The sequence below is a fragment of the Heteronotia binoei genome, chromosome 8, assembly GCF_032191835.1.
Source record: "Heteronotia binoei isolate CCM8104 ecotype False Entrance Well chromosome 8, APGP_CSIRO_Hbin_v1, whole genome shotgun sequence".
Taxonomy (NCBI): domain Eukaryota; kingdom Metazoa; phylum Chordata; class Lepidosauria; order Squamata; family Gekkonidae; genus Heteronotia; species Heteronotia binoei.
In genome coordinates this window covers 130,055,911-130,195,708 of record NC_083230.1, presented here as the reverse complement: position 1 = coordinate 130,195,708, position 139,798 = coordinate 130,055,911, and the positions used below count along the sequence as shown (strand labels likewise).

Genomic DNA, 139,798 nt, shown 5'->3' with positions numbered 1-139,798 from the left:
ACATGGCTTCTCTTCTGTTCTTATGTGACACAGAGTGTTGGACTGGAGGGACCATTGGCCTGATCCAACATGGCTTCTCTTATGTTCTTATGTGACACAGAGTGTTGGACTGGAGGGGCCATTGCCCTGATCCAACATGGCTTCTCTTATGTTCTTATGTGACACAGAGTGTTGGACTGGATGGGCCATTGGCCTGATCCAACATGGCTTCTCTTATGTTCTTATGTGACACAGAGTGTTGGACTGGATGGGCCATTGGCCTGATCCAACATGGCTTCTCTTATGTTCTTATGTGACACAGAGTGTTGGACTGGATGGGCCACTGGCCTGATCCAACATGGCTTCTCTTATGCTCTTATGTCTGGGGCAGTGATGCTCTGTCTTTTTGGTGCTGGGGGGTGGGCAACAGTGGGATGGCTTCTAGTGTTTTGGCCCCACTGATGGACATCCTGATGCCACTTGGGGTTTTTTGGGCACTGTGTGACACAGAGTGTTGGACTAGAGGGGCCATTGGCCTGATCCAACATGGCTTCTTCTTATGTTCTTATGCGACACAGAGTGTTGGACTGGATGGGCCATTGGCCTGATCCAACATGGCTTCTCTTATGTTCTTATGTGACACAGAGTGTTGGACTGGGTGGGCCATTGGCCTGATCCAACATGGCTTCTATTATGTTCTTCTGTGACACAGAGTGTTGGACTGGATGGGCCATTGCCCTGATCCAGCATGGCTTCTCTTATGTTCTTATGTGACACAGAATGTTGGACAGGATGGGCCATTGGCCTGATCCAACATGGCTTCTTCTTATGCTGTGGTGCCCACCAAGTGTTTTTAGAAAGTGGAGGGAGTCCAGAAAGGCTTCCATTGAGCTCCTGGAGATTTGATTGGCTGTACAAATTTTTTAAAATGTTGTTTTGGCAGCAACTGCCACCACAGCTCAGGAACCTTTGCAATGTGATTGAAGTAAATGGTGGTAGCCATTTTGTGGCTGACATCACCTCCTGTGGCAGCCATTTTGTGATGGTGCCCACCAAATGGGGTTGCCTATCCACAGCTGGGGGCTGGGTACCCTGTTGTTTGGAGGCCCTCCCCTCACTTCAGGATTATCAGAAGGGGGTTGGTTTTGATGGAGACTGGTCAGAGATGGATGGATGGTCAGAGACTGGTCTCGCTAGGCTATAATAGAGAATCAATCTGTGGGTGTCTGGGGCTACAAATTTTCTGGGGGTGTCTGGGGCTACAAATTAGAGGCACCAAATTTTCAGCACAGGATTTGGTGTCTCTTCTCAAAACACTCACCAAGTTTCAAAAAGATTGGACCAGGGGGTCCAATTCTGTGATCCCCAGAGGAAGGTGTTCCTATCCTCCATTATTTCAAATGGAAGGAAGGCATTTAAAAGGAAAGTGATGGACCGAACTCCCTTTGGAGTTCAATTGTGCTTGTCACACTGCTGGTTCCACCCCCAAAGTCTCCTGGCTCCACTCCCCAAATCCCCAGATATTTTGTGAGACAGATCTGGCATTCCTAACAAAGAATCCTGAAGGCACCCCCCCGCCCCAGCTCAAAAAGGTGGAATAGCTCCTCTTTCTCACACAGAGGTGTGGGGGGGGAGTAGAAAGTGAGGCCAGAGAGCCCCACAGTCCCAGGTGGAGGTGGGTGATATCACCTTGCAGAGCACAGATGAAAAAGGGATACAGTCTAAAGAGCGGGGAGGGAGATCTGATTCAGTCCCTTTCCACTGGACTTTTAGAAGTCCCAGTGTGGTCTAGTGGTCAGAGTACCGGGAAAATGATCTGGGAGGAAAAGGAAAGGTCCCCTGTGCAAGCACCAGTCGTTTCCGATTCTAAGGTGAAGTTGCTTTCACAACGTTTTCACAGCAGACTTTTTACGGGGTGGTTTGCCATTGCCTTCCCCAGTCTTTTACACTTTCTCCCCAGCAAGCTTTTTTTCAGACGGTCATTTGACCGACCTCGGAAGGATGGAAGGCTGAGTCAACCTTGGTCCGGCGACCTGAATCCAGCTTCCGCCGGACTCGAACTCAGGTTGTGAGCAGAGAGTTCAGACCACAGTACTGCTGCTTTACCACTGTGCGCCACGGGGCCTGGGATCTGGGAGACCCTCGTTCAAATCCCCACCACTCTGCCATGGGAGCTTGCTTGCCCACCTTTAGGCCAGTCACGCTCTCTCTCAGCCTGGCCTACCTTGCAGGGTTGTTGTGGGGATAAAACAGAGGGGAGGAGAACGATGCGAACTGCTTTGGGGCCCTGTTGGGGAGGAAGGCAGAGTACAAAAGAAATACATTCTGCCCTTCCGTATCAACCTGGAAGTAGACTCCTTAGATAGTTATCATTTTGAAACACTTTAGGAGGAGGAGGAGGAGAAAGGAGACTGGATTTATATCCCGCTCATCACTTGAAGTCTCAGAGCAGTTTACAGTCGCTTCCCCTTCCTCTCCCCTCCCCGCAACAGATGCCCTGCAAGGCAGGTGCGGCTGAGAGAGCTCTGAGAAAACTGGGACTAGCCCAAGGTCACCCAGCTGGCTGCATGTGGAGGAGTGGGGAATCGAACCCGGTTCTCCAGATGAGAATCCACCGCTCTTAACTGCCACACCAAACAGACTTAGGGCTATGTTTCTGAAGGAGTGCTGCCCAGCAGAGCGGAATAGGGTTGCCAAGTCCAATTCAAGAAATATCTGGAGACTTTGGGGGTAGAGCCAGGAGACATTTGGGCGGAGCCAAGATCAAGGCTGTGACAAGCATAATTGAACTCCAAAGGAAGTTCTGGCCACCACATTTAAAGGGATGGCACACCTTTTCAATGCATTCCTTCCATAGGAAATAATGAAGGATAGGGGCACCATCTTTTGGGGCCATAGAATTGGACCTCCTGGTCCAATCTTTTTGAAACTTGGGGGGTCTTTTGGGGAGAGGCACTAGATGCTATATTGAAAATTTGGTGCCTCCAGCCCAAAAACCACCCCCCCCAGAGCCCCAGATACCTGTAGATCAATTCTCCATGATTTTCTATGGGAATAAATCTCCATAGGGAATAAGAAGAGTTCCCAGCAGACATTTCCCTCCCCTCCCCCTGCTTTCTGACGACCCTGAAGTGGGGGGAGGGCCTCCAAACCGGGGGATCCCCTGCCCCCACCTGGGGATTGGCAACCCTAGAGCGGAATCCCGACACCCCCCCTCTCATCTCCAGTGTCCTCACAGTCCCCTCTTTCTAGAATGAGGAGTACGGGGGTTGTCGCCTCCGTCAGATGACCATCATGGAGACCCTAGACCTGCTGGATGCCGTGGTGGACGAATCAGACCCAGATGTTGACTTCCCCAACTCCTACCACGCCTACCAGACGGCCGAGGGCATTCGGAAAGCCCACCCTGACAAAGGTGAGGAGGGGGGGTGGGTGGGTTCCCCCCCCCCTTTCCCATTGCATTGAGCATGAAAGCCAGGAGTTCCTTCCACACACGGATGCGGCGCAGGGATGGGATTCTAGCAGGATCTCCTTTGCATATTAGGCCATGCCCCCTGATGTAGTCAATCCTCCAAGAGCTTACCAAAAAGAGCCTTGTCAGCTCTTGGAGGATTGGCTACATCAGGGGGGGCGTGGCCTAATATGCAAAGTAGCTCCTGCTAGAATCCCACCCTGGATGCTGGAAGTTACGTCTGAGAAACTGCTGCTAGAGAAAGAGGAGGGGCAGATCCTGTTCTCCTGCCATCGCGAGCAACGTCTGATAGGCCAGAGGGGCAGATGTAGAAGGAGCGACCTGCTACAGGATCGGACTACTACTGACCTATATAGGGTTGCCAAGTCCAATTCAAGAAATATCTGGGGGCTTTGGGGGTGGAGCCAGGAGACTTTGGGGGTGGAGCCAGGAGACATTAGGGGTAGAGCCAAGATCAAGGCTGTGACAAGCATAATTGAACTCCAAAAGGAGTTCTGGCCCTCACATTTAAAGGGACGGCACACATTTTCAATGCCTTCCTTCCATAGGAAACAATGAAGGATAGGGGCACCTTCTTTTGGGGCTCATAGAATTCGACCCCGTGGTCCAATCTTTTTGAAACCTAGGGGGTATTTTGGGGAGAGGCACTAGATGCTATACTGAAAATTTGCTGCCTCTACCCCATAAAACAGCTCCCCCAGAGCCCCAGATACCCGCGGATCAACTCTCCATGATTTTCTATGGGAATAAATCTCCACAGGGAATAATAGAGTTCCCAGCAGACATTTCCCTCCCCTTCCCCCGCTTTCTGATGACCCTGAAGTGGGGGGAGGGTCTCCAAACCGGGGGATCCCCTGCCCCCACCTGGGGATTGGCAACCCTAGACCTATAGCAGGGCTTTTTTTGAAGCAGGAACTCCTTTGCATATTAGGCCAATCCCCTCTTATGTATCCAATCCTCCTGGAGCTTACAGTAGGCCCTGTACTAAGAGCCCTGTCAGCTCGTGAAGGATTGGCTACATCGGGATGTGTGGCCTAATATGCAAAGGAGTTCCTACTGCAAGAAAAAGCCCTGACCTTTAGAATCAGATCACTGGCTGTGGCTCAGCGGTAGAGCATCTGTTTGGCATGCAGAAGGTCCCAGGTTTGATCCCCGACATCTCCAGTTCAAGGGATGAGGTAGTAGGTGATGGGAAAGGAAAGGAAAGGTCCCCTTTGCAAGCACCAGTCATTTTCGACTCTGGGGGTGACGTTGCTTTCACAGCGCTTTCGCGGCAGACTTTTTACGGGGCGGTTTGCCATTGCCTTCCCCAGTCATCTCCACTTTCCCCCCAGCAAGATAGAGACTCATTTGCCCGACTTCGGAGTGATGGAAGGCTGAGTCAACCTTGGGCCGGCTACCTGAATCCTGCTTTCGCTGGGATAGAACTCAGGTCGTGAGCACAGAGTTCAGATCACAGTACTGCAGTACTGCTGCTTTACCACTCTGCACCACGGGGAAAGACCTCTACGTAAAACCCGGGAGAGCTGCTGCCAGTCTGAATAGACAGTCTGATGCAGTGCAAGGCCGCTTCATGTGCTCAGCTCTTCATCTCCCTGCGCTTGTCTTGTCGGTTCTGACAGCCGGGGATTCTCCAAGATCACAGGTGGAGAAAGATCCGAGAGCTTTTTAACAGTCGATGCTGGGAACTGAACCGGGAACCTTGTGTGTGAAGAGCTCTGGGGCTCTTCTCCCAGACAGAGACCCACCTGACTTGCGCAAACGCATTTGCTGCATCAAGCTAGTAGCGGGGATGCAATTTGCCTCAGGACAATCCCTGACCCTGGGGGCACTAAGAAACGCAGTCTGTGATGCAGCGACAAAAAAGGCTGATGCGATCTTGAAGTGGATCGACAGAGGCATAACATCCAAATCACCAGAGGTCCTAGTCCTGCTGTACGCTGCATTGGTCAGGCCACCCCTGGAGTCTTGTGTGCAGTTCCGGAGGCCTCGCTTCAAGAAGGAGGCGGACAGAACCGAGCGGGTGCAGAGGAGAGTCCGGAGAATAATCAGGGGCCTGGAGACCAAGAAGCCCTTGGAGGGAAGGGCTGTGGGAAGAGAAGTCTGGAGAAGAGGAGACTGAGGGGGGGCAGGATTGCTCTCTTGAAGGACTGGACGGGCTGTCCCTTAGAGCAGGGGTGGCCAACGGTAGCTCTCCAGATGTTTTTTGCCTACAACTCCCATCAGCCCCGGCCAGAATGGAGGAGGGCAGGGAGCTATTTTTGTTGCCAACAGAGGAAAGAACTCGCCATACTGGGTTTAAATTAAGGGTGGGAAGGTACTGGCTGGATATTAGGAAGAACTTATTTTCAGTCAGAGTTAGAATCCTAGAGTTGGAAGGGACCTCCCAGGGTCATCTAGTCCAACCCCCTGCACAGTGCAGGAAACTCGCAAACCCCTCCCCCTAAATTCACAGGATCCTCATTGCTGTCAGATGGCCATCCAGCCTCTGTTGGAAAACCTCCAAGGAAGGAGAGCCCACCACCTCCCGAGGAGGAAGCCTGTTCCACTGAGGAACCACTCTAAATGCACAAATACCTCCCCCTAAATTCACAGGATCTTCATTGCTGTCAGATGGCCATCTAGCCTCTGTTGGAAAACCTCTAAGGAAGGAGAATCCTAGAGTTGGAAGGGACCTCCAGGGTCATCTAGTCCAGCCCCCTGCACAATGCAGGAAACTCACAAACCCCTCCCCCTACATTCACAGGACCCTCATTGCTGTCAGATGGCCATCTAGTCTCTGTGGAAAAACCTCCAAGGAAGGAGAGCCCACCACCTCCCAAGGAGGAAGCCTGTTCCACTGAGGAACCCCTCTAAACTCACAAACCCCTCCCCCTACATTCACAGGATCCTCATTGCTGTCAGATGGCCATCTAGTCTCTGTGGAAAAACCTCCAAGGAAGGAGAGCCCACCACCTCCCAAGGAGGAAGCCTGTTCCACTGAGGAACCACTCTAAACTCACAAACCCCTCCCCCTAAATTCACAGGGACTCCATTGCTATCAGATGGCCATCTAGCCTCTGTTGAAAAACCTCCAAGGAAGGAGAGCCCACCACCTCCCCAGGAGGAAGCCTGTTCCACTGAGGAACCCCTCTAAACTCACAAACCCCTCCCCCTAAATTCACAGGATCCTCATTGCTGTCATATGGCCATCTAGCCTCTGTTGAAAAACCTCCAAGGAAGGAGAGCCCACCACCTCCCAAGGAGGAAGCCTGTTCCACTGAGGAACCCCTCTAAACTCACAAACCCCTCCCCCTAAATTCACAGGATCTTCATTGCTGTCAGATGGCAATCTAGCCTCCGTTGAGAAACCTCCAAGGAAGGATGGCCCACCACCTCCCGAGGAGGTAGCCTGTTCCACTGAGGAACCCCTCTAAACTCACAAACCCCTCCCCCTAAATTCGCAGGATCTCCATTGCTGTCAGATGGCTATCCAGCCTCTGTTGAAAAACCTCCAAGGAAGGAGAGCCCACCACCTCCCCAGGAGGAAGCCTGTTCCACTGAGGAACCGCTCTAAACTCACCAACCCCTCCCCCTAAATTCACAGGATCTTCATTGCTGTTAGATGGCCATCTAGCCTCTGTAGAAAAACCTCCAAGGAAGGAGAGCCCACCACCTCCCTAGAGGGAAGCCTGTTCCACTGAGGAACCGCTCTAAACTCACAAACCCCTCCCCCTAAATTCACAGGATCCTCATTGCTGTCAGATGGCCATCTAGCCTCTGTTGAAAAACCTCCAAGGAGGAGAGCCCACCACCTCCCCAGGAGGAAGCCTGTTCCACTGAGGAACCACTCTAAACTCACAAACCCCTCCCCCTAAATTCACAGGATCTCCATTGCTGTCAGATGGCCATCTAGCCTCTGTTGAAAAACCTCCAAGGAAGGAGTTGTTCAGCAGTGGAATCGACTACTGAGGGTGGTGGTGAACTCCCCCTCACTGGGGAGTCTTGAAGCAGCAGGGGGTCAAGCGCTTGTCAGGAATGCTGATCCTGTGTTGAGAAGGGGGTTGGACTAGATGGCCTCTACGGACCCCTCCCGACTCTGAGACTGAATGATTTTGTCTGTCTCTGTGTCTCTCAACCCTTGCTGTAGACTGGTTCCACTTGGTTGGACTGCTTCATGACATGGGGAAGATCTTGGCGCTGCTTGGCGAGCCGCAGGTGAGGAGCAGGTGGACTTGCCCCGTTTTAAACAGTGCAGGTATCAGCACAGAGAGGAGGCAAGGTTGCCAACTTCCAGGCATGGCAGGGTGATCTCCTGGGAGTACAACTGCCCCCCAGATTGCCCAAGATCAGTTCCCCTGGAGAAAATAGCTGCTTCGGAGAGAGGGGTGCCAGCCTCCAGGTGGGACCCGGAGATCCCCCTGAAAGTACAGCTCATCTCCACACTACAGTGAACAGTTCCCCTGAAGAAGATGGATGCTTTGGAGAGAGGGGTGCCAGCCTCCAGGTGAGACCTGGAAATCCCCCTGGAATTATAGCTCATCTCCACACTACAGCAATCAGTTCCCCTGGAGAAGTTGGGTGCTTTGGAGGGTGGACTCTGGGATATTGTACCCCACTGAGGTCCCTGTGCTCCCCAGACTCCACCCCCATATCTCCAAGAGTTTCCCAACCTGACCCCTTCTTATGCACTCAGGGAAATGCTGATTGCCACTTTGGGGTCAATTGGCAATTTTTCTCCAGACCACTTTGAGCAGGGATCCTGGAGGGGTGTTTTGTTTTTTTTGCCATCTTCGGGGCATGGCGCAGGGGTCAGGAGGGATGTATGTGTGGGGGGGGGGGGGCGGGGGGGAGGCATTTGTGAAGTTCCTGCACTGTGCAGGGGGTTGGACTAGTTTGACCCTGGAGGCCCCTCCCAACTCGGATTCTATGATCTGGCAATCCTAACTCTCCGTTCCCCACCGGTGGCCACGGGGACCTATTTGGGATGTGGACTGTACGGTATGACAGCTTGGTTGAACTCTGCCCTCTCCAGGAATTTCCCAACAGATTTGGCAACCTCAGAAGGGAGGGTCTCCAGGTTTACGACAAGTCAAGTAACCTCTGTGTTCTGGCTTGTCCCCCTCCAGTGGGCTGTGGTGGGAGATACGTTCCCGGTGGGTTGCAAAGTGCAGGACTCTGTGGTTTTACGGGAGTCCACCTTCCACGACAACCCTGATATGAAGAACCCGATATACACGTAAGCGTTGGTTGTGCGGGAAGGCTGAGGTGCCATCATTGGCGGCGGGAAGGAGGGGGCGGGAGTTTCTGTTTTTTACTTAAGAAGCAGAAGCTGATGAGTCTAGCTCCCAGCCCGAGCCCCAGGGCCTCTCCTCTAGCTTTGAAGCCAGAAAGGCAGCTTAAACACTTTTTTAAAGACAGATAATATAAAACAGGGGTGGCCAAGGGTAGCTCTCCAGATGCTTTTTGCCTACGACGTCCATCAGCCCCAGCCAGCATTGCCGATGTCTGGGGCTGATGGGAGTTGTAGGCAAAAAAAAAATCTGGAGAGCTACCCTTGGCCACCCCTGGTATAAAAGAAAATGCAAAAAGCAAATTGTAATTATGTGACACACAAACAGAAAATAGAAAATGTTTTCTCCTTGGCACATCCTTTATGACAGGGATGTCGAACTCATTTGTTATGAAGGCTGAATCGGACGTAAATGAGACCCTGTTGGGTCAAACCATGTCAGGCCGGGCCATGTGTGTACCTATTTAAGACTAGGTAGCAGAGAGATAAACTTTATAAAGGACGCAGACAACACAATTAAAACATGCTTAAAATGCTAGCACTCGTTGGTCTTAAAGGTGCTTTCTTTGTATCTCTCCCATGGGATCCAGGGAACTGGGCAAAGGAAGCTCCGGCTCTTTCCTTCCTTCCCCAGGGAACCGGGGAGGGGAGGAGCCTCAGCCAATAGAAGGAAGAGAGGCTTGGCTCAGTAGCTCTGCTGCATGATTTGAGTCTGGAAAAACACGCTCTGCCTCCTCCCCCCTCCCCTCCACCCTAAGGGAGGAGCCTCAGCCAATGGAGAAAACAGAGGTTTTGCTCTGTAGCTCCTGTGCGATTGAGCAAGCCTGGCAAAGCAAACCGTGATGCAGAAGGAAGCAAGAGAGAGAGAAAAGGAAGCAGATGACAGCCAGTCACTCGGGGGCCTGATAGGAGCCTTCCAGAGGCCTGATTCAGCCCCCGGACTGCATGTATGACATAAATAAAACAACTTTTAAAACACTGTCTGTAAAGCAATAACTTTTGTTGGGATACATTTATATTCAACCTTTAACACTGAGAACTATTTCTCATTCTCGATTTGTTTTCTGAGTCTCATTCTTGGATAGCAAAAAAAAACCATAGCCCAGGGGTGGCCAAGGGTAGCTCTCCCGATGTTTTTTGCCTACAACTCCCATCAGCCCCAGCCGTAGGCCATGCCGGCTGGGGCTGATGGGAGTTGTAGGCAAAAAACATCGGGAGATCCACTGTTCCCCACCCCTGTCATAGGGCTTAGAGGCTTCTCCTTCGCCTGTGTCTCATTGGGACAGGGAGGGACGGTGGCTCAGTGGTAGAGCCTCTGCTGGGCATGCAGAAGGTCCCAGGTTCAATCCCCAGCATCTCCAGTTGAAAGGATCAGACAGGAGGGGATGGGAAAGACCTCAGCCTGAGACCCTGGAGAGCCATGAAGTGGGGTTGTGGCTCAGCGGTAGAGCATCTGCTTGGGAAGCAGAAGGTCCCAGGTTCAATCCCTGGCATCTCCAAAAAAGGGTCCAGGCAAATAGATGTGAAGAATCTCAGCTTGAGACCCTGGAGAGCCGCTGCCAGTCTGAGTAGACAATACTGACTTTGATGGACCAAAGGTCTGATTCAGTAGAAGGCAGCTTCATATGTTCACAGCCCCCAGACTGCATGATAGAAAAAGGGTTAAGGGAAGTTCTGATATGGGACATGCCCTGAGATGTCCATTCTCTCTCTCTTTTGCCTGCACAGCTCCAAGTATGGAATTTACCAGCCTAACTGTGGCTTGGAGAATGTCCTCATGTCCTGGGGTCATGACGGTAAGAGCCCCTGGGGTTAGAGTTGCTGGCCTCCCCCCCACCATCCCAAAACAGTCTGGAAAATCAAAACTTGCATAAGAAGAGAAGAGAAGCCAGGTTGGATCAGGCCAGTGGCCCATCCAGTCCAACACTCTGTATGCACAGTGGCCAAAAACCCCAGGTTTCACCAGGATGTCCATCAGTGGGGCCAGGACACCAGAAGCCCTCCCACTGTCCCCCCCCCCCCCAAGCACCAAGAATACAGTGCATCACTGCCCCAGACATAAGAACATAAGAGAAGCCATGTTGGATCAGGCCAATGGCCCATCCAGTCCAACACTCTGTATGCACAGTGGCCAAAAACCCCAGGTTTCACCAGGATGTCCATCAGTGGGGCCAGGACACCAGAAGCCCTCCCACTGTGCCCCCCAAGCACCCAGAATATAGAGCATCATTGCCCCAGAGAGTTCCAACGATATGTGGCTAATAGCCACTGATGGACCTCTGCTCCAGTTGCTTATTCAATCCCCTCTTGAAGCTGGCTATGCTTGTAGCTATCACCACCTCCTGTGGCAGTGAATTCCACGTGTTAATCACCCTTTGGGTGAAGGAGGACTTCCTTTTCCCGATCTAACCCAACTGCTCAGCAATTTCATTGAATGGCCACGAGTTCTCGTATTGTGAGAAAGGGAGAAAAGTACTTCTTTCTCTACCTCCTCTATCCTGTGCATCATCTTGTAAACCTCTATCAGTTGACGTTTCTCCTGTTTGGTATGCTTATGCAACAAGGATCCAAAAAGCTGGTCTCTTAAGCGAGTCTTACCGGGGGCGGGGGGGGTGGGGAGCGGCAGCAGTACAAATAATTTAGGAGGTGACCTAACTGCTCCCCCCTGGTCTCTCTCTCCTTCCAGAATATATGTACAAGGTGATGATGCGGAATAACTTTGCCCTGCCCCAGGAGGTAAGAAGCCATGGCTGATGTGTATATACATGTTCCAGAATTCAGAGTGTTGGGGGTGGGGGGAGGGAGTGTTATCCAAATAGGTGGTCTTCTAATTAATTGGGAGGGGGATTAGCTTTCAAGGACACAAAGCAAGAGACAGCAACTGGGATTTGCCACCAATGTTTGCAGAGATTTTTTCCCTTAAGAGAATTCTTAAAATAAACCAGGCATATGTTTGAACAGACACATTTTTATTAAAAGAGAAAAGGATAATACACACTGAAAACACATACAAGGCTAGCTAAGAGGAAATCAAGGGAGGAAAGGGGAATAGCAATTTTAGGGAGGACTATGGTTACCGGTTTCAAAGAAAGAGGTCCATGGAGGCAGCAGCAAAATGTCCAGCATTTCACAGTGAGAAGGCCCAAAAGGATTGAGGGTGTGAGTATGGATCCAAGAACACACACACTGTATTGCTGGCCTACCCCAAAGTATAAATCAGCATTTCCTGGGCATATAGGAAAGGGTTGTAAGAACTAAGCACTGATGCAAGCCAAACCTCCCTCCCAGCTGAGGAGTCTTGTGAGCAAAAATTCTACTTTGTGATCTAGTGGCATTCAAGTTGTGAGTTTGCTCTGGGGCCATTTTTTTCTGAGCTAAAACAAAAAATGTGTGAGCCGGAGGCTAAAAACCAAGCTCACACTAGCTCAGCTTAGGGGGAACGCTGGATGCAACCCTTCCTGCCCTCCTTCTCATGAGCTACCTGTTAGATTTGAGATTATATATTAAGAAGGGTGTTTATGGTTTTTTAGCTATAAACTGCCCCTCAGCAATAGGAAGGGTCTGGGTGCTAACACGTACAAAAAGAAAGCTGTGCTTGGAGTGAGATGGAGGAAGGTAGCAAAGCTGGCTTTCTTAAGGGGAAAGGAAGTGTTTCGAGACCTCTGGCTGGCCAGTAATGTTGTGGCTGGCCGGCCATCACACACCCCTGTCTGTGCCCTGGCAGGCTTTCTACATGATCCGCTTCCACTCCTTCTACCCCTGGCACACGGGAGGGGACTACATGTACCTCTGCAATGAAGAAGACCTGCAGATGCTGCCCTGGGTGAAAGAGTTCAAGTGAGTATCCCAAGAAGCAACAGGGATGATGCTGGTGGGAAGAGAGAGGAGAGGGCAGGGGAAGCAGCCTCGGCCAAATCAAGGAGGAAGTTGGAGGTCATGCATGACTTGGCCATCACCTTGCCAGTGGTTCTTAGAAAAGGGCCCCTCCTGATGAAACAAGATGTGCCATCCTTTCGGGCCTAACCTAGTTCAAACTCACTCTTGTTGGCTCAGACTCACCTTATGGTGGCACTGAATGAGAGCCTTGCTGGGTCAGACCGGTGAATGTCCCTCTAGTCCAGCATTCCACCTCACACAGGGGCCACCCAGTTCCTCAACAGGGCAGAGAGGCTTTCATAAGGACATACAAAGAGTCTTGCTAGATCAGGCCAATGTGGGTCTTTGTCCAGCAAGAGACCTTCAGAAGAAAATAAGGAGAGCCCTGCTAGATCACACCAAAAGTTTCTCTCGTTGAGCATCCCATCTCACACAGCAGCCAACCAGTTCCTCTGGAGGGCCAGCAACAGGGCAGAGAGGCCGAGGCCTTCATAAGAACATCAGAAGAGCCCTGCTGGATCAGACCAGGGAGGGGCCCATCTAGTCCAGCCTCCTGTCTCACACAGTGGCCAGCCAGTTCCTCTGGAGGGCCAACAACAGGGCAGAGAGGCCGAGGCCTTCATAAGAACATCAGAAGAGCCCTGCTGGGTCAGACCAGGGAGGGTCCATCTAGTCCAGCCTCCTGTCTCACACAGGGGCCAGCCAGTTCCTCTGGAGGGCCAGCAACAGGGCAGAGAGGCCGAGGCCTTCATAAGAACATCAGAAGAGCCCTGCTGGGTCAGACCAGGGAGGGTCCATCTAGTCCAGCCTCCTGTCTCACACAGGGGCCAGCCAGTTCCTCTGGAGGGCCAACAACAGGGCAGAGAGGCCGAGGCCTTCATAAGAACATCAGAAGAGCCCTGCTGGATCAGACCAGGGAGGGCCCATCTAGTCCCAGCCTCCTGTCTCACACAGTTCCTCTGGAGGGCCAACAGCAGGGCAGAGAGGCTGAGGCCTTCATAAGAACATCAGAAGAGCCCTGTTGGGTCAGACCAGGGAGGGCCCATCTAGTCCAGCCTCCTGTCTCACACAGGGGCCAGCCAGTTCCTCTGGAGGGCCAACAACAGGGCACAGAGGCTGAGGCCTTCATAAGAACATCAGAAGAGCCCTGTTGGGTCAGACCAGGGAGGGCCCATCTAGTCCAGCCTCCTGTCTCACACAGGGGCCAGCCAGTTCCTCTGGAGGGCCAACAACAGGGGCACAGAGGCTGAGGCCTTTCTCTGATGTTGCCTCCTGGCACTGTGATTCAGAGGTTGACTGCCTCTGGATGTGGAGGTTTCCCTCAGTCACACTGGCTAGTAGCCTCTAACAGACCTGTCTTCCATGAAACCACATTTAAGGATAAATGCAGGGGCCTCTGTCAGCCCTAACAAAATTACCCAGTCGTAGAAGAGCTGGAAGGAATCTCTTCTTGGGTCCTGAAGTCCAGCCTCTCTGGGGCCAGCGGAGTCCCTCGCTGAGCACTGGGGTGAGGGATCAGGCCAGGGAGTGGTAGAACTTGAACCCGTCCAACCACAGACCCTGAACAAGTCTGGCCTGGAAGCGGCCAACCGTCAGTTCCCATTAACATATGGACATATGAAGCTGCCTTCTACTGAACCAGACCTTTGGTCCATCAAAGTCAGTATTGTCTTCTCAGACTGGCAGCGGCTCTCCAGGGTCTCAAGCGGAGGTTTTTCACACCTATTTGCCTGGACCCTTTTTTGGAGATGCCGGGGATTGAACCTGGGACCTTCTGCTTCCCAAGCAGATGCTCTACCACTGAGCCACCGTCCCTTCCCAGCGTATGAAGCTGTCTTCTACTGAATCAGACCCTGGGTCCATCAAAGTCAGTATCGTCTACTCAGACTGGCAGCGGCTCTCCAGGGTCACAAGCTGAGATTTTTCACACCAATTTGCCTGGACTTTTTTGGAGATGCCGGGGATTGAACCTGGGACCTTCTGCTTCCCAAGCAGAGGCTCTACCACTGAGCTACTGTCCCTCCTCTATCAACATCAAGAGAGTAACCCTGCCGCCTCTCTCCCTTCCCTCCGGACAGCAAGTTTGACCTCTACACCAAGTCCGAAGACCTGCCTGACCCTCAGGAACTGAAGCCTTACTACCAAAGCCTCATAGACAAGTACTGCCCCGGAAAGCTACGCTGGTGATACTGAGAACTTCAAACTCCTCCTTGGTCTCTCTGCTGTGGCTGGAAGTTCTACCAAAGGAGGTGGGGACGATGCGGCCTCTGCTCTCTTCTTGTTCGTGCGAAAGACTCGTGTGCCAAACCAGTCCCTGGGAAACTCATCCATGCCCTGGGCCCTGAAGACAAAAATTAAATAAAGTCCCAATGCCCCAAGCTTTGCCTATGTGTGCTATATTCTCCCTGGCTTCGCTTCGGTTGCAATCAGGGGCATCGAACGCATTTGAGACCCTGTGGGGCCTGGCTGAGCCATGTGTGTACCTATTTAAGATTAAGTATAGATATAAATTCTATAAAGAACGCAAATATGTGAACATAGGAAGCTGCCTTCTACTGAATCAGACCCTCCTCAGTCCATCCAAGTCAGTCTTGTCTCCTCAGGCTGGCAGCAGCTCTCCAGGGTCTCCAGCTGAGGTTTTTTACGCCTATTTGCCTGGACCCTTTTGAGTTGGAGATGCTGGGGATGGAACCTGGGATCTTCTGCTTACCAAGCAGAGACTCTACCACTGAGCCACCGTACCTCCCAACATATGAAGCTGCCTTCTACTGAACCAGACCCTCCCTGGGTCCATCCAAGTTAGCATTGTCTACTCGGACTGGCAGAGGCTCTGAGGTTTTTTCATGCCTACTTGCCTGGACCCTTTTGAGTTGGGAGATGCCGGGGATGGAACCTGGGACCTTCTGCTTACCAAGCAGATGCTCAACCACTGAGCCATCGTCCCTCCCCTGACCGGCAGTGGCTCTCCAGGGTCTCAAGCTGAGGTTTTTAACACCTATTGCCTGGACCCTTTTGAGTTGGAGATGCCGGGGATGGAACCTGGGACCTTCTGCTTACCAAGCAGAGACTCTACCACTGAGCCACCGTACCTCCCAACATATGAAGCTGCCTTTTACTGAACCAGACCCTCCCTGGGTCCATCCAAGTTAGCATTGTCTACTCAGACTGGCAGAGACTCTGAGGTTTTTCATGCCTACTTGCCTGGACCCTTTTGAGTTGGAAATGCCGGGGATTGAACCTGGAACCTTCTGCTCACCAAGCAGATGCTCAACCACTGAGCCACCGTCCCTCCCAACATATGAAGCTGCGTTCTACTGAATTAGAGGGACAGTAGCTCAGTGGTAGAGCACCTGCTTGGTAAGCAGAAGGTCCCAGGTTCAATCCCTGGCATCCCCAACTAAAAAGGGTCCAGGCAAATAGGCATGAAAAACCTCAGCTTGAGGCCCTGGAGAGCCGCTGCCAGTCTGAGTAGACAAGACTGACTTTGATGGACTGAGGGTCTGATTCAGTATAAGGCAGCTTCATATGTTCATAAGACCCTCGATCCATCAGTCAGCATTGCCTACTCAGACTGGCAGCCGCTCTCCAGGGTCTCCAGCTGAGGTTTTTCACGCCTCTTTGCCTGGACCCTTTTTAGTTGGAGATGCCGGGGATTGAACCTGGGATCTTCTGCTTACCAAGTAGAGGCTCTACCACTGAGCCACCGTCCCTCCCCAACATGAACATATGAAGCTGCCTTCTACTGAATCAGACCCCCTTGGGGCCATCCAAATCAGTCTTGTCTCCTCAGACTGGCAGCGGCTCTCCAGCTGAGGTTTTTCACGCCTCTTTGCCTGGACCCTTTTTAGTGGGAGATGCTGGGGACTGAACCTGGGACCTTCTGCTTCCCAAACAGGTGCTCTACCACTGAGCCACCGTCCCTCCCCATATATATATTTTTTTAAAAACTTAAACATGCTTAAAATGTTAGCACTCGTTGGTCTTAAAGGTGCCTTCTTTGTATTTCTCTCATGGGATCCAGGGAACTGGGCAAAGGAAGCTCCGGCTCTTTCCTTCCTTCTCCAGGGGACTGGGGACAGAGCCTCAGCCAATAGAAGGAAGAGAGGCTTGGCTCAGTAGCCCTGTTGTGAAATTGAGAGAGCCTGGCAAAGCAAGCTATTCCTCCCCCCCTTCCTCCCCAAGGGAGGAGCCTCAGCCAATGGAGAAAATAGAGGTATTGCTCTGTAGCTCCTGCGTGATTGAGCAAGCAAAGCAAGTTTCTCCTTCACACGCACACACACACAAATAAATCCACACTGCCATTCTCCACACACTACCACAGATACTGACTGTTACCTTGCTGGGATGAATCCAAGTGGGCAGCCGTACTGGTCTGAAGCAGCAGAACAAGGCAGGAGTGCAGTATCACCTTTATGACCAACGACGTTTGCTTCAGAAGGTAAGCTTTCTCTGATGTTCTTATGTGTACAGCGAGCAGAGTTCCATATAGCTGGTGGGCAGTGGTGAAGCCTGCAAAATGGTGTGCTTGCATACGAAAGCTTATATTCTGAATAAAACCGGAAAAGACGAGCAGGATCGGAAAAGCTGAAGGCAGCGCAAAAAGCGGAAGATGGACTCCCAGTCAATGGAAGCGTGTTTGCAAGGCCTGAACAAACAAAGCTTTCAATGAGAGGATGTTCGGGGGGGGGGGGGGGGAAGCATTAATTTGTAGGTTCAACAGAAGTCCAAAGCAACTTGACAGCACTAAACACATATAAACACAAAACCTTGCTTAAGTACATAAGAGAAGCCATGTTGGATCAGGCTAATGGCCCATCCAGTCCAACACTGTGTCACACAGTGGCCAAAAAACCCAGGTGCCATCAGGAGATTCATCTGTGGGGCCAGGACACCAGAAGCCCTCCCACTGTGCCCCCCAAGCCCTAAGAATACAGAGCATCACTGCCCCAGACATAAGAACATAAGAGAAGCCATGTTGGATCAGGCCAATGGCCCATCCATTCCAACACTCTGTGTCGCACAGTGGCCAAAAATCCCAAGTGCCATCAGGAGGTCCATCAATGGGGCCAGGACACTAGAACCCCTCCCACTGTTGCGCCCCCCCCCCTCCCAAGCACCAAGAATACAGAGCATCACTGCCCCAGACATCAGAACATAAGAGAAGCCATTTTGGATCAGGCCAACGGCCCATCCAGTCCAACACTCTGTGTCACAGTGGCCAAAAAACCCATGTGCCATCAGGAGGTCCATCAGTGGGGCCAGGACACTAGAAGACTTCCCACTGTTGCCCCTCCCAAGCACCAAGAATACAGAACAGCACTGCCCTAAACAGAGTTCCAACAATACGCTGTGGCTCAGAGCCACTGATGGACCTCTGATCCAGATGTTTATATAATCCCCTCTTGAAGCTGGCTATGCTTGCAGCCACCACCTCCTGTGGCCGTGAATTCCACGTGTTAATCAGCCTTTAGGTGAAGAAGTACTTCCTTCAGTTCTAACCTGAGTGCTCAGCCCCACAGCAAAGGGGGTGCAGGATCAGGATCTCAGCAGACCTTCGGCAAGGTCCCCCCAAGTCCCCCCCCCTCCCTCCCTCCCAGTCAAATCAAATGTGGACAACTGGAATGTAAAGGCTTTATTTAGAAAACTATAATTTCTGGTCCTGGGTGCGAGGCACGCAGCTGTGAGGCAAGCTGGTCCACGAAAGGTCAGTGCCCCCCCCCCACCAGTTGCAGCACAATATGGCAATGGACCCCCTCCTCCCCCTTTCTCCCAGCCACAGAGATCAAGGCAATGGTGTGTGTGTGTGTGTGTGGTGGGGGGGGGGTGACGATGAAGAGGAGACTGATCGCCTAGGGGCTTGGGGGCGGGGCTCAGAAGGAAAGAGAAGCTGCCAAATCCTTTGTGTCCATGGAGGGGCTGCCTCCCCCCCAACGCTCTTCCTTCAGCCCTGCAATACGTAGCCAAGAAAGGTGCACAGGGAAAGACAAGAAGCGTCGGCTTTTCCTCCGGGGCCTCCGGCTGCCGGCAAAGTTTCCAAGACGGGTTCGCGGGCCGCTCAGGAGTCGGGGTCCTTCCCTGTCTGCCCAGCAGGGGGAGCTGGCAAAAGGAAAGGACGGTCTTGGGGCAGAATGCCCACCCCCCAATGCCCCAAGTTCTTTCCTGTGCCACGCTGGCAACGCGTCACTCAAGGAGGCCCAGGAAAAAAACCCGGTCTGGGAGTAGGTGAAACCAAAACCGCGTCCGTCAGGGAGTCCACGAAGAGACGGCCGAGCAGGAGCTATTTTCTCTTCTTGACGTTCCTCGGCGCGTCCGCGGGGGCCTCCGTCGAGGCCTTGCCCTTCTCGGCCGCTTCCTTCCTCAGCTGCCCGTTCTTCTCGCCCCCGGCTTGGTCCCCTCCACCGCCGACATGCGCCGCCGCTTCGGGCCGCTTGCTGGCCTTCTGCTTCCCGCTGGGGGGGCCGCCCCCCGACAGCCAGCCGCGGGCTCCCCGTAGGAGGCCAAGAAGGGCAGCCGTGAGGTAGAGGGACCAGATCAGGGCAGGGCCGCTGTACGGACGGGTGTGCTCTCGCACCAGCCGGAGGGCTGCAGGCAGAAGGGAGTCCGAGGGCCGCTTCGCGGGGGACTTGTCCTGTGCGGGAGGGGAGATTATGAGGAGGGGCAAAATGCTAGCCACCCTGCCCCCCCCCCCTGGCGGGTTAAAGAGCTGACTTTGCCTGCTCAAGAAATGGGGAAACGTGGCTGAAACTAGTGGGCTTCAGAGTAAGGGAGGTCAAAATCAATACTCCCTCTAAGCTGTGGAGACTCGTAAGGAAAAATTCTAGTGGCTGAGAGAGCTCTCCCAGAAGCTGCCCTTTAAAGGACAGAGTCTCAGAGCGGCCTACAATCTCCTTTCCCTTCCTCCCCCAAAACAGACACGCTATGAGGTGGGTGGGGCTGAGTGAGCTCTCCCAGAAGCTGCCCTTTCAAGGACAGTCTCAGAGCAGCTCACAATCTCTTTTACCTCCCCCCCCCCCAAACACAACAGACACCCTATCAGGTGGGTGGGGCTGAGAGAGCTCTCCCAACAGCTGCCCTTTCAAGGACAGAGTCTCAGAGAGGCCTACAATCCCCTTCCCCTTCCTCCCCCACAACTGACACCCTGTGAGATGGGTGGGGCTGAGAGAGCTCTCCCAGCAGCTGCCCTTTCAAGGACAGAGTCTCAGAGCGGCTCACAATCTCTTTTACCTCCCCCCACCGCCCAAACACAACAGACACCCTGTGAGGTGGCTGGGGCTGAGAGAGCTCTCTCAGAAGCTGCCCTTTCAAGGACAACTGCTGCGAGAGCTACAGCTGACCCAAGGCCATTCCAAGATGACTCAAGGCGAGTGCAGCGACACCTTTAAAAAGTTTAATTCTGGGTATCTGCTTTCTTGTACATGCGCACGTCTTCCGACCTGCTGAAGTGTGGGTGCACATGGAAGCATACAGAATCCTTAAATCATAAAGAGCTGGAAGGGACCTCCGGGGTCATTTAGTCCAACCCCCTGCACAATGCATAGAATTCACAAGTACCCCCCGCCCCTGCCACACACACACACATCCCCAGTGCCCCTGCTCAGTGCCCAGAAGATGGCAAAATAACCCTCCACCATCCCAGGGCAAACTGGCCTGGAGAAAAATTCCTGCTAGATCCCAAAGCGGTAAACAACATTTCCCTGGGCGCGTAAGAAAGGGCTATGAGAACTAAGCACCGATGCAACCCTTAAACGCTGCTGCTTTCCTTGCAACCTACTTGTCATCACCCTCCCTTTCTGCTCCGGGATGGTCTCTATGCTGGCCCTTTCCTTCAGGGGGGGGGGCGGGTCTTAAACCTGGGTCTCCGCTTCCTTTCCCCCCCTTCACTCACCTTAAGCCCGTATTGGGTCAGGAAGGCATCCAACTGCGTGTCCCCCAGGAAGACGGTCGGGTAGAACTCCTCCACCCGCTGCCGCTGCCACCACTTCTGAGGAAGAGAACTGGAGGGAGGGGGAAGGAGCTGGTGAGCATATCAGAAGAGCCCTGCTGGATCACAGCAGTGAGGGTCTATCTCACACAGAGGCCAGCCAGTTCCTCTGGAGGGCCCACAACAGGGCAGAGAGGCCGAGGCCTTCATAAGAACATCAGAAGAGCCCTGCTGGATCAGACCAGGGAGGCTCCGTCTAGTCCAGCCTCCTCTCTCTCACAGTGGCCAGCCAGTTCCTCTGGAGGGCCAACAACAGGGCAGAGAGGCCGAGGCCTTCCCCTGAGAAGAACATCAGAAGAGCCCTGCTGGGTCAGACCAGGGAGGGTCCATCCAGTCCAGCCTCCTGTCTCACGGAGTGGCCAGTCAGTTCCTCTGGAGGGCCAAAACAGGGCAGAGAGGCTGAGGCCTTCCCCTGAGAAGAACATCAGAGGAGCCCTGCTGGGTCAGACCAGGGAGGGTCCATCTAGTCCAGCCTCCTGTCTCACACAGAGGCCAGCCAGTTCCTCTGGAGGGCCAACAACAGGGCAGAGAGGCCGAGGCCTTCCCCTGAGAGGAATACCAGAAGAGCCCTGCTGGGTCAGACCAGGGAGGGTCCAGCCTCCTCTCACAGCCAGTCAGTTCCTCTGGAGGGCCAACAACAGGGCAGAGAGGCCGAGGCCTTCCCCTGAGAGGAATATCAGAAGAGCCCTGCTGGGTCAGACCAGGGAGGGTCCAGCCTCCTCTCACAGCCAGTCAGTTCCTCTGGAGGGCCAACAACAGGGCAGAGAGACCGAGGCCTTCCCCTGAGAAGAACATCAGAAGAGCCCTGCTGGATCAGACCAGGGAGGGTCCATTCAGTCCAGCCTCACAGAGTGGCCAGTCAGTTCCTCTGGAGGGCCAACAACAGGGCAGAGAGTCCGAGGCCTTCCCCTGAGAGGAACATCAGAAGAGCCCTGCTGGGTCAGACCAGGGAGGGTCCATCTAGTCCAGCCTCCTGTCTCACACAGTGGCCAGCCAGTTCCTCTGGAGGGCCAGCAACAGGGCAGAGAGGCTGAGGCCTTCCCCTGAGAAGAACCTCAGAAGAGCCCTGCTGGGTCAGACCAGGGAGGGTCCATCCAGTCCAGCCTCCTGTCTCACACAGTGGCCAGCCAGTTCCTCTGGAGGGCCAGCAACAGGGCAGAGAGGACGAGGCCTTCCCCTGAGAAGAACATCAGAAGAGCCCTGCTGGGTGAGACCAGTGAGGGTCCATTCAGTTCAGCCTCACGGAGTGGCCAGTCAGTTCCTCTGGAGGGCCAACAACAGGGCAGAGAGGCCGAGGCCTTCCCCTGAGAGGAACATCAGAAGAGCCCTGCTGGATCAGACCAGTGAGGGTCCATCTAGTCCAGTCTCCTGTCCCACACAGTGGCCAACCTGTTCCTCTGAAGGTCCAACAACAGGGCAGAGAGGCTGAGTCCTTCCCCTGATGAGAATATCAGAAGAGCCCTGCTGGGTCAGACCAGTGAGGGTCCATCCAGTCCAGCCTCCTGTCTCACACAGGGCCAGCCACTTCCTCTGGAGGGCCAACAACAGGGCAGAGAGGCCAAGGCCTTCCCCTGAGAAGAACATGAGAAGAGCCCTGCTGGATCAGACCAGTGAGGGTCCTTCTAGTCCAGCCTCCTGTCTCACACAGTGGCCAACCAGTTCCTCTGGAGGGCCAACAACAGGGCAGAGAGGCTGAGGCCTTCCTCTGAGAAGGACATCAGAAGAGCCCTGCTGGGTCAGACCAGTGAGGGTCCATCTAGTCCAGCCTCCTGTCTCACACAGTGGCCAGCCAGTTCCTCTGCAGGGCCAACAACAGGGCAGAGCGGCCGAGGCCTTCATAAGAACATTAGAAGAGCCCTGCTGGACCAGACTAGTGAGGGTCCATCTAGTCCAGCCTCCTGTCTCACACAGTGGGCAGCCAGTTCCTCTGGAGGGCCAGCAACAGGGCAGAGAGGCCGAGGCCTTCCCCTGAGAAGAACATCAGAAGAGCCCTGCTGGGTCAGACCAGGGAGGGTCCATCTAGTCCAGCATATGATCTCACAGAGTGGTCAAAGCTGAGTTTGCCTCCCGGCTCTGGGATTCAGCAGTTCAGTGTCTCTGAACGGGGATATTCCCTTCTTGTCACCAGGGCTAGTCATCACTGACAGACTTTTCCATCTGTTTAAACCCCCTTTAAAACCATTTGGGTTGGTGGCCATCACGACATCCTGTGACAGTGAATTCTACATTTTCATCACTCTCTGTGTAAAGAAATATTTTCTATTGTCTGTCCTAGATCTGCTGCCCATCAACTTAACGGGATCCCTTGAATTCCTGTACTTCAGGAGCAGGAGAAAAAAGTTCTCTTTGTCTAGTCTTTCCACCCTGCGCACAAGTTTATAAACCTCTATCATGTCCCCCCTTTAGAAGACGACGACGACATTGGATTTATATCCCGCCCCATACTCTGAATCTCAGTCTCAGAGCGACTCACAATCTCTTTTACCTTCCCCCACCAAAACACAACAGACACCCTGTGATGTGGGTGGGGCTGAGAGAGCTCTCACGGAAGCTGCCCTTTCAAGGACAACTCTGGCCTTTATCTTCTTCTCCCACGACAGACACCCTGTGAGGCAGGTGGGGCTGAGAGAGCTCTCCCAGAAGCTGCCCTTTCAAGGACAACTCTGTGAGAGCTTTGGTTGACCCAAGGCCATTCCAGCAGCTGCAAGTGGAGGAGTGGGGAATCAAACCCGGTTCTCCCAGATAAGAGAGCTCTGGCTGACCCAAGGCCATTCCAGCAGCTGTAAGTGGAGGAGTGGGGAATCAAACCCAGTTCTCCCAGATAAGAGAGCTATGGCTAACCAAAGGCCATTCCAGCAGCTGTAAGTGGAGGAGTGGGGAACCAAACCCGGTTCACCCAGATGAGAGAGCTATGGCTGACCCAAGGCCATTCCAGCAGCTGCAAGTGGAGGAGTGGGGAATCAAACCCGGTTCTCCCAGATAAGAGAGCTATGGCTGACCCAAGGCCATTCCAGCAGCTGCAAGTGGAGGAGTGGGGAATCAAACCCGGTTCTCCCAGATAAGAGAGCTATGGCTGACCCAAGACCATTTCAGCAGCTGCAAGTGGAAGAGTGGGGAATCAAACCCAGTACCCTCAGATAAGAGTCCCCACGCACTTAACCACTACACCAAACTGGCTCTCTGGTTTAGTTTACTAAGCTAAACACTCCCTGTCTGTTGACCTGTCCTCACTGGAAAGATTCTCCAGCCCCCAAATCTTGGTCCCCCTCTGGAGATGAAACCAGAGGTCCCCATGGCTCTTCCCACCTAAATGCCTCCCCCCCTCCCTTCCCCCGCCATCATACTCACCCGTCCTCTGCACTTGCTGTGAACCAATATTTGTACAGCCAGGCCCGGATGTAAGCAGGTGGCTGAGAGTGGAACGGGTATTTTGACTCGTCGACCTGCACAAGGTGGATCACTGCGGGGAGAAGGGGAAGCTGATGAGCCCCGGAGGAACAGAACAATCCCAGCTAAAAGGGAACCCACGTTTCGCTGCCGAACCCCAACTTTCCTGCCTTTCCTTCCACCAACTCATTTGATTAGAGTTGGGGGGGGTGTGGAATTCTAGCAGGAGCTCCTTTGCATATTAGGCCACAAAACCCTGATGTAGCCAATGTCCAAAAAGGGCCACTAGAAGGATTAAAGGGCTGGAACACTTTCCCTGTGAAGAAAGGGTAAAACGCGTGGGACTCTTGAGCTTGGAGAAATGACGACTGTGGGGTGACATGAGAGAGGTTTGCAAGATTAGGCATGGGATGGAGAAGGCAGAGAGAGAAGAACTTTTCTCCCTTTCTCGCAATACAAGAACTCGTGGTCATTCAATGAAATTGCTGAGCAGTCAGGTTAGAACGGACAGAAGGAAGTCCTTCTTCACCCAAAGGGCGATTAACACGTGGAATTCACTGCCACAGGAGGTGGTGGCGGCTACAAGCATAGCTAGCTTTAAGAGGGGGTTAGATAAAAATATGGAGCAGAGGTCCATCAGTGGCTATCGTTGGAACTTTCCGTGTGGAGCAGTGATGCTCTGTATTCTTGGTGCTTGCGGGGGGGGGGGCATAATGGGAGGGCTTCTAGGGTCCTGGCCCCACTGATGGTGCCTGGTTTTTTTGGCCACTGTGTGACACAGAGTGTTGGACTGGATGGGCCATTGGCCTGAACCAACATGGCTTCTCTTATGTTCTTATGTGACACAGAGTGTTGGGCTGGATGGGCCACTGGCCTGATCCAACATGGCTTCTCTTATGTTCTTATATCTGGGGCAGTGATGCTCTGTATTCTTGGCGCTTGGGGGGGGCAACAGTGGGAGGGCTTCTAGCCCCACTGGTGTACCTCCTGATGGCACTTTGTTCTTTTGGCCACTGTGTGACACAGAGTGTCGGACTGGATGGATCATTGGCCTGATCCAACATGGCTTTTCTTATGTTCTTTTTTATGGAATTAATATTTTATTAAGTGTGCATATATCAACATATTTTTTACATCTCATATAAATACACTTCATTTTTTGCTTGTTGTCTTCTACAAATCAAACTGAATGCTGAACTGAATAAATAAACTTCCTCTTTATCATATTTCCTTTCTTAGGTTAAAACAATTTTATTTGGTAACATATGGTAACAAATTATATTTCTTGCATCATTAATAACTTCTTTTATCTATCCCATATATTACCTTCTACCCACCCCTCCCCCCGTTACTTGACCCCCGCCGGTGTTATTTACTTAAAGAACTAATGTTTAAAGGTACCCTTAACTAATAAAAACAAAAATTAATATTCTTCTTTTTTCTAAGACTTAATCATTATCAAAAATTGTCCAATGTCCTTTTATTTTCCACTCTTTTTCTACATATCTTCTGAACTTTTTCCACTCCAGCTTAAAAACTTCTAAATCATAGTCTCTTAAAATTCTTGTTAATTTGTCCATTTCACTCCATGTCATAACTTTTATAATCCAATCCCATTTCTCTGGTATTTTTTCTTGCTTCCACAACTGCGTATATAATGTCCTAGCAGCTGAAAGCAAGTACCAGATTAAAGTTCTATCTTCTTTTGGAAATTTTCCCCTTTGTAATCCCAACAGAAAAGTCTCTGCAACTTTCTTAAATTCATATCCCAAGAGCCTAGAAATTTCTTGTTGAATCATCTGCCAGTACTTTTTTGCTCTTTCACAAGAAGATAGAAGAAGATATTGGATTTATATCCCGCCCTCCACTCCGAAGAGTCTCAGAGCGGCTCACAATCTCCTTTACCTTCCTCCCCCACAACAGACACCCTGTGAGGTGGGTGGGGCTGGAGAGGGCTCTCACAGCAGCTGCCCTTTCAAGGACAACCTCTGCCAGAGCTATGGCTGACCCAAGGCCATGCTAGCAGGTGCAAGTGGAGGAGTGGGGAATCAAACCCGGTTCTCCCAGATAAGAGTCCGCACACTTAACCACTACACCAAACCGGCTCCACCACATATGGTAGAAAGAACCTTCATGTTTTTTACATTTCCAACATCTATCTGGCATCTTATTATTCATCTTTGCCAATTTCTTAGGAGTCATATACCATCGATACATCATTTTAAAATAGTTCTCTTTAATACTATGACACGTCGAGAGCTTCAGAGTTCTTCCACAAATATTCCCAAGTTTCCATCTGTATTTCTTTATTTACATTAATTGCCCACTTAATCGTTTGAGGTTTCACTACTTCATCTTCCGTAGACCATTTTAAAAGTAATGTATATAATTTCGAAATTAATTTTTCGTTGTCTCCAAGCAGAACTTTTCCCATTTCTGTTTGCTCTTTTCTTATGCCTTCAGTTTTAATATCATTCTCCACCAAGCTCTTTATTTGTCGCATTTGAAACCAATCATATTTATTATTCAGCTCTTCAGCCGTTTTCCATTCTATTTTGCCACTTTGTATTTTTAACAGTTGATTATATGACAACCACTTTTCTTCACCCGTCTCAGCTGTTATTTTTATCACTTCGGCTGGCGTCTTATTTCCTTTCTTTACCCGATTTCACCTGATCCCCGTGCCACTTTTCCTAATTCTTATTCTAATCATAATTAGAAGTGTCCCGGAAGAGGTGCGGGCCCTGCAGGATCTTGGCCAATTCCGTAGGGCCTGCAAAACTGCCCTCTTCCGGCTAGCTTTCTAAGATGGAGCTTGGAATAAACATCACGCCATCATTAACATTAACATAACTGAGATAATAGCACTATTAGATTATATTTTTAGACTGGTTTTAGATTATTTAATTATTTAATTGTTCTCTGTATTGAATTGTATAATCTTGTCTTATTGTTTTAACGTGGCTTTTGCCATGTCCTGTAAGCCGCCCTGAGCAGGGTATAAATAAAATTTATTATTATTATTATTATTATATTCTTTCTTTTTGTTTCCAAAACTTCTTTACTTCTTTCGCGGACTTTCATCTTTACACACTTAATTTTTTAAAACTTTAACTATCTTCTCTCGCGCCTGCAAAAGACAGCTGGACGGGGTTACCTCCAGAACTGGGTGCTGCAGAAAAATTTCTACAGTCGGAGGTCTAGGGGGGGCACATCCACCACCTCCTTGCTAATCCATTGGCTTTAACAGTTCAGTTTCCATTTCCCCTTCCCATTTATCATATCTTTATCCTATCTTCTAACTATACGTATTAATTGCTCTGAACTTCTCTACAAGAAAACATAATTCCCTGATTCAAACTTTTCCAGTCTTTTGATTACACTTTCTGTTATTTCCTTGCCTGATGCCTCATTATGGGCAGTAAATGTTTTGATTTTCCACATGTTCTTAATCCTCCAAGAGTCTAGAAGGCACTTGGAGGACTGGCGACACCCAGGAGGTGTGGCCTAACATGCAAAGGAGCTCCTGCTAGAATTCCACCCCGATTATAGTTAACGGGAAGGGGGGGAAGGGAGCGGGGAAAAAACACAAGCCAAAGGTATTATTAAAGTATAAAAGCGTGCGTAATACAGCCAGGAGATCCTAAGACTGTCTGGCAGCCGGAAGTGCTAGCTCTTTTGGGTATTATCCATCTAAACCTCATGTCATTGTCCCGTAATTTTTCTGTCAGTTTTTTATATGTTCTTCTATCATTTATCACTTACCTTGGCAACTCCTTCATAATTCTTACTCTGCTGCCTCTTACTAGCAATGTCTTTTCAACATTTTTATTCATGATCTTTCCCACCATTTCTTTTGTCATGTATCTTATTTATTTATTTATTATTTATTACTTTCAATTTATACCCCGCCCTCTCCGCAAGCGATGTTATGACAACACCTCTTGGCAAATTATTTTTCTTGGCATAGAGTGAGTTCACTCTATACATATAGTCATACATATATCTATTTCCCTTCAGGATCTTTCTCCAAAAATGCTGCAATTATTTTTATTATGTACTCTTTCAGATCAGCTTTTTCATCCTCTGGTACCCCACTCAGACGAATCTGTGTCTCCATCAGCTTGCAGTCATGTCCTGTAACCTTCTCTTGTAATTTTAACAAGGTGGAATCGTGTGTTTTCACTTTCTCTTCCACCTCTTGTACTTTTTTTGTTATTACTGCAGTCTCATTTCTGAGATTCTCTATTTCTTTTTTTTTTTGAGTCCTCAATATCCTTTCTTATTTCTTTTTTAGAGGCAGTTATAATTTCTTTCACCCCCATCATTATCCTGGCTTCCATCGCACCTAATTGGGCTTGCATTTTCTCCATTGAAGCGGATCTAGCGCGAGTTTGCTTCGGGTCTGACGTATAAAAAAGATCGAAAGTTTTTATCTCCCCAAATTAACTTTGGACCATCAGGTTCAATAAAGTGAAGCTTGCCCTTTCCAAGGAACCCAATTTCGCCGGAAGTGCTAGCTCTTTTAGCGTTATGCACCACTAGGTGACAAGTTAGACTTGTTTTTTAAGATGCTTGGGAGGCAGATTGCCACTGCTTGCCTCTACGCCACAACCCTGGTTTAGCTTCCGAGATCTGATAGATGAGACTGAGAACATAAGAGAAGCCATGTTGGATCAGGCCAGTGGCCCCTCCAGTCCAACACTCTGTGTCACATAAGAACAGAAGAGAAGCCCTGTTGGATCAGGCCAGTGGCCCATCCAGTCCAACACTCTGTGTCACATAAGAACATAAGAGAAGCCATGTTGGATCAGGCCAATGGCCCCTCCAGTGCATCACTCTGTGTCACATAAGAACATAAGAAAAGCCATGTTGGATCAGGCCAATGGCCCCTCCAGTCCAACACTTTGTCACATAAGAGAAGCCAGGTTGGATCAGGCCAGTGGCCCATCCAGTTCAACACTCTGTGTCACATAAGAACATAAGAGAAGCCATGTTGGATCAGGCCAGTGGCCCCTCCAGTCCAACACTCTGTGTCACACAGTGGCCAAAAAATTTTATATATACACACACACACTGTGGCTAATAGCCACCGATGGACCTGTGCTCCATATTTTTATCTAAACCCCTCTTGAAGGTGGCCATGCTTGTGGCCGCCACCACCTCCTGTGGCAGCGAATTCCACATGTTAATCACCCTTTGGGTGAAGAAGGACTTCCTTTTATCCGTTTTAACCTGGCTGCTCAGCAATTTCATCGAATGCCCACGAGTTCTTGTATTGCGAGAAAGGGAGAAAAGTACCTCTTTCTCTACTTTCTCCATCCCATGCGTAATCTTGTAAACCTCTATCATGTCACCCCGCAGTCGACGTTTCTCCAAGCTAGAGTCCCAAGCGTTTCAACCTTTCTTCATAGGGAAAGTGCTCCAGCCCTTTAATCATTCTAGTTGCCCTTCTCTGGACTTTCTCCAATGCTATAATATCCTTTTTGAGGTGCGGCGACCAGAACTGCACACAGTACTCCAAATGAGACCGCACCATCGATTTATACAGGGGCATTATGACTAGTCTGGGCTAGCCCGGTCAGGGCGCACGGATAAGATTCTGGATGATAAACCTAGGGACCCATGAGACTTACGAGGGGGGGTGGTCACAGTAGCACCCAGCAATGACTCCAATTTTTGGCAAGCCACACACACTCACCTTCTTTCTTGCCCTGCAGGAGGCGATAGACGAAACTGGTGAACCAGGGGCTCTGGGTGTGGTGACCCAGCGCGGCAAACCACATCTGCCAGTCGAGCCGGGGCTGGTGAGGGGCCACCACAAGAGGTGCCGCGCTGACGTTGCCTGGTTTGTACATGAATTCGATCTCCTGCGGGGAAGGAAGGACCCGATTCTCAGGCATGGATGGCTGCGGGAGGTTCTTGCACCGCAGTAAAAAGGGGAGATATGTACTAGAGCAGGGGTGTCAAACTCGTTCGTTACGAGGGCCGAACCTGACACAAATGAGACCTGGCCAGGCCAGGCGTGTCCCTATTTAAGATTAGGTAGCAGAGATATAAACTTTATAAAGGACACAGACAAACACAAAGATTTTTGTTTAAAAAAAAAAGTACCGTATTTTTCGGTCCATAAGGCGCTCTAGACCATAGGAGGCACCTTCCTCCTGGGGGGCGATCCGCTGCCTCCGCCTCCGATCCCGGCGCTTCCCCCGCGCCTGCCTGCCTGGCTCCAGCTCTGACGCTTAAAGCAAGCCCCGGGATCGGAGGGAGCGCTTGCTGTAAGCATCAGAGCTGGAGCCAGGCAGGCAGGCGCGGGGGAAGCATGTTTGACACCCCCCGCTCCAGAGCTAGCTGGTCACGCACACATCTTGGCCTAGAGCAGGGCCCCCCAACCAACACTCCACCAACACCTTTTCAGGCTCCCGCCAAGTATTTTTTGCCAGTGGATGGGACCAAGAGGGGGTTTCGCCCAGCAAGGCGTGACTTTTGGCAACTGCTGGGTTTGGCAGAGCTCTCTGGCTTGGTGCAGTGTTGAAGTGCGCGGACTCTTATTTGGGAGAACCGAGTTGGACTCCCCCCTCCTCCACTTGCACCTGCTGGAATGGCCTTGGGTTAGCCACAGCTCTTGCAGGAGTTGTCCTTGAAAAGGCAGCTTCTGGGAGAGAAGAAGAACACAACTGCGGTTTTATACCCTGACCTTCCCTCTGAATCAGAGACTCAGAGCGGCTTCCAATCTCCTGTATCTTCTCCTCCCACAACAGACACCCTGTGAGTTGGGTGGGGCTGAGAGAGCTCTCACAGCAGCTGCCCTTTCAAGGACAACTCCAGCAAGAGCTATGGCTGACCCAAGGCCATGCCAGCAGGTGCAAGTGGAGGAGTGGGGAATCAAACTCTGTTCTCCCAGATAAGAGAGCTCTGGCTGACCCAAGGCCATGCCAGCAGCTGCAAGTGGAGGAGTGGGGAATCAAACCCGGCTCTCCCAGATAAGAGAGCTCTGGCTGACCCAAGGCCATTCCAGCAGGTGCAAGTGGAGGAGTGGGGAATCAAACTCTGTTCTCCCAGATAAGAGAGCTCTGGCTGACCCAAGGCCATCCCAGCAGCTGCAAGTGGAGGAAGGGGGAATCAAACCCGGTTCTCCCAGATAAGAGAGCTCTGGCTGACTCAAGGCCATTCCAGCAGCAGCAAGTGGAGGAGTGGGGAATCAAACTCTGTTCTCCCAGATAAGAGAGCTCTGGCTGACCCAAGGCCATGCCAGCAGCTGCAAGTGGAGGAGTGGGGAATCAAACCCGGCTCTCCCAGATAAGAGAGCTCTGGCTGACCCAAGGCCATGCCAGCAGGTGCAAGTGGAGGAGTGGGGAATCAAACTCTGTTCTCCCAGATAAGAGAGCTCTGGCTGACCCAAGGCCATGCCAGCAGCTGCAAGTGGAGGAGTGGGGAATCAAACCCTGTTCTCCCAGATAAGAGAGCTCTGGCTGACCCAAGGCCATTCCAGCAGGTGCAAGTGGAGGAGTGGGGAATCAAACCCGGTTCTCCCAGATAAGATTCCACGCACTTAACCACTACACCAAACTGGCTCTCTCAGCCCCACCTACCTCACAGGGTGTCTGTTGTGGGGGAGGAAGGTAAAGGAGATTGTGAGCCGCTCTAAGATGCTGAGATACAGAGTGGAGGGCGGGATATAAATCCAACAGCATCACCTTCTTATGTGTTCCATGCACCACCTACCACCCTATGCTGCAGCTACACGGACTCCCAGCAAGCGACAGCCGTGTGAAGAAGACTCCACCCACAACGATCCACAGGGGCAATTACCGTCCAAGTTTCCTTATCGTAGCTGCCTTCCACCACCACCTCCGGCCGCCCGCCCACCCCCGTCATCCTCCGGAAGAGGCCGTAGGAGTTGGCCAGCTGGTAGCGATCGATGGCGCCAAACATCTGGTGGACGCTCGGCCACAGCTTCCCGTTGGACTCGTACTCGATGTAGGTGAAGGGGACCTGGAGGGGAGGGAAGAAGAACTGCAGATTAAGACCCCACCTTTCTCCCTGAATCAGAGCAGCTCACAATCTCCTTTATCTTCCTCCCCCACAACAGATGCCGTGTGAGGTGGGCGGGGCTGAGAGAGCTCTCCCAGAAGCTGCCCTTTCAAGGACAACTCCAGCAGGTGCAAGTGGAGGAGGGGGGAATCAAACCCGGTTCTCCCAGATAAGAGAGCTCTGGCTGACTCAAGGCCATTCCAGCAGCTGCAAGTGGCGGAGAGGGGAATCAAACCCGGTTCTCCCAGATAAGAGAGCTATGGCTGACCCAAGGCCATTCCAGCAGCTGCAAGTGGAGGACTGGGGAATCAAACCCGGTTCTCCCAGATAAGAGAGCTCTGGCTGACTCAAGGCCATTCCAGCAGCTGCAAGTGGAGGAGTGGGGAATCAAACCCGGTTCTCCCAGATAAGAGAGCTATGGCTGACCCAAGGCCATTCCAGCAGCTGCAAGTGGATTGGGGGATCAAACCCGGTTCTCCCAGATAGGAGAGCTCTGGCTGACCCAAGGCCATTCCAGCAGCTGCAAGTGGAGGAGTGGGGAATCAAACCCGGTTCTCCCAGATAGGAGAGCTCTGGCTGACCCAAGGCCATTCCAGCAGCTGCAAGTGGATTGGGGGATCAAACCCGGTTCTCCCAGATAGGAGAGCTCTGGCTGACCCAAGGCCATTCCAGCAGCTGCAAGCGGAGGAGTGGGGAATCAAACCTGGTTCTCCCAGATAAGAGTCCGCACACTTCACCACTACACCAAACTGTCATACAACATATGACAAAACAATAAAATACAATAAAAACTTTTTACAAGTGTCGAATGCAGTTGTAGAATGCATTTAAAATTGCTTTCTTTCCACCTCTCCCTCCAGCCTCCCCTCCGGTTTCCTTCCTTCCTTCTTTCCTGCAGCTCCCAAACATCTGATATTCACGTCTTCCAGCTCTCAAACGTCTGAAGTCCGTTCTGCGTGGCTCTTACGTTATGCGAGTTTGGCCACTCCCGGCCCGAACACACCTCCATGTCCCACCCACTTCCTTTTCCTCCTGCCCCCTTGCTGAGAGGTTTTGCGCTCCCTGCTTCAGGGCCTGAAGGTAGCATTGGACATGGAAGCCACTCACCAGGCTGACAGTAAACATCCCCAAGGCCGCAGTGGTGAAGACGGCCCACTGGAGAGTCCCCCAGAGTTTCCAGAGAAAGCCCCGGGCGCAGGCAGACCTGGGGGGACAGGAAGAGAGAGAAAACAGAAAGGGGGCGTTAGTTAGTGAGACGAGACATCCCCACAAGGGCGGGGAGATGAGCAGAGCTGCAGGCAGCTCCAACGAAAGGGGAAGTCTCCCTTCAAGAGCCAGGAGTGTTCCCACAAGAGTGCGGTGCATGCAGGTGGAATCCTAGAGTTGGAAGGGACCTCCAGTGCATGCAGGTGGAATCCTAGAGTTGGAAGGGACCTCCAGGGTCATCTAGTCCAACCCCCTGCACAAGGCAGGAAACTCACAAACCCCTCCCCCTAAATTCACAGGATCTTCATTGCTGTCAGATGGCCATCTAGCCTCTGTTGAAAAACCTCCAAGGAAGAAGAGCCCACCACCTCCTGAGGAAGCCTGTTCCACTGAGGAACCGCTCTAAACTCACAAACCCCTCCCCCTAAATTCACAGGATCTTCATCGCTGTCAGATGGCCATCTAGCCTCTGTTGAAAAACCTCCAAGGAAGGAGAGCCCACCACCTCCCAAGGAGGAAGCCTGTTGCACTGAGGAATCGCTCTAACGGTCAGGAAGTTCTTCCTAATGTTGAGCCGGAAACTCTTTTGATTTAGAATCATAGAGATGGAAGGGACCTCCAGGGTCATCTAGTCCAACCCCCTGCACAATGCAGGAAACTCACAAACACTGCCCCCTCAATTCACAGGATCCTGATTGCTGTCAGATGGCCATCTGGCCTCTGTTTAGAAACCTCCGAGGAAGGAGAGCCCACCACCTCCCGAGGAAGCCTGTTCCACTGAGGAACCGCTCTAACAGTCAGGAAGTTCTTCCTAATGTTGAGCCAGGAACTCTTTTGATTTGATTTCAACCCGCTGGTCCTGGTCCTATCCTAGGTAGTGCCAAGGAGCACCTGGGAAACCCCCCGCTGGCCAGTCTCTTACCTGTAGGCACCTTGAAGGATCTCCCACAGCAGGGAAAGGAGGGCGAGTCCCACCAGAGGGAGCGTCACCATCTTCAGCCACTGCATGAATTCATGGTACGTGAAAGCTGGGGAGACACGGCTAAAAGTCAACTCAATGCATTTTGGCCAAAAGGGTACTTTTGGGGTAGTATTTCTCTCTCACACGCATGTTCATCTGGGTTCTAATTGTCTAGAAACAATGGGGAGGGACGGTGGCTCAATGGTAGAACATCTGCTTGGGAAGCAGAAGGTCCCTGGTTCAATCCCCGGCATCTCCAACTCAAAAGGGTCCAGGCAAGTAGGTATGAATAACCTCAGCTTGAGACCCTGGAGAGCCATTAATGGTGCTGTGGCTCAGTGGTAGAGCATCTGCTTGGGAAGCAGAAGGTCCCAGGTTCAATCCCTGGCATCTCCAAAAAAGGGTCCAGGCAAATAGGTGTGAAAAACCTCAGCTTGAGACCCTGGAGAGCCACTGCCAGTCTGAGAAGACAATACTGACTTTGATGGACCAAAGGTCTGATTCAGTAGAAGGCAGCTTCATATGTTCATAGAAACGATTCTGCTAATTCTGTATTTTTTACGTTCAATGTGTTGTTGAAGGCTTCCATGGCCGGAATCCATTGGTTTTTGTAGATTTTCCGGGTTGTGCGGCCATGGTCTTGGCATTGTGAGACCTGATGTTTCTCCGGCAGCTGTGACTGGCGTCCTCAGAGGTATAACCCAGAAGGCTAGCGTTCTCTCTGTGTCCAAGTGAGAAGAGTGCCAAATTACCTGCCTACCATCTTCTTCTCATTTGGTCACAGAGAGAACTCTAGCCTTCTGTGTAATTCCTCTGAGGATGCCGGTCACAGCTGCTGGTGAAACGTCAGGTTCTACAATGCCAGGATGGTGGCCATACAGCCCAGAAAATCTACAACAACTCATTTTCTATGTTCGTTTATAGTTAACTGCATCTCGATTACAAAAGAACCCGGGATGAATGCGGTTTAGTTGTTTTATTTATTTACTTCATGTATAATTCACCTTTGGGTAGGGACTCAAAGCGGCTTAGGGGTGTGTGTGTTTGTACTCAAGTTCTGAAAACTCCCCTAATAGAACCCCTGTTCCAGAACATGCCAAAAACATGTAACACGGCTGCTGGCTACCAGTCTCTTGAAGATGTACAGGGTCACTCCTGTACTGTAAGGAGAACGGGTCCTCCTACTTTAGCGCCGCAAAGGTCATGCCGGGATTGCCCCAACCCCTCTAGAAAGTTCCAAGCTACCCTGTCTCCACCCCTTGGCACCTCCGGGCCACGTCTCCTCCCACATTGGATGTTACCTGTCTTAGATTCAAGGAGCCTCTTCTCCCAGTTGATCTTCAGCCCAAAGTGGCAGCCAGTCCAGTAGAACAGTAAGCCGTAGGCGCCCAACTCAACCAGCGCGGTCAGGACGGTCAGCGGCCGGGGGGGCCAGGCTACAGAGCAGAATTCAAGAGGTTACCTGAGGACAGGGAAAACTCCTCGCACCAGAAGAAGAAGAAGAGATGACTGCATTTATATCCTGCTCTTCACTCTGAATCTCAGAGTAGCTTACAGATCCCCTTTCCCTTCCCCTCCCCACAACAGACACCTTGTGAGGTGGGTGCGGCTAAGAGAGCTCTGACAGAAACTGCTCTTGAGAGGAACAGCTGTGAGAGAATGTGACTGACTGAAGGCCACACCAGCAGCTGCGAGTGGAGGACTGCGGAGCCCAACCCGGTTCTCCCAGATAAGAGAGCTCTGGCTGACCCAAGGCCATTCCAGCAGCTGTAAGTGGAGGAGTGGGGAATCAAACCCGGTTCTCCCAGTTAAGAGCTCTGGCTGACCCAAGGCCATTCCAGCAGCTGCAAGTGGAGGAGTGGGGAATCAAACCCGGTTCTCCCAGATAAGAGCTCTGGCTGACCCAAGGCCATTCCAGCAGGTGCAAGTGGAGGAGTGGGGAATCCAACCCGGTTCTCCCAGATAAGAGAGCTCTGGCTGACCCAAGGCCATTCCAGCAGCTGCAAGTGGAGGAGTGGGGAATCCAACCCGGTTCTCCCAGATAAGAGAGCTCTGGCTGACCCAAGGCCATTCCAGCAGCTGCAAGTGGAGGAGTGGGGAATCCAACCCGATTCTCCCAGATAAGAGAGCTCTGGCTGACCCAAGGCCATTCCAGCAGCTGCAAGTGGAGGAGTGGGGAATCAAACCCGGTTCTCCCAGATAAGAGAGCTCTGGCTGACCCAAGGCCATTCCAGCAGCTGCAAGTGGAGGAGTGGGGAATCAAACCCGGTTCTCCCAGATAAGTCAGCTGTGGCTGACCCAAGGCCATTCCAGCAGCTGTAAGTGGAGGAGTGGGGAATCAAACCCGGTTCTCCCAGATCAGAGTCCACACACTTAACCACGACACCAAACTGGCTCTTTCCTGCCTAAGTCTCTAAATCCAAAGGGACAGGAAACAAAGTGGTTATGCAGTAAATAGGTCAAAGCAAAAGCACTGTGCAAACACAAAATGAATCAACAGTATTAGAATCAAGTATCCAAATAATTTATATAGATACCCCAAATACACAGGAAGTATATTTCATGAGGGGATGGATTCCACAATAATTTTCAAGAAGATTCCATGGAGAATGCAAAAGGTCCATTCAAAAGGCTTCCCCTGGAAATTCAATCACAGTCAATTTCACAAGATGGGGTCGATCCAGTCTCCCAAAATAAAGGCTCCAAAGGTACAAAGTTCCTTCCTTACGTGTTTGTCGACTTGATACACCACGTTTCGCAAACAAGTTTCATCCAAGAGCCATCCTGTAAGCTCACAACGACGACGTCAAATTAAGACATATTCCGTTTCCAAAAGGCACAAGCTCCTGCGTATTTGGGGTATCTTTACAAATTATTTGGACACTTTATTCTATTATTGTTGATTCATTTTGGGCTTGCACAGCGCTTTTGCTTTGGTCCACTTACTGCGTAGCCACTGTTTCCACACCTGGGGATTGGCACCTCTAAGTGGAGGGTTTGGGAGAGGGGAGGGGCCTGTGCAGGGTATAATGCCATGGAAACTGCCCTTTGGATCTGCTGCTTTTTTCAGGGGGGGAGCGAACCCTGCAGTCTGGAGAGCAGCTGGAATTCCAAGCGGTCTCCAGGCCCCACCAGGAGGCTGGCAACCCTAGCTGCAACCTGACCGCCTCTTCTGTCTTCTCTTCCTCAGCTGATGTCGGACGCTGAACAGCATCTGCAGTGCTACCGGACGCAGTGCCCCAGCCTGGTGGACTGCCCCCGGGACCAGATCCTGCCCCCTGGCCCTGCTGCTCCAGTTGCGCTCGTGAGTGTGGCCTTGGCGGCTGCACTGCTTCAGGGGAAATGTCCAGCGTAAAATGGCTGAGCGGGCCACCAGCTGCCTACCTCTTTCTGGGGGTCTCCTCCAACATGGCTTCTCTTATGTTTTTACCCACAATGCTCCCCAGAGTGCCCATTTCACAGGCACAACATTTGTTAATTTCCCTCCCCAAAACTTGGAAACGTCGCGGGGAGAGCGGGATCTCTCAGGCACTCACCGGGCCCCGCTTTCTTCCGGCCACGGCCCAGCCAAAACCCAATGTGGTCGTCATCCAGAAGGGAGAAGCAGAGGGCGATGGTCAACAGGTTGAAGAAGTTGTAGTTGCCTGTCAGGACAATCAAGACTTGCAGGAGAATCTGAAAGGCATTTTTTAAAAACAAAATACATTATTGGTTAGAATCAGAGAGTTGGAAGGGACCTCCAGGGTCATCTAGTCCAACGTCCTTCACAATGCAGGAAACCCACAAATACCTCCCCCTAAATTCACAGGATCTTCATTGCTGTCAGAGGGCCATCTAGCCTCTGTTTAAGGAAGGAGAGCCCACCACCTCCCAAGGAGGAAGATGTTCCACTGAGGAACCCCTCTAAATTCACAAACCCCTCCCCCTAAATTCACAGGATCCACATTGCTGTCAGGTGGCCATCCAGCCTCTGTTGAAAAACCTCCAAGGAAGGAGAGCCCACCACCTCCCCAGGAGGAAGCCTGTTCCACTGAGGAACCGCTCTAAACTCACAAACCCCTCCCCCTAAATTCACAGGATCCTCATTGCTGTCAGATGGCCATCTAGCCTCTGTTTAAAAACCTCCAAGGAAGGAGAGCCCACCACCTCCCCAGGAGGAAGCCTATTCCACTGAGGAACCCCTCTAAACTCACAAACCCCTCCCCCTAAATTCACAGGATCCACATTGCTGTCAGATGGCCATCTAGCCTCTGTTTAAAAACCTCCAAGGAAGGAGAGCCCACCACCTCCTGAGGAAGCCTATTCCACTGAGGAACCGCTCTAACGGTCAGGAAGTTCTTCCTAATGTTGAGCTGGAAACTCTTTTGATTTAATTTCAACCGCTTCGTTCTGGTTCTACTGAGGCCACAGAAGACAATTCCACACCCTCCTCTAGGCAACAGCTCTTTAAGTTTAGGCATTCAGAGTTTACTTGAATTGAAGTTTGTCTCTTCGCTTTATATCCCTTCAATCAATTTATATCCCTTCAATCATAGGGATTCTGTACTTCACGGCGCACTCAATACAGGAGAGACAATGTGTTGGAACAGAACAAAGTATGAGTCCAGTGATACCTTTAAGACCAACAAAGTTTTATTCGCTGTGTGATCATTCACGTGCGCACACACTTCCTCAGTTCTACTTTTAAGACCAACTTCTGAGATATAAAGACCTTCCTTGTGACCCAGGCTTAATCCAATATAGTCATTAACAGACATTCTCACATTTTGACATTTTACTGTTTTATTGCTTTTGCATGCTCGTGCTACTCAGATCAAAGGTTTGCTTAATTTGTTAATTTCATTATACTGTCATTGGATCTTAACTTTGTACCATTTTGCATTCTAAACCACTCCTTACCAGATCACATATGACTGGGGAACATATGAAGCTGCCTTCTACTGAATCGGACCCTTGGTCCATCAAAGTCAGTATTGTCTTCTCAGACTGGCAGCGGCTCTCCAGGGTCTCAAGCTGAGGTTTTTCACACCTATTTGCCTGGACCCTTTTTTGGAGATGCCAGGGATTGAACCTGGGACCTTCTGCTTCCCAAGCAGATGCTCTACCACTGAGCCACCCTCCCTCCCCAGAAAATTTTACTATACTGTCATTAGATCTTAAATTTGTGCCATTTTGCATTCTAAACTACTCCTTACCAGATAATTTTACCATACTGTTGGTTGCTATGGCAATATTTTTGCTAATGCAATAAAGACATTGATTGATTGATTGACTATACTGTCATTGGATCTTAACTTTGTACCATTTTGCATTCTAAACCACTCCTTACCAGACAATTTCACTATACTGACATTGGATCTTAAATGTGTACCAGTCTGCATGGTGAGCCACTGACTACCAGCTATGTGTGGCTTTGCTCACTGTGCTGGATTCCTCGTCTGACGAAGGCTGCTTAGAGAGCACACGAAAGCTGACGTTCTGAATAAAACTAAGTTGGTCTTAAAGGTGCAACTTGACTCCTATTTTGTTCTACTGCTTCAGACCAACCTGGCTGACTACTTAGTTCTATTTTGTCAGTCCAACAGGGCTACCCACCTGAGTGTATCAGCACGTTGGAGCAATTAGTGTGTCAGAGCGGGATCTAAAGATGAAGAATAATTTGGCTTTGTGCCCCCACCCCTGCACTCAGCTTCCCATCTCCTTTTCCTTCCCCTCCCCACAACAGACACCCTGCGAGGCAGGTGGGCCTGAGAGAGTTCTAAGGGAAACTGCTTTGAGAGAACTGGGATTGACGCAAGGTCACACCAGCAGCTGCAGGTGGAAGAGGAGAGGGATCAAACCTGGTTCTCCTAGATTAGAGTTTGTGCTCTGAACCACTGCACTAAACTGGCTCTGTGGGCCACCCAAGTTCAAATCTCCACTCTGTGGCGAGTGACCTTGGGCCAATTGCACTGCTAACCGTTAGAGTGGTTCCTCAGTGGAACAGGCTTCCTCCTTGGGAGGTGGTGGGCTCTCCTTCTTTGGAGGTTTTTCATCAGAGGCTAGATGGCCCTCTGAGAGCAATGAAGATCCTGTGAATTTAGGGTGAGGTGTTTCTGAGTTTAGAGCGGTTCCTCAGTGGAACAGGCTTCCTCCTTGGGAGGTGGTGGGCGCTCCTTCCTTGGAGGTTTTTCAACAGAGGCTAGATGGCCATCTGATAGCAATGAAGATCCTGTGAATTTAGGGGGAGGTGTTTGTGAGTTTCCTGCCTTGTGCAGGGGGTTGGACTAGATTACCCTGGAGGTCCCTTCCAACTCTGTGATTCTATGAAAGCTGGGTCAGAGAGAGGCAACCAGTTTACAATTCTGATCCCCTCATGACGTGTCAGTGGGGCTGGCTGTGGCTCCCATAGGATGGGCAGACTACCCCGTTCCCCCAGAGTTCCTGCTGAGATTCCATTTCTCCCACCACCAGCAGAGCTCAGTAACGCACAAGCTGACTGGCACCATTCTTTCTGCCCACGAACTGGCAAGAACCTCTTTCCGAGCCCAGAGCTACCTGGCAGTAGAAGGCAAACAGGCGGAGGCGTCGGACCGGTGCAAAGAAGAAGGCCGGGACGGCTATCTCTATGACGTAGGTGGCCACCACACTGAACTTCTGGAACCAGACAGGCAACTGGTGGGCGAACCAGGCAGCGGGCGTGGGAATGCACTGTGTCTCATAATGGTAGGTCAGGGCTGGCAGGAGAGAGAAAGGTAAGAGTGGGAAACTTAGGTGAGGAGGGAGGTGGCATCTCTCCCTCTTTCTTTTGCCTTTATAATAGACTTTATTAGCATGCCACAATGACATAAATCATAAAAAAAATAGTAAATGAGCAACATGTGTAAAATCTCCACATAAGCACACATAAATATAGAGAGAAAATATAAGGAGCCATGTTGGATCAGGCCAGTGGCCCATCCAGTCCAATACTCTGTGTCACATAAGAACAGAAGAGAAGCCATGTTGGATCAGGCCAGTGGCCCATCCAGTCCAACACTCTGTGTCACATAAGAACACAAGAGAAGCCATGTTGGATCAGGCCAAAGGCCCCTCCAGTCCAACACTCTGTGTCACATAAGAACATAAGAGAAGCCATGTTGGATCAGAGCAATGGCCCCTCCAGTCCAACACTCTGTGTCACATAAGAACATAAGAGAGGCCATGTTGGATCAGGCCAATGGCCCATCCAGTCCAACACTCTGTGTCACAGAAGAACATAAGAGAAGCCATGTTGGATCAGGCCAATGGCCCATCCAGTCCAACCCCCTGTGTCACATAAGAACATAAGAGAAGCCATGTTGGATCAGGCCAGTGGCCCCTCCAGTCCAACACTCTGTGTCACATAAGAACAGAAGAGAAGCCATATTGGATCAGGCCAATGGCCCATCCAGTCCAACACTCTGTGTCACACAGTGGCCAAAAAGCTTACGCGCCATCAGGAGGTCCATCAGTGGGGCCAGGACACCAGAAGCCCTCCCACTGTTTCGCTCCCCCAAGCACAAAGAATACAGAGCATCACTGCCTCAGAAATAGAGTTCCAACAATACCCTGTGTCTAATAGCCACTGATGGTCCTCTGCTCCATATGCTTATCCAATCCCCTCTTGAAGCCATCTATGTTTATAACCGCCACCACTTCCTGTGGCAGTGAATTCCACTTGTAAATCACCCTTTGGGTGAAGAAGGACTTCCTTTTATCTGTTCTAACCCGACTGCTCAGCAATTTCATTGAATGCCCACAAGTTCTCATATTGTGAGAAAGGGAGAAAAGGCCTCTTCTCTACCTTCTCCATCCCATGCATCATCTTGCAAACCTCTATCATGTCACCCCTCAGTTGACTTTTTTTCTGAGCTAAAGAGTCCTAAGCGTTTTAACCTTTCTTCATAGGGAAAGTGTTCCAACCCTTTAATCACTCTAGTTGCCCTTTTCTGGACTTTCTCCAATGCTATAATATCCTTTTTGAGGTGCGGTGACCAGAATTGCACACAGTATTCCAAATGAGACCGCACCATCGATTTGTACAGGGGCATTAGGATACTGAAAGGACCTGATGGCAGACTACACGCACACTCCTTTGTTGGACAACGCAGATCTGAATCCCTGTCACCTCGCGGTCACCTCCTGCCATGACCTCTTGCCTGTTTCCTCCGCCTATAACTCTGGTCTGCGAGTTCAGAGCGCGGCCTCTCCCCCCCAGCCCCCACTCACCCGTGAGCCCCCACCAAGTGGGGCAGCGGCTGGTCAGCTTCACCACCCCCGAGGCGAACATGAGGCGGAAGAGCAGCCAGCGCACCAGCCAGAAGGTCACCCCGTCGTGCGCCCGCCAGGCCGTTGAGCGCCACTTCAGGAGGTGGAACGGTGCCACCAACACGGCCAAGAACCCCGTCTCCAGTAGAAGGCTGTCCCTGTTTGGAGGAGGGAAGATGACCTGGGTCAAACCAGCAAGAGCCAGCTGTTCCTGGAGGCACTCTCTTGCACTAACCATTCTCTCATAGAATCTGAGAGTTGGAAGAGACCTCCAGGGTCATCTAGTCCAACCCCATGCAAAATGCAGGAAACTCACAAACCCCTCCCCCTAAATTCACAGGATCCTCATTGCTGTCAGATGGCTACCTAGCCTCTGTTGAAAAACCTCCAAGAAAGGAGAGCCCACCACCTCCCCAGGAGGAAGCCTGTTCCACTGAGAAACCGGTCTAAACTCACAAACCCCTCCCCTTAAATTCACAGGATCTCCATTGCTGTCAGAGGGCCATCTAGCCTCTGTTGAAAAACCTCCAAGGAAGGAGAGCCCACCACTTCCCCAGGAGGAAGCCTGTTCCACTGAGGAACCCCTCTAAACTCACAAACCCCTCCCCCTAAATTCACAGGATCCTCATTGCTGTCAGATGGCCCTCTAGCCTCTGTTGAAAAACCTCCAAGGAAGGAGAGCCCACCACCTCCCAAGGAGGAAGCTTGTTCCACTGAGGAACCGCTCTAAACTCACAAACACCTCCCCGTAAATTCACAGCATCCTCATTGCTGTCAGATGGCCCTCTAGCCTCTGTTGAAAAACCTCCAAGGAAGAAGAGCCTACCACCTCCAAAGGAAGCCTGTTCCACGGAGGAACCCCTCTATACTCACAAACCCCTCCCCCTAAATTCACAAGATCTTCATTGCTGTCAGATGGCCATCAAGCCTCTGCTTAAAAACCTCCAAGGAAGGAGAGCCCACCACCTCCCCAGGAGGAAGCCTGTTCCACTGAGGAACCCCTCTAAACTCACAAACCCCTCCCCCTAAATTCGCAGGATCCTCATTGCTCTCAGATGGCCATCTAGCCTCTGTTTAAAAACCTCCAAGGAAGGAAGGAAGGAATGGAGGGAGGGAGGAATCCTAGAGTTGGAAGGGACCTCTAGGGTCATCTAGTCCAACCCCCTGCACAATGCAGGAAACCCCACAAACACCTCCCCCTAAATTCACAGGATCTTCATTGCTGTCAAATGGCCATGTAGCCTCTGTTTAAAAACCTCCAAGGAAGGGAGAGAGGAAGAGAGGAAGGGGGGGAAGGGAGGGAGGGAGGAAGGGAGGGAGGGAGGAAGGGAGGAATCCTAGAGTTGGAAGGGACCTCTAGAGTCATCTAGTCCAACCCCCTGCTCAATGCAGGAAACCCACAAACCCCTCCCCCTAAATTCACAGGATCCTCATTGCTGTCAGATGGCCACCTAGCCTCTGTTGAAACACCTCCAAGGAAGGAGAGCCCACCACCTCCCAAGAAGGAAGCCTGTTCCACTGAGGGATTGCTCTAAACTTACAAATCCCTCCCCCTAAACTCACAGGATCCTCATTGCTGTCAGATGGCCACCTAGCCTCTGTTGAAAAACCTCCAAGGAAGGAAGGAAGTAATTGGATTTATATCCTGCCCTCCACTCCGAAACTGAGACTCTCAGAGTGGCTCAGGCAGGCAGGGCTCACAAGGTAGGAAGCACGCCACTCACCACTGGAAGTAGAGGAACACCTGTCCCACCTGCAACGAGAGACCGGGGGGGGGGGGGGGGAGAAAAGAACACATCAAAGCAGGGCCTCCAAAAAGGAAGAGGCTGATGGGGGGGGGGGAGAGAACTCTTCCAGAAGCTGCCCTTTCAAGGACAACTACGAGAACAATGGCTGATCCAAGGCCATGCCAGCAGCTGCAAGTGGAAGAGTGGGGAATCAAACTCGGTTCTCCCAGGTAAGAGTCCACACACTTAACCACTACACCAAACTGGCTGTCACAGAAGCTGCCCTTTCAAGGACAACCTCTGCCAAAGCTATGGCTGACCCAAGGCCATTCCAGCAGCTGCAAGTGGAGGAGTGGGGAATCAAACCTGGTTCTCCCAGATAAGAGTCTGCACACTTAACCACTACACCAAACTGGCTTAGAATCACCCTGATACTGCTATCTTTGAGATTACGCTTTGCATGTTCTCAGACTCGCATCTGGCAGAAGGGAAGCGGTGTGAGGAAAGGAACCATAAAAATGCCTTAAAGCAGGAGGAAAGGTAGGATGTAAATGTGTTAATCAACAAATAAAACTCCAAGCACAAAACACTTAAGTAGCTGGTTCTGCTACTAACACTTGGAAAGCAGGACTAGAGATGCAAAATTTCTGGAAATTTTGAAGCTCGGAAAAAAATCCAGTTTTTCCCTGGGAAAGAAAACAGACATTTTTGGAAAAATTGAAAAAATGATACTTCTTTTTTCTTTTCCAGATCGAAAGTCATTCTGTTACTTTCGGAACATAAAATATGACTACGGACAATTTTACTTGCCATGAAATTGTCACAACTACCATATTAAACATTATAGTGTATGCAAACAATTATTACAAAACAAAATTTACTTTTTAAATAATATTCATTTGTAATTGTAACAAATGGAGCAACAATCTCCTGAACTGTTTAGTAGTTTGTGTGGAACAGACAACAACAACAAAAACCCTCCACAAAACAATTTTTAAAAATCCAGAAGTAACAATTATTCATATTTCCTCTCCGCAGTATTAAATAAAAATTAAAAACTCATTCTCATAAAAAGAACTGAAGAGGGAGGAAGTGTCAAGAAGGGAGTGTAGGACTAAGCTGCAATGAATGGGCATGACCTAGGACTTGCTTGTCCTCAATGTGCAGAAATTAGAATAATCTGATACCATGCATATTTTTTTAGAAATGATTTGGAAAATACTTGATCACCTTGTCTTGAAATATTTATTCATCATGTTAAAATAAAATGTTCCATAATCAATTTCTTTTCTTTTTTTTTTCAATTTTTCAGAAGAAAAAAAAAATGTTCCGGTTTTTGTCCAGGCCTTCACATCTCTAAGCAAGACACAACGCAGAAATGACTTCAGCTCATTACAGAGGGAAAAAAAAACTCTCTTACACGCTCAAGCGTTGCTGCGGACTTGGGAGCGCAAGCCCTGGCACAGACAAGTTTTTACTTAGGAGCAGGGGTCCCTGCCATGCTGCCGACACCTTTCCTGTATTGTTAGAAAGTGGGTGGGGGTGAAGTTGGCCGCGATTACATCTCCCCTTCACTCTTCTCTTCTCCAGGACAAGTAAGCTGTTCCTTCAAACTCTACTCTGAGAATTTGATTTCCAGACCCAAAACCACCTTATCCCTCCTCCTTGAAGAAGATGGTATTGGATTTCTTTACCCAACGGGTGATTGGCACATGGAATTCACTGCCACAGTAGATGCGGCCGCAGCAAGCATAGACAGCTTCAAGAGGGGACTGGATCAACATCTGGAGCAGAGGTCCATCAGTGGGTATTAGCCACAGTATATTGTTTGGAACTCTCTGTCTGGGGCAGTGATGCTCTGTATTCTTGGTGCTTGAGGGGCACAGTGGAAGGGCTTCAAGCCCCACTGATGGATCTCCTGATGGCACTGTTTTTTTTGACCACTGTGTGACAAAGAGTGTTGGACTGGATGCGCCACTAGTCTGATCCAACATGGCTTCCCTTATGTTCTTATATGAAAGAGAGTGTTGGACTGGATAGGCCATTGGCCTGATCCAACACGGCTCCTCTTATGTTCTTATGTGACATAGAGTGTTGGATTGGATGGATCATTGGCCTGATCCAACATGGCTTCTGTTATGTGACACAGAGTGTTGGACTGGATAGGCCACTGGCATGATCCAACACGGCTCCTCTTATGTTCTTACGTGACACAGAGTGTTGGACTGTATGGAACATTGGCCTGATCCAACATGGCTTCCCTTATGTTCTTATGTGACACAGAGTGTTGGACTGTATGGGCCATTGGCCTGATCCAATAGGGCTTCCCTTATATTCTTATGTGACACAGAGTGTTGGACTGGATGGGCCACTGCCCTGATCCAACATGGCTTCTCTTATGTTCTTCTGTGACACAGAGTGTTGGACTGGAGGGTCCCTTGGCCTGATCCAACATGGCTTCTCTTCTGTTCTTATGTGACACAGAGCGTTGGACTGGATGGGCCAGTGGCCTGATCAGATATGGCTTCTCTTATGTTCTTATATCTGTCGGGGGCAGTGATGCTCTGTATTCCTGGTGCTTGGGGGGGCACAGTGGGAGTACTTCTAGTGTCCTGGCCCCACTGGTGGACCTGATGGCACTTGTGTTTTTTTGGCCACTGTGTGACACAGAGTGTTGGGCTGGATGGGTCATTGGCCTGATCCAACACGGCTTCTCTTATGTTCTTATGTGACACAGAGTGTTGGACTGGATGGGCCATCGGCCTGATCCAACATGGCTTCTCTTATGTTCTTATGTGACACAGAATGTTGCACTGGAGGGGCCACTGGCCTGATCCAACATGGCTTCTCTTCTGTTCTTATGTGACACAGAGTGTTGGACTGGAGGGGCCACTGGCCTGACCCAACATGGCTTCTCTTATGTTCTTATGTGACACAGAGTGTTGGACTGGAGGGGCCACTGGCCTGACCCAACATGGCTTCTCTTCTGTTCTTATGTGACACAGAGTGTTGGACTGGAGGGGCCACTGGCCTGATCCAACATGGCTTCCTTTTTGTTCTTATGACTGCGTGTTTCCACCTGTTCTTTGTTCCCTTGCTCAGCCTGGATGTTTGAACAGACCGCGTGGATTCTTTTTATTTGCTCAGTAAACCTCCTTCTATTTTGAATGCTCTAAGCCTGACCTCTGCCAACTCACCGTGCCTGTTTGGGCTTGCTACCTGTAAGGTGGTGTGAAGGAGAGGGGTATGACCGCTCGAACCCTGGCACTAGCTCGTGGAGCGTAACGGGGAGGCGTGGCAATTAGATAGAGCCTCTGAAGAGCACGGCAAACACAGAACGTTTGATGTGCAGCTCCTTGCATCAAGAGCCAATGGGGGCAGCTAGTGGTATGCAGTTTGTTTTTTAGCACCTCTGGGTGGCAAGGGATGACAGAAGCAATCAGAGGAAGCCATGGAAAAAACCTCAAAGGCTCACGGCTGCAATTACTGGCAAGCAGCCATATGCCAAATTCAAGATGGCGAGGGGTCTGGAGACCAAGTCCTTTGAGGAAAGGTTGAAGGAGCTGGGCATGTTTAGCCTGGAGAGGAGGCGGCTGAGAGGTGATAGGATCCCTATCTTCAAGCACTTGAAGGGCCGTCATATAGAGAGGATGGGGTGAAATTGTTTTCTGTGGCCCCGGAAGGTAGGACCAGAACCAATGGTTTGAAATTAAATCAAAAGAGTTTCTCGCTAAACATGAGGAAGAACTTCCTGACCGTTAGAACGATTCCTCAGTTGAACAGGCTTCCTCCTTGGGAGGTGGTGGGCTCTCCTTCCTTGGAGGTTTTTGAACAGAGGCTAGAGGGCCATCTAATAGCAATGACGATCCTGTGAATTTAGGAGAGGTGTTTGTGAATTTAGAGCGGTTCCTCAGTGGAACAGGCTTCCTCCTTGGGAGGTCGTGGGCTCTCCTTCCTTGGAGGTTTTTAAACAGGGGCTAGAGGGCCATCTGACAGCAGTGAAGATCCTGTGAATTCAGGGGGAGGGGTTTGTGAGTTTAGAGCGGTTCCTCAGTGGAACAGGCTTCCTCCTTGGGAGGTGGTGGGCTCTCCTTCCTTGGAGGTTTTTCAACAGAGGCTAGATGGCCATCTGACGTCAATGAAGATCCTGTGAATTTAGGGGGAGGGGTTTGAGAGTTTCCTGCATTGTGCAGGGCGTTGGACTAGATGTCCCTGGAGGTCACCTCCGACTCTAGGATTCTGTGATTAGGAAGAACTTCCTGACCGTTAGAGCGGTTCCTCAGTGGAACAGGCTTCCTCCTGGGGAGGTGGTGGGCTCTCCTTCCTTGGAGGTTTTTCAACAGAGGCTAGATGGCCACATGACAGCAATGAGGATCCTGTGAATTCAGGGGGAGGGGTTTGTGAGTTTAGAGCGGTTCCTCAGTGGAACAGGCTTCCTCCTTGGGAGGTGGTGGGCTCTTTCCTTGGAGGTTTTAAAACAGAGGCTAGATGGCCCTCTGACAGCAATGAAGATCCTGTGAATTTAGGAGGAGGTGTTTGTGAGTTTAGAGGGGTTCTTCAATGGAAGAGGCTTCCTCCTTGGGAGGTGGTGGGCTCTCCTTCCTTGGAGGTTTTTAAGCAGAGGCTATATGGCCATCTGACAGCAATGAGGATTCCTATGAATTTAGGGGGAGGTGTTTGTGAGTTTCTGCATTGTGCAGGGGGTTGGACTAGATGACCCTAGAAGTCCCTTCCAATTCTATGATTCTAGGATTCCAAAATTTCAAAAGTGCAATATAAACAGTAAAAAAGAATTTCATACATGTTTGTTCATACAGATTTCCCTTTGCCCTGAAAACCTTCCGGTACAACCGGCAGAAAACAAATCAGCAGTTTCACTGCAATCATTCCATCAGTAGAGGAAAGAACCAGTGTCATTTTTCAGGGACTATCAGTGGCAATAAAGCTGTCCCCCAATTCCAAGAACTGATCACGGGTCCGCAAAGCTGGAACCGCCTGTTTCGCACTGAGGCTTCATCAGATATTTGAACTGGGGTTGTGCAAATCTTGGGCAGGGATGGTGGCTCAGTGGTAGAGCATCTGCATGGTAAGCAGAAGGTCCCAGGTTCAATCCCTGGCATCTCCAACTAAAAAGGGTGCAGGCAAAGAGGCGTGGAAAACCCTGGAGAGCTACTGCCAGAGTAGATAATACTGACTTGGATGGACGCAGGGAGGTCTGATTCAGTACAAGGCAGCTTCATATGTTCATATATGTTGGGGAGGGACGGTGGCTCAGAGGCAGAGCACCTGCTTGTCAAGTAGAAGGTCCCAGGTTCAATCCCTGGCAACTCCAACTAAAAAGGGTCCAGGCAAGTAGGCGTGAAAAACTTCAGGCTGAGATCCTGGAGAGCGGTTGCCAGTCTGAGTAGACAAGACTGACTTGAATGGACCCAGGGGGGTCTGATTCAGTAGAAGGAAGCTTCATAGGTTTATATATATTAATGTAAATATACACAAATTATAGGGAGGGAGGGTGGCTCAGTGGAGGAGCATCTGCTTGGGAAGCAGAAAGTCCCAGGTTCAATCCCCGGCATCTCCAACTCAAAAGGTCCAGGCAAATAGGCAGGAAAAACCTCAGTTTGAGACCCTGGAGAGCCATGAAGTGGGCTATAGCTCAGTGGTAGAGCATCTGCTTGGGAAGCAGAAGGTCCCAGGTTCCATCCCCGGCATCTCCAACTCAAAAGGTCCAGGCAAATAGGCAGGAAAAACCTCAGTTTGAGACCCTGGAGAGCCATGAAGTGGGCTATAGCTCAGTGGTAGAGCATCTGCTTGGGAAGCAGAAGGTCCCAGGTTCCATCCCTGGCATCTCCAACTCAAAAGGGTCCAGGCAAGTAGGCGTGAAAAACCTCAGCTTGAGATCCTGGAGAGCTGCTGCCAGTCTGAGAAGACAAGACTGACTTGGATGGACCTAGGGTGGTCTGATTCAGTAGATTCAGGTTAAAACGGATAAAAGGAAGTACTTCTTCACCCAAAGGGTGATTAACATGTGGAATTCACTGCCACAGGAGGTGGTGGCGGCCACAAGTATAGCCACCTTCAAGAAGGGTTTAGATAAAAATATGGAGCACAGGTCCATCAGTGGCTATTAGCCACAGTGTATGTGTTTATATAAAATTTTTTGCCACTGTGTGACACAGAGTGTTGGACTTGATGGGCCGTTGGCCTGATCCAACATGGCTTCTCTTATGTTCTTATGTGACACAGAGTGTTGGACTTGATGGGCCGTTGGCCTGATCCAACATGGCTTCTCTTATGTTCTTATATGTTCATGCTGGGGAGGGTTGGTGGGTCAGTGGTAGAGCCTCTGCTTGGTAAGCAGAAGCTCCCAGGTTCAATCCCCGGCATCTCCAACTCAAAAAGGTCCAGGCAAATAGGCATGAAAAACCTCAGTTTGAGACCCTGGAGAGCCATGAAGTGGGCTATAGCTCAGTGGTAGAGCATCTGCTTGGTAAGCAGAAGGTCCCAGGTTCCATCCCCGGCATCTCCAACTCAAAAGGGTCCAGGCAAAGAGGCATGAAAAACCTCTGCTGGAGACCCTGGAGAGCTGCTGCCAGTCTGAGAAGACAAGACTGACTTGGATGGACCGAGGGTCTGATTCAGTAGAAGGCAGCATCATAGGTTCATATCTTCACGTTTTAACACTCCATTCAGAGGTGCTGACTCCTCACAGGACGTCCAGCTTGAATTTGTCACAGAATTGTTTGGCAGCGACTGCAAAGCTTTGAGGTTTTTGGGGGGCAAGGGATGATGGCGGCGGCACTGAGCAGGGACGGGGGGGGCAGCAAGGGGGTTCTTCCAGCCTCCTGGAGGCCGACCCGAAGGAACAGGCGCTGACTTGCTTGACAGAACAAAAGCACAAGCCCTGCCCTTGCGAATTCCTGAGAGGAGGGCATTCCTCCACACCGCGCAGGGAGAAGGAAAAGCCGCAGAGCCCCGAGGCTGGCTGAAGTCAGCTCCCTCCCACGCAACGGGCTCCGGGCCAAGCAAGCGAACCCAGCCAGCTGCCGTTCCAGTTGACTGCGGGCAAAGAAGAGGATTTGGGGCCTCCCCTTTGGGGCATGGGAATGGCTGGGGAGGAGCTGGGAAGCAGAAAGGGGGGCAGGTACACACCAGGCCCGGCCTCGTTTCCAAGGAAAGGGAGTTCCTCAGTTCAGCTCCTTGATTGATGGCTGAAGATTATTGGATTGATATCCCGCCTTATACTCTGAATCTCAGTTGCAGAGTGGTCACAATCTCTTCTACCTCCCCACCCCCAACCAAAGACACCCTGTGAGCGGGGTGGGGCTGAGAGAGCTCTCGCAGCAGCTGCTCTTTCAAGGACAACTCCTGCCAGAGCTCTAGCTGACCCAAGGCCATTCCAGCAGCTGCAAGTGGAGAAGTGGGGAATCAAATCCGGTTCTCCCAGATAAGAGAGCTCTGGCTGACCCAAGGCCATTCCAGCAGCTGCAAGTGGAGGAGTGGGGAATCAAACCCGGTTCTCCCAGATAAGAGAGCTCTAGCTGACCCAAGGCCATTCCAGCAGCTGCAAGTGGAGGAGCGGGGAATCAAACCCGGTTCTCCCAGATAGGAGAGTTATGGCTGACCCAAGGCCATTCCAGTCCAACACTCTGTGTCACACAGCGGCCACAAGAAAACCCCAAAGAAAACCAAGTACCATCAGGAGGTCCACAAGTGGGGCTAGAAGCCCTCCCACTGTGCCCCCCCAAGCACCAAGAATACAGAGCATCACTGCCCCAGACAGAGAATTCCAACAATACGCTGGCTAATAGCCACTGATGGACCTCTGCTCCATATTTTTATCCAAGCCCCTCTTAAAGCTGTCTATGCTTGTAGCCGCCGCCACCTCCTGTGGCAGTGAATTCCAGATGTTAATCACTTCTGGAAGATTCTATATTCTACGGCCATAATGCTTGTTAGCTACCCTGAGCCTGCTTGCAGGAACGGCGGGATATAAACCCAATAAAAATAAAATAAAATAAACGCAGTTCTCCAACACAGCCAGGGTGTCTTTGAGCCGCAGGCACTGCTGTGGTCGGAGGGGCTTCCCCAGGCCAGGCCAGAACTCCATTTCCCAGCCGCCACCTCTCCCTTCTGAAAATTCTTCTCACCAAACTGAGACATGGAATGTGCTCAGAGGGGGGGGGGGGGGGTGGAATTCCACGTGGTGCCACGGCATCAAGAGCTTCTGCCAGTAGGAGACCAACACCCAGCAGCGGAGCTTCCGAAAGAGCTGAGGATTCCCGCCCCACCGCCCCAGATCTCCTCCAGCAGCTGAGGCCAAATTCCTTCTCCGCTTCGCCATGGCCTTAAAAGGCAAGAGGCAGCCGGGAACCCAACCAGACAGCAGAGTCCCTGAGCAGCCCCCGGCAGGCAACGGAACTTTTCCATGCGGAGCGTGAGGAAACCCTCCAGAGCAATTCAGAGTTTACAGCTAGATTATAAGGAGGCCTTCTGCCTGAGGCAATAGCTGTAAGAACAGTAATAGACAAAGAGAGAGAGAGATTACAAGGAGGATGCTATAACATAAGAACAGGCCCGTAGCCAAAAAATCTGAGGTGGAGGGGCACCCGAGGTAAGAAATTTGGTGGGGTGGGGAGTGGGGGGCCAATTTGTACAGAGGGCTCCTACAGGGGGAAGCGGGGGATTTAGCAGAGAGGACATGACCCCCACCCCCGTGGATATGGGCCTGCATAATAACTTATCAGAAGCCATGTTGGATCAGGCCAATGGCCCCTCCAGTCCAACACTTCAAGTCACACAGTGGCCAAAAAAAAACACCAGGTGCCATCAGGAGGTCCACCAGTGGAGACAGAACACTAGAAGCCCTCACACTGCTGCCCCCTCAAAGCACCAAGAATACAGAGCATCGCTGCTCCAGATATAAGAACATAAGAGAAGCCATGTTGGATCAGGCCAATGGCCCATCCAGTCCAACACTCTGTGTTGCACAGTGGTCAAAAAACCCAGGTGTCATCAAGAGGTCCACCAGTGGGGCCAGGACATCAGAAGCCCTCCCACTGTGCCCCCCCAAGCATCAAGAATACAATCACTGCCCCAGATATAAGAACAAAAGAGAAGCCATGTTGGACCTGGCCAATGGTGCATCCAGTCCAACACTCTGTATCACACAGTGGCCAAAAGACCCGGTGTCATCAGGAGGTCCACCAGTGGGAACAGGATAGAAGAAGCCCTCCCACTGTGCCTCTCCAAGCACCAAGAAGACAGAACTTCACTGCCCCAGATATAAGAATATAGGAGAAGCCATGTTGGATCTGACCAATGGCCCATCCAGTCCAACACTCTGTATCACACAGTGGCCAAAACCCAGGAGCCATAAGGAGATCCACCAGAAGGTCAGAACTCCAAAAGCCCTCCCACTCTTGCCCCCCTCCCCCAAGCAAGATGATTACAAAGCATCACTGCCCCAGACTATGTGTTCCCTCTATAAGAACAGGCATATTGGATCAGGCCAATGGCCCATCCAGTCCAACACTCTGTGTCACATAAGAACATCAGAGAAGCCATGTTGGTTCAGGCCAATGGCCCATCCAGTCCAACACTCTGTGTCACATAAGAACATCAGAGAAGCCATGTTGGATCAGGCCAATGGCCCATCCAGTCCAACACTCTGTGTCACATAAAAAGGTAAGAGAAGCCATGTTGGATCAGGCCAATGGCCCATCTAGTCCAACACTCTGTGTCACATAAAAAGATAAGAGAAGCCATGTTGGATCAGGCCAATGGCCCATCCAGTCCAACACTCTGTTTCACATAAGAACATAAGAGAAGCCATGTTGGATCAGGCAAATGGCCCATCCAGTCCAACACTCTGTGTCACATAAAAAGATAAGAGAAGCCATGTTGGATCAGGCCAATGGCCCATCCAGTCCAACACTCTGTGTCACATAAGAACAGAAGAGAAGCCATGTTGGATCAGGCCAATGGCCCATCCAGTCCAACACTCTGTGTCACATAAGAACAGAAGAGAAGCCATGTTGGATCAGGCCAATGGACCATCCAGTCCAACACTCTGTGTCACATAAGAACAGAAGAGAAGCCATGTTGGATCACGCCAGTGGCCCATCCGGTCCAACACTCTGTGTCACATAAGAACAGAAGAGAAGCCATGTTGGATCACGCCAGTGGCCCATCCAGTGCAACACTCTGTGTCACATAAGAACAGAAGAGAAACCATGTTGGATCAGGCCAATGGCCCATCCAGTCCAACACTCTGTGTCACATAAGAACATAAGAGGAGCCATGTTGGATCAGGCCAGTGGCCCCTCCATTCCAACACTCTGTGTTACATAAGAACAGAAGAGAAGCCATGTTGGATCAGGCCAATGGCCCCTCCAGTCCAACACTCTGTGTCACATAAGAACATAAGAGAAGCCATGTTGCATCAGGCCAATGGCCCATCCAGTCCAACGCTGTGTCACACAGTGGCCAAAACTCAGGTGCCCTCAGAAGGTTCTTCAGTGAGGACAGGACACCAGAAGCCCTCCCACTGTTGCCCCCCAAGCACCAAGAATACAGAGCATCACTGCCCCAGACATAAGAGCATAAGAGAAGCCATGTTGGATCAGGCCAATGGCCCCTCCAGTCCAACACTCTATATCACACAGTGGCCAAAAATTTATATTTATACATACATACATTTATATACACACTGTGGCTAATAGCCAGTGATGGACCTCTGCTCCATATTTTTATCTAACCCCCTCTTGAAGCTCGCTATGCTTGTAGCCGCCACCACCTCCTGTGGCAGTGAATTCCACATGTTAATCACCCTTTGGTGAAGAAGTACCTCCTTTTATCCGTTCTAACTCGACTGCTCAGCAATTTCATTGAGTGCCCACGAGTTCTTGCATTGTGAGAAAGGGAGAAAAGTACTTCTTTCTCTACCTTCTCCATCCCATGCATAATCTTGTAAACCTCTACCATGTCACCCCGCAGTCGACATTTCTCCAAGCTAAAGAGCCCCAAGCGTTTTAACCTTGCTTCATAGCGAAAGTGTTCCAAACCTGTAATCATTCTAGTTGCCCTTTTCTCCACTTTTCCCGATGCTATAATATCTTTTTTGAGGTGTGGTGACCAGAACTGCACACAGTACTCCAAATGAGACCGCACCATCGATTTATACAGGGGCATTATGATACTGGTTGATTTGTTATCAATTCGCTTCCTAATAATTCCCAGCATGGCGTTGGTCTTTTTTATTGCAATCGCACACTGTCTTGACATTTTCAGTGAGTTATCTACCATGACCCCAAGATCTCTCTCTTGGTCATTCTCTCCCAGTTCACACCCCATCAACTTGTATTGGTAGGTGGGATTCTTGGCCCCAATGTGCATTACTTTGCACTTGGCCACATTGAACCGCATCTGCCACGTTGACGCCCACTCACCCAGCCTCAACAGATCCCTTTGGAGTTCCTCACAATCCTCTCTGGTTCTCACCACCCTGGTTTGCGATTCTGCATTGGTGACTCGGCTCCTGCTGGACTTCCAGGGCTTTGACCTTGGACTGGCTTTGGACTGCCTGCCTGCCTGCCCCCGGAGAACGTGACACCTCCACTAATAGCCACACCACCCTCAACAAAATCATGCCCCGCTCACTGCCCGCCCCTCGGACCATACCTGATAGAGAGAAAGGTAGAGGGCCCAGAGAACCAAGAAGACGAGGCTGTCGCGCAAGGGCTCCAGGATCAGGGCCCCGAAGGAGAGCAGCACCCCCAGGAGGCAGAGCACCTCCATCCCCTGCTCCGTGTCCAGTCCCAGGCGAGGCCCTAGCCACAACAAGGTGGGCGAATCCAGCAGCTGTTCCCAGAATCCTTTGCCTGTGACGCGGAGCATCTTCCGGGCGGGCAGGATGCCATCTTTCCCGTAGAGGCCTGTAAGAGGGAGGAAAACGACGTGAGGATTAGAGGTTGACACCCGCAGGTGAGGTTTCTCCTCTCCGCAGGCTCAGGACGGAGCCCAGCCCACTTCTCCAGCAAAACTCTGGCTGGCCCTTCCACCCACCCCTGGCCCCTTCTGGACAAACTCAGCACACGACCCAGGGGAGGAAGGGCTGGCTTCAGGATTCTTTGAACCTGGACTCTGCCACGCATGAAACCACGCTGGGGGTTGAGGCAAAGACACACACGGCGACCTGCCTTGTAAGGTTACTGCTAGGATGGAGAGATGGTCACAGTGGTGGACTTGGTCTGGGTACATCTAGGTTCATCCCCCTGCTTCACTGAGAGCCAGTTTGGTGTAGTGGTTGTGATGACTCCTATCGGGGAGAACCGGGGTTGATTCCCCCCTCCTCCACTTGCAGCTGCTGGAATGGCCTTGGGCCAGCCAGAGCACTCTTATCTGGGAGAACTGGGTCTGATTCCCCACTCCTCCACTTGCAGCTGCTGGAATGGCCTTGGGTTAGCCAGAGCTCTCTTATCTGGGAGAACCAGGTTTGATTCCCCACTCCTCCACTTGCAGCTGCTGGAATGGCCTTGGGTCAGCCAGAGCTCTCTTATCTGGGAGAACCAGGTTTGATTCCCCACTCCTCCACTTGCAGCTGCTGGAATGGCCTTGGGTCAGCCAGAGCTCTCTTATCTGGGAGAACCAGGTTTGATTCCCCACTCCTCCACTTGCAGCTGCTGGAATGGCCTTGGGTCAGCCAGAGCTCTCTTATCTGGGAGAACCGGGTTTGATTCCCCACACCTCCACTTGCCCCTGCTGGAATGGCCTTGGGTCAGCCAGAGCTCTCTTATCTGGGAGAACCGGGTTTGATTCCCCACTCTTTCACTTGCAGCTGCTGGAATGGCTTTGGGTCAGCCATATGTCTCTTATCTGGGAGAACCGGGTTTGATTCCCCCCTCCTCCACTTGCAACTGCTGGAATGGCCTTGGGTCAGCCACAGCTCTCTTATCTGGGAGAACCGGGTTTGATTCCCCCCTCCTCCACTTGCAGCTGCTGGAATGGCTTTGGGTCAGCCAGAGCTTTCTTATCTGGGAGAACCGGGTTTGATTCCCCCCTCCTCCACTTGCAGCTGCTGGGATGGCCTTGGGTCAGCCAGAGCTCTCTTATCTGGGAGAACCGGGTTTGATTCCCCCCTCCTCCACTTGCAGCTGCTGGAATGACTTTGGGTCAGCCAGAGCTCTCTTATCTGGGAGAATCGAGTTTGATTCCCCACTCCTCCACTTGCACCTGCTGGGATGGCCTTGGGTCAGCCAGAGCTCTCTTATCTGGGAGAACCGGGTTTGATTCCCCCCTCCTCCACTTGCAGCTGCTGCAATGGCCTTGGGTCAGCCATATCTCTCTTATCTGGGAGAACCGGGTTTGATTCCCCACTCCTCCACTTGCAGCTGCTGGAATGGCCTTGGGTCAGCCATAGCTCTCTTATCTGGGAGAACCGGGTTTGATTCCCCACTCCTCAACTTGCAGCTGCTGCAATGGCCTTGAGTCAGCCATAGCTCTTGCAGAGGTTGTCCTTGAAAGGGCAGCTTCTGGGAGTACTCTCTCAGCCCCACCCACCTCACAGAGTGTCTGTTGTGGGGGTGGAAGGTAAAGGAGATTGTAGTCCACCAGTGGGGCCAGGACACTAGAAGCCAGTTTGGTGCAGTGGTTAAATGTGCGGACTCTTATCTGGAAGAACCGGGATTGATTCCGCACTCCTCCACTTGCAGCTGCTGGAAGGGCCTTGGGCCAGCCAGAGCTCTTGCAGGAGCTGTCCTTGAAAGGGCAGCTTCTGCGAGAGCTCTCTAAGCCCCACCCATCCCACAGGGTGTCTGTTGTGCGGGGGGGGGGCGGGGAGAAGATATAGGAGATTGGAAGCCACTCTGAGTCTCTGATTCACAGAAAAGGGCGGGGTATAAATGTGCAGTCTTCTTCTTCAGTTACTGTTTTCAGGGGTGCAGCAGACGATACGAAAAGGTCTCCACTTGCTAGCAGAAGATGCCAACAGAAGGAGACAGACAAATGTCTCTGGGAGTTCCAAGCTCCCTATCTTCTTCTTCTAGAAAGCTCAGCAGGCGACTCCCACAACCCTGCTGATGTGAGGACAGAGGGTGAGGGGGAAGAGGGCAATGACTGAGCAAAGGTTAAGCAGACTCTCTCTGCCTCTCCTACATTCAGGGGCAGACCGGCGTTTAAAGGCTTGGGAAAGATTCCCGGAGGAGATGCCCCTCTGCCAAGGACACTCCAACTTGGGTGCTACCTGGACTCAAAGTTCATTCTACTGCCTCAGACCAGATAGGGTCAGGTGCCTGAAGCAACAGAACCAAGTCTGAGTCCAGTAAGACCAACGAAGATTAATTCTGGCATAAGCTTTTGTGTGCATGCTTATACCCACGATTAAACGTCACTGCCACAGTGTAACCGGCAGGGCAGGGACCCACGCTTCTGCTTACGTACACTTTCTAGGACGTCAACAACAGTGCCACGGTTAAAACCACTGCTCGGTAGAAGGCGTGCAGAGAGCCACCATCGCCCCAAAGCAAAACCCCCAGATCAAAGCTACGCAATTCCTTTTATTAAGACTGACCAAGTCTGATATGCCTGGCCTTATTCTAACAAGCTAATAATATGCAATGCTTTTGCCGTCAAACTTCAGTTGCTGGCACTCACTTAACATCAAACAGCATTATTACAGGGTGTCAGACATGTGGCTCGGGGGCCAAATCAGGCCCCTGGAGGGCTTCTACCAGGCCCCTGAGTGACTGGCTGTCATCTGCTTCCTTCTCCCTCTCTCTTGCTTCCTTCTGCATCACAGCTTGCTTTGGCAGGCTTGCTCAAATCGCACAGGAGCTACAGAGCAAAACCTCTGTTTTCTCCAGTGGCTGAGGCTCCTCCCTCGGGGAGGAAGGGAAGGAGGCAGAGCTTGCTTTGCCAGGCTCAGTTGCACAGCCGAGCTACTGAGCCAAGCCTCTCTTCCTTCTATTGGCTGAGGCTCCTCCCCCTCCTGGCCCCCTAAGGGAAGGAAGGAAAGAGTTAGTTTCCTTTGCCCAGTTCCCTGGATCCCATGAGAGAGATACAAAGAAAGCACCTTTAAGACCAACGAGTGCTAAAGTTTTAAGCTTTTTTTTTGTAAAAAAAAAAATCTTTAATTGTGTTTGTCTGTGTCCTTTATAAAGTTTATATCTCTGCTACCTAATCTTAAATACGTACACACATCGCCCAGCCCAACAAGGCCCACCTCAATTTATGTCAGCCCTCCTCTGAATGGGTCCAGAGGAGGGCGACGAAGATGGTGAGGGGTCTGGAGACCAAGTCCTATGAGGAAAGGTTGAAGGAGGGATGTTTAGCCTGGAGAGGAGGCGGCTGAGAGGTGATAGGATCACCATCTTCAAGGACTTGAAGGGCTGTCCTATAGAGGAGGGTGTGGAATTGTTTTCTGTGGCCCCAGAAGGTAGGACCAGAACCAATGGGTTGAAATTGAATCAGAAGAGTTTCCGGCTCAACATTTGGAAGAACTTCCTGTTCGTTAGAGCGGTTCCTCAGTGGAACAGGCTTCCTCCTTGGGAGGTGGTGGGCTCTCCTTCCTTGGAGGTGTTTCAACAGAGGCTAGATGGCCACCTGACAGCAATGAGGATCCTGTGAATTTAGGGGGAGGGGTTTGTGAGTTTCCTGCATTGTGCAGGAGGTTGGACTAGATGACTCTGGAGGTACCTTTCAACTCTATGGTTCTATGATACCTGAAGGGCTGTCATATAGAGGAGGGTGCGGAATTGTTTTCCTTGGAGGTTTTTCAGCAGAGGCTGGATGGCCATCTATGGAGATCCTGTGAATTTAGGGGGAGGTATCTGTGAGTTTCCTGCATCGTGCAAGGGGTTGGACTAGATGTCCCTGGTGGCCCCTTCCAACTCTATGATTCTAAATGAGTTCGACACCCTTGATTTATAACTTAGCACTGCATTTGGCGAATATATGGCAGAGGTATAAATACCATTTTCCATAAGAAAAGTTCAATTCAATGTGAAAGACTAGGATTCTCAGCGTTTTTAAGCCAGTGGGCACATTTGGAATTCTGACATCGCATGCTAGGTGGGGCAAGAATGGCTCAAAAATGGCTGCCACATGAGAATTAGCAATCTGGCCTCATCCACTCCCTAAAAACACTTGGTGGGAGTCTGGAAAGGTATCAGCAAGTACTACAGCACCCCTGAGTTACCCCAGACCTTGAATTCACAGGAACGCAGCTGCTGCACCTTTCTGATGGTTCCCCCTCTCCCTCCCCACCTCATCCATTAATAGCAGGTGCAGCCGCATAACAATCCCTGGATGAGTGCCACCATCTATTTTTTTCTACAAAGCGACCCCTAGTTACACACAGCCGCACCCTCTTGAGATCGCAGCAAAGGCAGCTTTACATTTTCTGCAGTCTGACAGGTAGGAAAAGCGAAAAGCAGAAAAGCAATCCGGTCGCAAACAAAAGGAAGTATTTATTGCAACAGAAACTTTCTCACAGACTCACAACAGGCACGGCTGCCAGGGTGTTTGGATATCAAACAAAACTTTGTAACAACGAAAACACAGGACTCTATTAATAACCTATTATCGTTAAACACACAGGCACACACCAGCCGCGGGGAACGGCTCCTCGCGGAAATAAAAGTCCGTCCAAACGAAGGACGCGGCGTGCAGGAAAAAGCAAAAATGGGGAAATAATTCCCCACCGCTGGCAGCGCTGCTTCTGTCAAATGTGGAATCAGCTGGCAGGGGAAGAGACACCTTGGAAAGGGGATTTCACCGGTTAATGGAGGAGAGGTCTATCGGTGGCCACCAACCGTGGCGAATAAAGGGAACCTCCACGCTTAGAGGCAGTCAATCTTTGAATCCCAAAGCCAGGAAGCAACATCAAGAGAAGGCCTCGGCCTCTCTGCCCTGCTTTTGGCCATCCAGAGGAACTAGCTGGCCTCCATTGGGGAGAAAGGCTGCGCAGGGCTTGGGAGAGGGAAATCTGAAGGGCTGTCTCCCCTCATAAATTCCCGCCAAGGAATTAAGATCACCAAGGGAGGCCTTCCCTACGCCCCATCAATCAAAGGACCTTGTCTGGCAGGCACACTGGACAGGGCCTTTTCAGTGACAGCCCCACAATTCTGGAACAACCTCTCCCCAGAGATACACCTAATCACATTCAGGCTTCAGGAGGCGGTTGAAAACTGTTTTAGCCACAATGACATTTGAGTCATTCTTCTCTATGAGCAGTTTTAAGTTAGTCATAGAATCATAGAGTTGGAAGAGACGCCCAGGGTCATCTAGTCCAACCCCCTGCAAAATGCAGGAAATTCATAAATATTCCCCCCCCCCCCAAACACACACAGTGACCCCTGCTCCAGAAGATGGCAAAAACTTCCAGGATCTCCTGCCAACTGGTCTGTAGAAAAATTGCTGACTGACCCCAAAGTGGTAAACAGTATTTCCCTGGGTGTGGAACAAAAGGCCACAAGAACTAAGCACTGATGCAGTCAGTTTGGTGTTGTGGTTAAGTGTGCGGATTCTTATCTGGGAGAAGCGGGGTTTGATTCCCCACTCCTCCACTTACACCTGCAGGAATGGCCTTGGGTCAGCCAGAGCTCTCTTATCTGGGAGAACCGGGTTTGATTCCCCACTCCTCCACTTGCACCTGCTGGAATGGCCATGGGTCAGCCAGAGCTCTCTTATCTGGGAGAACTGGGTTGGATTCCCCACTCCTCCACTTGCAGCTGCTGGAATGGCCTTGGGTCAGCCACAGCTCTCATATCTGGGAGAACCGGGTTTGATTCCCCACTCCTCCACTTGCAGCTGCTGGAATGGCCTTGGGTCAGCCATAGCTCTCTTATCTGGGAGAACCGGGTTTGATTCCCCACTCCTCCCCTTGCAGCTGCTGGAATGGCCTTCGGTCAGCCATAGCTCTCTTATCTGGGAGAACCGGGTTTGATTCCCCACTCCTCCACTTGCAGCTGCTGGAATGGCTTGGGTCAGCCAGAGCTCTCTAATCTGGGAGAACCGGGTTGATTCCCCACTCCTCCACTTGCAGCTGCTGGAATGGCCTTGGGTCAGCCAGAGCTCTCTTATCTGGGAGAACCGGGTTTGATTCCCCACTCCTCCACTTGCAGCTGCTGGAATGGCCTTGGGTCAGCCAGAGCTCTCTTATCTGGGAGATCCGGGTTTGATTCCCCACTCCTCCACTTGCAGCTGCTGGAATGGCCTCGGGTCAGCCAGAGCTCTCTTATCTGGGAGAACCGGGTTTGATTCCCCACACCTCCACCTGCAGCTGCTGGAATGGCCCTGGGTCAGCCATAGCTCTCTTATCTGGGAGAACCGGGTTTGATTCCCCACTCCTCCACTTGCAGCTGCTGGAATGGCCTTGGGTCAGCTAGAGCTCTCTTATCTGGGAGAACCGGGTTTGATTCCCCCCTCCTCCACCTGCAGCTGCTGGAATGGCCCTGGGTCAGCCATGGCTCTCTTATCTGGGAGATCCGGGTTTGATTCCCCACTCCTCCACTTGCAGCTGCTGAGATGGCCTTGAGTTAGCCAGAGCTCTCTTATCTGGGAGAACCGGGTTTGATTCCCCACTCCTCCACTTGCAGCTGCTGGAATGGCCTGGGTCAGCCATAGCTCTCTTATCAGGGAGAACCAGGTTTGATTCCCCACTCCTCCACTTGCAGCTGCTGGAACGGCCTTGGGTCAGCCATAGCTTTTGTAGGAGTTATCCTTGAAAGGGCAGCTGCTGTGAGAGCTCTCTCAGCCTCACCCACCTCACAAGGTGTCTGTTGGGGGGGGGGGGGAAGGTAAAGGAGATTGTGAGCCCCTCTGAGACTGAGAGAAGGGTCTTCTCATGATCTGCTGAGATTCACAGAATCAGCATTGCTTTCAGATGTCATGAGCCTCTGTTTAAACACCTTCATTTAACTAGCAATGTTTATATATTGTGCCAACTAGTGATTTATTCTTATTTGCATTGTGAACTGCCTTGAATCCCTGCAAGCAGAAAGACAGCTAATCAATGAACATATGAACATACGAAGCTGCCTTCAGACCCCCCCTGGGTCCATCAAAGTCAGTCTTCTCTACTCAGACTGGCAGCAGCTCCAGCGGAGGTTTTTCACACCTCTTTGCCTGGACCCTTTTGAGTTGGAGGTGCCGGGGATTGAACCTGGAACCTTCTGCTTACCAAGCAGAGGCTCTACCACTGAACCGTCCCTCCCCAACATATATGAACATATCAAGCTGCTTTCTACTGAATCAGACCCTGCGTCATCAAAGACAGCCTTGTCTACTCAGACTGGCAGCAATTCTCCAGGGTCCAAAGCTGAGATTTTTCTTGCCTCTTTGCCTGGACCCTTTTTAGTGGGAGATGCCGGGGATTGAACCCGGGACCTTCTGCTTACCAAGCAGGTGCTCTACCACTGAGCCACCCTCCCTCCCCAATGCTTTAAATAAATAAACATAGCAGCTAAACAAATCTGCACAGGCCAAAATCACAGACCACATCCTGATCGGAAAGTTCTGCAGGGAACTGCAAAAGATTGGAGAGGAACGAGAATATTTACTGGGAAAGAACCCCCTCAGCGTTCCCTCAAAGCTGAGTTAGCGTGAGCTAGCTCACTGTTTTTTAGCCTCTGGCTCACACATTTTTGTCTCGGCTCAGAAAAAATGGCCCCAGAGCAAAGTAATTGATGCAGCAGCTCACAATTTTATTGCTCACAACTCTGTTCCAGTAGCTCACAAAGTAGAATTTTTGCTCACAAGGCTCCACAAGAATTAGAGGGAACACTCCTCCCCCTCCACATGCACGTGTCAGGCAGAGACCCGGGTCTACTCGTTTCTCAGGACAGCCCAGAACTTTTTTTAAAAAATCCATGCGAAGAATGGGGAGAGGCCTTGGATGGATGCCAGAGGAAGCAGCTTGCAGGAAACAGAAACGAGAAGGGAAACTGGGCGAGAGGCATCTCTTCTGCCAGCAACCCAACAGAAGTTGTAAGTCAGAAACTGGGAGGGAGGGGCCATGGCTCAGTGGCTGAGCATCTGCTTGGCATGCAGAAAGTCCCAGGTTCAATCCCCGGCATCTCAATTAAAAGGACCAGGCAGGAGGGGATGGGAAAGACCTCAGCCTGAGACTCTGGAGAGCCATGAAGGGAGCTGTGGCTCAGTGGTAGAGCATCTGCTTGGCATGCAGAAGGTCCCAGGTTCAATCCCTGGCAGCTCCAGTGAAAAGGACCAGGCAGGAGGGGGTTGGAAAGACCTCCGCCTGAGACCCTGGAGAGCCATGAAGTGGGGCTGTGGCGCAGTGGCAGAGTCTCTGCTTGGCGTGCAGAAGGTCCCAGGTTCAATCCCTGGCAGCTCCAGTGAAAAGGACCAGGCAGGAGGGGATGAGAAAGACCTCCACCTGAGACCCCGGAGAGACATTAAGTGGGGCTGTGGCTCAGTGGCAGAGCATCTGCTTGGCAGGCAGAAGGTCCCAGGTTCAGTCCCCAGCATCTCCAGTTAAAAAGACCAGGCAGGAGGGGATGGGAAAGACCTTTCTCTGCCTGAGACCCTGGAGAGCTGCTGATCTAACCAAACAATACCGACCTTGGTGGACCAAAGGTGAGAAGGAGCTGTGGCTCAGTGGCAGAGCATCTGCTTAGCACACAGAAGGTCCCAGGTTCGATCCCAGTCATCTCCCGTTAAAGGATCTTGCTGGCAATAGGTGATGGGAAAGACCTCTGTCTGAGACCCCCTGGAGAGCCACTGCTGGTCTGTATAGACTGCACTGACCAAAATAGGACCAAATAGGCCAAAATAGGAGTCCAAATAGGCCAAAAATAGGAGTCAAGTGGCACCTTTAAGACCAACTCACTTTTATTTAGAACGTACGCTTTCGTGTGCTCTCTAACCACACGTCGTCAGAGGAGGAATCATTAGATGGCGGGAAGGAAGGCAAACAGATGGGGGAGGGAGAGGTGGAAAGGAAGCCACTTTACCTTTAAATGCATTCTCTAACACCAGCTGGCTTGGCAAAGCGAGTTAAAGAGAGAGATGCCTTCTCCAAGCCGGCTGAAGGGGCGGTGGGGGCTTCAAGAGCCACACAAGATGTGTGAAAGAGCCACAGTTTGGCCACCCGTGGCCTGAAGCAATGGAAAAAAGTCTGAGTCCAGGAACACCTTCAAGGGCAACAAAGTTTAATTTGAATCGATTTGAATTAAATTTTGTCGGCCCTAAAGGGATCACTGGACTCAAACACCGTTCGACGAACAAGCTGTATCGCTATTAACTCGCAACCCGCCTTTCCTGCACGGACTAAGCACAGGCTGCAGGATTTATGGGGCAGGAGTTGGCCCAGAGGGGAAAGCGGTCTCCATCCGCAGGCCTCTCCGAAGACCAAAGCCGGGCTCCCCTAGCTGGCAGCCTCCCATCAAGCCGTCAGGTGTGCCAGCCGGGGCCAGGACCAATCCAAGAGCCAGACTGCAGTCGCAATTGTGCACACGCAACCCCCACCCCGTTGCATCCCAGCTTACGAATTCCACCAAAGATGACGTGGCGAGCAAAGCCGGGACCACGGAGGTTACTGCAAAAGAAAACACCTCAAAGTCTCTCCGTGTAACAAAAATAATACTCCTTATGGGTTTGATTCCCCACTCCTCCGCTTGCACCTGCTAGCACGGCCTTGGGTCAGCCATAGCTCTGGCAGAGGTTGTCCTTGAAAGGGCAGCTGCGTGAGAGCCCTCTCAGCCCCACCCACCTCACAGGGTGTCTGTTGTGGGGGAGGAAGGGAAAGGATATTGTGAGCTCTGAGACTCTTTGGAATGGAGGGCGGGATATAAATCCAATATCTTCATCTACCTCACAGGGTGTCTGTTGTGGGGGAGGAAGGGAAAGGAGATTGTAGGCCGCTATGCGACTCTGTCCTTGAATGGGCAGCTTCTGTGAGAGCCCTCTCAGCCCCACCCACTTCACAGGGTGTCTGCTGTGGGGGAGGAAGGGAAAGGAGATTGTGAGCCGCTCTGAGACTCTTCGAAGTGGAGGGCGGGATATAAATCCCATATCTTCATTTACCTCACACGGTGTCTGTTGTTGGGGGGGGGGGGAGGGAAAGGAGATTGTAGGCCGCTCTGAGACTCTTCGGAGTGGAGGGCGGGATGTAAATCCAATATCTTCTTCATCTATTATTATTCCTATTTATCCAGTATGTACTAGGAACAAACACAGGGCTTACAGAGATAGCCAAACATAATATAAACAAACATATTTGCACAACACAAAATTCCTCCTGAACCGAAAGCACACGCTGGCATGATGGATCAATGTCCTATAGCAAGGGTGGCCAACGGTAGCTCTCCAGATGTTTTTTTGCCTACAACTCCCATCAGCCCCAGCCAGCATGGCCAATGGCTGGGGCTGATGGGAGTTGTAGGCAAAAAACATCTGGAGAGCTACCGTTGCGCCCCCCCCCCATAGAAAAAATATGGAGCTGTGATACAAGTCCGACAATATCCACGAGCAATCCAATATTGTTTCGAGTGCAGAGACTCTTCTTCTTGGGACCGTCTTCTTGATTGTCGATTCAGTAGGCGAATGGGGCTCCTTTTAATTTTTTGTCTCACTTTCATGGCTTTGTTTTCATTTCTCCTTGGAACGCCTGCAAATTTATCTTCATATCCTTGACAACAAAGATAGCGAACACCATTTCAGAAGGATATGAAGATAATTTGAAGGCGTTCCAAGGAGAAAGCAAGAGCCCCGTGGCGCAGAGTGTTAAAGCTGCAGTACTGTAGTCCTAAACTCTGCTCACGACCTGAGTTTGATCCCCAGTGGAAGCTGGGTTTTCAGGTAGCCAGCTTGAGGTTGACTCAGCCTTTCAGCCTTCCATCCTTCCGAGGTGGGTCAAATGAGTCCCCAGCTTGCTGGGGGGAAATGTAAAAGACTGGGGAAGGCAAGGGCAAACCACCTTGTTAAAAAGTTTGCCGTGAAAACGTGTTGAAAGCCATGTCACCCCAGAATCGAAAACAACTGGTGCTTGCACAGGGGACTATCTCGACCTTTTAAAGAGCCCCGTGGTGCAGAGTATTAAAGCTGCAGTCCTAAGCTCTGCTCATGACCTGAGTTCGAACCCCGGCAGAAGTTGGGTTTTCAGGTAGCCAGCTCGAGGTTGATTCAGCCTTCCAGCCTTCCTTCCAAGGTAGGTCAAATGAGTACCCAGCTTGCTGGGGGGGGGAAAGTATAAAAGACTGGGGAAGGCAATGGCAAACCACCCCGGAAAAAGTCTGCTGTGAAAATGTTGTGAAAGCAACGTCACCCCAGAGTCGGAAACGACTGGTGCTTGCGCTTGGGACCTTTCCTTTCCAAGGAGAAAGGAAAACAAAGCCATGAAAGTGAGACAAAAATTAAAAGAAGCACCACTTACCTACTGAATCGACAATCAAGAAGACGGTCCCAAGAAGAAGAGTCTTTGCACTTGAAACCATATTGGACTGGTCTTAGATATTGTCAGACTCGTATCACAGCTCCATATTTTTTCTATAGGACATTGATCCATCATGCAGTAATACTCATTACTGTGCGCTTTTGGTTCGGGAGGGATTTTGTGTTGTACAAATATGCTTGTTTATATTACGTTTGGCTATCACTGTAAGCCCTGTGTTTGTTCCAAGTAAATACAGGATAAGTAAGAATAATTTGGAGTATTATTTTTGTTACACGGAGAGGCTTCGAGGTGTTTTCTTTGACAAATCCCACCAGGCAGATCCTGATGGGGAAGCACAAGAGAGTCCTCCTCCCCAAACCCGAGGTGAAAACAAGCCACCCCCATGCGAGGGTCAGGTTGCCACCTCCAGGATAGGAAGACCCTGGGACTTTGGGGATGGGGCCAGGGGAGTGCAGGGATCGCAGAGGGGTGGAATGCCACAAAATGCATCCTCCAAAGTCTCCAATTTCTGCAGGGTGAAACCATCTGGAGAGGAGATAAAATCCCAGGGGATCCCCCCGGTGCCACCTGGAGGCTGGCATTCCAACGCAGCTCTGCCCCACATCACTGCCACTGCCCCCTGCCTTGACCCAGGTACCCAGGTGCCCACGTGGCAGCCCTCGAAGCTGCCTTCAGCTCCCCTCGCTGCCCCCTGCATTGCAAGCCCCCCTGGGATGAGGATGCCGAGGGTGCCCACCCCACCCCGATCCAGTGCAATTTTATATCTGAACACATACACAAACATACGAAGCTGCCTTCTACTGAATCAGACCCCCCTGGGTCCATCCAAGTCAGTCTTGTCTCCTCAGACTGGCAGCAGTTCTCCATGGTCTCCAGCGGAGGTTTTCCATGCCTGGACTTTTTTTAGTTGGAGATGCCGGGGATTGAACCTGGGAGCTTCTGCTTACCCAGCAGAGGCTCTGCCACTGAGCCACCGTCCCTCCCCATATATATGAACCTATGAAGCTGCCTTCTACTGAATCAGACCCTCGGTCCATCAAAGTCAGTCTTGTCTACTCAGACTGGCAGCAGCTCCTTCTCCAGGGTCTCAGGCTGAGGTTTTTCACACCTGAATTGCTGCAATTTTGTAGGGCCTGCAAGACGCAGCTGTTCCGCGGGGCCTATGGTTGAGGCAGCGGGCATCCCATTATTCTATCTTTTGGCCTCCCTTGTGGTGACATCATGCTCTATTACGGCGCTATCCTATTGTTATTACATCGTTTAAGGTGGGCCTACAACTGGTTACTGACACTGTGCCCTGTCGCCGGTGGTGCGTTTTAGTTATTGTTATTTGGTGTTTTAATTTTGATATGTAGGTTTTTATTGCTATTTTTATATGCTGTGTTCCGCCTTGAGCCCGTTTACGGGAAAAGACGGACTATGAGCCTACTAAATAAAAAATAAAAACCTGGGATCTTCTGCTTACCATGCAGGTGCTCTACCACTAAGTCACCGTTCTTCCCAATATAGAGGTTGCATATGAAGCTGCCTTCTACTGAATCAGACCCTGGGTTAATCCAAGTCCGTCTTGTCTACTCAGACAGGCAGCAGCTCTCCAGGGTCTCAGGCTGAGGTTTTTCATGCCTACTTGCCTGGACCCTTTTGAGTTGGAGATGCCGGGGATTGAACCTGGGACCTTCTCTTACCAAGCAGATGCTCTACCACTGAGCCACACAGCCCTTTCCCATGAAGCTGCCTTCTACTGAATCAGACCCCCCTGGGTCCATCCAAGTCAGTCTTGTCTACTCAAGACTCGCAGCGGCTCTCCAGGGTCTCCAGCTGAGGTTTTTCACGCCTCTTTGCCTAGAAGCTGCCTTGTACTGAATCAGACCCCCCCGCGGGTCCCTCAAAGTCAGTCTTGTCTACTCAGACTAGCAGCGGCTCTCCAGGGTGTCAAGCTGAGGTTTTTCACGCCTATTTGCCTGGACCCTTTTGAGTTGGAAATGCTAGGGATTGAACCTGGGACCTCCTGCTTACCAAGCAGTTGCTCTACCACTGAGCCACCGTCCCTCCCCAAACATATGAACACATGAAGCTGCCTTCTACTGAATCAGACCCCCCCTGGGTCCATCCAAGTCAGTCTTGTCTCCTCAGACTGGCAGCGGCTCTCCAGCTGAGGCTTTCCACGCCTCTTTGCCTGGACCCTTTTTAGTGGGAGATGCCGGGGATTGAACCTGGGACCTTCTGTTAACCAAGCAGACGCTCTGCCCCTGAGCCACAGGCCCCTCCCCCAATCCCCCCCTCCAGCTCCTCCAGGGGAAGCCGGGAGCTCGGGGCGCCGCTGAGCAGGGCGGCTTCCCCTTTGCAGGGAGCCACCGCGGTCCCCTCCCCGCGCAGCTGGGCAGAGGCAGGCGAGCAGGGCCTTCTCCGCGGCGGCCCGGCCTGCTTCGGGGGCCTACCGGGGCTCTGGACGTAGAGGGAGGCGAAGGCGGCGAGGTAGGCGGCGGCCAGGCCGAGGAGGAAGAGCCGGCGGGCCGAGCGGGGGGGCTCCGAGGCGACCGAGGCGGCGGCTGCAGCCATGGCCGGGCCGGACGAGACACGTCGAGGGGGAAAGCCTCGCTGGATACAATGTAGCCGCCGCGGGGGCGGGCGCAGAACGCTCGGAGGGCGAAGGCGATTGGCCGCGGGGGCCGAGGGGGCGGGCACAGAACGCTCGGAGGGCTAGGGGGATTGGTCTCGGAGGCCGAGTGGGCGGGGCCTGGAGAGACGCGTCGGGAGCGGCAGAGAAAGCCTTGTGGTCACAAGGCAGCCGCCGCGGGGGTGGGCGCAGAACGGTCGGAGGGCGAAGACGATTGGCCGCGGCGGCCGAGGGGGGCAGGCACAGAACGCTCTGAGGGCGAAGGCGATTGGCCGCGGCGGCCGAAAGGGCAGGCACAGAACGCTCGGAGGGCTAGGGTGATTGGTCACGGAGGCCGATGGGGGAAGGCGATTGGCCGCGGCGGCTGAGTGGGCAGGGCCGGGTGCCTGAGCCCCGCCTCGCCAGTACAGGCGGGGCGAGCGATGGCGAGGGAAGGAGGGCGTCGCCTTTCGATGACGTCGCGCTCGGTGGGGCGAGCGGGAAAAACGAAACGGCCGTCGCGAAGATGGAGGCGGCGGAGCTGGAGTCCCGCTTCCTGCCCTTCCTGCAGCCCATCCGCGACCTGACCAAGAACTGGGAGGTGGACGTGGCCACCCAGCTGGGCGAGTACCTGGAAGAGGTGAGGAAGCCGCGCCACAGCACCGCGTTGCCGGCCTCCCGTCGGGGCCGGGAGATCTCCCGGAATGAGGTCCTTGGAGGACGGTCTCTTGGCAGCCTCCCCGGCCGAAGCCCACCCCCGACACGCCCGGGGGTTCTCAGCCTGGAGGTGGCAACCCCGTGCTCTGCCTTCAGGGGCCGCTCCAGGGCAGGCCCTGCACAGACAGCGCCTGGGAAGCGCCTTGGACTGAGCGTTTCGGGATCCTCTGAGGGGTCAAGGAAGGATGGAGAGCGGGGAGGAGCCGGAGAGGGGAGGCAGGGAAGGACAGAGGTCTGCTGGGGAGAGTTGGCAAGAAGAACTTCTCCTCCTCCCAAAAGGCTAGAACTCAAAGGCAACCGATGGGCAGGAGGGTCAGGAAGGACAGAAAGAACAGAGGGATTAAAATGTGGGATTCGTTTTAATTTTAAATGTGGGATAACATTTTAAGATGGATATAGACAAGCTGGAAGGGGTCCACAGAAGGTTGGCGAAGATGGGGAGGGGTCTGGAGACCAAGTCCTATGAGGAAAGGCTGAAGGAGCTGGGCATGTTTAGCCTGGAGAGGAGGCGGCTGAGATGATCACCATCTTCGTCCTTGAAGGGCTGTCCTATAGAGGATGGTGTGGAATTGTTTTCTGTGGCCCCGGAAGGTTGGACCAGAACCAATGGGTTGAAATTAAATCAAAAGAGATTCTAGCTCAACATAGGAAAGAACTTCCTGACCGTTAGAGTGGTTCCTCAGTGGAACAGGCTTCCTCCTGGGGAGGTGGTGGGCTCTCCTTCCTTGGAGGTGTTTCAACAGAGGCTAGATGGCCACCTGACAGCAATGAAGATCCTGTGAATTTAGGGGAGGGGTTTGTGAGTTTAGACCGGTTTCTCAGTGGAACAGGCTTCCTCCTTGGGAGGTGGTGGGCTCTCTTTCCTTGGAGGTATTTCAACAGAGGCTAGAAGGGCATCTGACAGCAATAAAGATCCTGTGAATTTAGGGGGAGGCATTTGTGAGTTTCCTGCATTGTGCAGGGGGCTGGACTAGATGACCCTGGCGATCTAGGATTCTATACCAGAGAATGTCGGGATGGCCACAGGCATCAGCAGAAGGTCCATAAGTTGCTTTCCATTTCCTGCGGCTCTACGGCTTTGCATTGTGTCCCTCATTGCTCCGGCCTGTCCCTCTCCCTCCACAGCTCGAGCAGATCCGCATTTCGTTTGATGGTGGAAAAACCACCATGAACTTCATCGAGGCAGCCCTGCTGATCCAAGGCTCGACCTGCATCTACAGCAAGAAGGTGAGGAGGAGGGGCTGGGCTGGGCAGAAGAAAGGGAGCACCATGGAGGAAGCCTCTGCGGTTTCCTGGCACTGCTGCCTCCGTGCTGTGTAATCTCTTTCTTTCTCTCGTTCTCTCGTTTTTTCTTTATTTTTCACCCTTTATTTCTCTCTTTTCTCTGTTTTCTATCTTTCTTTTATTTTTTTCTCTTTTTCTCTTTCTATCTTTTCTCTCTTTCCTCTGTCTTTTATCTTTCTTTTTCTCTTATCTTTCTGTCTTTTTGTCTCTTATCTCTTTTATTTTTCTTTCTCTTATCTTTCTTTTATCTATCTTTTTCTCTTTGTCTTTTCTCTCTCTTTCTTACTATCTTTTCTCTATCTTTCTTTCTTTCTCTCTCTCTCTCTTTCTCTCTTTTCTTTCTTTCTTTCTTTCTTTCTTTCTTTCTTTCTTTCTTTCTTTCTTTCTTTCTTTCTTTCTTTCTTTCTTTCTTTCTTTCTTTCTTTCTTTCTTTCTTTCTTTTCCTCTGTCTTATATCTGTCTTTCTTTTTCTCTTTTCTCTTCTTTCTTTTTCTTTCTCTCTCTTTCTATATTTTATCTATCTATCTTTCTTTCTCTATCTTTTCCTTCCTTCCTTCCTTCCTTCCTTCCTTCCTTCCTTCCTTCCTTCCTTCCTTCCTTCCTTCCTTCCTTCCTTCCTTCCTTCCTTCCTTCCTTCCTTCCTTCCTTCCTTCCTTCCCTCCCTCCCTCCCTCCCTCCCTCCCTCCCTCCCTCCCTCCCTCCTTCCCTCATAGCCAGCTTCAAGAGGGGATTGGATAAGCATATGGAGCAGAGGTCCATCAGTGGCTATTAGCCACAAGATCTACACGGAACTCTCTGTCTGGGGCAGTGATGCTCTATATTCTTGGTGCTTGGGAGGGGGGGCAACAGTGTGAGGACTTCTAGTTTCCTGGCCCCACCGGTGTACTTCCTGATGGCCCCTGGTTTTTTTGGCCACTGTGTGACACAGAGTGTTGGACTGGATGGGCCACTGGCCTGATCCAACATGGCTTCTCTTATGTTCTTCTGTGACACAGAGTGTTGGACTGGATGGGCCTCTGGCCTGATCCAACATGGCTTCTCTTATGTTCTTCTGTGACACAGAGTGTTGGACTGGATGGGCCTCTGGCCTGATCCAACATGGCTTCTCTTATGTTCTTCTGTGACACAGAGTGTTGGACTGGATGGGCCACTGGCCAGATCCAACAGGGCTTCTCTTATGTTCTTCTGTGACACACAGTGTTGGACTGGATGGGCCATTGGCCTGATCCAACATGGCTTCTCTTATGTTCTTATGTGACACAGAGTGGTGCACTGGATGGGCCATTGGCCTGATCCTATAGCGCTTCTCTTATGTTCTTCTGTGACACAGAATGTTGGACTGGATGGGCCATTGGCCTGATCCAACAGGGCTTCTCTTATGTTCTTCTGTGACACACAGTGTTGGACTGGATGGGCCATTGGCCTGATCCAACATGGCTTCTCTTATGTTCTTATGTGACACAGAGTGTTGGACTGGATGGGCCATTGGCCTGATCCTATAGCGCTTCTCTTATGTTCTTCTGTGACACAGAATGTTGGACTGGATGGGCCATTGGCCTGATCCTATAGCGCTTCTCTTATGTTCTTATGTGACACAGAGTGTTGGACTGGATGGGCCATTGGCCTGATTCAACATGGCTTCTCTTATGTTCGTATGTGACACAGAGTGTTGGAGTGGATGGGCCATTGGCCTGATTCAACAGGGCTTCTCTTATGTTCGTATGTGACACAGAGTGTTGGACTGGATCGGCCATTGGCCTGATCCAACATGGCTTCTCTTCTGTTCTTATGTGACACAGAGTGTTGGACTGGATGGGCCATTGGCCTGATTCAACATGGCTTCTCTTATGTTCGTATGTGACACAGAGTGTTGGAGTGGATGGGCCATTGGCCTGATCCAACATGGCTTCTCTTCTGTTCTTATGTGACACAGAGTGTTGGACTGGATGGGCCATTGGCCTGATTCAACATGGCTTCTCTTATGTTCGTATGTGACACAGAGTGTTGGACTGGATAGGCCACTGGCCTGATCCAACATGGCTTCTCTTATGTTCTTATGTGACACAGAGTGTTGGACTGGATCGGCCATTGGCCTGATCCAACATGGCTTCTCTTATGTTCTTATGTGACACAGAGTGTTGGACTGGATAGGCCACTGGCCTGATCCAACATGGCTTCTCTTATGTTTTTATGTGACACAGAGTGTTGGACTGGATGGGCCACTGGCCTGATCCAACATGGCTTCTCTTATGCTCTTATGTGACACAGAGTGTTGGACTGGATAGGCCACTGGCCTGATCCAACAGGGCTTCTCTGATGTTCTTATGTGACACAGAGTGTTGGACTGGATGGGCCACTGGCCTGATCCAACATGGCTTCTCTTATGTTCTTATGTGACACAGAGCGGTGCACTGGATGGGCCATTGGCCTGATCCTATAGCGCTTCTCTTATGTTCTTCTGTGACACAGAATGTTGGACTGGATGGGCCATTGGCCTGATCCAACAGGGCTTCTCTTATGTTCTTATGTGACACAGAGTGTTGGACTGGATGGGCCATTGGCCTGATCCTATAGCGCTTCTCTTATGTTCTTCTGTGACACAGAATGTTGGACTGGATGGGCCATTGGCCTGATCCTATAGCGCTTCTCTTATGTTCTTATGTGACACAGAGTGTTGGACTGGATGGGCCATTGGCCTGATCCAACATGGCTTCTCTTATGTTCTTATGTGACACAGAGTGTTGGACTGGATAGGCCACTGGCCTGATCCAACATGGCTTCTCTTATGTTTTTATGTGACACAGAGTGTTGGACTGGATGGGCCACTGGCCTGATCCAACATGGCTTCTCTTATGCTCTTATGTGACACAGAGTGTTGGACTGGATGGGCCACTGGCCTGATCCAACAGGGCTTCTCTGATGTTCTTATGTGACACAGAGTGTTGGACTGGATGGGCCACTGGCCTGATCCAACAGGGCTTCTCTTATGTTCTTATGTGACACATAGTGTTGGACTGGATCGGCCATTGGCCTGATCCAACATGGCTTCTCTTCTGTTCTTATGTGACACAGAGTGTTGGACTGGATGGGCCACTGGCCTGATCCAACATGGCTTCTCTTATGCTCTTATGTGACACAGAGTGTTGGACTGGATGGGCCACTGGCCTGATCCAACAGGGCTTCTCTGATGTTCTTATGTGACACAGAGTGTTGGACTGGATGGGCCACTGGCCTGATCCAACAGGGCTTCTCTTATGTTCTTATGTGACAAATAGTGTTGGACTGGATGGGCCATTGGCCTGATCCAACATGGCTTCTCTTCTGTTCTTATGTGACACAGAGTGTTGGACTGGATGGGCCACTGGCCTGATCCAACATGGCTTCTCTTATGCTCTTATGTGACACAGAGTGTTGGACTGGATGGGCCACTGGCCTGATCCAACAGGGCTTCTCTTATGTTCTTATGTGACACAGAGTGTTGGACTGGATGGGCCACTGGCCTGATCCAACAGGGCTTCTCTTATGTTCTTATGTGACACATAGTGTTGGACTGGATCGGCCATTGGCCTGATCCAACATGGCTTCTCTTCTGTTCTTATGTGACACAGAGTGTTGGACTGGATGGGCCACTGGCCTGATCCAACATGGCTTCTCTGATGTTCTTATGTGACACAGAGTGTTGGACTGGATGGGCCACTGGCCTGATCCAACAGGGCTTCTCTTATGTTCTTATGTGACACATAGTGTTGGACTGGATCGGCCATTGGCCTGATCCAACATGGCTTCTCTTCTGTTCTTATGTGACACAGAGTGTTGGACTGGATGGGCCACTGGCCTGATCCAACATGGCTTCTCTTATGCTCTTATGTGACACAGAGTGTTGGAGTGGATGGGCCACTGGCCTGATCCAACAGGGCTTCTCTGATGTTCTTATGTGACACAGAGTGTTGGACTGGATGGGCCACTGGCCTGATCCAACAGGGCTTCTCTTATGTTCTTATGTGACCCAGAGTGTTGGACTGGATGGGCCACTGGCCTGATCCAACATGGCTTCTCTTATGTTCTTATGTGACACAGAGTGTTGGACTGGATGGGCCATTGGCCTGATCCAACAGGGCTTCTCTTATGTTCTTATGTGACCCAGAGTGTTGGACTGGATGGGCCACTGGCCTGATCCAACATGGCTTCTCTTATGTTCTTATGTGACACAGAGTGTTGGACTGGATGGGCCACTGGCCTGATCCAACAGGGCTTCTCTTATGTTCTTATGTGACCCAGAGTGTTGGACTGGATGGGCCACTGGCCTGATCCAACATGGCTTCTCTTATGTTCTTATGTGACACAGAGTGTTGGACTGGATGGGCCATTGGCCTGATCCAACAGGGCTTCTCTTATGTTCGTATGTGACACAGAGTGTTGGAGTGGATGGGCCATTGGCCTGATGCAACAGGGCTTCTCTTATGTTCGTATGTGACACAGAGTGTTGGACTGGATGGGCCACTGGCCTGATCCAACAGGGCTTCTCTTATGTTCGTATGTGACACAGAGTGTTGGAGTGGATGGGCCATTGGCCTGATGCAACAGGGCTTCTCTTATGTTCTTATGTGACACAGAGTGTTGGACTGGATGGGCCATTGGCCTGATCCAACAGGGCTTCTCTTATGTTCTTCTGGCTAGAATCTACCCCACGTATTCTGATAAATGTTGGAAGTGTCACGAAGCTAAAGGGTCTCTGTTTCATATATGGTGGCAATGCAAAAAGGCTAAAAAATATTGGTCACAGGTTAATATTTGGATTCAAAAATTTTGGAAGTACAAATTAATCATGTACCGGAACTTTATTTGATATCAATAAATTGTTAAAACACAAATAGGGTGTAGAGGGTGGAAGGGCATGGCATAAATCACGTTAGAGAATGAGCAGGAATATTCCAAAGAAATAGACAAGAAGGACCAGAGGCTATATTTCAATGGTCTTGTTGTAATTACTTAGTGTGAGTATTCCATTGGATAGATACCTCTGGGAGTTTCGTTTTGTGTCGTCAGTGCTCGCTCCAAGAAGGGATGTATAATGAGTTTCTATCCCCCATGCTGGCTGTCTGGATGCCCATCAAATTAGTTTACAGCAGGATTGGCGAGACTTGCTTAACAAAAGAGCCGCAGAGAATGAACGTCAGGTGTTTGAGAGCCACGAGCAATGAACATCAGACGTTTGGGAGCTGTAAGACAGGAAGGAAGATGGGGAAGGAGGGGTGTAAAGAAAGCAACTTTAAATGATTAGGGTTTGTAGAATCTTTCGGGATCAAGTGCCGTGTTCTACTGGAGAAAGTTTTCCTTCCAGACGTTTCGTTCTCAGCTGCGGAGAACATCCTCAGTGGCGTTGAGGATGTTCTCCGCAGCTGAGAACGAAACGTCTGGAAGGAAAACTTTCTCCAGTAGAACACGGCACTTGATCCCGAAAGATTCTACAAACCCTAATGATGTTACCAGCCGTGAAAACCTGAAATCTTTGACAACTTTAAATGCATTCCGCAAGCCACCGAATATGGCTCGGTTTGGTGAAGTGATTTAAAGAGACAAATTCTTTCTTTAAGCCGGCTGACAAGGCGGTGGGGGCTTCGAGAGCCACACAATATGAGTGAAAGAGCCACATGTGGCTCCCGAGCCACAGTTTGGCCACCCCTCGTTTAGGGCTTGAACAAATGGTTAAAGATGCGAAGGCCTGGAAAAACTGAGGCTTTTATTCCCCCCTGAGGGCAGATGTCAGAAATGTGTTGCCCACTGAAATAAGCAAAAGATGTTTCATTGCGGTGGGATTTGTGAAGGGTGTGTTCCTTGAGGATTGTGTCCATCGTGATCATGGTCTTTCCTGACTCCTGATCCTGCCGCTTTTCTTTCCTCAGGTGGAGTATCTCTACTCTTTGGTTTACCAGGCGCTCGACGTCATCTCCAATAAGAAGTGAGTGAAGCCTTTTCTTCCATGCTGGTGGTGCTGGGGGGGGGGGAATGGGAGAGAGGGGATACCTGAGCCCCCTGGAGCTCTCTCAGGTATAAGTACGCAAGAGAAGCCATCTTTGTCACATAAGAGAAGCCATGTACATCAGACTCCTCCACAACAGACACCCTGTTGGGGCTGAGAAGACTCTCACAGCAGCTGCCCTTTCAAGGACAGCGTCTGCCAGAGCTATGGCTGACCCAAGGCCATGCTAGCAGCTGCAAGTGGAAGAGTGCGGAACCGAACCCGGTTCTCCCAGATAGGAGTCTGCACACTTAACCACTACACCAAACTGGGAGGAAGGTATAGGAGATTGTAAGCTGCTCTGAGTCTCCGATTCAGAGCGAAGGGCGGTCTTCTTCTTTCTCTCCTGTGATCTAAATACAAAAAACTGTGAGCTCTCAAGAGTTGAGTTTGATGAACTGGATTTCCTAATGCAATACTGGGATAGTTCTTTGAACATCCCTACAATAGAATCAGGTTCTCTATTTTACGAATTACTTTTTCTTTTTCTTGTCTTTTTTAAATTGTTAATTATACATAAGTGATCTGCCAGCTTCAGAGTCTCCGGCAGCAAAGATTATAGGCTCGTGCCATCTCTGTCAAAACCCTGTCCTCTTCTGAGGCTGGAAAATTCCCATTTTGAGTCACCAAGCGCCCAAGGACCGAATTCTAATTTTACCAGCACTTAACTCACTCTCTGAACTCGTTCCTTCAGGGGGCGTTCGCTTCCCCCAGGAAAGTGGCTTTTCCTGAAGTGAGGTTTATTTCTCTTCCTATTCTGTCTCCTCCCCCCCCCCCCCAACACCACCCTTAACCTTAGGCGAGAGAGGCAGCCAACGTCTGTGAGAGCAGATGGAACGGATGCGGATGTCAGCGCCGGTCCCGAATCAGAAGAGGAAAAGGTGAGGCTGCAAGAAGAAGTGGGCCTTCCTCTTGTGCCCCCTTAATGCAGGCAAAAGTCTTTTCTTTTTTTATAAAACTACCCACTGGCAATCTTTGTGTTTCAGCCCTTGCGAAGCCCGCCGAGGTAGCTAACAAGCTTGAAATGCACATGGCTCAGTGGTAGAGCATCTGCTTGGTAAGCAGAAGGTCCCAGGTTCAATCCCCGGCATCTCCAACTCAAAAGGGTCCAGGCAAAATAGGTGTGAAAAACCTCAGCTTGAGATTCCTGGAGAGCCACTGCCAGTCAGGGGAGGGACAGTGGCTCAGTGGTAGAGCATCTGCTTGGGAAGCAGAAGGTCCCAGGTTCCATCCCCGGCATCTCCAACTCAAACGGGTCCAGTCAAAGAGGTGTGAAAAACCTCAGCTTGAGACCCTGGAGAACCATGAATGGGGCTGTGGCTCAGTGGTAGAGCCTCTGCTTGGTAAGCAGAAGGTCCCAGGTTCAATCCTCGGCATCTCCAACTAAAAAGGGTCCAGGCATGTAGACGTGAAGAAGTCTGCTTGAGACCCTGGAGAGCCACTGCCAGTCTGAGTAGACAAGACTGACTTTAGGGAGGGACGGTGGCTCAGTGGTAGAGCATCTGCTTTGTAAGCAGGAGGTCCCAGGTTCAATCCCCGGCATCTCCAACTAAAAAAGGTCCAGGCACATAGGCGTGAAAAACTTCAGCTTGAGACCCTGGAGAGCTGCTGCCAGTCTGAGTAAACAATACTGACTTTGATGGACGGAGGGTCTGATTCAGTATAAGGCAGCTTCATATGTCCATCCCAGAAAGATAATATTTGCCTTTGGGAGGGACTGTGGCTAAGTGGTAGAGCATCTGCTTGGTAAGCAGAAGGTCCCATGTTCAATCCCCAGCATTGAAACAATTTGAAAACAGTGCTAAAATGCACACACAGCATAAAAACAGCTATTCAAGGACTGATCGAGAAAGAGGGATCACGAGGGGAATGCAAAACCAACCAACAAACAAAAAAAGTCTTCGTCCGCTGTTGGAAGACAGCAGCAGAAGGGGACTGGTGAATCTCTCTGGGGCGAGAGCTCCAGAGCTTTCGTGCCATGACCGAGAAGGCCCATCTCCCAGTTTGCCACCTGCCTAAACTCCAAAGGCCCGAGGGGCACCCGAAGCAAGGTGTTTAATGCCCCTGTATAAATTGATGGTGCGGTCTCATTTGGAGTACTGTGTGCAGTTCTGGTTGCCGCACCTCAAAAAGGATATTATAGCTTTGGAAAAAGTCCAGAAAAGGACAACTAGAATGATTAAAGGGTTGGAACACTTTCCCTATGAAGAAAGGTTAAAACGCTTGGGGCTCTTTAGCTTGGAGAAACGTCGACTGCGGGGTGACATGAGAGAGGTTTACAAGATAATGCATGGGATGGAGAAAGAAGTCCTTTTCTCCCTTTCTCACGATACAAGAACTTGTGGGCATTCGATGAAATTGCTGAGCAGACAGGTTAAAACGGATAAAAGGAAGTCCTTCTTCACCCAAAGGGTGATTGGCATGTGGCTGAAACCTACATGAAAATACCAAGTGACCAGTAACTGTGTTCTCTAGTGTGTTCTGGTACTGTTTTAGCATGATCAGCGGTTCTGTGAACTGGGTGGGCTGGAGATCCAAATGAATTCCAAGGGTCGGCCTTTCTTTTTCAATACAGTTTTGGAACTGTGCTCTTCCTGCCCTACCAAAGAGGAGAGGAAGAGAGCCAGTTCGGTATAGTGGTGAAGTACACGGACTCTTATCTGGGACAGCCGGCTCCTCCACTTGCAGCTGCTGGAATGGCCTTGGGTCAGCCATAGCTCTCGCATAGCTGTCCTGGAGAGGGCAGCTTCTGTCTGAGCTCTCTCAGTCCCACCTACCTCACAGGGTGTCTCTTGTGGGGGAGGAAGGGAAAGGAGATTGTGAGCCACTCTGAGATTTAGAGTGTAGGGTGGGATGTAAATCCAATATCTTATTATTGAGAGAGCCAGTTTGGTGTAGTGGTGAAGTGCGCAGACTCTTATCTGGAAGATCCGGGTTTGATTTCCCGCTTCTCCACTTGCAGCTGGTGGAATGGCCTTTAGTCAGCCACAGCTCTCTCAGTGCTGTCCTTGAAAGGGCAGCTTCGGTCAGAGCTCTCTCAGCCCCACCCACCTCTCAGGGTGTCTGTTGTGGGAGAGGAAGGGAAAGGAGTTTGTAGGCCACCCTGAGACTCTGAGATCTAAAGTGAAGGGCAGGATATAAATCCAGTATCTTCTTAGAGAGCCAGTTTGGTGTAGCGGTGAAGTGTGCGGACTCTTATCTGGGAGAACCGGGTTGGATTCCCCACTCCTCCACTTAAAGCTGCTGGAATGGCCTTCAGTCAGCCATAGCTCTCGCAGAGCTGTCCTTGAAAGGGCAGCTTCGGTCAGAGCTCTCTCAGCCCCACCCGCCTCACAGGGGAGGGTCTCTTGTGGGGGAGGAGGGTGAAGGAGATTGTGAGTCTCTCTGAGACTCTGATTCAAATCCAATATCTTCTTCTTGTTCTTATTACCCTTGTTCGAATCTCTCTCGTTCCTTCCCCTTCTGCAGTTCCTGTCTTTGGATGACATTCAAGAGAGCAGCAGAGCGAGCACGGACCTGAGGGAGAACCATCGGCACAGCGTGAGTGACTTCCACTCCAGGCAGCCTCCCTCTCAGGGGATTTCCGAGCAGAACAGCGGAGGGGAGGGCCAGGAATTTTGGAGAGGGGCTTATGGACACCCAGATCCAGGCTACAGGACTCCGGTGGGGGATGTTTCAGGGGCTGGAGGCTACAAGGTTCACACAAGCGAACGTTCCCTCTGGATTTTCAGAGGAAACCACGATTCAAAATATTTTCATGTGTCCTTTCCACCTAATCCAGGCCCCCAAGGTGATGAATGAAATATATATATATTTTCATGGAGATGGATTCAGATGTTAGTCTGTTTGTAGCAACAAAAAAGAGCCTAGAGTCCAGGAGCCCTTTAAAGACTAACGAAACTTTCATGAGTCGACTAGAACGATTCAAGGGCTGGAACACTTTCCCTTCAGAGAAAGGATAAAGCCAGGGCTTTTTTTTAAGCAGGAACTCCTTTGCATATGAGGCCACATCCCCCTGATGGAGCCAATCCTCCTGGAGCTTACGGTAGACCCTGTCAGAAGAGCCCTCTAAGCTCCTGGAGGATTGGCTACATCAGGGGGATGTGGCCTCATATGCAGAGGAGTTGCTGCTCCAAAGAAAGCCCTGGATAAAGTGCTTGGGGCTATTTAGCTTGGAGAAACGTCGAATGAGGGGTGACATAGAGGTTTACAAGACTAGGCATGGGATAGAGAAGGTAGAGAAAGAAGGTCTTTTCTCCCTTTCTCACAATACAAGAACTCGTGGGCATTTGATGAAATTGCTGAGCAGTCGGGTTAGAAGGGATAAAAGGAGGTACTTCTTCACCCAAAGGGTGATTAACACGTGGAATTCACTGCCACAGAAGGTGATAGCGGCTACAAGCATAGCCAGCTTCAAGAGGGGGTTAGATAAACATCTGGAGCAGAGGTCCAACAGTGGCTATTAGCCGCAGAGTATTGTTGGAACTCTCTGTCTCAGGCAGTGATGCTTTGTATTCTTGGTGCTTGGGGAGGGCACAGTGGGAGGGCTTCTAGTGTCCTGGCCCCACTGGTGGACCTCCTGATGGCACTTGGTTTTTATTGGCCACTGTGTGACACAGAGTGTTGGACTGGATGGGCCATTGGCCTGACCCAACATGGTTTCTCTTATGTTCTTATGTGACACAGAGTTTTGGACTGGATGGGCCATTGGCCTGACCCAACATGGCTTCTCTTATGTTCTTATGTGACACAGAGTGTTGGACTGGATGGGCCATAGGCCTGATCCAACATGGCTTCTCTTATGTTCTTATGTGACACAGAGTTTTGGACTGGATGGGCCATTGGCCTGACCCAACATGGTTTCTCTTATGTTCTTATGTGACACAGAGTGTTGGACTGGAGGGGCCACTGGCCTGATCCAACAGGGCTCCTCTTATGTTCTTATGTGACACAGTGTTGGACTGGAGGGGCCATTGGCCTGATCCAACATGGCTTCTCTTATGTTCTTCTTTGGAGGTTTTTGCACAGAGGCTAGATGGCCATCTGACAGCAATGAGGATCCTGTGAATTTAGGGGGAGGGGTTTGTGAGTTTCCTGCCTTGTGCAGGGGGTTGGACTAGATGACCCTGGAGGTCAACTCTGTGGTTCTATGAATCCGACCGTTGATGCATCAAGCTTGGTATCATGTACTTAGACCAGCAGTGGCTCTCCGGGGTCTCAGGCAGAGGCCATTTTTCATCAGCTACAGCCTGGTTCTTTTAGCTGGGACTGAACCTGAGACCTTCCACATTGCCCAGCAGAAGTTCCGCCCCTGAGCCGTGGTCCCTCCCTCTTTCCGGGACATCTCTCCAGCTTTTACCCATGCAGTGCACTGACCCCTTTGCTGGCAGCAGCAACGGTCCACCGGAGCCTCAGGAAGCCTCCTGTGGCCAAAACAGGGAGCCGTTGCCAGGTTTTCCTCTGGTTTTTTGATAGCTTTCCAGCTGGGGAGGGCAGCTGGGCAAAGGCACCCCTGAGTGGCCCAGCATCCCTTTCTCGTTTCTCTTTCCAGACTGTCAGCGTCGTCCCCTTGACTCCCATGGCCCTGGTGCCCCCAGAGGAGGCGGAAAAGAAGGACAACCCCCTGTTTAGGTAAGCTTCTCTTCCCGAGGTGGCAGGACCTTTGATGTCCCCCCAAACACACACTCAGAAGAGAGCCAGTTCGCTGTAGTGGTGAAGTGCGTGGACTCTTATCTGGGAGAACCGGGTTTGATTCCCCACTCCTATACATACACCTGTTGAGTGACCTTGAGTCAGCCAGAGCTCTTGCAGAGTTGTCCTTGAAAGGGCAGCTGCTGTGAGAGTCTTCTCAGCCCCACCCACCTCACAGGGTGTCTGTTGTGGGGGAGGAAGGGAAAGGAGATTGTGAGCCGCTCTGAGACTCTTCGGAGTGGAGGGCGGGATATAAATCCAATATCTTCATCTACCTCACAGGGTGTCTGTTGTGGGGGAGGAAGGGAAAGGAGATTGTGAGCCGCTCCGAGACTCTTCGGAGTGGAGGGCGGGATATAAATCCAATATCTTCATCTACCTCACAGATGTCTGTTCTGGGGGGGAAGAAGGTAAAGGTGATTGTGAGCTGCTCTGAGACTCTGATTCAGAGAGAAGGGCGGGGGATAAATCTGCAGTCTTCTTCTTCTGTGCTTATAAAATATTAAGATTATATTTGTAGGCAGGGGTCATTTTGTAGAAGAAGAGGTGCCGGAGCTCAGTAGCACAACTCATTTCCATAACTCATTTGCATAATGCCCCACACCCCTGACATCACCAGCAGGTCGACTAAATTCCATCAGCTCAACATCTACCTTAAAATGCTTCTTGAGTGATCGTCGTTATAAGAAAACCTGACTCCCCTCATACTTTTAAAATTTCTTTCTCCTCTGTGGCCACAGTGGTATGAGGAAGATTTCCATCAGTCTGCTTGGTACGTTTTGGTTATTTTCCCATTTTTTTTGTGGGGAAAAAAAATTAGCAATTTTGTCCAATCTTAATGTTCAGCAAAATTGTCACAGGGGGTTTGAACGATGGAGCCCAGAAGAAAGGGGCTTTTGGGGGGGGGGGTTAAGAAGGAAAGAGCACAATGAAACTTCGAGGTTCCGGAGCTCTCCTCCTGTGAGCTCCTGCCCAAAATGAGGCCAGTTTGTAGGTATATAGATGTCTGTTGAATGTGGATGGGGGTTGTTAGGTTCTTGCGTTTGACAGGCGACGTTTGATTCCGTTTGCATTTGGCTTCCGCGATGGCCTTTTCTGAGCGTTCCTGGCCTCATCTGCAGAGCTGCGGCGAGAACCTCGTCGCGTTTCCCTGGCTTAGCTTCGGTCTGTTCCCTTGCAGCCGGAAAGGGGAGATCCTGGCGAGCCGGAAGGATTTCACGATGAACATGTGCACTCCCCATGCCAGCGGGGCCTTCATGGTGGAGCTGGCAGGACTTTCACCCACCAAGTGGCCGCCCGGGCGGAACGGCGGATGCGACGGTGGCAACTCCGTGGGCGTGGATGGTGCGTAGCTTTTACAGCGATCCAGTGCAGCCTCAGTAATCATGTTTGTGTGAGAAGTCAGAGTACAGCTTCAGAGGAGGCCCGACGGAGTGCGTCCAAGCAGGTCCATCCAGCCCAGCCTCCTGCTTCCGAAAGAGGGCAGTCGGACACCGCCGGGAAGCTGGCTGGCTGGGCAGGGTGGAAGCGGCCACCTCTTGACGTGGAACCAGAGAGCTCACGGGTATGATCAAGGTATAGAACTTTAGAACACTCCGTGAGAGCTTTTAACTAATGCATATATTGAAAACGAAGCTTTAAACCACAGTATTTTTTTCACTTACTCATTTGGAATTCTTTTACAGTCCATTTGGCAATATGCAATGTTGTGATTGTGAGCCGCTCTGAGACTCTTCGGAGTGGAGGGCGGGATATAAATCCAATATCTTCTTCTTCTTCGTTTGTAGGTCTTCCTGAAGTCCAATGCAGGTGCGATGGCAGCTTCCAGACTGGTGTGGCTGCAAATGGGCTGCTGCTTCCGTCCAGTTTCATAGCGAATCCTTCTTCAGGCAGCTCGCCAAGGGATAAAATTTCCGCTCTGTCACCAAGGATCAAGCACGGCTCCACACTTCTTTGTCCTTAGGGGCAGGGGATCCCCTGATTTGGAGGCCCTCCTCCCACTTTAGGGTCATCAGAAAGTGGTGGGGGAGAGGGGAATGTCGGCTGCGCACTCCATTATTCCCTATGGAGACCGATTCCCATAAGATATAATGGAGAATTGATCTGTGAGTATCTGGGGCTGTTTATTGAGGTAGAGGCACCAAATTTTCCTTAAACAGAAGTGTGGAGCCGTGCTTGATCCTTGGAGATAGACAGAACAGTGCCGCATTGAAATTGTATGCCTTGGTGAGCTGCCTGAAGAAGGATTCGCTCTGAAACTGGACAGAAGCAGCAGCCTGGTTGCAGCCGCACCAGTTTGGGAGCTGCAATCGCACCTGCATCGGATTTCAGGAAGGCCTACAAATGAAGAAAAAAACATTGTACGTTGTAAAATGGACAGTAAAATAATTCCAAATGAATATGTGCAAAAATACTGTGGTTTAAAGCTTTGTTTTCAATATAGGCATGAGTTGAAGCTCTTGTGGAGTGTTCTAAAGTTATATAGCTGCCTCTTGACGAGCAGTTCAGAGCATGAACTGGAAATGGGCCGGCACGGATGCCAAGCTGAGGAGCGTCAAAGCTGCTTGCCCGAGGAAAGCGTACGTTCGATGTCACGCATCCATACTGCCCAACCTGCCACGGGTGGAAAAGGACTCCTCCAAGAGCCAGTTTGGTGTAATGATTAAGTGCGGAGACTTTTCCCGCTTACTCCACTTGCAGCTGCTAGAATGGCCTCGGGTCAGCCATAGCTCTCGTGGGAGCTGTCCTTAAAAGGGCAGATGCTGTCAGAGCTCTCTCAGCCCCACCCACCTCACAGGGTGTTTGCTGTGGGGGAAGGATGAGAAAGGAGATTGTGAGCCGCTCTGAGACTCTGAGATTCAGAGTATACGGCAGGATATAAATCCAATATCTTCTTCTAAAGAGTGCCAGTTTGGTGTAGTGGTTAAGTGCGTGGACTCTCATCTGGGAGAACCGGGTTTGATTCCCCACTCCTCCCCTTGCAGCTGCTGGAATGGCCTTGGGTCAGCCATAGCTCTCTTATCTGGGAGAACGGGGTTTGATTTCCCACTCCTCCACTTGCACCTGCTGAAATGGTCTTGGGACAGCCATAGCTCTCTTATCTGGGAGAACCGGGTTTGATTCCCCTCTCCTCCACTTGCAGCTGCTGGAATGGCCTTGGGTCAGCCATAGCTCTCTTATCTGGGAAAACCGGGTTTGATTCCCCACTCCTCCATCTGCAGCTGCTGGAATGGTCTTGGGTCAGCCATAGCTCTCTTATCTGGGAGAACTGGGTTTGATTCCCCACTCCTCCACTTGCACCTACTGGAATGGCCTTGGGTCAGCCAGAGCTCTCTTCTCTGTGAGAACCGGGTTTGATTCGCCTCTCCTCCACTTTCAGCTGCTGGAATTGCCTTGGGTCAGCCAGAGCTCTCTTATCTGGGAGAACCGGGTTTGATTCCCCACTCCTCCACTTGCAGCTGCTGGAATGGCCTTGGGTCAGCCCTAGCTCTTGTAGGAGCTGTCCTTGAAAAGGCAGATGCTGTCAGAGCTCTCTCAGCCCCACCCACATCACAGGGTGTCTGTTGTGGGGGAGGAAGGGAAAAGGAGATTGTGACCACACTGAGACTGAGATTCAGAGTATAGGGCGGGACATAAATCCAATTTCTTCTCTTCCTCCCCCTTCCTCTTCCTCCTCCTTCTTATTCCTCTTCCCCCGCCCCCCCCCCCTTGCTGTGCCAGGCCTTAGAAGCTCTTCCTGCAGGGAGGGAGACAGACTTGACACTTGGCCGTTTTGAATCCTGACCAGCTTCCCCGTTGACTCAGACGGGTCAGGCTGCAGAGTTCGGTGGGGGGGGGGGGGAGTTCCAAACTCATTGCAAGCGCCGGCAGTGATGAGGCCGTGGGAATGCGTCCGTCTGTCTTGAATGCTGTTGATTCCCTCTCATGCCCCGCTGCAGGAGCCCAGCAGCTCGCCCCAGGAGCTGGATGCGTCCCCATGGAGGCCAGCATGTGTGAGATGCCCGTTCTTGCCCTGAACTTCTCCGGGGACGGAGGTGAGTTTGTGGCTGCAGCAGGTCTCCGGCTGGGGGGAGAGCGGGCCGCCCAAACTGGCATATTGCCACATTATAAAATGAATATAGACGCTCCTATGAATGCATGTGCTTCTGTACAGATAAATGTTTTTGTTTTCTACAAGACAAATGGCAAGTATACACCCGGTAATTGAAAAGGAGGTGGAGACTGCTGCCCCGGTGCTCTCATAGGGGAAAGCCAGCAGGAGGGATGGTGGCTCAGTGGTAGAGCATCTGCTTGGTAAGCGGAAGGTCCCAGGTTCAATCCCCGGCATCTCCAACTAAAAAGGGTCCAGGCAAAGAGGCATGAAAAACCTCAGCTGGAGACCCTAGAGAGCCGCTGCCAGTCTGAGGAGACAAGACTGACTTGGATAGACCCAGGGGGATCTGATTCAGTAGAAGGCAGCTTCATAGGTTCATATATATATGGGAAGGGGACAGTGGCTCAGTGGTAGAGCATCTGCTTGGTAAGCAGAAGGTCCCAGGTTCCATCCCCGGCATCTCCAACTCAAAAGGGTCCAGGCAAGTAGGCGTGAAAAACCTCAGCTTGAGACCCTGGAGAGCCACTGCTGGTCAAGGGAGGGACAGTGGCTCAGTGGTAGAGCATCTGCTTGGTAGGCAGAAGGTCCCAGGTTCAATCCCTGGCATCTCCAACTCAAAAGGCAAAGAGGCGTGAAAAACCTCAGCTTGAGACCCTGGAGAGCTGCTGCTGGTCAGGGGAGGAACTGTGGCTCAGTGGTAGAGCATCTGCTTGGTAAGCAGAAGGCCCCAGGTTCAATCCCCGGCATCTCCAACTCAAAAGGGTCCAGGCAAAGAGGCGTGAAAAACCTCAGCTTGAGACCCTGGAGAGCGGCTGCCAGGCTGAGTAGACAATACTGACTTTGATGGACCCAGGGGGGTCTGATTCAGTACAAGGCAGCTTCATGTGTTCAGGAGCTGGGGGGAGAGGGGGAATCTCTGGTTCAGGACAAGTCAGTTGAGAGCCGGTTTGGCGCGGTGATGAAGTGCCAGACTCTTATCTGAGGGGACCGGGTTTATTTATTTATTGACATTAGACTTTTATCCCGCCCTCTCCGCCAGCAGACTCAGGGCAGCTCACAACAGTCGTTTACACGGTTTAAAACAATGAGTCCGTAAAAACTTTAAAACATTAATACAATTAAAATTCAAACACTATTCCACGGTGCCGTACCATTACTATGTCGGCGGTTCTGCTTTTCAGGCGGCTGGTCACCGGGAGCTCTAGCTGATGTCAGGTGGCAGCTCTCTCTCCGTTTAAGCATCGAAGGCCTGTCGAAACAATTCGGTCTTACGGGCCCTGCGGAATGTAGGAAGGACCCGCAGGGCCCTTATGGCCTCCGGGAGAGCATTCCATAACTCTGGTGCTGCCACCGAGAAGGCCCTGGCTCGTGTCAAATGCAACCTGGCCTTCTTTGGTCCAGGGGTGGACAGCAGTTTTTTTTTGTCCCTAAGCGCAGTGCTCTCTGGGGGAAAGGTGGTCTCGCAGATAAACAGGCCCCTGACCATAAAGGGCTTTAAAGGTCAATACCAACACCTAGAAATGGACTCGGAACACAATAGGTAGCCAGTGCAGCTCTCAGCACTGGCCGAATGTGCTCCCAACGGAGGAGCCCCATTAACAGCCGTGCCGCAGCGTTTTGCACTAGCTGTAATTTCCGAGTCAGCGTCAAGGGTAGCCCCATGTAGAGAGCATTACAGTGATCTATTCCTGAGGTGACCGTAGCATGGATCACCATTGCTGAGTCGTTGCGCTCCAGGAAAGGGGCCAACGTCCGCACCCGCTAGAGATGAAAAAAGGCGGATCTAGTAGTGGCTGCTACCTGGGCCTCCATCGTAAGGGAGGACTCAAGGAGCAAGCCCAAGCTCTTGACCTTGGGGGCCGGTATCAATGGCACCCCGTCTAGAGCCGGCAGCTGGACCCCTCCCCTTGGACCACCCCAGCTCAGATAGAGAACCTCCGTCTTCGTCGGATTCAATTTCAGCCGACTCAGCCTGAGCCAGGATGCTACGGCTTGAAGAGCCAGGTCCAGATTTTCTGGGGTACAGTCGGACTGGCCTTGATTCCCCACTCCTCCACTTGCAGCTGCTGGGATGGCCTTGGGTCAGCCATAGCTCTCGTAGGAGTTGTCCTTGAAAGGGCAGGTCCTGGGAGAGCCCTCTCAGCCCCACCCACCTCACAGGGTGTCTGTTGTGGGGGGAGAAGATACAGGAGATTGTGAGCCGTCTTCTTCTTCTCTGGGAGAACCGGGTTTGATTCCCCACTCCTCCACTTGCAGCTGCTGGAATGGCCTTGGGTCAGCCAGAGCTCTCTGATCTGGGAGAACCGGGTTTGATTCCCCACTCCTCCACTTGCAGCTGCTGGAATGGCCTTGGGTCAGCCATAGCTTTGGCAGAGGTTGTTCTTGAAAGGGCAGTTGCTGTGAGAGCCCTCTCAGCCCCACCCAACTCACAGGGTGTCTGTTGTGGGGGGAGAAGGTACAGGAGATTGTGAGCCGCTCTGATTCAGAGAGAAGGGCAGGGTATAAATCTGCAGTCTTCTTCTTCTACAAGACAAATGGCAAGTTGTTGTTGTTCAGTCGCACAGTCAAGTCTGACTCTTTGCGTATACACCCAGTAATTCAGGGGTGGCCAACGGTAGCTCTCCAGAAGTTTTTTTTGCCTACAACTCCCGTCAGCCCCAGCCATTGGCCATGCTGGCTGAGGCTGATGGGAGTTGTAGGCAAAAACATCTGGAGAGTTGCCGGTGGCCACCCCTGCAGTAATTGAAAAGGAGGTGGAGTTTGCTGCCCCCTGTGCTCTCATGGGGGAAGCCAGCAGGAGCTGGGGGGTGGGGGAAGGTCTCGGGTTCAGGAGAAGTCGAAGGGATATTTGCATAGGAGCAAAACGGAACTTGGGAGGGAGGGTGGCCATTGCACAGATGAAGGAGGGTGGCCGTTGCGTGGATGAAGGAGGGTGGCTGTTGCACAGATGAAGGAGGGTGGCCGTTGCGCAGATGAAGGAGGGTGGCCGTTGCGCGGATGAAGGAGAGTGGCCGTTGCGCAGATGAAGGAGGGTGGCCGTTGAACAGATGAACGCACAAACCAGGCTTGTTGAGGTGGGCTACTGGACCGAGAAGTACAGCTGAACTCAGCAAGGGAGCGCAGCTTTCCCCTCTTCTCGAGCAGATGGGTGTATTTTTTGCTCTTTGTCTCCCCATGAGAAAGCCGAGGCAGCGAGACCTGAGTGCGGCGACGACGACGACGGAGGGGGCGGTGACTTCGCGCTGGACGTCTCAGATGGCGGCCCGGAGGCCCCTGCGAGAGTGGCAGAGCACGTTTTGCTTCAAGCGGTATTTCGGGAGAAACGAGGGCAGGATGCCGTTTGGGGGGGTCTGTCCTCCGTGGGGATTCAGCCTCTCTCCCTCTCACGTGGGACCCTGACCCCCCTGCTCTCCTGTCTTGCAGAGCGTCCCCCAAAAGAAAGGATATATGTTGCGGGAGAGACCTCCTGCCCCAGACGCCAGTGCTCATGTAAAGGTAAGAGTGGGAGGGGCCTTACTAGAAAAGCAGAAGCCGGTTTGGTGTAGCTCTCTTATCCGGGAGAACGGGGTTTGATTCCCCAATCCTGCACTTGCAGCTGTTGGAATGGCCTTGGGTCAGCCAGAGCTCTCTTATCTGGGAGAACCGGGTTTGATTCCCGTCTCCTCCACTTGCAGCTGCTGGAATGGCCTTGGGTCAGCCAGAGCTCTCTTATCTGGGAGAACAGGGTTTGATTCCCCACTCCTCCGCTTGCAGCTGCCGGAATGTCCTTGGGTCAGCCACAGCTCTCTTATCTGGGAGAACCGGGTTTGATTCCCCACTCCTCCACTTGCAGCTGCTGGAATGGCCTTGGGTCAGCCACAGCTCTCTTATCTGGGAGAACCGGGTTTGATTCCTCACTCCTCCACTTGCACCTGCTGGGATGGCCTTGGGTCAGCCAGAGCTCTCTTATCTGGGAGAACCGGTGTTGATTCCCCACTCCTCCACTTGCAGCTGCTGGAATGGCCTTGGGTCAGCCAGAGCTCTCTTATCTGGGAGAACCAGGTTTGATTCCCCACTCCTCCACTTGCAGCTGCTGGAATGGCCTTGGGTCAGCCAGAGCTCTCTTATCTGGGAAAACCGGATTTGATTACCCACTCCTCCACTTGCAGCCGTTGGGATGGCAACAATTCTATGCCCAGCAAAAAAGCTCCATCAGGCCATAGAATTGTTGCGGAGACCTTCGGGTACCTTGGAAATGAAATAGAAAGGAGTCCGGATTAATTTCTCAGTTTTATAGTAAATCCCAAGCATGAAGAATTGCTGAATGCAACAGGAAGTACAAGTAAACAATCCCATCACAATCTCTCTTTCAGGGGATTTAAAGTTATATCAGTCCTACTGTGAAACTGATAAGAACATAAGAGAAGCCATGTTGGATCAGGTGTCACTCTGTGTCACAAGTGGCCAATATATATGTGTGTGTGTGTGTGTGTGTGTGTGTGTATATATATGTATATACACAGACACACACACACACACATATATATATACTGTGGCTAATAGCCGCTGATGGACCTCTGCTCCATATTTTTATCTAATCCCCTCTTAAAGCTGGCTATGCTTGTAGCCGCTACCACCTCCTGTGGCAGTGAATTCCACGTGTTAATCACCCTTTGGGTGAAGAAGTACTTCCTTTTATCTGTTTTAACCTAACTGCTCAGCAATTTCATTGAATACCCACGAGTTCGTGTATTGTGAGAAAGGGAGAAAAGGACTTCTTTCTCTACTTTCTCCATCCCATGCATAATCTTGTAAACCTCTATCATGTCACCCCGCAGTCGACGTTTCTCCAAGCTAAAGAGCCCCAAGCATTTTAACCTTTCTCATAGGGAAAGTGTTCCAGCCCTTTAATCATTCTAGTTGCCCTTTTCTGCACTTTTTCCAATGCTGTAATATCCTTTTTGAGGTGCGGCGACCAGAACTGCACACAGTACTCCAAATGAGACCGCACCATCATTTATACAGGGGCATTATGATACTGGCTGATTTGTTTTCAATTCCCTTCCTAATAATCCCCAGCATGGCATTGGCGCTTTTTATTGCAATCGCACACTGCCTTGACATTTTCAGTGAATTCTCTACCACGACCCCAGGATCTCTCTCTTGATCCCTGTATTTGTGTGTGGAATATTTTAAAGAGACGCTTACTTGATTAAATATTTTCGATACATGGAACGGATATTGCAGCCCAGTAATCTTGATCATGTATACCCTTGGAGGTTTTTGGCTGCTCATTGTTCACGCAACGGAGCATTATGATTTGGTGTTTCTTTTGGGTCTCCTGGCTGCTCAGGCTTGCCTTAGGCCTGGCCAGGGTGTCTTTGCTCCTTGCCAGTCCAGCGCTCATGTCAAAGCCCTGAGGGTGCCTCTCTTTCTTTGCCAGGAGATGCTGGACCCCTGGCGCAGCCTCGACCCCTTCAGTTCCTCGGATGAGAAGCCCCTGAAGAAAGGTGAGTCCGGGCGGGCAGGACTGGTGGTGAAGGCACCTTTTCCAGCCTCACGGCATGCGGAGAGGGGGAAAGCTATCCGCTTGCCTCAGGAATTCACTAGGCCCGACTTCCCGAACAGTGAATGTGCTGGAAGCTGCCTTCTGTTGAACCACACCTTTGGTTCCTCAAAGTCAGTTCTGTCTTCCCAGGCTGGCAGCAGCTCTTGTAAGATCTCAGGCGGAGGGATTTCACATCACCTAATACTGGAGAGGCCGGGGATTGAACCTGCGACCTTGTATATGTTAAGCAGACACTCTACCACGGCCCAGAATCGAACCTGGGACCTTCTGCATGCCAAGCAGGTGCTATATCACTGAGCCACGGCCCAGAATTGAACCTGGGACCTTCTGCATGCCAAGCAGGTGCTCTATCACTGAGCCACGGCCAAGAATCGAACCTTGGACCTTCTGCATGCCAAGCAGATGCTCTATCACTGAGCCACGGCCCAGAATCAAACCTGAGACCTGCATGCCAAGCAGATGCTCTATCACTGAGCCACGGCCAAGAATCAAACCTGGGACCTTCTGCATGCCAAGCAGGTGCTCTATCACTGAGCCACGGCCCAGAATCGAACCTGAGACCTTCTGCATGCCAAGCAGATGCTCAACCACTGAGCCCAGAATCGAACCTGGGACCTTCTGCATGCCAAGCAGATGCTCTATCACTGAGCCACGGCCCAGAATCAAACCTGAGACCTTCTGCATGCCAAGCAGATGCTCTATCACTGAGCCACGGCCAAGAATCAAACCTGGGACCTTCTGCATGCCAAGCAGGTGCTCTATCACTGAGCCACGGCCCAGAATCGAACCTGGGACCTTCTGCATGCCAAGCAGATGCTCTATCACTGAGCCACGGCCCAGAATCCAACCTGGGACCTTCTGCATGCCAAGCAGATGCTCTATCACTGAGCCACGGCCCAGAATCAAACTTGAGACCTTCTGAATGTCGAGTAGACGCTCTGCCACTGAGCCACGGCCCAGCAGATGCTCTGCCACCGTCTGAAGTAGTGGCAGTTCCTGATGCTTTGGCAAAGCACAGAGCCAAAGGTTGTGCTCAGCAGGATCCCAGCCTACTATGGAGATCACGGAGGGCGTTGCCAGGCCTTTGGAAAGACCGGGTGGTGAGGCAGGATTCTCGGGTGAGCCTTGTGCACCGGCCGGGTCCCAGAAGCCTCTCTTCTCCCCTTCCTCTCTCCAGGGAAGCCCTTCACGGTGCCCCGGAGCCTGGGCGACCTGCTAGGCACGAAGCGGAAGAGGAGGACGTCCGTCAAGCTGCAGGAATTCCCCAAGTGGTTCTCGGCAACGGGTGAGCACCGCCTTATCCCGGAGCACGTGCCGCAGAATTGCCACTGAGCCACGGCCCAGAATTGAACCTGGGACCTTCTGCATGCCAAGCAGAGACTCTTAACACTGAGCCACAGCCCCACTTCATGGCTCTCCAGGGGCTCAGGCAGGTCTTCCCATCCCTCCTGCCTGGTCCTTTTAACTGGAGATGCCGGGGATTGAACCTGGGACCGTCTGCACACCAAGCAGAGGTTCTGCCTCAGAGCCACAGCCCCACTTCATGGCTCTCTAGGGTCTCAGGCGGAGGTCTTTCCAATCCCCTCCTGCCTGGTCCTTTTCACTGGAGCTGCCAGGGATTGAACCTGGGACCTTCTGCACGCCAAGCAGAGACTCTGCCAGTGAACCACAGCCCCACTTCATGGCTCTCTAGGGTCTCAGGCGGAGGTCTTTCCCATCCCCTCCTGCCTGGTCCTTTTAACTGGAGATGCCGGGGATTGAACCTGGGACCTTCTGCATGCCAAGCAGATGCTCTGCCACTGAGCCACGGCGCAGAATCGAAGCTGGGACCTCACCAGTGCAGGATTCGGCTCGGCTTTTGCCAGTCCATCCTGTCGAGCGCCGATGTCCTCGTTATCTTCCTGGAAAGAAGCTTCCTTTGATCCCCAGGGGTTCTGGGAACTGAGAAAGAGCCAACAAGATATTCTTTTTGGGGGGGGAGGGGAGGAAGGGCGCAACACTAAGCTAGGGGAGCCTCTGCCGTCTTTTTCTCAGCACCCTCATTGTGTCGTTTCAGAGCATGACAGAGCCGGCGACCGGAAGAGCAAGAAGAGAGGCCCGACGTTTGCCGGTGAGCGGGCGAGGATGGCCGGAGCAGGCGTGTGGGCCCCGGCATTCATGCCCGGGGGTGCGTGGGTGGGGCTGGCTGCCTCTCTCCTGGTGCTGCTCTTCACTGCTTCCGGACCAACGTTCCCCCTGAGCTGCGGAGCCTTGCAAGCAAAATTCTATTTTGTGAACTCCTGGCATGGAAGTGGGGAGCCCCCGCATCGGTTACGTGGCTCTGAGGCTGTTTTTTTCCGTGCTCAGAGAAAAAGGTGTGAGCCGGAGGCTAAAAAAACTAAGTTCGCTCACCCTGATTTACCTTAGAGGGAACACCCGTCCTGGCTACGCGCTTGGCCTGTTGGATGCCGGGCTGTGCAAGGGGGGGGGGGGGGGCGGGTTCTAGCAAGAAAGGAATTTTTGAATGGTGTGAGAGCCAGTTTGCTATAGTGGTTAAGTGTGCAGACTCTTCTCTGGGAGACCCGGGTTTGATTCCCCCCTCTTCCACTTGCACCTGCTGGAATGGCCTTGGGTCAGCCAGAGCTCTCTTATCTGGGAGAACTGGGTTGGATTCCCCCCTCCTCCACTTGCACCTGCTGGAATGGCCTTGGGTCAGCCAGAGCTCTCTTATCTGGGAGAACTGGGTTGGATTCCCCCCTCTTCCACTTGCACCTGCTGGAATGGCCTTGGGTCAGCCAGAGCTCTCTTATCTGGGAGAACTGGGTTGGATTCCCCCCTCCTCCACTTACAGCTGCTGGAATGGCCTTGGGTCAGCCATAGCTCTCTTATCTGGGAGAACTGGGTTTGATTCTCCACTCCTCCACTCGCACCTGCTGGAATGGCCTTGTGTCAGCCAGAGCTCTCTTATCTGGGAGAACCGGGTTAGATTCTCCACTCCTCTATTTGCAGCTAGTGGAATGGCCTTGGGTCAGCCAGAGCTCTCTTATCTGGGAGAACTGGGTTTGATTCCCCCCTCCTCCACTTGCACCTGCTGGAATGGCCTTGGGTCAGCCAGAGCTCTCTTATCTGGGAGAACCGGGTTTGATTCCCCACTCCTCCACTTGCACCTGCTGGAATGACCTTGGGTCAGCCAGAGTTCTCTTATCTGGGAGAACCGGGTTTGATTCCCCACTCCTCCGCTTGCAGCTGCTAGAATGGCCTTGGGTCAGCCATAGCTCTTGCGGGAGTTGTCCTTGAAAGGGCAGCTTCTGTCATAGCTCTCTCAGACCCACCCACCTCATAGGGGGTCTGTTGTGGGGGAAGGAGATTGTGAGCCGCTCTGAGTGTCTGATTCAGAGTGAAGGGCGGGGTATAAATCTGCAGCCTCCTCCTTCTTCTGATCCTCCGGCTGTTTGTTTTGTCTCTGAGCAGACCTGGAAGTTCTCTACTGGAAGCACGTGAAGGAGTGCCTGGCTGCCCAGCGGAAGCTGCAGAGGCGGATGGTAATGGCGGCTTGAGGGAGGCTGGTGGGAGTAGGGGGTGCCCTGAGCCCCCCCCCCCAATGTGTTGCTTCTGGGCCCCCTGCTCATCTTAAGGCCTGCTGGAGCCCAAGTGGGATGAGACGGGGTGAGGTTGTTGGAGATAGAGGGGGCTGCGCTGCACCAGAAAGAGCAGCTTCGGGGTCCCAGGAGCAGGGAGAGCCGTGATTCACTGAAGGGCCGGGGCTCGATGCTTTCCATCTGGAAGTTCCCAGGTCCAATCCCCAGCGTCTCCTGCTACGAGGATCACGTCGGAGGGGATGGGAAAGACCTCTTATCAAGGCCCTGGGAAGCTGCTGCCAGTCTGAGTAGACGATAGTGCAGGGATGTCAAACTCATTTGTTCTGAGGGCCACGTCTGACTAGAGTTGGAGGGGGCCTCCAGGGTCATCTAGTCCAACCCCCTGCACAATGCAGGAAACTCACAAACCCCTCCCCTTAAATTCACAGGATCTTCCTTGCTGTCAAATGGCCACCTAGCCTCTGCTTAAAAACCTCCAAGGAAGGAGAGCCCACCACCTCCCGAGGAGGAAGCCTGTTCCATTGAGGAACCCCTGTAAACTCACAAACCCCTCCCCCTAAATTCAAGGATCCTCATTGCTGTCAGATGGCCATCTAGCCTCTGTTGAAAAACCTCCAAGGAAGGAGAGCCCACCACCTCCCCAGGAGGAAGCCTGTTCCACTGAGGAACCGCTCTAAACTCACAAACCCCTCCCCCTAAATTCACAGGATCCTCATTGCTGTCAGGTGGCCATCTAGCCTCTGTTGAAAAACCTCCAAGGAAGGAGAGCCCACCACCTCCCAATGAGGAAGCCTGTTCCACTGAGGAACCGCTCTAAACTCACAAACCCCTCCCCCTAAATTCACAGGATCTTCATTGCTGTCAGATGGCCATCCAGCCTCTGTTGAAAAACCTCCAAGGAAGGAGAGCCCACCACCTCCCAAGGAGGAAGCCTGTTCCACTGAGGAACCTCTCTAAACTCACAAACCCCTCCCCCTAAATTCACAGGATCCTCATTGCTGTCAGGTGGCCATCTAGCCTCTGTTGAAAAACCTCCAAGGAAGGAGAGCCCACCACCTCCCAAGGAGGAAGCCTGTTCCACTGAGGAACCCCTCTAAACTCACAAACCCCTCCCCCTAAATTCACAGGATCTTCATTGCTGTCAGATGGCCATCTAGCCTCTGTTGAAAAACCTCCAAGGAAGGAGAGCCCACCACCTCCCAAGCAGGAAGCCTGTTCCACTGAGGAACCTCTCTAAACTCACAAACCCCTCCCCCTAAATTCACAGGATCTTCATTGCTGTCAGATGGCCATCTAGCCTCTGCTGAAAAACCTCCAAGGAAGGAGAGCCCACCACCTCCCAAGGAGGAAGCCTGTTCCACTGAGGAACCTCTCTAAACTCACAAACCCCTCCCCCTAAATTCACAGGATCTTCATTGCTGTCAGATGGCCATCTAGCCTCTGCTGAAAAACCTCCAAGGAAGGAGAGCCCACCACCTCCCAAGGAGGAAGCCTGTTCCACTGAGGAACCTCTCTAAACTCACAAACCCCTCCCCCTAAATTCACAGGATCCTCATTGCTGTCAGATGGCCATCCAGCCTCTGTTTAAAAACCTCGAAGGAAGGAGAGCCCACCACCTCCCAAGGAGGAAGCCTGTTCCACTGAGGAACCCCTCTAAACTCACAAACCCCTCCCCCTAAATTCACAGGATCTTCATTGCTGTCAGATGGCCATCTAGCCTCTGTTTAAAAACCTCCAAGGAAGGAGAGCCCACCACCTCCCAAGGAGGAACTGCTCTAACGGTCAGGAAGTTCTTCCTCATGTTGAGCCGGAAACTCTTTTGATTTAATTTCAACCCCTTGGTTCTGGTCCTGCCTTCCGGCGTAAATGAGACCTTGTCGGGCTGAGCCATGTGCATCATAAAACGTAATGCCAGGTAGTGGAGATGTAAACTTTATTATAAAGGACACAGGGAAGCACAATTAAAAAAAAACTTAAAACATGTTTAAAAGATTAGCCGTGTAAAAGATCAGTAGGCTGCTCAGGTGTTGTTCAGGCGTGTGCCTGTACATTGCAAACCTCCTTTTGATTTATTGGCATTCATTGAGGAAATCTCATGGTCAGTGCTTTGAGCCTAAGACCCAGTTGAAAAACATGAAATGGCTGGGCAATGAGAGCTTCTGTACAAAGGTTGCTTCGTCCGCTGGTCAGCCAATGGAGAAAAGAGAGGGTTTGCTCTGCAGCTCCTGTGCGATTGAGCCAGCCGGGCAAAGCAAGCTGTGATGCAGAAGGAAGCGAGAGAGAGAGAGAAGGAAGCAAATGACAGTGAGTTGCTTGCGGGTCTGATAGGAGCCCTCCGGAGGCCTGATTTGGCCCTCAAGCCACATGTTTGACACCTCCGCAATAGTGAATGCTGATGGACCGGCGGTCTGCTTCACTGTGAGGCAGCTTCCTGTATGCTCCCCTGAGCCCTGAGGCTCTAGTCTTCTCCAAGGCTGTGCAGATGGAATCCAGCCCAAAGACACCGTTGCGGCATTTTGCTGGTCGCCTTCCAAGGTTTTTCTTCTTTTTCCCTCCCCTCCAGCAAGGGTCGCTGCTGGCCCCTTTGCACGAGGAGCCGCCCCTTGAAGAAGAGGAGCCGGAACCCCCAGAGGAGGAGCGGGAAGAGGACAACATCTTCGATGGCGGAGCAGAAGGTAACTTCCGTTGCGTTGGCTGAATCCTTAGCCGAATCAGGCCTCCGAGCAACTGGCTGCCGTCTGCTTCCTTCTCCCTCTCTCTTGCTTCCTTCTGCATCACAGCTTGCTTCGCCAGGCGTGTTCAATCGCACAGCAGAGCTACAGAGCAAAGCCTCTAATTTCTCCATTGGCTGAGGCTCCTCCCTTGAGGAGGAAGTGAGAGAGGCAGAGTTTGCTTTGCCAGGCTCTCTCAATCGCACAGCAGAGCTACTGAGCCAAGCCCCTCTCCCTTCTATTGGCTGAGGCTCTTCCCCCTCCTGGTCCCCTGGGGAAGGAAGGAAAGAGCCAGAGCTTCCTTTGCCCAGTTCCCTGGATCGCATGGGAGAGATACAAAGAAAGCACCTTTACCGCCAACGAATGCATTTCTTTCAAGGGTGTTTTCTTTTAAGTTTTTATAAAATCTTTAATTGTGTTTGTTTGCGTCCTGACGTTCAAGGTCCTGCCCTGTCTGCCATCCTTGTCTGCCCCTCTGGAACCTGGTGTAGTGGTTAAGAGTACAGACGCTAATATGGGAGAACAGGATTTGATTTCCCACTTCTCCACACGCAGATCTATATTCTCCATTGGCTGAGGCTCCTCCCTTGGGGAGGAAGAGGGGACAGCGGAACTTGTTTTTCCAGTCTCTCTCCATCCCTCTCTCTTGCTTCCTTCTGCATCACAGCTTGCTTTGCCAGGCGTGCTCAATCGCACAGCAGAGCTACAGAGCAAAGCCTCTATTTTCTCCATTGGCTGAGGCTCCTCCTTTGGGGAGGGAGGGGGGAGGAATAGCTTGCTTTGCCCGGCTCTCTCAATTGCACAGAAGAGCTACTGAGCCAAGCCTCTCTTCCTTTTTATTGGCTGAGGCTCCTCCCTCTCTGTTATGAGTGGAAGAAATATATATTTGAAACCACATGATTAATTGTTGATAGCATATGATTTTTGGAATATAAATGGCTTCATTATTAAATCACTTAATATAGATTACTAAGTACCAGGTTCAGCCTGTCCCCCCCCCGACCCTGAAATTGAGAAGTCTGCACCCCTGAAGGCACTAGAGCAGGGGTGTCAAACATGCGACCCAGGGGCTGATCATGCCTCCGGAGGGCTCCTACTAGGCCCCCGAGCAACTGGCTGTCATCTACTTCCTTCTCCCTCTCTCTTGCTTCCTTCTGCATCACAGCTTGCTTTGCCAGGCGTGCTCAATCGCACAGCAGAGCTACAGAGCAAAACCTCTCTTTTCTCTGTTTAAAACAATTTTATTGATCTGCAATATATTGTTATACTATTTCCAAGGAAAATAAAGAATAATACCAATTAACAATTACACCACACTTTTCTCCCCTCCTCCTCTCCCACCCTTTTCTTGACTCCTGCCGATGTTTACTTAAAATTATAAAAAAAAAATACAAGGTAATTTTATCCAATCAAGAATCTCCATTTTAAATCTTTAGAACTACAAAAAAGAAATAAAAACAACAAAAGAAGAAAGTTAAAGTCTGTAATTCCATATTCACTTTTTCCTTACACCATAAGCCCAGGAAAATTAATCCTTTAAAAATTTTAGTCCATTGATCCACCACATTTCAACTATTGTCAAAAATCACTAAGTGTCCCTTACCTTCCAATATTTTTCAACGTATTTTTGAAATTTCTGCCATTCTTTTCTGAACTTCTTAGTGGCTCAGTGGTAGAGCATCTGCTTGGTAAGCAGAAGGTCCCAGGTTCAATCCCTGGCATCTCCAAAAAAGGGTCCAGGCAAATAGGTATGAAAAACCTCAGCTGGAGACCCTGGAGAGCCGCTGCCAGTCTGAGGAGACAAGACTGACTTTGATGGACCAAGGGTCTGATTCAGTAGAAGGCAGCTTCATATGTCCATAGTCTTTTAAGATTCTTGTAAGTTTGTCCATTTCACTCCAAGACATAACTTTTAAAATCCAGTCCCGTTTCTCTGGTATTTTATCTTGCTTCCATAACTGTGCATATAATGTCCTTGCAGCTGAAAGCAGATACCACAACAACATTCTATCTTGTTTTGGAAAATTTTCCATTTGTAATGGAGAAAATAGGGTTTTCGGGGGGTTTTTTAGGGAAAACCTCTATTTCCTCCATTGGCTGAGGCTCCTCCCTTGGGGAGGGAGAGCTTGCTTTGCCAGGCTCTCTCAATCGCACAGCAGAGCTACTGAGCCAAGCCTCTCTTCCGTCTATCGGCTGAGGCTCCTCCCCTTCCTGTTCCCCTGGCGAAAGAAGGAAAGAGCCACAGCTTCCTTTGCCCAGTTCCCTGGATCGCACGGGAGAGATACAAAGAAAGCACCTTTAAGACCAACGAGCGCTCATGTTTTAAGCATGTTTTAAGGTGTTTAAAAAAAAAAATTAACTGTGCTTGTCTGTGCCCTTTAAAAAGTTTATATCTCTGCTACCTAGTGATAAATAGGTACATACATGACCCGGCCCAACCCAATATGGCCCGGCCCGACGATTTATGTCAGATCCAGTCCTCATAACAAATGAGTCTGACACCCCAGCTCTAGGTGTTGCTTTCGGATCTAGGGAAGCGAGTTCGAATGTCAGCCCTTCCGATGGGGTTATTCAAGGCTGGCAAATGCTCAAAGGCACCTGAGCGCCAGTTGCTTCTGGATGGGGGAACAGGCAAGAAAGATGAGGCTTTGGCCTTCACGACTCTGCTTATAGACCATCGGAGCCCCCGCAAGAAGACATGATGCTGGACAAGATGGCCCAACTTGACTCATAGAGTCCTAGGGTTAGAAGGGACCTCCAGGGTCATCTAGTCCAGCCCCCCGCACAATGCAGGAAACTCACAAACCCCTCCCCCTAAATTCACAGGATCTGCATTGCTGTCAGGTGGCCCTCTAGCCTCTGTTGAAAAACCTCCAAGGAAGGATTCTTCTTGTGATCAAAGAGTTAAAACGCTTGGGGCTCTTTAGCTTGGAGAAACGTCGACCACGGGATTGTGGACGGGATAGAGAAGGTGTGCACGGGATACAGAAGGTGAAGAAAGAAGTCCTTTTCTCCCTTTCTCACAATACAAGAACTTGTGGGCATTCAATGAAATTGCTGAGCAGTCGGGTTAGAACGGATAAAAGGAAGTCCTTCACCCAAAGGGTGTTTAACATGTGGAATTCACTGCCACAGGAGGTGGTGGCGGCTACAAGCATAGATGGCTTCAAGAGTGGACTGAATAAACACATGGAGCAGAGGTCCATCAGAGGCTATTAGCCACAGCGTATTGTTGGAACTTTCTGTCTGGGGCAGTGATGCTCTGTATTCTGGGTGCTTGGGTGTGGTGCACAGTGGGAGGGCTTCTAGTGTCCTGGCTCCACTGTGGACCTCCTGATGGCACCTGGTTTTTTGGCCCCTGTGTGACACAGAATGTTGGACTGGATGGGCTATTGGCCTGATCCAACATGGCTTCTCTTAAGTTCTTATGTGACACAGAGTGTGGGACTGGATGGGCCACTGGCCTGATCCAACATGGCTTCTCTTACGTTCTTAAGAGGTCAAAGTCAGAAGAACCCCTGGGGCAGAAACGAGAGATGCTCTCCTTCCTTGGAGGTTATTCAACAGAGGCTGGATGGCCACCTCACAGCAACGGAGATCCTGTGAATTTAGGGAGAGGTGTTTGTGAGTTTCCTGCATTGTGCAGGGGGTTGGACTACATGACCCTGGAGGTCCCAGCACTATGATCAGTCTGGAGCCCTTTTTGGGCGGGTGAGACGGAGGCTTTTTTTTGAGAAAGAGGAGTGCTTACAGGAGAGAGTCTCTCAGTTTGATGTTTTGTATTTTCATGGCAATCGGGCAGGGGGGGAGCTTATGCAGTCGGGGTATCCAAACATATTCCCTGGGAGCTTCTTCCGCCTTGACCAAACTCTTTCTCTGTCCACAGATGATTTTGTGGAGCACGATGACCTCCCTCCACTAGGAGCTGCAGAAGAGGAGGTGCCAGAGGGCATGGCAGGTACTGGGCACCAGCTGGCAGTACAAAAAACAACTGCAATATACAGGCCAACAATGCTTAGGAAAACGTTGTTGATGATATTGGATTTATATCCCGCCCGATACTCTGAATCTCAGAGCCTCAGAGCAGTCACAGTCTCTACCTTCCCCCAATGCCCCCACAACAGACACCCTGTGAGGTGGGTGGGGCTGAGAGAGCTCTGACAAAAGCCCTTTCAAGGACAACTTCTATGAGAGTTGTAGCTGACCCAAGACCATTCCAGCAGCTGCAAGTGGAGGAGTGGGGAATCAAACCCGGTTCTCCCAGATAAGAGAGCTCTGGCTGACCCAAGGCCATTCCAGCAGGTGCAAGTGGAGGAGTGGGGAATCAAACCTGGTTCTCCCAGATAAGAGAACTGTGGCTGACCCAAGGCCATTCCAGCAGCTGCAAGTGGAGAGGGGGGAATCAAACCCGGGTCTCGCAGATAAGAGAGCTCTGGCTGACCCAAGGCCATTCCTGCAGGTGCAAGTGGAGGAGTGGGGAATCAAACCCAGTTCTCCCAGATAAGAGAGCTCTGGCTGACCCAAGGCCATTTCTGCAAGTGCAAGTGGAGGAGTGGGGAATCAAACCCAGTCCTCCCAGATAAGAGAGCTCTGGCTGACCCCAGGACATTCCAGCAGCTGTAAGTGGAAGAGTGGGAAATCAAACCCGGTTCTCCCAGATAAGAGACCGCACACTTAACCACTACACCAAACTGGCTCTCCTAGCAGAATAGTATTCCTATTTCCTTCAAAAAACCATTCATTAAAAATTTAAGAACTATCCACTTCCATTCAGCTTTTGTGTTGAGATCCAGTTTGGTGTAGTGATGAAATGTGTGGACTCTTATCTGGGAGAACCAGGTTTGATTCCCCCCTCCTCCACTTGCAGCTGCTGGAATGGTCTTGGGTCAGCCAGAACTCTCTTATCTGGGAGAACTGGGTTTGATTCCCCACTCCTCCACTTGCAGCTGCTGGAATGGCCTTGGGTCAGCCATAGCTCTGGCAGAGGTTGCCCTTGAAAGGGAAGCTGCTGTGAAAGCCCTTTCAGCCCCACCCACCTCACAGGGTGTCTGTTGTGGGGGAGGAAGGGAAAGGAGATTGAGGGCCGCTCTGAGACTCTCTCCTTGAAATGGCAGCTTCTGGGAGAGCTCTTTCAGCACCACCCACCTCACAGGGTGTCTGTTGTGGGGGAGGAAGGAAAACGAGATTGTAGGCTGCTGTGAGACTCTGTCCTTGAAAGAGCAGCTGCTGTGAGAGCCGTCTCAGACCCACCCGCCTCACAGGGTGTCTATTGTGGGGCAGGAAGGGAAAGAAGATTGTAGGCCGCTCTGAGACTCTGTCCTTGAAAGAGCAGCTTCTGGGAGAGCTCTCTCAGCCCCACCCACCTCACAGGGTGACTGTTGTGGGGGAGGAAGGGAAAGGAGATTGTAGGCTGCTCAGAGATTCTGTCCTTGAAAGGGCAGCTGCTGTGAGAGCCCTCTCAGCCCCACCCGCCTCACAGGGTGTCTGTTGTGGGGGAGGAAGGGAAAGGAGATTGTAGGCCGCTCTGAGACTCTCTCCTTGAAAGGGCAGCTGCTGTGAGAGCCCTCTCAGCCCCACCCACCTCACAGGGTGTCTTTTGTGGAGGAGGAAGGGAAAAGAGATTGTAGGCCGCTCTGAGACTTTGAAATTCAGAGTGGAGGGCAGGATATAAATCCAATATCATCATCATCACGTTGTAATTACCATGGTTTATTCCAGGATGGAAATTTTTGAAGAAAGTAAAGACCGCAGTAAGCAGTAATAATGAATTGTAACAAGGGGCTGATAACGTTGACGGAAATAGGAATAAGTGATGTCACTCAGCAGTGCAGAGTGGCAGTCCTCTCCAATGCGCCATCTAAGCTGAGGAGTCTTGTGAGCAGAAATTCTACTTTGCGAACTGCTGGGATTCAGGTGGTGAGCTGCCGCATCAATTAGCGTGCTCCGGGGTCCTCCTTCCTGAGCTAAGACAAAAATGTGTGAGCAGGAGGCTAAAAATCTGTGATTTAGCTCACGCTAACTCGATTTAGAGGGAACACCGGTCCTCTCCTGTTAAATATTAACGGCCTGTCGAAACAATTCAGTTTTACAGGCCCTGTGCAATTGGGCTCTTACGGCCTCTGGGAGGGCATTCCACATGGTTGGTGCTGCCACTGAGAAGGCCCTGGCCCTTGTAGAGCTTAGTCTGGTTTCCCTTGTTCCGGGGATGGAGAACAGATTTTGTGTGAAGTGGCCAAGTTTGCGGATGACACTAAATTGTTCAGGGTGGTGAGAACCAGAGAGGATTGTGAGGCACTCCAAAGGGGTCTGTTGAGACTGGGTGAGTGGGCGTCAACGTGGCAGATGCGGTTCAATGTGGCCAAGTGCAAAGTAATGCACATTGGGGCCAAGAATCCCAGCTACAAATATTTATTCATTTATTATTTATTTATTTATTACATTTGACTTATATCCCGCCCTCTCCGCAAGCGGACTCAGGGCGGCTCACAGTATCATTTACACAGTTAAACTAATAAAGTATATAAAACCATAATTTACAATTCCCAGTTTAAAAACATTATTACAATTTTTAAAACCATTATATACAAGTGGATGGGGTGTGAACTGGCAGAGACTGACCGAGAGAGAGATCTTGGGGTCGTGGTAGATAACTCACTGAAAATGTCAAGACAGTGTGCGTTTGCAATAAAAAAGGCCAGCGGCATGCTGGGAATTATTAGGAAGGGAATTGAAAACAAATCAGCCAGTATCATAATGCCCCTTTATAAATCGATGGTGCGGTCTCATTTGGAATACTGTGTACAATTCTGGTCACTGCATCTCAGAAAGGATATTATAGCATTGAAAAAAGTGCAGAAAAGGGCAACTAGAATGATTAAAGGTTTGGAACACTTTCCCTACGAAGAAAGGTTAAAACGCTTGGGGCTCTTTAGCTTGGAGAAATGTCGACTGCGGGGTGACATGATAGAGGTTTACAAGATTGTGCATGGAATGGAGAAAGTAGAGAAAGAAACAGGAAAGAGGATCGATAAGGGAACATCAGATGAAATAGAATAATAATAATAATAATAATAATAATAATAATAATAATAATAATAATAATAAATTTTATTTGTACCCCGCCCTCCCCTGCCGAAGCAGGCTCAGGGCGGCTAACAATACGGTGACCAATGGTGCACCAACAATAAAACAGTTACATTAGAAACATTAAACATTAATTGACCTTAAAAACCTGATTAAAACAATTAACTAAAACATATTATAACGCTATCCTTGACGCTCTTCTAGTTGATGCTGATGGCGGATTTTCTTCGTTATCAGTATAATTCAGTTATTCATAAGCTAATTTAAAAAGGGTGGTCTTGCAGGCCCTGCGGAACTGATCAAGGTTCCGCAGGGCCCGCACCTCCTCTGGAAGTTGGTTCCAGAGATATGGGGCTGCGGCCGAAAAGGCCCGAGAGCGAGTGTTCTGTAGTTTGATTTGTCTTGGCCCAGGGGTAGTCAGTCTGTTCTTTCCTACTGACCTCAGTGCTCTCTGAGGTTCATACGGGGAGAGACGGTCCTTCAGGTAGGCTGGTCCTCAGCCATATAGGGCTTTAAAGGTGATAACCAGCACTTTGTACTGGACCCGGTATACAATCGGTAACCAGTGCAGTTCGCGTAGCCCCGGCCGTACATGTTCCCATCTTGGGAGACCAAGCAACAGCCTGGCCGCCGCGTTCTGCACTAGCTGTAACTTCCGGGTCCGGCACAGAGGCAGCCCCATGTAGAGGGCGTTACAGTAGTCCAATCGTGAGGTGACCGTCGCATGGATCACCGTCGCTAGGTCCCGACGCTCCAGGAAAGGGGCCAACTGCTTTGCCCGCCTCAGATGGAAAAATGCTGACTTGGCAGTGGCTGTTATCTGGGCCTCCATTGATAATGAAGGCTCCAGTAAAACACCCAGACTCTTCACCTGCTGCGCCGCCTTTAGCTGCACACCATCGAAGGTCGGGAGGGATATTTTTCCCCCTGGAGCGCCGCGACCCACACAGAGAACCTCTGTCTTTGCCGGATTCAGCTTCAGCCCACTCAGTCTAAGCCACGTTGCGATAGCCTGTAACGCCCGATCCAGGCCTTCCGGGGGGGAGGCGGGCCGGCCGTCCATCAGCAGATAGAGCTGGGTGTCATCTGCATATTGGTGGCAGCCCAGCCCAAACCTCCTGGCAATCTGGGCAAGGGGGCGCATATAGATGTTAAATAACATCGGGGAGAGGACTGCTCCCTGAGGCACCCCACAATCTAGTGTGCGCCTCTGGGATCGTTCACCCCCGATCGCCACCCTTTGTCCCCGACCCGTGAGGAAAGAGGAGAGCCATTGTAAAGCAGACCCCTTAACCCCAATGTCGGCGAGGCGGTGGATCAGTAGCCGATGGTCGACCGTATCAAATGCAGCCGACAGATCTAATAACATCAGCACTGCTACACCGCCTCGATCCAGTTGCCGTTGGAGGTCATCTGCTAAGGCGACCAAGACCGTCTCCGTCCCGTGGCCCGGTCGGAAGCCAGACTGGCACGGGTCTAGGACAGAAGCGTCATCTAGAAATCTCTGTAGCTGCAACGCCACTGCCCTCTCGATGATTTTACCTAAAAATGGTAAATTAGACACCGGTCGATAGTTCGCCAATTCGGCCGGGTCTGCTGTTGATTTTTTCAAGAGGGGGCGGACCAAGGCCTCTTTCAGAGGCGTTTGAAAACGCCCCTCTAGGAGGTGGAAGACAATGGTGGAAGACAATGATAGAGGGAAACAGACAAACCTCCCGTTGAAGGGAGGTTTTTAAACAGGCTAGGTGGCCATCTGACAGCAATGCTGATCCTGTGAATTTAGAGAGAGGGGTTTGTGAGTTGCCTGCATTGTGCAGGGGGTTGGACTAGATGACCCTGGAGGTCCCTTCCAACTCTAGGATTCTTGGATTCTATTATTCTGTTTCAAGAGGCCTTTTGATTTCTGTATTTGCTGGCAGGTCTCAACCAAGTCCCCGAGTGCCTGAGCTATGAGGACCTGGTCCGGAAGAATGTGGTACGTATCCCGCCCCTCCCATCCACAAATAGCCACCAAAGACGTGCATCTCCAAACCAAGTCAGCTGGCGGCTTGGAGAATGCCTTTAAAGTTGCTTTCTTTCCACCTCTCTCCTCCCATCTATTTTCCCGCCTGCCTCTCAGCCGCTGACATTCATGTCTTGCGGCTCTCGCGCATCTGACCTTTATTCTGTGCGGCTCTTAACGTTAAGTGAGTTTGGCCACCCTTGAATCCGTGCGCACCGGTGGGCGAGAACTCTGCTGTATGCAGTCCCCTTGCCTGACGTCTCCTGACCTGTTGCGGGAGACAAGAGAGAGGCAAAGCGGCGTCTTAGGACCCCAGCTTCCTCAATCTCTGACTTCTAAGAGGTCCCCCGTCTCCCTCGGTCTCTCCCCCAGGAGCTCTTCATAGCCCATTCTCAGAAGTACGCCCGCGAGACGATGCTGTCACAGCGCATCCGGGACTGGGAAGAGAAGATGGGGCCGCAGCTGGAGGAGCAGGTGAGGAGGGGCCAGGAGGGCCGGTGCTGCGGATGAAGGCGGGGGGGGGCAGGCGCAGCAGCAGCGGGTCTCACCAGCTTCTCCCCCCATCTCCTCAGGAAGCCCAGGGGCCCTTTGACATCCACAGCTACGGGGACCGCTTGGCGTCCCGCCTGGGCCAGGTGGGCGAGTGGCGTTCCTTTGCCAGCCTGGTGGCCGGGGAGCCCGCCTTCGAGGTGTGCCGTTGCCTGCTGGCCTCCCTGCAGCTGGTGAGTGGCAGAACTGGAAAGGGGGCGGGGCTGCTTGGCCAGGTATGGGGGGGTCGTCACTTTGACTGCAGTGAGAAGCCACCAGCCCATCCAAACGTTGGCAGTGGCCCTCCATCCCACTCGGTTCCTAGTGCCAGAGACTCCAGCATCCTTTGCTACCGGAGAGTCAGTTTGGTGTGGTGGTGAAGTGTGCGGAATCTTATCTGGGAGAACCGGGTTTGATTCCCCACTCCTCCGCTTGCACCTGCTGGCATGGCCTTGTGTCAGCCAGAGCTCTCTTATCTGGGAGAACTGGGTTTGATTCCCTACTCCTCCACTTGCAGCTGCTGGAATGGCCTTGGGTCAGCCATAACTCTCACAGAGCGGTCCTTGAAAGGTCAGTTTCTGTCAGAGCTCTCTCAGCCCCACCCACCTCACAGGGTGTCTGTTGTGGGGGGGAGAAGATATAGGAGATTGTAAGCCGCTTTCTGCCTCAGGTTTGATTTCCTGGGTTTGATTCCCCACTCCTCCACTTGCAGCTGCTGGAATGGCCTTGGGTCAGCCATAGCTTTCGTAGGAGTTGTCCTTGAAAGGGCAGCTGCCGTGAGAGCACTCTCAGCCCCACCTACCTCTCAGGGTGTCTGCTGGTGGGGGGGGGGGGGGAGAGGTAAAGGAGATTGTGACCACTCTGAGATTCTGAGTGAAGGGCAGGATATAAATCCAATATGTTATGATGATGATGATGAAGTCTGGTGAAGTGGTTAAGTGTGCGGACTCTTACCTGGGAGAACCGGGAACCAGGTTTGATTCCCCACTCCTCCACTTGCAGCTGCCGGAATGACCTCGGGTCAGCCATAGCTCTCACAGAGCTGTCCTTCAAAGGGAAGTTTCTGTCAGAGCTCTCTCAGCCCCACCCACCTCACATGGTGTCTATTGTGGGGAGAGAAGATATAGGAGATTGTAAGCCTCTCTGAGTCTCTGATTCAGAGAGAAGGGCGGGGTATAAAGCTGCAGTCTTATTATTTTTATTCCTGTTTCCTTCAGGCCAATGATTACACTGTGGAAATCTCCCAGCAGCCCGGCCTCGAGGAGGTGGTGGACACGGCGGCCTTGCGCTTGCTGACCCAGGAGAGGGCCCATCAGCGCTTCCAGACCTACACAGCCCCCTCCCTCACCCAGCAGTGACACCTCCCCCCCCTCTTCATTGTACAGCCCCTCTTCCTCCTTCGCTGCCTCCTCTCTGCCTCTCCCGGGAGCATCCGGTCAGCTCCTCCTCGCTGCTGTGCGCCCGGCTGCAATAAACGGTGCATTTTGGTGTATCGCTGCTTCGCCCTTTGGCATACCCGGCCCACCCAGCCTTCTCATCCTGGAAGGGGGGCCAGTGCAGAAGACAAGGGGGTCTTGGGGAACGACACGGACTGGGAAGGAGCGGGGCAGATGCCGCAAGGGGAAGGAGGAATCGGAAGGAACCAGTAATACGGTCTGGATCTGTGTGGTTGGTCCTCGGAGAGCCAGTTTGACGTAGTGGCGAAGGGCACCAATGCTTATCTGGGAAAACCAGGTTGAAATCCCTACTCCTAAATTGTTGAGCAGACAGGTTAAAACGGATAAAAGGAAATACTTCTTCACCCAAAGGGTGATAAACATGTGGAACTCACTGCCACAGGAGGTGGTGGCGGCCACAAGCATGGCCACCTTCAAGAGGGGGTTAGATAAAAATATGGAGCAGAGGTCCATCAGTGGCAATTAGCCACAGCGTGTGTGTGTGTGTGTGTGTGTATATATATATATATATATATATATATATATATATATATATATAAAAATTTTGGCCACTGTGTGACACAGTGTGTTGGACTGGATGGGCCATTGGCCTGATCCAACATGGCTTCTCTTATGTTCCACATGCAGCTGCTGGAATGGCCTTGGGTCAGCCAGAGCTATTGCAGGAATTGTCCTTGAAAGGGCAGCTTCTGGGAGAGCTCTCTCAGCCCCACCTACCTCACAGGGCGTCTGATGTGTGGGGTAGCATAAAGGAGAAGAGAGCCAGTTTGGTGTAGTGGTTAAGTGCCTGGACTCTTATCTGGGAGAACCGGGTTTGATTCCCCACTCCTCCACTCACAGCTGCTGGAATGGCCTTGGGTTAGCCATAGCTCTCTTACCTGAGAGACGGTGGCTCAGTGGCAGAGCCTCTGCTGGGTAAGCAGAAGCTCCCAGGTTCAACCCCGAGCATCTCCAACTAAAAAAGGTCCAGGCATGGAAAACCTTTGCTGGAGAGCTGCTGCAAGTCTGAGTAGACAAGACTGACCTTGATGGACCCAGGGAGGTCTCATTCAGTACAAGGCAGCTTCATATGTTGGGAGGGATGGTGGCTCAGTGTTAAAGCATCTGCTTGGTAAGCAGAAGCTCCCAGGTTCAATCCCCGGCATCTCCAATTAAAAAAGGTCCAGGCATGGAAAACTTCCGCTGGAGACCATGGAGAGCTGCTGCCAGTCTGAGTAGATAAGACTGACATTGATGGGCCCAGGGAGGTCTGATTCAGTAGAAAGCAGCTTCATATACTCATATGCCATGAGTGCATCACCTATCTTTAGAGGAGGGATGGAGGCTCAGTGGTAGAGCATCTGCTTGGTAAGCAGGAGGACCCAGGTTCCATCCCTGGCATCTCCAACTCAAAAGGGTCCATGGAAGTGGGTGTGAAAAACCTCAGCTTGAGTCCCTGGAGAGCCACTGCCAGTCTGAGGAGACTGACTTGGATGGACCCAGGGGGGTCTGATTCAGTACAAGACAGCTTCATATGTTCTGTTATTAGGGGAGGGACGATGGCTCAGTGGTAGAGCCTCTGCTTGGTAAACAGAAGGTCCCAGGTTCCATTTCCGGCATCTCCAACTCAAAAGGGTGCAGGCAAATAGACGTAAAAAACCTCAGCCTGAGACCCTGGAGAGCCGCTGCCAGTCTGAGTAGACAAGACTGACTTTGATGGATCCAGGGGGGTCTGGTTCAGTAGAAGGCAGCTTCATATGTTCATATATGTTGGGGAGGTACGGTGGCTCAGTGGTAGAGCCTCTGCTTGGTAAGCAGGAGGTCCCCAGTTCAATCCCCGGCATCTCCAACTCAAAAGGGTCCAGGCAAATAGACGTGAAAAGCCTACGCTGGAGAGCCGCTGCCAGTCTGAGTGGACAAGACTGACTTGGATGGACCCGGGGGGGTCTGATTCAGTAGAAGGCAGCTTCGTAGGTTCATGTTCACCCTTGGCCTGCTGTGCAGGTATCTTCCACCCCTGCAGGATGTTGCCCCACGCAGCAGCTCATGGCAGGGATGTGTGTGTATTCTATAAAAGGGGCCCCAGCGAGAGAGGTAAGGCTTTGTGGAGGGGGGGGGGCAACCAGTTTTTGCCAAGCCCTTTTCAATTTTTCCGATAGGGAATTTAGGGCATTGCTGGGGGGAAAAAACCCCCTACGGTGTAAAGTGCTTCTTTAGGCGAACTTTTTCAGACTCAAAACATACAGCCTGGAAAGAAATCTGATGAGTTTTTCAGGTTTTCCAGTGGAAAAGGTAGGACATTTTGAGAACAACTGGGATGGGAAAAACTACCCCCCACCCCAGAATGCATAGCATGAAAGACAAGGTTTTACTCATGAGAACATTGGAAAAGCCCTGTCAGGTCAAACCAGAGATTCATCCAGTCCAGCCTCCCTGGATCAGGCCAGGGAGGGTCCATCTAGTCCAGCCTCCTGCCTCACACAGGGGCCAGCCAGTTCCTCTGGAGGGCCAACAACAGGGCAGAGAGACTGAGGCCTTCCTAAGAACATCAGAAGAGCCCTGCTGGGTCAGACCAGTGAGGGTCCATCCAGTCCAGCCTCCTGTCTCACACAGGGGCCAACCAGTTCTTCTGAAGGGCCAACAACAGGGCAGAGAGGCCGAGGCCTTCCTAAGAACATCAGAAGAGCCCTGCTGGGTCAGACCAGTGAGAGTCCATCTAGTCCAGCCTCCTGCCTCACACAGGGGCCAGCCAGTTCCTCTGGAGGGCCAACAACAGGGCAGAGAGGCCGAGGTCTTGTCCTGAGAAGAACCTCAGAAGAGCCCTGCTGGATCAGACCAGTGAGGATCCATCTAGTCCAGCCTCCTGTCTCACACAGGGGCCAGCCAGTTCCTCTGGAGGGCCAGCAACAGGGCAGAGAGGACGAGGCCTTCCCCTGAGAAGAACATCAGAAGAGCCCTGCTGGATCAGGCCAGGGAGGGTCCATCCAGTCCAGCCTCCTGTCTCTCACAGTGGCCAGCCAGTTCCTCTGGAGGGCCAGCAACAGGGCAGAGAGGCCGAGGCCTTCATAAGAACCTCAGAAGAGCCCTGCTGGATCAGGCCAGGGAGGGTCCATCTAGTCCAGCCTCCTGCCTCACACAGGGGCCAGCCAGTTCCTCTGGAGGGCCAACAACAGGGCAGAGAGGCCGAGGTCTTGTCCTGAAAAGAACCTCAGAAGAGCCCTGCTGGATCAGACCAGTGAGGATCCATCTAGTCCAGCCTCCTGTCTCACACAGGGGCCAGCCAGTTCCTCTGGAGGGCCAGCAACAGGGCAGAGAGGCCGAGGCCTTCATAAGAACATCAGAAGAGCCCTGCTGGATCAGGCCAGGGAGGGTCCATCCAGTCCAGCCTCCTGTCTCTCACAGTGGCCAGCCAGTTCCTCTGGAGGGCCAGCAACAGGGCAGAGAGGCCGAGGCCTTCATAAGAACCTCAGAAGAGCCCTGCTGGATCTGGCCAGGGAGGGTCCATCTAGTCCAGCCTCCTGCCTCACACAGGGGCCAGCCAGTTCCTCTGGAGGGCCAACAACAGGGCAGAGAGGCCGAGGTCTTGTCCTGAGAAGAACCTCAGAAGAGCCCTTCTGGATCAGACCAGGGAGGGTCCATCCAGTCCAGCCTCCTGTCTCACACAGGGGCCAGTCAGTTCCTCTGGAGGCCCAGCAACAGGGCAGAGAGGCCGAGGCCTTCCCCTGAGAAGAACATCAGAAGAGCCCTGCTGGATCAGACCAGGGAGGGTCCATCTAGTCCAGCCCCCTGTCTCACACAGTGGCCAGCCAGTTCCTCTGGAGGGCCAAGAGCAGGGCAGAGAGGCCGAGGTCTTCCCCTGAGAAGAACATCAGAAGAGCCCTGCTGGATCAGACCAGGGAGGGTCCATCTAGTCCAGCCCCCTGTCTCACACAGTGGCCAGCCAGTTCCTCTGGAGGGCCAACAACAGGGCAGAGAGGCTGAGGCCTTCCCCTGAGAAGAACCTCAGAAGAGCCCTGCTGGGTCAGACCAGTGAGGGTCCATCTAGTCCAGCCCCCTGTCTCACACAGGGGTCAACCAGTTCCTCTGGAGGGCCAACAACAGGGCAGAGAGGCCGAGGCCTTCCCCTGAGAAGAACATCAGAAGAGCCCTGCTGGATCAGGCCAGGGAGGGTCCATCTAGTCCAGCCTCCTGTCTCACACAGGGGCCAGCCAGTTCCTCTGGAGGGACAACAACAGGGCAGAGAGGCCGAGGTCTTCCCCTGAGAAGAACATCAGAAGAGCCCTGCTGGATCAGGCCAGGGAGGGTCCAGCTAGTCCAGCCTCCTGCCTCACACAGGGGCCAGCCAGTTCCTCTGGAGGGCCAACAACAGGGCAGAGAGGCCAAGGCCTTCATAAGAACATCAGAAGAGCCCTGCTGGATCAGACCAGGGAGGATCCATCTAGTCCAGCCTCCTGTCTCACACAGGTGCCAATCACTTCATCTGGAGGGCCAACAACAGGGCAGAGAGGCCGAGGTCTTCCCCTGAGAAGAACATCAGAAGAGCCCTGCTGGGTCAGACCAGGGAGGGTCCATCTAGTCCAGCCCCCTGTCTCACACAGGGGTCAACCAGTTCCTCTGGAGGGCCAACAACAGGGCAGAGAGGCCGAGGCCTTCATAAGAACATCAGAAGAGCCCTGCTGGGTCAGACCAGTGAGGGTCCATCTAGTCCAGCATCCTGTCTCACACAGGGGCCAGCCAGTTCCTCTGGAGGGCCAACAACAGGGCAGAGAGGCCGAGGTCTTGTCCTGAGAAGAACCTCAGAAGAGCCCTGCTGGATCAGACCAGTGAGGATCCATCTAGTCCAGCCTCCTGTCTCACACAGTTCCTCTGGAGGGCCAACAGCAGGGCAGAGAGGCTGAGGCCTTCATAAGAACATCAGAAGAGCCCTGTTGGGTCAGACCAGGGAGGGCCCATCTAGTGCAGCCTCCTGTTTCACACAGAGGCCAACCAGTTCCTCTGGAGGGCCAACAACAGGGCAGAGAGGCTGAGGCCTTCCTAAGAACATCAGAGGAGCCCTGCTGGATCAGACCAGTGAGGGTCCATCTAGTCCAGCATCCTGCCTCACACAGTGGCCAACCAGTTCCTCTGGAGGGCCAACAACAGGGCAGAGAGGCCGAGGCCTTCCCCTGAGAGGAATATCAGAAGAGCCCTGCTGGGTCAGACCAGGGAGGGTCCATCTAGTCCAGCCTCCTGTCTCCCACAGGGGCCAGCCAGTTCCTCTGGAGGGCCAACAGCAGGGCAGAGAGGCGGAGGTCTTGTCCTGAGAAGAACCTCAGAAGAGCCCTGCTGGATCAGACCAGTGAGGGTCCATCAAGTCCAGCCTCCCGTCTCACACAGGGGCCAGCCAGTTCCTCTGGAGGGCCAACAACAGGGCAGAGAGGCCGAGGTCTTGTCCTGAGAAGAACCTCAGAAGAGCCCTGCTGGATCAGACCAGTGAGGATCCATCTAGTCCAGCCTCCTGTCTCACACAGTTCCTCTGGAGGGCCAACAGCAGGGCAGAGAGGCTGAGGCCTTCATAAGAACATCAGAAGAGCCCTGTTGGGTCAGACCAGGGAGGGCCCATCTAGTGCAGCCTCCTGTTTCACACAGAGGCCAACCAGTTCCTCTGGAGGGCCAACAGCAGGGCAGAGAGGCCGAGGCCTTCATAAGAACATCAGAAGAGCCCTGCTGGATCAGACCAGTGAGGATCCATCTAGTCCAGCCTCCTGTCTCACACAGTTCCTCTGGAGGGCCAACAGCAGGGCAGAGAGGCTGAGGCCTTCATAAGAACATCAGAAGAGCCCTGTTGGGTCAGACCAGGGAGGGCCCATTTAGTGCAGCCTCCTGTTTCACACAGAGGCCAACCAGTTCCTCTGGAGGGCTAACAGCAGGGCAGAGAGGCTGAGGCCTTCATAAGAACATCAGAAGAGCCCTGCTGGATCAGACCAGCCTCCTGTGTTACACAGTATAGTATGAAATGTTTTATGTAAGATAATCTACGTTATATAATAATTCCTATGCATACTGAAACAACACTGTCAAAAAAAATTTGTGTTTAAATGTAAATAAATTTGACTATAATGTTCAATAATACATTATTAAAGAGGCCAGTGTTTTCAGTGTTATAGTTTTAAGTCAATATCCAAATAAGCTGGAAGGCCTATCTCTTCTGACTGTTACGAGTGTACCTGTCCAACCAATACACTTCCTTCTGTTTACAACAGAACTCGTTATTTGTCTTCAACTTTTCTTTCCCTCCTGCTTTTCTCATGGAGAAAGTTAAGATAGATGCGTGCTCGTGGCAGCACAGGATACAGCAGCTAGCGATTCCTTCTGAAGTTAGTGCATACACATGCCATTATTTTACAGAAAATGAAAACAGGTGCCAGATAGTACTATTTTGTACACTGAGCCTAAGTTATAAATGTGTTGATCTGAAACAATGGAACAAAGTTTGAGCCCAGTGGCTCCTTTAAGACCAAGTTTTATTCTAGGTATAACCTTTCATGGGAATGCACAAATTGAGTAATCAATGACTAAAAAAGGTAAAGGTCGTCCCCTGTGCAAGCATCAGTCATTTATAACTCTGGGGTGATGTTGCTTTCACAACATAAGAAGCCATGTTGATCAAGCCAGTGGCCCATCCAGTCCAACACTCTGTCACATAAGAGAAGCCATGTTGGATCAGGCCAGTGGCCCATCCAGTCCAACACTCTGTGTCACATAAGAACAGAAGAGAAGCCATATTGGATAAGGCCAATAGCCCATCCAGTCCAACACTATGTCACATAAGAACATAAGAGAAGCCATGTTGGATAAGGCCAATGGCCCATCCAGTCCAACTCTCTGTGGAACATAAGAGAAGCCATGTTGGATCAGGCCAATGGCCCATCCAGACCAACACTCTGTGTCACATAAGAACATAAGAGAAGCCATGTTGGATCAGGCCAGTGGCCCATCCAGTCCAACACTCTGTGTCACATAAGAACATAAGAGAAGCCATGTTGGATCAGGACAATGGCCCCTCCAGTCCAACACTCTGTGTCACATAAGAACATCAAAGAAGCCCTGTTGGATCAGGCCAGTGGCCCATCCAGTCCAACACTCTGTGTCACATAAGAACATCAAAGAAGCCCTGTTGGATCAGGCCAGTGGCCCATCCAGTCCAGCACTCTGTGTCACATAAGAACATAAGAGAAGCCATGTTGGATCAGGACAATGGCCCCTCCAGTCCAACACTCTGTGTCACATAACAACATAAGAGAAGCCCTGTTGGATCAGGCCAGTGGCCCCTCCAGTCCAACACTCTGTGTCACATAAGAACATCAAAGAAGCCCTGTTGGATCAGGCCAGTGGCCCATCCAGTCCAACACTCTGTGTCACATAAGAACATAAGAGAAGCCATGTTGGATCAGGACAATGGCCCCTCCAGTCCAACACTCTGTGTCACATAACAACATAAGAGAAGCCCTGTTGGATCAGGCCAGTGGCCCCTCCAGTCCAACACTCTGTGTCACATAAGAACATCAAAGAAGCCCTGTTGGATCAGGCCAGTGGCCCATCCAGTCCAGCACTCTGTGTCACATAAGAACATAAGAGAAGCCATGTTGGATCAGGCCAGTGGCCCCTCCAGTCCAACACTCTGTGTCACATAAGAACATCAAAGAAGCCCTGTTGGATCAGGCCAGTGGCCCATCCAGTCCAACACTCTGTGTCACATAAGAACATAAGAGAAGCCATGTTGGATCAGGACAATGGCCCCTCCAGTCCAACACTCTGTGTCACATAAGAACATCAAAGAAGCCCTGTTGGATCAGGCCAGTGGCCCATCCAGTCCAACACTCTGTGTCACATAAGAACATCAAAGAAGCCCTGTTGGATCAGGCCAGTGGCCCATCCAGTCCAGCACTCTGTGTCACATAAGAACATAAGAGAAGCCATGTTGGATCAGGACAATGGCCCCTCCAGTCCAACACTCTGTGTCACATAACAACATAAGAGAAGCCCTGTTGGATCAGGCCAGTGGCCCCTCCAGTCCAACACTCTGTGTCACATAAGAACATCAAAGAAGCCCTGTTGGATCAGGCCAGTGGCCCATCCAGTCCAACACTCTGTGTCACATAAGAACATAAGAGAAGCCATGTTGGATCAGGACAATGGCCCCTCCAGTCCAACACTCTGTGTCACATAACAACATAAGAGAAGCCCTGTTGGATCAGGCCAGTGGCCCCTCCAGTCCAACACTCTGTGTCACATAAGAACATCAAAGAAGCCCTGTTGGATCAGGCCAGTGGCCCATCCAGTCCAGCACTCTGTGTCACATAAGAACATAAGAGAAGCCATGTTGGATCAGGCCAGTGGCCCCTCCAGTCCAACACTCTGTGTCACATAAGAACATCAAAGAAGCCCTGTTGGATCAGGCCAGTGGCCCATCCAGTCCAACACTCTGTGTCACATAAGAACATAAGAGAAGCCATGTTGGATCAGGACAATGGCCCCTCCAGTCCAACACTCTGTGTCACATAAGAACATAAGAGAAGCCATGTTGGATCAGGCCAGTGGCCCCTCCAGTCCAACACTCTGTGTCACATAAGAACATCAAAGAAGCCCTGTTGGATCAGGCCAGTGGCCCATCCAGTCCAACACTCTGTGTCACATAAGAACATAAGAGAAGCCATGTTGGATCAGGACAATGGCCCCTCCAGTCCAACACTCTGTGTCACATAAGAACATAAGAGAAGCCATGTTGGATCAGGACAATGGCCCCTCCAGTCCAACACTCTGTGTCACATAAGAACATAAGAGAAGCCATGTTGGATCAGGACAATGGCCCCTCCAGTCCAGCACTCTGTGTCACATAAGAACATAAGAGAAGCCATGTTGGATCAGGACAATGGCCCCTCCAGTCCAACACTCTGTGTCACATAACAACATAAGAGAAGCCCTGTTGGATCAGGCCAGTGGCCCCTCCAGTCCAACACTCTGTGTCACATAAGAACATCAAAGAAGCCCTGTTGGATCAGGCCAGTGGCCCATCCAGTCCAACACTCTGTGTCGCATAAGAACATAAGAGAAGCCATGTTGGATCAGGCCAATGGCCCATCCAGTCCAACACTCTGTGTCACATAAGAACATAAGAGAAGCCCTGTTGGATCAGGCCAGTGGCCCATCCAGACCAACACTCTGTGTCGCATAAGAACATAAGAGAAGCCATGTTGGATCAGGCCAATGGCCCATCCAGTCCAACATTCTGTGTCACATAAGAACATAAGAGAAGCCCTGTTGGATCAGGCCAGTGGCCCATCCAGTCCAACACTCTGTGTCGCATAAGAACATAAGAGAAGCCATGTTGGATCAGGCCAATGGCCCATCCAGTCCAACACTCTGTGTCACACAGTGGCAATATGCTATATATTAAATGCACACCTGCGGCATTCGCACCCACAGGGTGTCCAGAAATGCTCATGACATTAACGGCTGCCCCTCTCCTTTGGTTTAACAGCAGCCAGACTCAAGAAACAAGCAGGAGGAAGATGTGCAAATGGTTTGGGGTGGGGCAGAGAGGACCAATCGGGTGTCCATGTCGCAGCTCATCCGGGAGCTGCTTGATTTCTTGCACAAGACTTCCTTACTTGTGTGCAACCAAGCAAGCAAAGCCTCTCCAAGCTGTGTGGCTCTGAGACCCGCAAAACCACTCCCTCTGGAGCTGCAATCTAGAGCCCAATTCTGGCTACAGCCGGGAACAAAGCCGTTCCTGGAAGATAAATCCCTGACCTGGCCTCTTGGAGAGCCAGTTTGGCGTAGTGATGAAGTGTGCAGACTCTTATCTGGGAGAACCAGGTTTGATTCCCCACTCCTCCACTTGCAGCTGCTGGAATGGCCTTGGGTCAGCCAGAGCTCTCTTATCTGGGAGAACCGGGTTTGATTCCCCACTCCTCCACTTGCAGCTGCTGGAATGGCCTTGGGTCAGCCAGAGCTCTTATCTGGGAGAACCGGGTTTGATTTCCCCCCCTCCTCCACTTGCAGCTGCTGGAATGGCCTTGGGTCAGCCAGAGCTCTCTTATCTGGGAGAACCGGGTTTGATTCCCCACTCCTCCACTTGCAGCTGCTGGAATGGCCTTGGGTCAGCCATATCTCTCTTATCTGGGAGAACTGGGTTTGATTCCCCATTCCTCCACTTGCAGCTGCTGGGATGGCCTTGGGTCAGCCATATCTCTCTTATCTGGGAGAACCGGGTTTGATTCCCCACTCCTCCACTTGCAGCTGCTGGAATGGCCTTGGGTCAGCCATATCTCTCTTATCTGGGAGAACCGGGTTTGATTCCCCATTCCTCCACTTGCAGCTGCTGGGATGGCCTTGGGTCAGCCATATCTCTCTTATCTGGGAGAACCGGGTTTGATTCCCCACTCCTCCACTTGCAGCTGCTGGAATGGCCTTGGGTCAGCCATAGCTCTCTTATCTGGGAGAACTGGGTTTGATTCCCCACTCCTCAACTTGCAGCTGCTGGAATGGCCTTGAGTCAGCCATAGCTCTTGCAGAGGTTGTCCTTGAAAGGGCAGCTTCTGGGAGTACTCTCTCAGCCCCACCCACCTCACAGAGTGTCTGTTGTGGGGGTGGAAGGTAAAGGAGATTGTAGTCCACCAGTGGGGCCAGGACACTAGAAGCCAGTTTGGTGCAGTGGTTAAATGTGTGTTTGATTCCCCACTCCTCCCCTTGCACCTGCTGGAATGGCCTTGGGTCAGCCAGAGCTCTCTTATCTGGGAGAACCAGGTTTGATTCCCCACTCCTCCCCTTGCACCTGCTGGAATGGCCTTGGGTCAGCCAGAGCTCTCTTATCTGGGAGAACCAGGTTTGATTCCCCACTCCTCCACTTGCACCTGCTGGAATGGCCCTGGGTCAGCCCGAGCTCTCTTATCTGGGAGAACCAGGTCTGATTCCCCCCTCCTCTACTTGCACCTGCTGGGATGGCCTTGGGTCAGCCCGAGCTCTCTTATCTGGGAGAACCAGGTCTGATTCCCCCCTCTTCCACTTGCACCTGCTGGGATGGCCTTGGGTCAGCCATAGCTGTTATCTGGGGGAACCGGGTTTGATTCCCCACTCCTCCACTTGCACCTGCTGGGATGGTCTTGGGTCAGCCATAGCTCTCTTATCTGGGAGAACTGGGTTTGATTCCCCACTTCTCCACTTGTAGCTGCTGGAATGGCCTTGGGTCAGCCAGAGCTCTCTTATCTGGGAGAACCAGGTTTGATTCCCCACTCCTCCACTTGCACCTGCTGGAATGGCCCTGGGTCAGCCCGAGCTCTCTTATCTGGGAGAACCAGGTCTGATTCCCCCCTCCTCTACTTGCACCTGCTGGGATGGCCTTGGGTCAGCCCGAGCTCTCTTATCTGGGAGAACCAGGTCTGATTCCCCCCTCTTCCACTTGCACCTGCTGGGATGGCCTTGGGTCAGCCATAGCTGTTATCTGGGGGAACCGGGTTTGATTCCCCACTCCTCCACTTGCACCTGCTGGAATGGCCTTGGGTCAGCCATAGCTCTCGCAGGGCTGTCCTTGAAAGGGCAGCTGCTGTGAGAGTCCTCTTAGCCCCATCCACCTCACAAGGTGTCTGCTGTGTGAGGTGTAGAAGATAAAGGAGATTGTGAGCCACTCTGAGACGCTGAAATTCGGAGTGGAGGTCGGGATATAAATCCAGTATCTTCTTCTGCTTCCTGGGCCCATTACCCAAGCTGGGTACAATGCATTGCTCTGTGCAAACGCTGTGGCTGATCTCCTGAATGTCTTATAAACTACTGGCTTAAAGCAGGGCTCCCCAATCCCCGGTCCACGGACCGGTACCAGTCCGTAGCCTGTTAGCAACTGGGCTGTGTGTTGTGCAATTATTTCATTATATATTACCATGCAGTAATAATACTAATAATATTTAGTAATATAATGCAGTAATAATACGGGGACCACTGCTATACAGGATGGGGTGGAATTGTTTTCTGTTGCCCCGGAAGGCAGGACCAGAACAAACGGGTTGAAATTAAATCAAAAGAGTTTCTGGCTCAACATTTGGAAGAACTTCCTGACCGTTAGAGCGGTTCCTCGGTGGAACAGGCTTCCTCCTGGGGAGGTGGTGGGCTCTCCTTCCTTGGAGGTTTTCAACAGAGGCTAGATGGCCATCTGACAGCAATGAAGATCCTGTGAATTTAGGGGGAGGGGTTTGTGAGTTTAGAGCAGTTCCTCAGTGGAACAGGCTTCCTCCTGGGGAGGTGGTGGGCTCTCCTTCCTTGGAGGTTTTTCAACAGAGGCTAGAGGGCCATCTGAAGCAATGAAGATCCTGTGAATTTAGGGGGAGGGGTTTGTGAGTTTAGAGCAGTTCCTCAGTGGAACAGGCTTCCTCCTTGGGAGGTGGTGCGCTCTCCTTCCTTGGAGGTGTTTAAGCAGAGGCTAGATGGCCATCTGACAGCGATGAGGATCCTGTGAATTTGCATTGTGCCAGGAGGAGTTGGACTAGATGACCCTGGAGGTCCCTTCCAACTCTATGATTTTAAGATATTGGATTTATATCCTGCCCTCCACTCCAAATTTCAGAGTCTCAGAGTGGCTCACAACCTCCTTTGCCTTCCTCCCCGACAACAGACACCTTGTGAGGTGGGTGGGGCTGAGAGAGCTCTGACAGAAGCTGCCCTTTCAAGGACAGCTCTGCAAGAGCAATGGCTGACCCAAGGCCATTCCAGCAGCTGCAAGCGGAGGAGGGGGGAATCAATCCCAGTTCTCCCAGATATCATTCCGAAACCATCCCGCCCCCTCCCCCACCCTGGTCTGTGGAAAAATTGTCTTCCAAAAAACAGGTCCCTGGTGCCAAAAAGGTTGGGGACCACTGGCGTAAAGGATCTCTTAACAAAAGGAGCAGGGGAATCCCTGCACCCCGAGTCCCCAAACCTGCTCACCTGTTTTCACCCTTCCCTGCCTGCCGAGAGGAAAATTAGTCTCCCACTCATCCCCCAACAGCCTACCCAGCCATGGGGAAGAGACACACTCCACGTTCTATCTTTGGAAGGGCTTAACGTTCTCTGTCTTGTTCCTACAGTTAACAGGTCCAGGGAAGGAGCAAGATTTGCGGAAAAGCTGTAGCCACTGTTCATTCTAAGCTGGGTTGGTGTGAGCTAGCTCACCGTTTGTGAGCCTCTGGCTCACACGTTTTTGTCCCAGCTCAGGAAAAATGGCCCCAGAGCAAGCTAATTGACGCAGCAGCTCCCAACTTGAACGCCAACAGCTCACAGAGCAGAATGTTTGCTTGCAAGTCTCCACAGCTTCGAGGGAGTAGTGGCTGCAGCCCGTTGATTCTGCAGCCGCTGGGGGTGGCCCCCTCTTATTTCAGGAGCGTTCAAAGTAGCGGAAGGCACCCAGGGATCAGGGCCACAAAGAAATCACGATTTCGCCACTCACGCATTTGCAGGGATTTATTTCGATTCCGCTTTTCAAAGCGAACTCAGGCTCATTCTCCCCTCTTCCACGCTCGCGTAGCAGCCCTGTGAGGAAAGCCAGGCGAGGCAGACGTTCACCCGTTAAAAAACTGGGGATCCAAACCCATCTTGTCCAGTCCGCCGCTCTATCTACGGCACCGCACTGGCTCTTGGCTCACTCCCAGTATAAGGCAGCAGGACGCTTATTTACAAACCAGCCTTCCTGGGTACTGGATTGACGGATCACCTACTCATGCTCAAAGGCACCCCCAGTGGGAGAAAGGGCCCTGAGAACAGGGTAAGACGGGTGCGCAACGGTAGCTCTCCAGATGTTTTTTTGCCTACAACTCCCATCAGCCCCAGCCAGCATGGCCAATGGCTGGGGCTGATGGGCGTTGTAGGCAAAAAACATCCGGAAAGCTACCGTTGCCCACCCCTGGTATAATGCATAATATCTTTCAAGGCGTCCCTTTTTCTCCAGGTGAGCAGAGGGCTTTAAACTATCCGGACTGGGTGAGCAAAAGGGTGACTAGGAGCAACATTAAAACTGTAGTGCTCTGGAAATAATTGCCATTGGGCACAGGTAAACATAAGCACTTTCAAATAAGCCTGTGAGCTCACTCCACACTGAGAAAACGCCAGGGTTTCTATTCTGCATTCTGTTACGCCAGGGGTGGCCAAGGGTAGCTCTCCAGATGTTTTTTTTGCCTACAACTCCCATCAGCTCCAGCCAGCATGGCCAATGGCTGGGGCTGATGGGCGTTGTAGGCAAAAAACATCTGGAGAGCTACCCTTGGCCACCCCTGGGGTAAGAGACCAGCGGAGGTTCTCCCCACGACCTCCAGGCTGCCTGTTTGGGCCCTGGACGGCACCAGCCAGAGAGAGCTCACGCGGCCCAGCTCAGCTCAGCAACAGGCTCTTGTAGGTTTCCATGTGTCCCTTGACGCTCTGTGCAATCTGGGCTTCGGTCTTGTTGCGGTGGTAGAAATCCAGGAAGAGCCCGTCGGGGCCCAGCAAGTAGATGATCACCGTGTGGTCGACGATATAATCGTCGTCGTCGTCTTTGGGCCCGGCGCTGTAATAGACCCGGTAGGCCCGCCCGGCCTCGCGCACCTGCTCGGGGGTGCCCGTAAGCCCCAGGAGGCGCGGGTGGAACTCCCGCACGTACTTGGCCACGGCCTCCACGTCGTCCCGCTCGGGGTCCACCGTGACAAAGACAGGCTGGACCCGGGGGAGACGGGCCTCCTGATCCAGCAGCTCCACCGCCTGGCTCATCTTCTCCAGCGTCTCCGGGCAGATGTCGGGGCAGTGGGTGAAGCCGAAGTACAGCAAGACCCAGCTGCCCTTGAAGTCGGCCTTGGAGCGGGGCCGCCCCGTGTGGTCCACCAGTGTGAAATCCCCCTGCCCGACGGCCACCTTCTTCAGCTCCTCGATGCGCCTCCGTTTCTCCTGCTGCTGCTTCTCCCTCCGCACGTACAGCCACGCCGCCAAGACGCCACCCCCGAAGAGGAACGTGACGAGCAGCCGGGTCCGCAGCTGGAGGCGGGGGCTGGATCTGGAGCTCTGCGGGGGCCCCTGGGAGAAAGGCCTCCCACTAGTTCTGCCCCACAAGGGCCCTCGCCCTCCAGGAAGGGTCTTCTGGGCTCTTTGCACACGAGCAAAAAGGCTGGCATGGCCGAATTCCTCAGCCTTTAGCGCCTGTGCATGCCACCCAGGGCTGGACGCAAGTTGACTGCAGCAGGGAAAGGGGGGCAGACGGGTCTCGGCTTGTTGCTGACGGGCAGGCTGAGGTCTCCCCCAGAGGCAGCCCCGGAGCGCCCCACAGAAGGGGACCCGCCAAGGGCTCAGGACGGCGAGTGAGCGGAGCATCCCTGCAAGAGAAAACGAGAGAGAGTCACGGGTGCAAAAGATGGCTCTGAGAAGCCGCATCCCTCAACCCTGCAGCAAAATTCACAGGGGTGATTGAATGACGGCTGTTGCCAACCCCCAGGTGGGGGCGGGGGATCCCCCAGTTTGGAGGCCCTCCCCCCGCTTCAGGGTCATCAGAAAGAGAGGGGGAAGGAAAATGTCTGCTGGGAACTCCATTATTCCCAATGAAGAACGATTCCCATAGGGAATAATGGAGAAGTGATCCACGGGTATCTGGGGCTCTACGGGAGTTGTTGTTTTTTTAGGCAGAGGCACCAAATTTGCAGCGTAACATCTGGTGACACTCCTCAAAGTAATCCCCAAGTTTGAAAAAGATTGGATTGGGGGGGTCCCATTCTATGAACCCCCAAAGAAGGTGCCCCTATCCTTCATTATTTCCAAATGGAGGGCAGGCATTTTAAAAGGTATGTAAAGGCAAAGGTAGTCCCCCGTGCAAGCACCAGTCGTTTCCGACTCTGGGGTGACGTTGCTTTCACCTTTTCACGGCAGACTTTTTACGGGGTGGTTTGCCGTTGCCTTTCCCAGTCATCTACACTTTCCCCCCAGCAAGCTGGGGACTCATTTGACCGACCTCGGAAGGAGGGAAGGCTGAGTCAACCTGGATCTGGCTACCTGAACCAGCTTCCGATGGGATCGAACTCAGGTCTGCAGTACTGCAGCTTTACCACTCTGTGATGGCCAGAACTCCCTTTAGAGTTCAACTGTGCTTGCAGCACCTTTACTCCTGGCTCCACCCCCAAAGTCCCCTGATATTTCTTGTGTCGGACTTGGCAACCCTACTGTGAATGTCTCGGTTCTGGGAGGGCCCCTCCTGGAGGTTGGCAACCCCCGAGCCTGCTTGCTCCCAACTCCAAGATCCAACACAAACACCCCCCCCCCCCCGCTTCCTAATCCCAGTAGGGTTTCCAAATCCGACTCAAGAAATATCTGGGGGCTTTGGGGGTGAGCCAGGAGACTTTGGGGGTGGAGCCAGGAGCAAGGGTGTGACAAGCATCATTGAACTCCAAAGGGAGTTCCGGCCAACGCATTTAAAGAGACCGCACACCTTTTCAACGCCTTCCTTCCACTTGGAAATTACGAAGGAGAGGGGCACCTTCTTTGGGGGCTCATAGAATCGGACCCTCCCGTCCAATCTTTTTGAAACCTGGAGAGTGTTTTGAGGAGAGGCACCAGATTGCATGTTGAAAATCTGGTGCCTCTACCTCAAAAAACAGCCCCCACACTTCAATTCTCCACTATGACCTATGGGAATCAATCTCCATAGGGAATAATGGAGTGTGCAGCAGGCATTTCCCTCCCCCCGCCCGCTTTCTGATGACCCGGAAGCGGGGGGAGGGCCTCCAAACCGGGGGATCCCCTGCCCCCACCTGGAGATTAGCAACCCTAGCCCCAAGCAATGCCAGGCGAAGTGCCCAAAGCTGCCCAGCAACCAGCCAGTGGGGAGAAGAGGGAGGAATCGGCCTGAGCCCCTCTCCACTGACCCGCCTTTTGCAGACTCCGGCCCCAGAGGCGCCCCCTCCCCAAAGACTCACCCACGTGCTTCCTGGGGAGCCCCACTTCCGGGTCCCCGCCGCCCGCTCTGCCGGAGGCGCCTTCGCCGGGCGCTTGGACGCATGCGTGATGGGCTCCCTCTTTCGAGGGACTCTGCGCCTGCGCGCTGCCGAAAGGGCGGCAGGGCTATGTTGTTCCCGGGAGTGGCCGGGAGGGGGGAGACCAGCGCCCGCGCAGTTGCCAGCCACTCGGGGAGACCTGGGGATCTCCCGGAATCACACCTCTCAAGCGCTCTCCTAGAGAAAATGGGTGCATTTTTCTCCCTTTCCCACAATGCGAGAATTCGTGGGCATTCAAGGGAATTGCTGTGCATAGAATCATAGAGTTGGAAGGAACCTCTAGGGTCATCTAGTCCAACCCCCTGCACAATGCAGGAAACTCACAAACCCCTCCCCCTAAATTCACAGGAGCTTCATTGCTGTCAGATGGCCATCTAGCCTCTGTGGAAAAACCTCCAAGGAAGGAGAGCCCACCACCTCCCCAGGATTAAGCCTGTTCCACTGAGGCACCACTCTAAACTCACAAACCTCTCCCCCTAAACTCACAAACCTCTCCCCCTAAATTCACAGGATCCTCATTGCTGTCAGATGGTCATCCAGCCTCTGTTGAAAAACTAGAAGGAAGGAGAATTATAGAATCACAGAGTTGGAAGGGACCTTCAGGGTCGTCTAGTCCAACCCCCTGCACAATGCAGGAAACTCATAAACCCCTCCCCTAAATTCACAGGATCTTCATTGCTGTCAGATGGCCATCTAGCCTCTGCTGAAAAACCTCCAAGGAAGGAGAGCCCACCACCTCCCAAGGAGGAAGCCTGTTTCACTGAGGAATTGCTCTAATGGTCGGGAAGTTCTTCCTCATGTTGAGCTAGAAACTCTTTTGATTTAATTTCAACCCATTGGTTCTGGTCCTACCTTCCGGGGCCACAGAAAACAATTCCACTCCCTCCTCCATATGACAGCCCTTCAAGAACTTGAAGATGGTGATCATATCACCTCTCAGCTGCCAGGCTAAACATGCCCAGCTCCTCTCCAGGCTAAACATCCCCAGCTCCTTCAACCTTTCCTCATAGGACTTGGTCTCCAGACCCCTCACCATCTTCATCACCCTCCTCTGGACCCGTTCCAGCTTGTCTCTATCCTTCTTAAAATGTGGTGCCCAAAGCTGAACACAAGACTCCAGATGAGGTCTTACTAGAGGAGAGTAAAGCGAAACCATCACTTCATGTGATCTGGACACTATACTTCTGTCGATACAGCCCAAAATTGCATTTGCTTTTTAGCCACTGCATTACACTGTTGACTCAGCGTACGGTCCACTAAGACCCTGAAATCCCTTTTGCACATACTACTGCTAAGACAAGTCTCCCTCATCCTATAACCTATCCTATATAGTATATTTAGGACTGCTTGCAATTCCATACTTTTGTCTGATGAAGTGTGCTTCTAGCACACGAAAGCTTACGTTCTGAATAAAACTTCGTTGGTCTTAAAGGTGCAACTTGACTCTTTCTTTCTTTCTTTCTTTCTTTCTTTCTTTCTTTCTTTCTTTCTTTCTTTCTTTCTTTCTTTCTTTCTTTCTTTCTTTCTTTCTTTCTCTCTCTCTCTCTCTCTCTCCCTCCCTCCCTCCCCCTTCCTTCCTTTCCTCCCTCTCTTTCTTTCTTTCTTTCTTTCTTTCTTTCTTTCTTTCTTTCTTTCTTTCTTTCTTTCTTTCTTTCTTTCTTTCTTTCTTTCTTTCTTTCTTTCTTGACAGTCTTAGTCAAGACACAGCCAGACTCCTGTCTCCAAGCGGGGGTCAGGGCTGAGTTAAGATGTGTTGAAACTCGTCTTAATGTCAAGACAAAGAGGCCTCACAGCATTTCCCCCAACTGCTAATTTAATCATTTAGTGTCCCTTAAGAACCACCTTCTCCTGTATGAACCTATCATTAGGAATGCCAACCTCCAGGCACAGCCTGGAAATATCCTGGAATGAAGCTGATCCCTGGATGACAGAGATCAGTTCCCCTGGAGAGGTATTATACCCTACTGAAGATGAAGAAGAATTGGTTTTATGCCTCTCCCTTCACAAGGAGTAGGGTTGCCAATCCCAGGTAAGGGCAGGAGATCCCCTGTTTGGAGGCCCTCCCCCCACTTCAGGGCCATCAGAAAGAGGGGCGTGGGGGAAGAGGGAAATGTCTACTAAGCTTCATTATACCCATAGGATATAATAAAGAATTGATCTGCAGGTATCTGGGGCTCTGGGGGGTATTTTTTGAGGTAGAGAAACCAAAATTTCAGCATAGCATTCATTGCCTCTTCCCAAAATACCATCCAGGATTCAAAAGGATTGGACTAGGGGGTCAAATTCTATGAGCCTCAAAAGAAGGTGCCCCTATCCTTCATTATTTCTAATGGAGGAAAGACATTTAAAAGGGGTGCGGTCCCTTTAAGTGTCATGGTCCCTTTGAGAGTCATGGAGTAAAAGGACAGGTCCTCTTGTGGATCAAAAACTGGCTGAGTAATAGGAAGAAGAGAGTCAGTATAAATGGGCAGTCTTCGCAGTGGAGGACGGTAAGCAGTGGGGTGCCGCAGGGCTCTGTACTGGGTCCCATGCTCTTTAACTTGTTCATAAATGATTCAGAGTTGGGAGTGAGCAGTGAAGTGGCCAAGTTTGCGGATGACACTAAATTGTTCAGGGTGGTGAGAACCAGAGAGGATTGTGAGGAACTCCAAAGGGACCTGTTGAGGCTGGGTGAGTGGGCGTCAACGTGGCAGATGCGGTTCAATGTGGCCAAGTGCAAAGTAATGCACATTGGGGCCAAGAATTCCAGCTGCAAATACAAGTTGATGGGGTGTGAACTGGCAGAGACTGACCATGAGAAAGATCTTGGGGTCGTGGTAGATGTCAAGACAGTGTGCGTTTGCAATAAAAAAGGCCAACGCCACGCTGGGAATTATTAGGAAGGGAATTGAAAACAAATCAGCCAGTATCATAATGCCCCTGTATAAATCGATGGTGCAGTCTCATTTGGAGTACTGGTCGCCGCACCTCAAAAAGGATTTTATAGCATTGGAGAAAGTCCAGAAAAGGGCAACTAGAATGATTAAAGGGCTGGAACACTTTCCCCATGAAGAAAGGTTGAAACGTTTGGGACTCTTTAGTTTGGAGAAACATCGACTGCGGGGTGACATGATAGAGGTTTACAAGATAATGCATGGGATGGAGAAAGTAGAGAAAGAGGTACTTTTCTCCCTTTCTCACAGTACAAGAACTCGTGGGCATTCGATGAAATTGCTGAGCAGACAGGTTAAAACGGATAAAAGGAAGTACTTCCTTCACCCAAAGGGTGATTAACATGTGGAATTCACTGCCACAGGAGGTGGTGGTGGCCACAAGCATGGCCACCTTCAAGAGGGGTTTAGATAAAAATATGGAGCAGAGGTCCATCAGTGGCTATTAGCCACAGTGTGTGTGTGTGTGTATATATACATATACATATATATATATATATATATATATATATATATATATATATATATATATATATATATATATATATATATATATACACACACACACACGGTATATAAAATTTTTGGCCACTGTGTGACACAGAGGGCGTTTTCGCACTTACCTTTTACTGGCGCGACCACCCTCCTCACGCCGGCGGATCTGCAGGGATTTCGCACCAGAAGCGCCGGCGCAGCCAAAAGAGCCGGCAACTTCCGTCGCGGAGCCAGCTCAAACGGAAACCGCCAAGAAGCAGGAAAACGTTTGAGCTGGCTCCGCGACGGAAGTTGCCGGCTCTTTTGGCTGCGCCGGCGCTTCTGGTGCGAAATCCCTGCAGATCCGCCGGCGTGAGGAGGGTGGTCGCGCCAGTAAAAGGTAAGTGCGAAAACGCCCAGAGTGTTGGACTGGACGGGCCATTGGCTTCATGGATCCAACATGGCTTCTCTTATGTTCTTATGTTCTTAAGTGTGATGACCAGAACTCCCTTTGGAGTTCAATTGTGCTTGTAACAACCTTTCTCCTGGCTCCACACCCAAAGTCCCCAGATATTTCTTGAATTGGACTTGGCAACCCTCGCTGGGCACTCCATTATACACTATGGAGACCAATTCCCTTAGGGTACAAGGGATAATCAATCCATGGGTATCTGGGGCTCTTGGGGGGGGGTTGTTTTTTGAGGTAGAGGCACCAAACTTACAGCATAGCATCCAGTGCCTCTCCTCAAAACACTCTTCAAGTTTCAAAATGATTGGACCAATGAGTCTGATTCCATGAGCCCCCAAAGAAGGTGCCTCTATCCATTATTTCCAATGGAGGGAAGGCATTTAAAAGGTTGTCCCTTTAAGTGTGATGGCCAGAACTCCCTTGGCTTTGGAGTTCAATTATGCTTGTCACAACCTTGCTCCTGGCTCCACCCCCAAAGTCTCCTGGCTCCACCCCCAAAGCCCCAATTTCTTGAATTGGACTTGGCCACCCTGCTTACAACAGATACCCTGTGAGGTAGGTGGGGATGAGAGAACTGCTGTTGAATTAGTACCTCAAGTTCTAGCCCACCCCCACCAATATTACTCTGAATGGCTGCCACAAAATGGCTGCCCTGAGAGGCAGAGTCAGTCACAAAATGGCTGCCGCCATGGCTTCCCTTCAGTCCCACAGTGAAGGTCTTTGTGCTGCGGTGGCAGCTGCTGGCAATGCAACGCTTTTCCAAAGCTGCACAGCCAATCAAAAGCACTGATCAGGGAAAGCTCTTCTTTGCCCCACCTACATTCCAGGGATACTTGGTGGGCTAAAGGAAATGTGCTGACAGGGAGGGTGGTGCCTACGGTCTCCATCTTTGGGAACCCTGGAACAAGCTGGACTTTTGATGTTCACCTGGGCTATACTATTGGACAATAACTACCGTATTACGCTCGTATTTAGTATGCAAACAGCCATAGATGGAGTTGACTGTTTTTATTCAGTTGTACAACCAAGTTTCTTAATCACATTAGCACACAGGCATACAAATAGGGCACTTTGTCATGTAGGGTGAAAGATCCGGGTTCTTGGAAGGAAGGACTCATTCTGCTGATGATTCTCCGGGCTCATCGTAGAGCTTTCCGGATGGAAAGAGAAGCAACCGCCGGCACTACAGTTCATACTTGCAGATGTAGGGGCGCTCATGTTTGCAGTTCACATCATTCCAACCCACGTATCCTGAAATGGAAAAGGGAAACAGGATGTGGAAGGCTTCTTCCTGTGCTCCGGGGATATTGGCAATTTCAGAGGGCAACATGTCCTGAAGTTACAGAGTGTCAAAATGGACGTCTTCCCTCAAAACCATCCTAGATTTGACCCAGCTTGCCCTTCAGAGAGATGGGATATGGACTCATTTAGGGAAGCATTTCTTAGGGGACATTAGGGGCTCTCTATTATCAAGATTATGTATTTATTTACTTCATTTCCAACCAGCCTTTCTCTGCAATGGGGGCCCAAAGTGGCCGCCATCCGTCTCCTCTCTTCTATTTTATCCTCAGAACCACCCTGTGAGGTACGTTAGGCTGAGTGTGTGTGCCTGGCCCAACATCACCAATGAGCAGAGCGAGGATCTGAACATGAGCCTCTGGATCCTAGTTTGGTGAAGTGGTTAAGTGTGTAGACTCTTATATGGGAGAACTGGGTTTGATTCCCCACTCCTCCACTTGCAGCTGCTGGAATGGCCTTGGGTCAGCCAGAGCTCTCTTATCTGGGAGAACCGGGTTTGATTCCCCACTCCTCCACTTGCAGCTGCTGGAATGGCCTTGGGTCAGCCATGGCTCTCTTATCTGGGAGAACCGGGTTTGATTCCCCACTTCTCCACTTGCAGCTGCTGGAATGGCCTTGGGTCAGCCAGAGCTCTCTTATCTGGGAGAACCGGGTTTGATTCCCCACTCCTCCACTTGCACTTGCTGGAATGGCCTTGGGTCAGCCAGAGCTCTCTTATCTGGGAGAACCGGGTTTGATTCCCCACTCCTCCACTTGCAGCTGCTGGAATGGCCTTGGGTCACCCAGAGCTCTCTTATCTGGGAGAACCGGGTTTGATTCCCCACTCCTCCACTTGCAGCTGCTGGAAGGGCCTTGGGTCACCCAGAGCTCTCTTATCTTGGAGAACCGGATTGGATTCCCCACTCCTCCACTTGCACCTGCTGGAATGGCCTTGGGTCAGCCATAGCTCTCTTTGTAAATCAAGGCATTTCAAAGGGAACAAGAAGAAAGAGACTTTCATGAAAAGAAGAAAACTGTAAATTTATACCCCGCCCTTCTCTCTGAATCAGAGTCTCAGAGTGGCTTACAATCTCTTTTATCTTTTCCCCCCACAACAGACACCCTGTGAGGTGGCTGGGGCTGAGAGAGCTCCCCCAGAAGCTGCCCTTTCAAGGACAGCTCTGCAAGAGCTATGGCTGACCTAAGGCCATTCCAGTAGCTCTTTGGGGTAGGTATTTGTGGATTTCCTGCATTGTGCAGGGGGTTGTACTAGATGACCCTGGAGATCCCTTTCAATGCTATGATTCTATGTCTCACATCATAATGAGAGGGCTCACCTGACTGACGCCAAAGCTCTGTGCAGTATTCCTGATTTTTATAATTGTCAGGCATTCCAGTGAACCAGGACTTGTAGTTTACCAGAGATCTATTGGACCATCTCCAGCGTCCGTTCTGTAGTGACAAGAAAGATGCTTTGGTTAGGAAGGTATAAGAAAATTCCATTTGTTCAGAGCCTTTGCCAGTGTGAGTTGCGAGAAATAGAAGCAATTTAAACAGAAGCTAGACGGTCATCTGGCAGTGATGGAGATCCTGTGAATTTTGGGGGAGGTATTTGTGAGCAACGTCACCCCAGAGTCGAAAACGACTGGTGCTTACACAGGGGACTCCCTTTACCTTTTTGTTTGTGAGCTTCCTGCATTGTGCAGGGGGCTGATGACCCTGGAGGTCCCTTCCAACCCTATGATTCTATGTCAGGGGTAGGGAACAGTGGCTCTTCAGATGTTTTTTGCCTACAACTCCCATCAGCCCCAGCCAGCATGGCCAATGGCTGGGGCTGATGGGAGTTGTAGGCAAAAACATCTGGAGAGCCACTGTTCCCTACCCCTGTTCTATGTGCTTCTAAGATGTCCTTAGTATAGTATAGCCCGTGCTAAAAATATTTCTCCTTGATGCTTTTATTCATTTTTATTTATTCTAACCATGGATAATTTTATCATTTAATGTTCAAATTTGTTTCAGTTATTAGGCTTTTACGGTTGGCTTGGTGCTGTATAAATAAACTGAACTGAGTTTTGGTTAGGTGGGGAAAGGGCCATTTATTTCTAGACTTGTCCTTCGGAGAGCCAGTTTGGTGTAGTGGGGAAGTGCGCGGACTCTTATCTGGGAGAACCGGGTTTGATTCCCCACTCCTCCACTTGCACCTGCTGGAATGGCCTTGGGTCAGCCATAGCTCTGGCAGAGGTTGTCCTTGAAAGGGCAGCTGCTGTGAGAGTCCTCTCAGCCCCACCCACCTCACAGGGTGTTTGTTGTGGGGGAGGAAGATAAAGGAGATTGTAAGCTGCTCTGAGTCTCTGATTCAGAGAGAAGAACGGGGTATAAATCTGCAGTCTTCTTATCTGGGAGAACCAGGTTTGGTTCCCTACTCTCCACTTGCAGCTGCTGGAATGGCCTTGGGTCAGCCAGAGCTCTCTTATTTGGGAGAACCGGGTTTGATTCCCCACTCCTCCACTTGCAGCTGCTGGAATGGCCTTGGGTCAGCCAGAGCTCTCTTATCTGGGAGAACCGGGTTTGATTCCCCACTCCTCCACTTGCAGCTGCTGGAATGGCCTTGGGTCAGCCAGAGCTCTCTTATCGGGGAGAACCGGGTTTGATTCCCCACTCCTCCACCTGCAGCTGCTGGAATGGCCTTGGGTCAGCCAGAGCTCTCTTATCTTGGAGAACCGGGTTTGATTCCCCCCTCCTCCACCTGCAGCTGCTGGAATGGCCTTGGGTCAGCCAGAGCTCTCTTATCTGGGAGAACCGGGTTTGATTCCCCCCCTTCTCCACTTGCAGCTGCTGGAATGGCCTTGGGTCAGCCAGAGCTCTCTTATCTGGGAGAACCAGGTTTGATTCCCCCCTCCTCCACTTGCAGCTGCTGGAATGGCCTTGGGTCAGCCAGAGCTCTCTTATCTGGGAGAACCAGGTTTGATTCCCCCCTCCTCCACTGGCAGCTGCTGGAATGACCTTGGGTCAGCCATAACTCTGGCAGAGGTTCTCCTTGAAAGGGCAGCTTCTGGGAGAGCCCTCTCAGCCCCACCCACCTCACAGGGTGTCTGTTGTGGGGGCAGAAGGAGATTACGAGCCACTCTGAGTCGAGGGCGGAATATAAATCCAATGTTGTCTTCTTCCTTTAAATTGGGCTGTTGACCAAAGAGCAGATTCATTGTTCTGAAGGCAAGAACCAAAGTCCTAATGGAGGGATGCCAACTTTGGGCTGAGATATTCCTGGAGTGGGGGTGGAGCCTGGGGTGGGGTGGGGACTCACCGGGGATTGTGGAACGCCACAGATTTCACCCTCCAAACTCCTAAACCCAGAGAAGCAATGCGAGACACTCACCTTCTGGGGGTCATGGAGTCCAATCCAGACATTCACGTCATCTAGTGGAGAGGCCTTGATGAGGTTGGCCAGCACAGCTCCCTCTGCTTGGCTGGTGATGGAAGTGAGGTGACCATTGCGGCCTTGGCTTTGGCAGTCGATCTGATGGTGGCGACAGAAAAGGCCTTTTTTACCTCACGGGCAGGAAGGAGAGGGGGGGGGGTGCTCTGTGGTCATCTAGGGTAATTATTTAGAAGAATGACAGCGAGTTTGATTCTTTTGAATCTTTGGGAATCTGGGTTTGCTTTGAAATAGGATAAAGAGCCTGTAATGACTTTGCTCACTGCCGCTAAAGCGGTTCATGCTTGTGAATGGGAAGATGAGCAATCCCCTAGTCCAGGGGTTGCCAACGGTAGCTCTCCAGATGTTGTTTGCCTACAACTCCCATCAGCCCTAGCCGTCGTCGGTGCTGGCTGGGGCTGATGGGAGTTGTAGGCAAAAAACATCTGGAGAGCTACCGTTGGCCACCCCTAGTCTATGGGCTTGGTATCTCAAATTGGCTGTATATATCATTACATATGCTTGTCAAGCATGGCTGATTCTGATCAATAACTGATGGGTTTATGGTCTGACAAAAAGCAGGCGTGGGTAAGATCATATAGAACCAAATGCTGCTAGTTGATTATCTTTTCCTGCCTCCTCTTTGTTTTATGACTGCTAATTAGAGGGAACAAAGCAATCAGCACCTTCCCATGAATCCTCCTGCGGGAGGAAGCGCCATCTGGGCAATGCAAGGCAGAGTGCCTGATAACGCCCTGGGAATGTACGTAGTTTTGATATTCTGTGTGTGAACGCTCCCCTGCTTCCCCTCCCCATAGGAATCCCTTTGAAGTGTATCTTAAAACTTGTGTATCAATGTATTGGATTCATTCTTCTCAAGCCACGGCTTGAGCCAAAGTATCAGTCTATCAATAAACGTAGTCTTTGTAGCAACCTCGACTCGTCATTGAACCCACATGCTTGACATTGCTTTACCCATTTTCACTATATTTTATTGTGTTCCTTTTTCCTATGGCAAACTAGAATTATGTTTACATGTTAAACAGTAAATTAGGTGGACAAGAACATCACTATCCAATGTATTTCTCTTTTAGCTGTATTGACACACTCAAACAGGGACTTATCCCATTAAATATATTGAACCCATCTCCCATTGCCATTGACAGCCAATCTCACATTTTGACATACTACCGTTTTGTTGCTTTTGCATGCTCATGCTACTCAGATCAAAGGTTTGTCAAGTTGTTAATTTTACTATTCTGCCATTGTACCATTTTACTATTCTAAACCACTGCCTACCAGATCATTTTACTTCACTGTCATTGGTTCTTAAATCTGTACCATGTTGCATTCTGGGCCACAGCCTACCAGCTCTGTATGGCTCGGCTCAGCTCTGTATAGCTTTGCTCACTGTGCTGGATTCCTCGTCTGATGAAGTGGGCTTAAGAGCACACAAAAGCTGACGTTCTAAATAAAAATGGGTTGGTCTTAAAGGTGCCACTTAACTCCTGCTTTGTTCAACTGCCTCAGACCAACACGGCTGCCCGCTTGGTATCTCGAAGTTTGGGATTACTTTACACTAGATAAGATTTCTGATGAGGGACAGTCATGTGCTAACATAAATCTGTAATGGAAAAATAGTCTCCTTTTTTAAGAATCCGTTTTGCTAATTATTTAACTTTGTCTTAATTTGTGTCACATTACTGGTGAGTTTACGTTGTTTCATATTTTGGAATTTTGATGTTTTTCTGTAAACTGTTTGAGTTTATAATAAAGGAAAAAAATTATTTAAAAAAAAGAAGGACGGCGCGTCCCTCAGCCGTTCTCGGGGGCAGGTCCAAGGGGATCCCTTTTGCGCAAAGGCTTTGCCACTGTGGTTTAGGGGGAGCACATAATTCTTAGGTGTTCCTGGTATAAAGAGGCCCATGGAAAACATATAGAATCTACTGTATTTTTTGCTCCATAAGACTCACTTTCCCCCCCAAAAAAAGTGCAGGGGAAAGTGTGTGCATCTTAAGGAGCGAATACTGCAAAAAATTCACACAAACGCCTCTAAAAACTAGGTGCGTCTTATGGAGCAAAAAATACTATTAAGGGCAGATTCTGGGCTGCTGGAATCAGAATGTCTTAATCCCATGCTTTCGGATGAAAACCAGCTCATTTCTGAAGCTGTTGCCAAGTTCTGTGTTGCCTGCTATAGTATCCGAAAGACTGGTTTTACTGCTCCTCAGTTTTAAGATTTTCCATTTTAACTTGTGTCTTGATGGAATTCCCTGCCACAGGAGGTGGCGGCAGCTACAAGCATAGCCAGCTTTAAGAGGGGATTGGACATAAATATGGAGCAGAGGTCCATCAGTGGCTATTAGCCACTGTGTGTGTGTGTGTGTGTGTATGCGTGTATATGTATGTATGTATAAATATGGAGCAGAGATCCATCAGTGGCTATTAGCCACAGTATATATATATATATGCGTGTGTGTGTGTGTATGTATACACACACACACATGTTGCCCACTTGTTGGACTGGATGGGCCATTGACCTGATCCAACATGGATTCTCTTACGTTCTTCTGTGACACAGAGTGTTGGACTGGAGGGGCCACTGGCCTGACCCAATATGGCTTCTCTTATGTTCTTCTGTGACACAGAGTGTTGGACTGGATGGGCCATTGGCCTGTTCCAACATGGCTTCTCTTATGTTCTTGTGTGACACAGAGTGTTGGACTGGATGGGCCATTGGCCTGATCAAACATGGCTTCTCTTCTGTTTTTATGTGACACAGAGTGTTGGACTGGATGGGCTATTGGCCTGATCCAACATGGCAGGATGCTGACTTCCCTTCCTCAGCGAGATCTGGACCTAGAAGAACCCCTTACCTCTGCCTCAGCCCAGGTCAATTTATCTTGGAACAATCCATAGCAGTTGCCTTGGTAAAACAGCCATCCTGAAGGACACGATAAGGCTCCCACACCTGCTCAGGGGAAAAGAAGGGAGGATGGAGGGGGGAGAGAGAAGAAGGAAGGGGCAAGGTGTTAAATGCCTGTGCACCTGGAGGAAGGGACTGAATGTGAGGAGAAATGGGAGGAGATGGGACCTCTGGTGCTAGGGAGCTGGCACCTTTTCAGAGCAGTCCGGCAGTTTGTCTTCCAGAACCAGAGAATCCTTTCAGTGTTTGAGTCTAGAGCAGGACTCCCCATTGTGCCCACTAATACTGTTGTTGACACTCACCCACCGTTTTAAGAAGGTGGGTTCTGATTGGCCACTGAAGAGTCGATTGGCTCTGCAGATTTAAATAATGTTTTTCATTTTCCCCCAGTGGCAGCTGCCACTACAACATTTCTTTTATTCTCTCTCACTCCTCTTT

General features: G+C 51.4%; 5 protein-coding genes and 3 non-coding genes across 9 annotated transcripts in view; 5 read left to right on the top strand and 3 right to left on the bottom strand.

Moving 5' to 3' along the window:
- The window catches only part of LOC132575800 (inositol oxygenase-like), a 20,277-nt gene extending 5,468 nt beyond the window's left edge, over positions 1-14,809 (top strand). The window contains exons 4-10 of the mRNA XM_060244490.1: positions 3,232-3,394; positions 7,581-7,648; positions 8,560-8,669; positions 10,452-10,519; positions 11,410-11,459; positions 12,448-12,560; positions 14,678-14,809. Of these exons, the coding sequence (XP_060100473.1) occupies positions 3,232-3,394; positions 7,581-7,648; positions 8,560-8,669; positions 10,452-10,519; positions 11,410-11,459; positions 12,448-12,560; positions 14,678-14,786 (681 nt within the window). The 3' untranslated portion in view covers positions 14,787-14,809. The remainder of the gene's footprint in view (positions 1-3,231; positions 3,395-7,580; positions 7,649-8,559; positions 8,670-10,451; positions 10,520-11,409; positions 11,460-12,447; positions 12,561-14,677) is intronic.
- TRNAP-GGG (transfer RNA proline (anticodon GGG)) lies at positions 10,151-10,222 on the top strand. Its single transcript has one exon. It is a non-coding gene; the product is annotated as a tRNA-Pro (tRNA).
- Positions 14,810-18,876: 4,067 nt separating the features above from the next.
- On the bottom strand, positions 18,877-70,132 carry LMF2 (lipase maturation factor 2). The gene is made up of 14 exons (XM_060244489.1): positions 70,012-70,132; positions 55,843-56,096; positions 44,161-44,189; positions 42,398-42,594; positions 40,706-40,884; positions 37,705-37,843; positions 35,470-35,604; positions 34,130-34,235; positions 33,109-33,205; positions 31,780-31,962; positions 29,669-29,837; positions 23,929-24,040; positions 20,485-20,593; positions 18,877-19,227 (listed from the first exon to the last, which is right to left on the bottom strand). The coding sequence occupies exons 1-14, from the start codon at positions 70,130-70,132 to the stop codon at positions 18,877-18,879; spliced, it is 2,181 nt and encodes a 726-aa protein (XP_060100472.1).
- Positions 64,305-64,376, top strand: TRNAA-GGC (transfer RNA alanine (anticodon GGC)). The gene has a single exon. It is a non-coding gene; the product is annotated as a tRNA-Ala (tRNA).
- A 563-nt stretch (positions 70,133-70,695) lies between the features above and the next one.
- Positions 70,696-110,912, top strand: NCAPH2 (non-SMC condensin II complex subunit H2). Its single transcript, XM_060246043.1, has 20 exons — positions 70,696-70,809; positions 72,012-72,113; positions 78,074-78,129; positions 78,989-79,070; positions 81,658-81,729; positions 83,741-83,820; positions 85,061-85,215; positions 87,819-87,914; positions 91,157-91,281; positions 91,397-91,468; positions 93,396-93,462; positions 94,699-94,806; positions 95,578-95,631; positions 96,972-97,042; positions 99,663-99,774; positions 103,697-103,759; positions 108,813-108,868; positions 109,268-109,369; positions 109,468-109,617; positions 110,641-110,912. The coding sequence occupies exons 1-20, from the start codon at positions 70,696-70,698 to the stop codon at positions 110,779-110,781; spliced, it is 1,878 nt and encodes a 625-aa protein (XP_060102026.1). The 3' UTR covers positions 110,782-110,912.
- On the top strand, positions 79,671-79,737 carry TRNAT-UGU (transfer RNA threonine (anticodon UGU)). The gene has a single exon. It is a non-coding gene; the product is annotated as a tRNA-Thr (tRNA).
- Positions 110,913-125,229: 14,317 nt separating the features above from the next.
- LOC132576632 (protein SCO2 homolog, mitochondrial-like) lies at positions 125,230-127,873 on the bottom strand. The gene is made up of 2 exons (XM_060245995.1): positions 127,795-127,873; positions 125,230-126,200 (listed from the first exon to the last, which is right to left on the bottom strand). Exons 1-2 carry the CDS (start codon positions 127,871-127,873, stop codon positions 125,230-125,232), a joined length of 1,050 nt encoding a protein of 349 aa, XP_060101978.1.
- A 4,861-nt stretch (positions 127,874-132,734) lies between these two features.
- LOC132576679 (lithostathine-1-beta-like) overlaps positions 132,735-139,798 on the bottom strand; it is an 11,957-nt gene continuing 4,893 nt past the window's right edge. For both annotated transcript variants that reach the window (XM_060246051.1, XM_060246050.1), the window contains 4 exons: positions 139,311-139,405; positions 136,396-136,536; positions 134,357-134,471; positions 132,735-132,992 (listed from right to left, as the gene is read on the bottom strand). In XM_060246051.1, the coding sequence (XP_060102034.1) occupies positions 132,925-132,992; positions 134,357-134,471; positions 136,396-136,536; positions 139,311-139,405 (419 nt within the window). In that variant the 3' untranslated portion in view covers positions 132,735-132,924. The remainder of the gene's footprint in view (positions 132,993-134,356; positions 134,472-136,395; positions 136,537-139,310; positions 139,406-139,798) is intronic.

What these genes read in the sequence shown, in the direction of transcription:
- LOC132576632 (XM_060245995.1), bottom strand. Translation starts at nt 127,873, where the DNA reads ATGCGTCCAAGCGCCCGGCGAAGGCGCCTCCGGCAGAGCGGGCGGCGG. An exon ending in TGGGGCTCCCCAGGAAGCAC is followed by an intron (nt 126,201 to 127,794) that starts GTGGGTGAGTCT and finishes TTTCTCTTGCAG; the next exon opens with GGATGCTCCGCTCACTCGCC.
- LMF2 (XM_060244489.1), bottom strand. Translation starts at nt 70,132, where the DNA reads ATGGCTGCAGCCGCCGCCTCGGTCGCCTCGGAGCCCCCCCGCTCGGCC. An exon ending in TCTACCTTTCTCTCTATCAG is followed by an intron (nt 44,190 to 55,842) that starts GTATGGTCCGAG and finishes CTCTCGTTGCAG; the next exon opens with GTGGGACAGGTGTTCCTCTA. An exon ending in TGTTTGCCTTCTACTGCCAG is followed by an intron (nt 37,844 to 40,705) that starts GTAGCTCTGGGC and finishes AATGCCTTTCAG; the next exon opens with ATTCTCCTGCAAGTCTTGAT.
- NCAPH2 (XM_060246043.1), top strand. Translation starts at nt 70,696, where the DNA reads ATGGAGGCGGCGGAGCTGGAGTCCCGCTTCCTGCCCTTCCTGCAGCCC. An exon ending in AGAAGAGGAGGTGCCAGAGG is followed by an intron (nt 103,760 to 108,812) that starts GCATGGCAGGTA and finishes ATTTGCTGGCAG; the next exon opens with GTCTCAACCAAGTCCCCGAG. An exon ending in GGCCGCAGCTGGAGGAGCAG is followed by an intron (nt 109,370 to 109,467) that starts GTGAGGAGGGGC and finishes CCATCTCCTCAG; the next exon opens with GAAGCCCAGGGGCCCTTTGA.